This window comes from Stegodyphus dumicola, chromosome 10, assembly GCF_044657685.1.
Source record: "Stegodyphus dumicola isolate Sdum_Otavi_A_Nest chromosome 10, ASM4465768v1".
NCBI classification, from domain to species: Eukaryota; Metazoa; Arthropoda; class Arachnida; order Araneae; family Eresidae; genus Stegodyphus; species Stegodyphus dumicola.
Genome location: NC_140777.1, coordinates 137447853 through 137592031, shown reverse-complemented (window position 1 = coordinate 137592031; position 144179 = coordinate 137447853). Strand labels below are relative to the sequence as shown.

The 144179-nt window shown below is 33.8% G+C and overlaps 1 protein-coding gene across 3 annotated transcripts; it reads right to left on the bottom strand.

Moving 5' to 3' along the window:
- Positions 1–28994: 28994 nt before the first annotated feature.
- LOC118190917 (rho-related GTP-binding protein RhoA-A-like) lies at positions 28995–127927 on the bottom strand. Of its 3 annotated transcripts, XM_035361710.2 has the most exons (7): positions 127773–127897; positions 126773–126873; positions 83585–83677; positions 70006–70093; positions 49966–50075; positions 40320–40421; positions 28995–30328 (listed from the first exon to the last, which is right to left on the bottom strand). In XM_035361710.2, the coding sequence occupies exons 3-7, from the start codon at positions 83669–83671 to the stop codon at positions 30119–30121; spliced, it is 597 nt and encodes a 198-aa protein (XP_035217601.1). In that variant the 5' UTR covers positions 83672–83677; positions 126773–126873; positions 127773–127897; the 3' UTR covers positions 28995–30118. The 3 variants fall into 3 exon arrangements, with proteins under 3 accessions (XP_035217601.1, XP_035217600.1, XP_035217602.1); XM_035361709.2 differs by lacking the exon at positions 126773–126873 and having other exon boundaries at positions 127773–127927; XM_035361711.2 differs by lacking the exons at positions 126773–126873; positions 127773–127897 and adding an exon at positions 110582–110688.
- Between the last annotated feature and the right edge of the window lie 16252 nt (positions 127928–144179).

The following is a 144179-nucleotide window of genomic DNA, read 5'->3' as shown; positions in this document are numbered from 1 at the left end:
AATGCAATAATGATTTTGCAGACCAAAACCTTAATCAACCAATAAAGCGGAAGTATTTTTCATAAGCATCTATACTGTAATCTATGAATTTCTTCCCGAATCCTTTGCTCTGCTAACTTGTAGTCCGACGCTGCCTTTTCTTAATTAAAGCATACTGTTATAAAGATATGGAAAATATGAGCATAAATAGTTACTGGAAACCTGGCGCGATTTTGAGCCCGTTGATCTTCATTGAATATATTATATTCAAGAATGCTTTCTGGCGCCCATACGGTATAGTTGTTAGGGAAAGCTATTACAGTACCGAAGGGCTAGGGCTCGAAACCCGGAGAAGGCATGGATGTTTGTAAATGTATAGTCGCTTTGCGGTATGGGGACACTCGAAATATATGACGAGTCGAAAGTGCTGTCGTATGGTTCGGTGGTAAGGGAGAGGGGTGGGAACTCAGATTAACCCCCTTCCGTAAAATTGGAGTGAAAGTAGAAAGCCAACCTCCTCGACGTTCTGGCAAACATTTTTCTGTGAAAAACATGGACAAGACAATAATAACGACATAATGTTTTCGTAATGACCAAAGAAAGATTCCACCGACTATGACCTCAAGTGCATCTTTAATCACCAATTTTATCACCATGTTTCCTATGACGACATCTCAAAGTATCATTACATACATATTGTTGGATGCGTGCGGGTTCGTAATGGAGTGAATGAACACAGAACCAATGTTAGCTTGATAAAATTTATCTTACCAAAAGAAAAACTTTACAGTTCTGTAACTTTCCACAAAAATACTCGTACAGCTCTTTTCAGTATAACACAGCACAATTAGTAGTTGTACTTCAAACTACTAAGAACGCTAAACCCAACGCAATTCAAAGCGCATCTAAAAGGCGGAGCTCCCACGGATATCTCAATACTCCGAATTCAACCCTGAACTAAAAACTGAGAGCAGATGCTTATATAGTTTTCCTCTCGGTCGACGAGGAATCTCTAGTACCTTCCCTTTCTCGAAATTACTGGAAGGCTAATACGTTTAAAGTTACCTCTAAGGGCCCGGATGCGGTTACAGTTAGAAACTGGGATCAACTGCTGTTATTCAATTATAGTACCGATTATAATTAAATAGGGACTGGACCAAAATGTCGCCAAGTTTGATGACTTTTAGCGATTTCAAATTTGGCGAAAAAATTAGTCTCCAAAACCATCGCCAGCTTGATGATATTTCTCAAATTTAGCGAGATAGCCATTTGTTCAATGTTAAATAGACTTGCCTCTGTAATCTTATTTTTCCGGCAGAGCTCTGACTCTTTCAATCATTTACGTCAGTAGTGTGTGTGTGTGTGATTATGGTAAAGCCTCGAGGGCTATCTGCCTAAGAGGAGGGATGCCTTCGTAGAAGACTTTCTGAGGGAAACTGGCTCGTATACACGTTACACATGGGGAAAACCACGAAAACGCCCATGCAGCCAGTCCGTTCGCGGGATTCGAACCTCGGACCGAACTACCAGTGTACAGCAACTTTTCCGCTCGGCCGCTGGTGGGCCATTTACGTCAGTAAAAACTACAAAATAAAAGTAAAGGTTTGCATTTAAAGTTATTAATTGCTAAATTCACCTTACTACTATTTTCACTGGGCGGTAAAAATCAGGTTGGAAGAAATTATTAAAAAACCAGTGATCAGATTTTGAAGTACTAATACTAAACTTTTTGTTTTATTTTATAGCAGAATTAAAGTGAAAAGTATGAGTTTTCAGGTTTAATTAAGCTGCAATACATTTACTTAAAAAAAAGATCTTTTTGGTACCTGGCATAATACTGTATTCTTTATTGCTATGCAAAGGTGTTTTCTTTTTTTTTTTTTTTAAATCCTGTTTTATCTTGGCTTTATTACGTTTTTGTATTTTAAGATCAAATCTTGAATGTTTTTTTAACCCCTATGCAGTCAATTTTCTTGAGATTCGTAAAAATAATAAATATGTGTTTTAGTTACAATTCATTTTATTCAGAAATTATTTTTTCTACAAGAATATACAAGAATACATATCAAATTAACTGATAATAGTATATAGAAAGAAAAAGATTTAAAAAAAATTTTTGCGGAAAATTCCGTAAAAGAGCATCACGATAATCTATTATAATACAAGAGTAATCTGTTAAAATAGAAGAATTATCAGAAAGTACTAGAGATAATAATTCTAATGAAGGAGTAAAGGTGTCCTGTTTTATGTTCCAAATAGAAGTACGAAAACTTCATCTATAAAGTTACCTAAATTGATTATAAATAAATATTATGGTGATCCTTTGAAATGCTTAGAATTTACAGGTCAGTTCGAAAGTGTGATGGATAACATTTCAAACTTATAAATAATAGAATACTTAATTTACTTAACCCTTTCGCCGTCCTCTCCTGTCCGCGAAAATTTCTCCCCAGCGGCCGTCTGTTTTTCGTAGCGTGTAATGTTGTTTTCTCTGTACATCATAACTTTCGTAATGGATGAATGTCAATGAATATTAAGTAAAATTATAAGGAAATAAAAGCATAATGGAAAAATAATATCTCTGCTTATTTCTAACAGCAGGATAATTTGATAACATCTATTCCAGGCGGTCCACTCCTCCCATTTTGTTGTTGTAATCTTTTGCAATTATTGGTTTTTTTACAGTTCTTTTTTTGTGTTCCAACATCAATCATCGAGTTATTATGGACTGTACTCATCAAACGTATATCCTTCTTGTCTTTCCAATTCACAACCTCATTTTTTCTCTTTTTCTTCTGAGTAGACGTTGAAGCCATCTCTCACTGTCTTGTATCTTATGTAAAATGGCGCGAATATTCATAAAACCCGGGGCAAATTCAATTAGAAATAGAATGCCTGATTACTGCTGTCCTCTAGGAGGTATTAGAACAAACAAAAATAAAATCTCAAACAAGTAAACATTTAGAAAGCGTTTTAAACGTTTAAAAGTTTTAAAATGTAGAAGAACGCTTGTAGCGCGTTACGGCCACCCTGCGGAAGTTTCACTTGAACACGCTAGACGCGTTACGGGCGACGAAGAGGTTAAAAAGCTTTCTTGGTGGTTCGGACGCCAAAGCTGCGGTTTCGCTTTGATTGAAAATAATTACAATGCTGCTCTTGAACTGCTGCGTTCCAGATTTGGACAAACGAACATCTTAATTAATTCGCATTATTTCCTTTGTTAGAAATCCTAATGATGTAAATGGATTTAAAAAACTTTTCGACCACACCGAAGTGCAGATCCGAAGAAATCTTGAATCCATACCGAAGAAATCTTGATCTTGAAGCATTAATAGACTCTGATTCCTCCGGATATACTTTAACGCTTCTAATTTTAAATTCCGAATGAAATCGTTCTTGATTATAACTGAAAAATTAAAGATGAAAAATGTGGATTTAAAATGCTTATTAGACTTTATAAGAAACGATATACTCAGTAGGGAACGTGCGGTTTCTATCAATTACAATTCGAAAGATAAGTTCTTGCGATTAAAAGAGCTTATAGTAGTAGCACTATCACTTTCCAAACTGAAACTTTCCACCGTCAAAACAAATAAGCCGTAGACAGTTGAATTAGTAGTGGTGTCAACCGATTCTCAATGTCTCTTTTGCGGCAAGGGAAGTCATAAATCGGCGGAGTGCGAAATTTTGTGTCCAGGAAGGAAAAATTAGTTTCTGAAAGATCAAGGTACGTGTTTTTTTGTGCCTGGCTAGAAATCACAGAATTAACCCTTTCTGGAACGCCAACTTTTAAAGTCGGAGTTTTGATTAAAAAAAAAAAAAAAAAAAGATAGGCAGTCTAATTAGGCCTAGGGGAGTGCACAAGTAAAATTTTGCGAAGATAGTACTTATTATTTTAATTCTGTGTGTGCTCCCAAAGTGGCACACATTGAATAGAGCTTCGAAAAGAGTGCTGAAACGAGCATTGTTGTCAATGAACTGACCGATGAGATGCGGAGAAACAAAGAATACAGACTCTCAGTTGTCCTAGATTATCGGTGAGCCCGGTCTGGGCACACCTAGGGTTCGCCGTTTGATTCTAGGCAAGATTTCAAGGTAAAAATTTAAAACTAATATAGAATAAGGAGATTAGCATACAGCCAAAAAAATAACATAGAAATTTCTTTTCAAAAAATTGCTTTTATACCCTAAAAAAACCTGGAAGAATTCTTTAAAAAATGAGGTCTTAAAAAACTAAACATGGCTAAAATATATGGACTGGTTTGTGTTGAGCTGCCATCTACTATAAATAAAGAAGGTTCGGAGTAACCTATAAATCCTTTTTCATTCAATTTTTCTGTGCGTACAGAAGGAAACTTTTAGGTGTTTCCAGACCGGACACACTGTGCCGTAAAGGGTTAAAGCCTGAAAGGAAAACACACTTTCTGTAGATATAAACATTCGAAAGCTATTTATTATTCATTTCATCTAAACAAACAAACAAAAAATATATTGATAAAATAAAAACGAAAATTTCTAATCTGAATGTTATTTCCTGTGTTTCGCCATATAACTGTGATGAAAATAGATGTAATAAATTATAAACTGTTATTCGGAATAATGAAAAATGCGAAGATGTGAGGATTATTTTTGATATCAGTGAGAACTTTCATAACTAAAAATGTATCTAATGAAATGAATCATTTGGATTATTCATTTGGAGATAAAACTGCGCTAGAAAAGACATATAATGTCGTTAAAGCAAAACTAGAAAATACACTCATGTCCATAAATTAAAGATAATGCAAAATCAGGCAAAGGGAGAGTTAGAAGCAAAACAATTTTGACTTATTTGTAAAGCTTATTTATTAAACAAAAGGTAAAGAGCGAAAAAAGATGCTATATGTTTGATATTATTAAAAAAATTAGCGATTTTTTCTCCCTGGAGCAAATTACAAAAAAAAAAAAAAAAAAAAAAAAAAAAAAAAAAAAAACTATTTACAAAAAAACCAATATTACATGGTTGGTATGATTGTTAATACATTGTTGTATGTCTCCCAGACGATGCAACACAGTCCGTACAACGCCTAGACATGCTGAGTATCAAATTATCGATCTGATCTTGTGGGATATTACACCACTCAAAAAGCAATGCTCTCCGAAGTTCCGGTAGACATGTAGGAGGAGGTTGACTGGCTGCAACTCGTCGGCCAAGCATGTTCCACACGTGCTCTACTGGATTCAAGTCCGGTGAGAATGCTGGCCAGTCCATACGGGTGATATCCTCCGATTGAAGGCATTCGCTTACGATGTTTGCACGGTGATGACGGGCGTTATCATCCATAAACACAAATTGTGCGCCCATGGTGCCCCGGAACAAACGTACATGTTGTTCCAGAATGACGTCCCGATAGATTTGGCTTGTCATGGTTCCAATTTGAACATGCAGGTCAGTTCTGGAACCCAGAACAATTCCACCCCAAACAAGCACTCCTGCACCACCGTAAAGGTGTCGTTCAATGATGTTTTCTTGGTGGTAACGGGTACCTGGAGCTCTCCATATGAAAGTCCGGCGAGAATCAGACTGCAAGCTAAACCTGGACTCGTCGGAAAACATCACACAAGCCCACTGTTGCGGTGTCGACAATGCACTCTCTACTCCAGGTTAACCGCAGGCGACAGTGAGTTTCAGTAAGTGGAACGCATCTGATAGGTCTACGAGCATATAGACCAATCTGCCCTAAGCGTCTGTATACGGTCTGCCTTGAAATTCTCGTACCATTGGCTGAAGAGAGCTGACGAGACAGGTCTGAGGCTGTGTTCCGCCTGTTTCTTTTGGCAGTAACTGCCAAATACCGGTCCTCATTCGGCGTTGTAACTCTGAGGGGACCTGTGCTGTAACGTCTACTCGCATTACCATCATCTTAGAATCGTTGCCAAAGCCTGGAGATGACACTCTGGGCAATTTCAAGTTTGTCTGATACTTCCAGTTGGGTACGCCCACATTTCAGATGACCGATAATTCTACCACGTAAAAAATCATCCAAATGCGTCCTTTGTGTCATAACTGTTCGGTTATTGCACTGAAATGCTTATAAAGCGCCTGCGAACAATTTTACTTATTTGCCTGTATTCCTTATATATCACTCACTTACACTCTCGTCATTGTGACGTACCATCGGTGTCATCTGGTTACTTCCTGAAATTTGCATATGATTCTTGAAGATGTGTGTAGTGATTTTTACAGGTGATATATTTATTTTAGAGTTCGATTTCCGCGTGACTCTGAATTATCCTTAATTTATGGACATGAGTATCATAAAACCCAATCTTAGTTTAGATGTTGAAAACTGCTAGAAACCGAAAGCATTCCCAGTACTATTATTTCCATCCTCCCCCTCCAGATTAAAATTTTGCAAAAGAAAACAAAATTTTGAAAACATTACAATTAGCTGTCTATTGTAAATAAAATGGCAAAATTGAGATTCTCATAGGAGTATTTATGCTATTCGATAATTATCGGTAAAATAAACAGAATTTCAAAAAAGTAGCCACAGAATCATTGTTTGGGTGGTGTTTGCAGGGTAAAGTGAATAAAGATTTTAGTGAATTATTAACTGTGAAAGTAATAGTAAATGAAAACTCTATATCCGATCAATTACAAAAGTTTTGGAAATTAGAAAACTTAGGTTCAGAAAGAGATACTCAAAACGACAAAACTGATGATTTAAAAATTATCAAATCTTTCGAATCTTATATCAAGTAAAAAAACGGCAGATACCAAGTAAGACTGTCTTGGAAACCAAATTCAAAGCATTTAATGGAAGACAAATAAGGATGTTGCACTTGAAAGATTTTAGAAATTAAAAATGCAAATTTAAAATTCATAACCTTGTAGAGACATTAGATTTTTTTTGAAAGCAGGAGTCGTGAAAAATGAGCAATGACCTCGCCGGCACTCGAACCACGGACCTCTCGAATACGCACCGAGCGTGCCGACCACTACAACACGAAGGCAGGCATTCTAAGAAGGCGGGAGAAATACATTATATACTCCCCCTTTTAAAGGGCGATTTGAGTTTAGGGGACCCAATCACCAAATCCTGGTGGTGAGGAATCGTCATCCACCACCTTTTATTTCGGGCGCCATTGTAGAGCTATTAAGTTATTTCGAAGCAAGAGAGATGAGAACTGAGCAATACCCTCGCCGGGGCTCGAACCATGGACCTGTCGAATACGCGCCGAAAAAAAGTTTGAAAGTAAAAAAGGTTTAAAAGTTTACGTTATTTAAATGATTTACCTCATAGAGCAATCATCAGAAATGATACAGCAACGAGTAAATTGAGAATAGTTTATGATGCTTCAGCTCATAAACCAAATAGACTTTCTTTAAATGCATGTTTATGCACTGGTCTGAACTTATATCTTGATATTTTTAAGTTATGGATAATGTTTAGGCAAAATTTGGTAAGCCTTTTTGCAGATAGTTAAATGAAGAAAATTAGGACTTTATCCGGTTATTATGGAAAGATGATCGTTATGATAGTAATGAAAATCTAAAAACTTTTTGATTTAGAAGAATTTTGTTCAGAATAAAATTTAGTCCCTTTCTCTGCTTCCTGCTACCATTAAGCATCATTTTAAGAAATATTCAGAAATATATCCTGAAGCAAGAAAACTCTTAAATAATTGCTTGTATGCTAATGATATTATTAGTGCCAAAAAATTTTAAAACAAGCACTGAAAATTTGAACATTTTCGACGATGCTAACATGGCAAATTCAAAAGAACTGAAAGACATTTGGCACCGGAAAAACTCTTCGATACAAAAACATCCTGAAATTATCTCGATCAAAATGTTAGGAAATTTCCTGGAATACTAATAATGATCATTTCTATTTTGACACTCAGCATTCAACAAATGTCATCTCTTTGCGAATTAACTCTAACGTTTTCTATTGCAACGTTTAACCGCAAGCCGTAATTTTATCCTATTGAGTTCTGTATTTTCCTATGAACCGATCCTATTGAGTTCTGTGGGACAAGATAAGGTACCTGTTGGGTTCTCTATAAGAATGAAATGTTTGATCAGGAATTTTGGTCTGCTAAAATTGATTGGGATGGTGAACTACCATCTTAGTTGTAAATGGAAACCTGGTATGATGAAAGAGCTGAACCATCTTAGGAGTATCCGTTACTATCTAAAATGAATATTAGATGTAGATGTGAAACAAATGGAATTCCTTAGCTTTTCTGATGCTAGTCTGAAAACTTATGGATCTGTAGCATACCTGAGAATAATTTTGAGCAATGGAACATTCCAATCGATTTTGTTGTATACAAGTGAGATCTCGTAATTCTAAAATTTAGTGTGAAATTTGGACCTGTTTAAAAGGGATCAACTTCTTTATGTCTGGTCTTATTTCAGTTAGTTTAAAACGTAAATTAGGATCCACTTTTAATTTTGTACTGTATTTGCTTTTCAAATATAACATGGAAGGAAATCCTTGTTCACACTAATAGGTTGTGCAAAAAGGCAATGACATTTTAATAGCTTTATTTGAATTGCCTTTAAATTCCTTTTTTCGATTCAGTCAAAAGTGTATTATTTGTGAAATCTTCAGTTACAGGTCGATCACAGGAAATTTATATCAATTGTTCTTTTTCTTCAGGAGATAAAATTTCAAGTAGATTTGAAGAAAATTGATTTTTAATTCAATTTTCTTTTTCATAATCCTCGGGAAAATACATGTTGATATTGTTTATCAATGGAAAACAATGATTTTTAATGTCGGATGCTAATTCTTCTTTCATTTTCAAATTATTTTCGGTTAGAAAACCTTCTAAAAGTGGCAAAATGCTTAAAATACTATTATTCAATTCTTTGATTATTAGCTTAAGTTCTTTTAACACTTTGTTCTTGTAATTCTAAATTTAATCCATTTAAATCATAAAGTATTTCTCCCGCCTTCCTAGCTCGCCTTCGTGGTGTAATGGTTCTGCACGTAGGGCCGGTACCCAGAAGTCCGCGGTTCGATTCCCGGAGAAGGCTTTGTTAATTTTTCCTCTTTCCTGCTTCCAAAAAAATCCTAATGTCTCTACAGTGGCCTAATGTCTCTACAGTACTTCGTCAAATAGTGGCAGACCAAGAACTTACTCTAGCGAAGCACGAAGGTACAATTTCGGAACTGAGAGAGCAACTGTCTCTTCAGCGTTCAAATACTGCAGTTATTTCTGAAGTGAAGGAACATTTGCAGCAACAACAACACGAAGTTAAAAAATTATTCGAAACAAAGTTTCTAGAACAAACCCCAAATTCCTACGCCGTTGCTGCTGCCAAAAACATTTCTTTGAAACAGATTCCAAAAAGTCAAATCAGAGATCATATTCTACTCCTGAAACCTAAAGATTCAGAGATCATATTCTACTCCTGAAACCTAAAGATTCAGAGAGAACACCTGAAGATATCAGACACCAACTAAGTTCGACACTTAATCCACAAAAATTGGGTATTCATATCAATAATATTCGTACTACTAAGTCTAATGAGCTTTTAATCGGTGTCGAAAAGAAAGCAGACTTAGAACACTTACATCGTTCAATCGTTGAAAATTCACAACTACAAGCCTCCGCCTCCGTAACTGTTCGTACTTCAAAACCCAAAAGTACCAAACTCATAGTGTTTAATGTACCCTCTTCAGCGGCTGCTGAAGATATCAGATCGGCTTTTCTGAAAATTACATCAAATTAATTATCTTGATATTTCGTGTTCTTCAGTTCACCGATCTGAAAATACAAATAATTGGATTGTAGAAATTTCTTCAGATTCTAGGGACTGTTTTACTTCGTCAAGAGTCTTCATTGGATTCAACTCGTGTTCCCTCCGTCCCTACATTTCACTTCCCCGTTGCCTTCATTGCCAGGGTCTTGGGCATAATAGTCGAAGCTGTCAAAATCCTCCCCGCTGTTCCATCTGGGCAAAACAACATTCCCAAAGAGAGCGTACCTCAAACGTAAAACTCTGTGTAAATTGTGTGCGAAGTAACCAAGAAACTGGTTCTTCGTTGCCAACTGATCACGGTGCTCATGAAAGAACATGCCAGACTTACAGGAGTCAGCTCAACAAATTATTGTACCCGGACAAAGCCACAACCTCCCATGTTGCCATCATACATAACTAAAGTTGTTGCAATTAACATGCAAGAGCGCAATTTAAAGAACAACGCTTCAACTCAAGATTATAACGTGGACAGTGATGTACAAAATAATCTACCCCCAACCTTGCTAAAAAAACTCGATACCATTTTCTTCAATTCGTTTTCTCCAAATCAACTTACGAAGAGCAAAAACGGCTTCTGATCATCTAGCAGAATTCTTAACTCATAACCATAAAGATTTTGTTTTCATCCAAGAACCCTATTGTATCGAAGGGAAAATAAGTAGCATTCTAACGTCTTGGAATGTCTTTCAATATCCTCCTCAGCCCCCTAATCAACATCCAAAGAAGCTATCATCAGTTTTAATCATAGCTGGCACCAAATTCTAATTACAGCCAAAAGAGACCTAGTTACAATCAGTCTTAATAGTTTCAACTCTCAACTTCTTATTTCAAGTATTTATGCATCTCCCTCCGAGGATATTTCTCCTTTGCTTCAAGATTTAGAATCCATCTTGTTTTCCTTCCGAGGTCCACACATAATTTATGGAGACTTCAATTCACACAACCAGCTTTGGGGCTACAACCCTTGAGGAATTCTTCAATTCACATAATCTTGTCATTCATATCCAAGCCTCGGATTTACCTTCTTTCGAAACAATGTATGAGAGAGGGTGGCCAGATCTCGTAGTTACTTCCCATCACCTAATTAATTCAATTTGAAATCGCAAAATTGAAGAAGACAACTCCCACTCAGATCATAAATATATTACTTTTGAAATCAAAGAGAACTCAGAATCAGTTTTAATGAAACGTTTTAAAATTACTAAAAAGAAAGAAAAGAACTTAATTAAGCAAATTCAACAATCCGCACTTCCAGTGACTTCTTCCTTCCAACTAAGTGCAACAAAAGAAGATCTAAATAAAGCTACAGAAGATTTTATAAAAAAAATCCAAGAAATACCTGAAAATACCTTTCCAATACGATCTGCAAAACTTTACTTTCATATAAAATGGTGGACTAAAGAGTTATGCGCTCAGAAGCATAAGGCGAGAGCATTGAAACGGAAAATGAAATCGATTACTGACGATTAATTAAGACACCAAGCCTGGCTCAAATTCAAAAACGAAAATGCAAACTACAAAAAGATGATTCTCGAATCTAAATTAAAAAGTTGGCACAAATATTGTTCAAACAATAAAGAAATTTATGGCACCTTATACAAGATCGCTAGTAGTAAAATATTTAAACCGTCGCAAATCCAACTTCCCTCAAATTTGCTTTCAAGTTCTACTTAAATTCAGGATGCCACTCTCTCAACCCTAAATGAGATTCTTGACTCTGTCTTTCTAAAAGATGATCCAGCTGAAGATTCGCCTACTCAAACCAGAATCCGTAACTGCGATGACATTCCACAAACAGACAACGATATTCCGTTCTCATAACAAGAAATAAAGCAAATAATTAAAAACCTAGCTTTAAAAAAGGCACCAGGCCCAGATGGCATCGATAACCACATTATAAAATTAATCAATCAATCCCATCCTGACATAATCTGTAGCTTTTGCAATCAATGTATAGAGCTCTCTACCTTTCCTGACTGCCTGAAAATTGGTAATATAATACTCTTCAATAAGAAGAATAAAAGCTCCGATGAACCTAAATCTTATCGTCCGATAAATCTTCTTCCAGCCCTGGGAAAAGTTTTGGAAAGATGTCTCATTGGTCGTCTAAAATTTCATGTTTACAGCAAAAACTTAATAAGCAATAACCAGTTTGGATTTCGACTTGTTGAAGCCTACTTTCAACAAGTCATGCAATTAATTCAGCTCTTGAACAAGTCAGAAACAATAAAATCAACCAACTTCATTCTTCAATAATATGTCTCGACTTAAAATCAGCTTTTGATTCTTTATGGTGGTCAGCAGTTTTGCAAGCGCTGCGTTCCTTTAAGTGCTCTCAAAATTTATTTCTAATTATTCAAGATTACTTCAGAAACAGGAAAAGTATGATTCTTTACAACAACACTGAAATTGTGCGTAATCAAGTCCGAGGATGTCCTCAAGGGTCTTACATGAGTGCAGATCTCTGGAATATCAGCTTCAACAACATCATTGCCTATCCATGGCCAGATCACTCAAAATTGTAGCTTTTGCAGATGATGTAGCTTTTATTACAAGTGGCCGTACCAGAGACATTTTACAGAATAATTGCAACGAAACACGCCAGTTATTTAACCAACTTTGCAAAATTCAAAAACTACAAATTTCACATAGTAAGTCCCAAGTCTTAGTGATCCATAAACCAGGACAAAATATAACTAAAGCTTTAGCTCTAAAAATTCACAATCAAAAGATCAAATCTGTGAATACAATCAAATACCTCGGTTTAACAATCGACCAGAAATTCTCCTGGATTCCTCATCTACAAAATATTAAACTTCGTACAACATCAATAGCTAACTGCCTACGATGTATGCATGGATATAACTGGGGTTTAAATCCCCATATAACACGTATTCTTCTAAAAACAGTCGTCTCAAAAATGGTAAATTACGGAGCCGGAATTTGGGCACAACCAATGACAGTGAGAAAGATTAAATGTTTAAATTCAATTCAAAGGCCTTTTACTCTTTGCATTACTCGGGCGTATCGCACAACTTCAAATATAGCACTTGATACTTTAGCTGGTATTTTTCCGTTATCAATCAGTGCAGAAATGGAATGCACCTATATGAAAATCCTTCAACTTAGCCGCAGAATTCAACAACCAAACCTTTTGGCCATCCAACTATGAAAAGAAAATTAACCCCAATCTTATCCATCCAGCGCTTCAAAATAATATTCCCCACGTCTGAAGAAAATTCAAGTTCATCTCCAATTGCTTATACTGATGAATCAAAAATTAAAGGAAAAGTTAGTTCCGCAGTCTTTTTTCAAATTACCCCCTCAAATATCATCAAATGGAAAGGCCATCTTCATAATAATAATAGTGTTTTCCAAGCGGAATTGTCAGCTATAAAAGCAGCGATTGAAATAGCCATTCTCAAAAATCTCAACGAGTTTAGCATAAAATCTGACTCCCAAGCAGCTATTCTAGCTATTAAAAATCCCTTACCTTCCTCTCCATTGATATCCGACATAAATTCTCTTCTTGGCAAAATTCCAAACTACAAAATTCAAATTTCATGGATCAAAGGACATAGTGGCCATTTTGGTAATGATCTGGCAGATGAACTAGCCAAAGAAGCAGCTATTAATCAAGATGGTACTGAAATCATCATTCCGTGGCCTCGCTCAAATTTCAAGTACCAAGCTTCGCATCTCTGAACTCGAATCCTTCACTAAATTACTTTATAACAGGACATGGACCCTTCCCTACATATTTCTACGCAAGAAATTTGGCAAATTCTGATATCTGTATGTGTGGGGAACAGGGAACTCCTGATCATTACACTTTCTCATGCCCCTTAACTGAGGATATTCACATAAAATCCCCAAGAACTAACCTCCTGGCATTCCAAAAGTTTTTAATTAAAGATAGACATCAATACCCAAAGTTTCAGAAAATTATGCAACGACTCTCTTCCTACGGCCTAGATCTCTGTCAAGTGTAAGTCCACATACAGTTTTAAACTTAGTGAACTTTTACATGCTGTGATTATGAACAAAATGAATCCGCTCGTGAACTTTATAAACTGCAATAAACCAATATATCTGAAATAACCCATGGACACCCACCTCTTTAGCATTATTATAACAATTCATTTTAACATTGTGTTGCCAGTATTAATTATAATTATCTCATTATGTTTATTTCCTATTTCTGTTGCACCAAATCAGATGTTCAAATTATCTTGTGAATCTCAAATTGTATTCCGTCTATTTTGTAATCTACTTATGCTCTACACCATTGTTTTTAATAAATACTGGATGCGGGGCGTACTGTGGAATTGCACAATGAACCATAATAGGTAAACTCTAGACCTTTTGAAAAGCTTTAGTCTATGCAAATTCTTATAAAACTTGCAAATAATTCTTATTAAACTTGCAAAATAATAATTATTAAATTATTATTTTTTTTCAAAGAGTTAGTATGGGAAGGCATTACCAGTTGACCTATGGTACATCGCTGGTGTCCCCCATACTTTTACCTTTACCATCTACAGTGGCGCCCGAACTAAGAGGGTCGTGGATGATGAATCTCCACACCCAGGATTTGGCGATTGGGTCCCTTAAAAATCCCAGCCGCCCTTTAAAAGGGGGAGTATATAAGGTATTTTTCCCGCCTTCTTAGCGTGCCTTCGTGGTGTAATGGTTCTGCACACTGGGACGTTATTCCAGAGGTCCGGGATTAGATTCCCAGCGAACGCGTTGTTAATTTTGCATCTTGCCTGCTTCCAAAAAAATCCTAATATCTCTACAAACTTTCCAAAAATATCAGCTAAATATGCTAAACGCGCGAACCATAATTTAGAAGGTATTTCTCCCACTTCCCTAGCATGCCTTCGTGGTGTAATGGTAGCATGCTGGGCCGGTATTCCAGAGGTCTATTCCCGGTGAAGGCGGCTGCATATTTTTCATCTTTTCTGCTTCCAATTAACCTAATGACTCTACAAGTGTCGCCCGAACTAAAAGGGTTGTGGATGATGATTCTCCGCACCCAGGATTTCCCTAAGACCCTAGTCGCCCTTTAAAAAGGGCAGTGTATAAGGTATTTCTCCCACTTCCCTAGCGTGCCTTCGTGGTGTAACGGTAGCACGCTGGGCCGGTATTCCAGAGGTCCGTGGTTCGATTCCCGGCGAAGGCTTCCAAAAATTTCTAATGTCTCTACAAATTCACTAAATAAACAATTTTGAAATTAAAATTTTGTTTCATAGAGGGAAATTTCAATTTCTAATAGTAGTCCCCCCACACACAAAAAGACGATTTTAAACTTTGATTCTAGATAACCACCTTATTTCAGAATGTGACAAAAGCGTTCCATGTTTACTGCGCATCTCTTGGCATAAAATCATAAATATTCTTGATTTTAAAGCTCGGCTTTTAATAAAATTAATTTTGACAACTTGATTCAACACGATTTTCAAGTTTTGGGGGATTGTTTTGGCTACTAAAGCTTCAAGATGAATGGAGTAGTGAGTAAATTGAGTTTCAGGTGCGACTTTCTTTATTTGAGAAATATCACCGGAATGTCTTTCTGTTAAAGTCTAAGCTCCGTCACTGTATATGGCAATATACAAGGAATATCCAAGGAATATCATTCTCAGACATAAAACTGTCAATTACTTTGAAAATTTCATTTATAATTGCTTGATCATGACGAGATTTACAAATAAATACTCTTTGGCAATTCGTTTAATTCTTCGAAACGTAACTGTAAACTAAGTTCGTTATATCAGTCTTGGCAATTTTTAGGCGTACTAGATAACTAGCTTCCAAAGCTTTCTCACTTGAAGTAATAAAAACCTTTCATTATTTGTTTACTATTTTTGAACTCGGATAATTTTCTCTTAAAATATTTTTCAGAGTTATCCTTTAAATTGGCATGCTTAGATTCAAGTTGTCTTTTAAGAAACGATGGTTTCATACTTTGATTGGATAACACTTCACCGCAAACAACACACTGAGCGTGCATTTCATTTCCATTCGAAATAAATCCCAATGATAAATAACCGTCATTATATTGTCTGTAAACAATTTTTTCTTTTCTTTTCAATATTTTTAGTACTAGTATTTTGTCCTGGATCCATCACCTTTGAATCATAACTTTTCCTCTTAGTCAATCCTAGCCATTTTTCCATTTGGAAAATCTAGGTTTGTTTTATTATTTTTTCACAAATATTTAAATGCACAATATATTACGAGTTCTTAAAATCAGACAATGACATCCTCAAATCGTACAGAAAAGTAAGGAATACAAAGCAACACGAAGCCGAAATATTTGCTGTTAGAAACAGCAAAAGTGACCTAACAATGATTCGAATTGAAAATACGGCAATATGAGCTCAGAAATTGTGGGGACATAAAGTGTAGCTAAAATCGATCAACTCTAAAAGAATCAATGAGATACTATTATCTTTTTATAGGAATTTATTTTTATTTCCTATTAAATACAACATTCATGTTATGTGGAAGCATATTCTTCGACTCCCTCTACTTCTACATCTAACCAGCAACATGGACCGTCCATGAGCTTGGCCCAACGCGGAGCAATCGAGGCAACGCCCAGATAGCTTCGAGACGTGGAAAGGAACGGATACAAGCAGACGGCTTGCGTATCTTCCAAGAGCTGGTGAAAATAGACGATTTCGTTCGATGCTCAAGTTCCTTGTGGTCCAAGCGGACGATGCTTTTCTATAGTTAGCCGTGGATGGATGAGAATAGACGTATTCTCTCAAAGCATGAGCCTACGTGTCTGTAGAACTGTTAGAGACTGATGATGTGAGAGAACTATTCACCGTTACATTAATTGAATCCTGTTTAGACTGAGACTTTCATTACAAGGTTACCAGCTGCACTATGCACTTTCACCTTAATTCATCTTTTCTTTCATTTTATTTCATATTAGTAAAATATAGTAGTTTAATTATGTTTAAATCGTGCTCTCTTACATATATTGCACTTCATTTAAAAACATCATTTACGACAAATTTTTTTTATGTCTGTGGTTAAAAGAATATTTGTGAAAATAAAAAAAAAAAAAAAAAAAAAGATTATTTTGCTGAAGTCTATCATCTCATAAATTTACGAGTATTAGAGAAAAAAACTTAGAGAGGATGCTGGGGTATTTAAATTTTGAATTTAATCGTTAACCCTCTGATTGCTCAAGTTGTGCACCAAAATCGCTTCCCCCCCCCCCAATTTTTTTTTCATATTTTAAATCTCTATATATTGGAGAATTGAAAAATGTACTTTTTCTTTCTAGAAAATATTTTTTATATAGATTTTTATCATGAGAAACTAAGCTGCCAGAAAAAAAAAACCAAATCTTTTTTTAAAAATAAATTTCAGTCTAATTACAGTTAATTTATATTTATTGCATAATATAAAGACGTAAAATGTATAAAATTTAAGAAAATATAAAGCGCTGAGTGTAAAATACCTTAGAAATGCAGTTTAGTATGAGAGAGTACGAAACAGGATTAAAGCCAAAGTCCAACTTCACAGTTTTTGCACCAGATTCGATAAATCTAATTCAATAATTAAATAATCAAGATAATCGCTGAACGTTTTCTAGCAGCCATTTCTGTAAGAAAAAAGCGGCAAAAAGTGAAGTTTGAGAGCTAATACCACGTGCCTTCAAATGCCGCAATTTAGTGGACAACAAACGATATCTGTTGTCCAAGACGTAAACTAAACGTCTAATAATGTATATAATTTATTTCAATGGTTAAATAGGAAACAACGGGATGGGCTCCTCAATAAAGGAAAAAAAAAAAAAAAAAAAAAAAAAAAAACATATGCCCGCGGAAATCGCGGGGTAAGAAAATTTTCAACATTTTGAGTTGCCCGTGGAAATCGCGATATGATCAACCAGAGGGTTAAAAATACTTTTTTTTTTTTTTTTTGCTTATTACCTATTGTTCTCTTGCGTACTATCAGTGGTATGCGAACCACCAGTTGAGATTTCCTGATTTAAACCTTTCGTCAAAAATAGAGTTTATGAAATTCAGAAACCAACTGAAAGCAGTAATTGGCATTATTGCCCTAGGAAAGACAACCCCGCTGACCTCATACCACGAAGAACTACTATTGATAACTTAAAGTTTGCCAGCTTTGGGGGCATAAACCACCCAGGCTTTTACAGTCTTCAGAAATTTGGCCCTCTAGTAATATAGACACTACTGAAGAAAAAATTTGCAATCCTGGAAGGCGTTTGCTAGTGCCGCAACAGTGTAAATGTATCGTACAAGATAAGATAAATTATTTGATATTTTCAAGGACAGCAATCTTGTGAAAATATTAAAAATAACAGTTTAAAGTAAAAGCTTTACTTTGAAAATTACTTACGAACTTAACACATATCCCCTCAGCTGAAGAACTTACGAGGGCTGTCTGAAAAGTTTCCGACCTCAATATATAGATGGCAACTCAAATCAACCGAACCTGGAACCAATGAAATCCGGATTCATCATTACAGCCCAGAAACAAAAACAGTTAAAACAGTGGACTGAAAAAGGAAAATCGGCTGCAAAAATGGCAAAAACTGTTCCTTCTACTGGAAAAATGGTGGCAACAGTTTTTTTTGGGGGACAGCCATGGAATTGTGTCAATAAATTATCTTGAAAAGGGAAAACCATTACCGGAGCATACTATGCAACGGTACTTGACAAGCTGAAGGTAGAAATTATTGAAAAACGGCCACATCTGCAAAAGAAAAAATTTTGTTTCACCAAGACAATGCTTCATCTCACACCTCAGCAGTTACAATAGCGAAAATCCATCAATTACAATTTGGACTGCTTGACCACCCACCCTTTTCGCCAGACCTGCACCAAGTGACTTACCCCCTCCTAAGCTAAAAGAAGCACTTAGAGGGCAAAGATTTTCGTCAAATGAGGAGACATTACAGAGCCAAGATTCCACATATTATTTGGACGGGTTAAAAGGATAGGAGCATAGCTGGAAAAATTTATAGACTTAGAAGGAGACTATGTCGGAAAATAAAGGTAATTTTGGAGGAAAAAATATCTTTTTTCTTTGTTAGGTCGGAAACATTTCAGGCAGCCTACGTAGAGTTCAGAAGAGTTTTGGATCCTAATCCTTCAATGAGTATTCCATAATTCAGAGATTTCTTCAATAGAAATTGATAAAAACATATTTAAGAAGTTATCCTACTTTCGCTTTTCTCTTTGCTTTTTTCTTGATAATAAAGAAATCTTGCGGCTTGGAGGAAGATTACAATTTTCTGATAATAATTGATAGAGAAGAAACAGTTGATAAGCCGTATGAATGGTTTGTTTTATTTAATTTTGGCAAAGCCCTCGAGGGCAGTCTGCCTAAGGGAAGGGATGCCTTCGTAGAGAACTTTATAAGGTAAACTAGCTCGTATATACGTTGCACATGGGAAAGCCACGAAAACTGTGATGCAGCCAGGCCGTTCTCTGGGATTCGAACATCGGACCAAACTACCAGTATTCAACAACTTTACCACTCACCTGCTGGTGGGCTTCATATAAATGGATTTAGAATTCAAATGTTAAACTGATGAAGAATTCTAAAGTTTTCTGAACAACCACTACATAATTCATCAACAAATGACAGATAAATAAGAGATCAAATATAAAGATAAGTAATAATATCAGCATAAGATTAAATACAAAAGAAATAATGGACATAGCCTTCAAAATTGTTAACTCCATTTGCGGAATCTCCCTCAGACGATGTCTTTTCCAAAAGAAACTTGATGCAGAACAGCGAGAATTATTGTTACATACCGATGTAAAATGGTTAAGTAGAAGTAAATTTCTGCAATGATTTCACGAGTTATTAACTGAGACAAAGCTTTTTCCAACAGCAAGATCAACAAAAGTGATGAGCTCGACTCGGTAATTTAGCATTTCTTACAGACTTTACATCAAAATTAAGTAATTTAAATTTAGAATTGGAAAAAAAAAAAAAAAAAAAGGAAAAGAAAGACAATAATTGAAATGATCAGTAGCATTAATGCATACGAAACAAAACTCATTACGCTAATAGAAGATCTCCAACAAAATTATTTGAAACTCAAACTAAATTAGTATTTAAGGAAACTTTTAAAAAAATCAGCACTGAACTTCTTTTAGGTTTTAAAGTGCAAACTGTCGAATGAGAAATGTGTGACTGGGCGTTAAGAAATAAGGTTTCCACTATCAGTGAATCAGCGTACACTTCAAATAAGATTTTTTTTTTTCGTCGATCAATCAATAAGTCTTACAATAGAAGATGAAAGACTTCCGGATAAAAGGAATTAAGGAGGCACTTCTAGGTGGTTCTGGGAATGCAATTCATCGCAGAAATGGGTGTACACTGACTCTCTTTCTGACCAATAAAAAATTACAGCTACTATTTTTACAGCCAGTTTTCTCTAGATACACGCAATCAGTTCGACTTGTGATTTCTAACTCTTTTAATGTTGTTTAATAGTAAACTTATAAAAATTATCGCAAACCCCCATGTAAGCTCTCGCGATATAACCCATGTGACAACTTGAAGATCCGTGGTCCGAATCTTGGCAAAGGCATAGCTGATTTTTCGCTTTTCTTGGTGTGTGAATTGAGGAGAGGAATAATGTCTCTACAATGGGATTGAATTAGAATATGATGGACCATAGCTTGTCATTAACTTGATTTGTTATCCCGGGTCTTATGCTTTCCCCATTCGAGCGTAACGTGGGGGATGAGAAGGTGGGGAATTATCGGATTCGCCTTTGCATATTCCCTTGGTGTATATAGTAGCATACCCATCTGGCAGTTGGATGATCAATGGTTCGAATTTCGGGGAAAGCATATCTGATTTTTTTGTATTTTGTACTTCAAAAATAAATAAATAATTTTAAAAAGCTGATCTCTTTACAAACTTGCTAATTAAAATTTTAAGCTGAAACACAATAAAAGTAATTAAAAGCTTAGAAAATGTTTAAAAAGTTTTTAAACATTTTCCTACTATCATCAAATTAAAAATTTTAAGGCTAGATAAACACAATCATCTCCACTGCATCGTGCAACAGGCATCTTTATCATATTAAATACGCTTTAAATAATTAAAGCTTAGTTAAGAAATATGGCAACACCGTAATTGCAGCAAGAATCTGGCAGTGTGTGAAAAGAAAGAAGTGAAACGAAGAAAACTAGTGTTTCGCCGAGCAAAATCAAGCATCATATCTGAGTGTTTCGTAAACGATAGTCTTAATTAAGATTCATCGAAGAGTGCATGGCACACATTAAAGGCTAAATAAGTTACACTCGGGATGATTCCAGAATAGACAAATATGCAAAAGCAGATAGAAGGGACCGACGTAAGCAGATTTTAGAATGGAATGTGTGTATGAAAATGGGGCGTTGACGTGTTACAAGCCGCTGTTAAACGGTAGGTTCTGCTGCTGTAACTAATCTTTTCCCATGCGCATTTCGTGTGTTGTGTATCTTACTCTAAAGTGGAGCTCACCGAATGCATTTTGCCTATATTACTGGGGCTAAAACCTAGTGCTATTTAAAAAAGATTAGAGGACGATTCCTGGGTAACTATTTTTAAACAGCTACGCCCTTTCCGTGCAGCGAATGCATGCTGATCGGAATCAGCCCAAAAAATGACGATTTGCAACCCAGTGGAACGGTGCCTTGGTACACCAGGGTACCTGGGCCGAAGGCCCTACCCCTTGTAGAATATAATTAAGACATTACGATTTGCTGATTTTTCATTAACTTTTACTAATTAATCTTATTTTATTTTATTTTTTTATTTATTTTATTTTTTTTAATATATATATATATATATATATGTAATATATATTTCGAATTTTTGATTTTTTTTTGTTTATTTTAGGGTTTTTTGTATGTTATATGCTAAAATCCTATTTCCTGGATTAACACAGGTTACTTTTTTCAGTTGCTGTAAAGGAGTGGAAGGACAGAAAGCTATCGAGTGGTGAAAAACCTGGAAGTCAAGATGTTTTAACACAAAGCAGTGCACAAAGTGAAGCCAGCCCTTGGTAAATGAATATCTACATATATACATACATATATAATAATGCGACAAGAATTTATGAATATACAAAAAGAAGGTGTTACATAAATATATGATTACATTAAGCAGGAATACATTACTATGCTATGCTACATTATCCACTCATTTAATATGGCCAAAGGTCTGTATTTGTTGTCCAGATTGTATGGGTCGTACTCAGGTATCTTAATGGCAGGGTTTTGTAATTCTAGCTGCCTGCTGTGGAATCTTTTTGCTATTCGATAGTACACGGATTTTAGAGGGCGAATGCCCAGTTCCTCGTGAATCTTATTATTTCGCACATACCAAGGTGCATTGGCTATTTGTCGAAGAATACAATTTTGCGCTGTTTGCAATTTGCCCCGATACCTATTGCATGAGTACGCCCATACAGGACATGCATAGCATAGTAATGGACGCAATATGGATTTATAAATGAGTAACTTGTTATCTATAGACAAAACACTGTTTCGAGCAATTAAGGGGAAGAGTTGAGCTTTACGGGCTCGAAACTTATTGATAATATTTGTGATGTGTGGGTTCCATGACAGAGTTTTACTGAGGATCACCCCAAGATAAGGGACTTGCTTGGCCCAGGGGATAGAGTTGCCATACATGACAAGATTCTTCTTGAATTTCTTTTTTCTGGTGAACAAGATAGCTTGCGTCTTGTCAATATTGACTTTTATTTTCCACTGTGTGAGCCAAGTCTCCAGTGCATGTATGTAAATTTGTAAATGTTGGATAGCTGAACCAGCAAATGCACTTTGTGTGAGGATTGCTGTGTCATCGGCATACATAGCCAGTGTTGTGTTCTGTGTTGTAGGGATGTCGTTCACGTAAATATTAAAGTAGGTGGGCCCTAAAAGGGACCCTTGAGGGACCCCTGCCCTTATGGGCTGTAGATTAGAATTTGTTCCTGAGACGTGAACGACGAATGACGATTTACGGGAGCGGAAGGCTTTTATAGTTCGACCGTCTCAAGCGCAACCTTGGTTGGCATTCTGCCAAAACACACAGACTCGCCCAAAAGGGGCTGTATTACTTGCTGCGACGTGAAAGATCTTCTCTTCTCCGGAAAGAAAGTCCCCATCCTTCCACCCTATTTTGAGAATAATTCGGTCCGAATGGCGCATGCGTCTTTGAGCTCATGGTCGCTGATGAGGCGGTCGAACCATACCTCCCATTCAAAAGCGCCCTGTAGCATCTTAAAAAGACATTTCAGTATACGCATTACATTACAGAATCTGTTTATTGTGCTCTATTTTACCTACTTTTACATTTTTTGAACCATCGTGCACAGAAAAATGTTTTTCTTCTCATGCATATATGTCCAGAGGTTCATATCTGTTTTCGGACACTTGTATTTTTGAAATTTACTTTTATAGGTCTTGTACTAAATATTGAAACATAGAATCCAAATTTTTCCTAATATATTATATTTTCTCTATCTTAAGACCTACTTGTTACAAAATGATATTATCAAAATATTTTTACAATAGAATAATTTATTCCAAAAGTGTTAATGAGTAACTCACATAATAATTGCAACACTCGAAATTTCTGTTAAGATGTTTTGGAAGACGATGTTTCTTGTCTTAAATAAACATACAAAATAGAATTATCCCCTGAATTTGGAAATTATTACTTGTTTATCAAAATACTACATTAAGATTTCTATACCTGAAGGGAACATGGCAAGGCATCAGAAATTAATTACAAGCTATGTGCGAAATTTAACTATTCATAATTTTAAAGATAATAAAAGCTATCGTAAAGGTATTTAAAATATCCTTAATGAGGAAGCGTTCAACTATTTTTCACGCATTGATACAATGAAAATTGCGTGGAAATATTCGAAACGCCTGAAGTCTGGATCTCATTCAAGTTAACAAGAAGGAACCAGATATGCATCCTACCAAAACTCAAAAATTAGTGTCGAAAAACTTGCAGCGTATTTAGATAAAAATTAACTAAAAAATGTTAGAAGAGTCATTAGAGCACATGCATACGATATGCAAGAAGGAAATTCTTCGTCAACAAGAAAACAAGCAAATGCGGCGTTTGCAAATCCACAATAGGCAAAAATTTATCACCCAGCTATCAATGTTATATTTTCAGACGAGACAAAAGTTAATATTATATTTGGGTTGTGATGTAGTGGCCGAAACCGCTACGCAAACCCTGGGTTGTGACACAGGGTTGAAATGAACTTCAAACTCAAGTTTCAACAATAACATGAATTTTACTAAGATGAAAACCTTAACAGTTGCATATCTTGACAATATGGGACTTGGATATATTTAGTCCCGTAATTTCAGAATTTTGTTACAGGCAAAATACTCTAACGCATTTGTACATGAGCAATGATCGTTCTTAGCAGGCCAACATGCTCATAGCTCTAAACAGGAAAGTTTTTCTCTCTTCTCAGAAAACCACCTTATGTATCTCCTTGTGTTTACCTGCTCTGAACTCCCAGGGGAGGGATTCTTTCATTCATACTTAACAAAGTGTCCATCTCCTGACCCTGATGAAAAGACTTCTTTTATCTCTTTGTTCACTGGAGCGACCTTCCAGGCTGCAACCGGAATCATTAACAAAGGTACAGGATTTCACCACTGATATGAAAATTACTGCACTCTGAAATCACGTATCCTAAATAAAGAACGTTTATGCCACCTTATCACAGGGTCTAATCGACGAACTGCTGTTATGCGAAATCTAAATGAAAATAAAATCCGAAAAAAAGTCTGTTGCCTGCTGAAAGCATGAAACTGAAAATACTATAATGGCTTGGGTGAATTTCGTCGCTTCTGGGATGGGAAATTAACTTTTATAAAAAATAATATGGATAAATATAAATATTTAAATATTCTTAGTGAAAATCCGAGAGCATCTGCAAGAAAACTCGGAATGAAAAACACATTCATGTTCTATCAGGATAACGATCTAAATATATAGCTCTAAATACATCTTTGTAGTTATTACAAAAGACCTGAAGTTATCAAGACTCCTCCATATTCTTCGGAGTTAAATTCTATCGAGCATATATGGAGTGAGTTGGAGAAAAGAATAAGTAAACATGGGATTTCTTTGAAAGCGATTCTTACAGAGGAATGGATCAAAACGAAACATTCTTACTCAAAAAAATTAGGCCAAAACGCATGAAAAGTGTAGTTTTAGCTAAAGGGTATCCAACGAAATATTGGATTTTCCATTCTTTTCTTATTTTTCATTAAATATAAACTGCTTGTTCAATGTGACGGAATTTTTAGATGAGCTTATCGTAAGCCTAAAACTTTCTAAATGAAATATTTTTGAATTTTTTTTTATAAATAAAGCTTGTAGATGATCTAAAGAAGGGGCGTCGCAGTTCGTGGAATCCTAAATATGCTCAACAGGATTTAAATCAAACGAGTTCATGTGCATCGTTCGAAGAATATCCATATTTAAAGGTATTCAGCCATCATAGCAATTCGACAAAGTTGAACAAAACGTCTGGCCCACACACAGGCTTATTGAACAGGCTCTGAAACTAATTTCGGAAAGCAGAACTTCACCTACGTACTTGCATTCGATTACAGAATATTTGCAGTAGTCATTAAGGTTACTCGCTCCGTTTCTCGTGGTTCCTTTCTAACATTGTCTAAATACTTTCGTGATTTCATGTATATGCGTTGGAAGACAGCATGTTCCAATCTCTCTCTAGATAAAAAGTACACCTATAAAAAGTATAAAAAATGAACATGGAATTCATTCATAAACTGTAATCGTGCGGAGGCAATTTGATTCTACGACGAAGACGACATTACTTTTCAACGCTATATTCTAGAAGATGCTGATAATGAGATATAGCATAGTGTCTTCTTGCATATGGAATATGCTCGTGAAGGCATCGATCAGAAATATATTTGCTTATTAAGTTCGAGTAACTGTTGAGAAATCGCAAGTTGTCTAGCGTAACAGGTTTTTTTAGTGCTAACAATTACTCGAGTCGTTTCCAGTTACCCTCGGTCAGTCGGTGGCATGACTAGCAAGTCCACTAAATGTTCCCATGCTTAGAAAGGGATTTTATTTTCTTGAGATTCCACTTTTGGGAATAGTCAGCGCTCTGGAGACCTTCAGTTGCCATAACTTGTCACTTTTGGCCTTCATCTAAATCAGAGCTTCTCTAAGACAGCCCTTGCGCCAATGAATTGCTCCGTTTGTTTATATCGCCAACAAATGATGTTAAATTTAGTGCACTTCTCTGTTTTGAATTAGCGCATCTACTGTCAGTCTGTTTTATATGGCAGATACATAGTTTCTTTCAAAACTCATGAGCTCTTTTCACTTATTATATTTTCGCTCTACTATCTGTTTGTTTTATGAGGAAAACGTTCTTTCCATAGCTATTAGCTTATCTATCGTCTATGCGTTTTATAGAGGGAGGAAAAGAATATTTGTGTTTCTCCATTGTTTTACTCTGGCCGTTTGCAACAAGATTACGCTTATTTTGTAAAGAAATTTCAGCATGCATTTTATTCAAGGAAATGTTAAATCTTAGCAAATTTCTTCAGAATTAATTTATAGCAAATTGTAATTAAATTCTGTGTTCTTTTTCAAATAGGTTTAACCAAATAATTCTTTATATTTGCTTGCAAACTCACAAAGCTTGTTAATTAAGTAGTTATAGCAAGATTTTGAAGGCGTTTAAGCCCCCAAAATGATGCTATAATTATTTATGCCAATTTTGCTGATTATCAGAGTGATGACAATGATATAGTCAGCAGATGAATTATATTCAAATTCAATCCACTCCCTTGTTCCGCTATCAGAAGAAACTGCCTTTATTCATCAATGAAAATATCTCAACAAACCTAGCACTCTAAATCGGGAATATACGTTTTGTTGCTGAACATTTTTTATAGCTTTCATGTATGTACTATTAATATTAAGTTTTATGATATGGGAAAGTTATTAAATTTCTTTTACTTTCAGCGTAGCGTACAAGTTTAAATCTTTCAAATTTCGAAATTTCTGGCTATAATACTTCAAATATTTCATTACATTCTAGTACAATCTCTTCTCTCAGCTATGTCGATGTTAATTGCTTTTTAACTTCATTTTCACCTTTTATTTTAGTGATATAGAATTAAAAATATACCCGAAAAATTATTGTGTCGTTGCTCTTTTTTCCCTTCGTTCTTTATCTGATTAGATTCTGTTAATACACTCTTATTAAGGCATAATGTGAAATATCCAGAAGCTTGCCATCAAAACTCCAGCCGTTGAAATCGAACATCCAGCCTTGTGAGCATTTACAGATTGTCTGCTATAAAACTCAATCAATTGCTTCACCCAAGACAGCAAGTATTCTTATGTGTTGTGTGAAGTTATAGTCTAAATGTTACTCGTCAAGATCATCATTTTCCTGATAGTCGTTGACTGGATACTTGCTCATTAATAAATTCAAGCAAAGCTGTGAATAATTGCCTTTACGAAGCAATTAAGTTCAGGGTATTTTAAGAAGTTTTTGCTCAGCTAGCAAGGCTTTAGGAATTATCTTTTAATTTTGTTCGTTAACATATTTCCTGTTTCTTACAACTCAAAATCTCATTACAGAACTTCTTCTAATGCTGATGACAACGTTATACTTAAGTCGGCTCATAAGAATATACTTTTGACATTTTGATACGAGATATCCATTTTATAGATACATCTTTGAAAAGAATCCTTTTATATACATAGCTTTTAATATCCATCAATATATCATTTAAAAGAATAATTTATATATTTTTTGTTAAGTTTCAAAGATAAAATTTCTACAAAACTCGACTGAAATTTTAAATGGATATCCGCATTCAGATGATTAATCTATTTTAAAAGCATGTTTTCAATTTATCAGTTCACTGCACATGTAACTACAAGTATTTTGTCTCTGTTGTATACTCCAAATCCGTAGTTTGTAATATACCCAACACTGAGCGAAATATGCTATGTATGCATCATTAAATCGAGGAATCCAAATATAAAATGCAAAACCCGCAGTATTTCCCAAAACAATGCCATGAATATAACAGGGTTCACTGACATACAAACAGACATTATTTGCTTAGAGAACAGAAAGCAATAACTGACTAAAGTGTAATCTGTTTTATTTTTAAATCGATTAAAAAAACTATGCAACTAACGTTATTAAATTTGATGAATTAAAACGCGCTGTATACTATCCTCTGAAAAAATTGTTTATATACATGTAAAACATTTCTAATAGCTAATTTGCTGTCATACACAAACTGCTTTTAAAAGAAAAAAGCTAACTACAAATGATGCTAATGTAGAAATGAAGTGTGATCTTTGCTGCTTTTATCGACTTACGATCATTATTACAGTGCGCCACAATGTGAGACACCCAGGCCCAGGCAAAAGTAACCTGTACATAATTATTATGTACTCACACTCCAGAGGCGATGCCGGGAGGCCGAAATCCCCGGGGCCAAACCATGGAGACCTCCATGGACCAGACACAAACTCTAATAAGATTATTTAACATACAGGAATTCCATAGCTCGAGACAAATTTGACAGTACCCCTAAAGTTCCTGTCCAGCCTCAACGGACCACCGTAGAAACACCCGGGGCCAAACAATGGAGACCTCCATGGACCAGACACAACCTCTAATAAGATTATTTAACATGCAAGAATTCCATAGCCCGAGACAAATTTGACAGTACCCTAAAGTTCCTGTCCAGCCTCAACGGACCACCGTAGAAACCCCTGGGACCAAACCACAAACACAACCTCTAATAAAATTATTTAACATGCAGGAATTCCATAGCCCGAGACAAATTTGACAGTACCCCTAAAGTTCCTATCCAGCCTCAACGGACCACCCTAGAAACGGTAGTTCTAGTCCTGAAGGCAGCTAATCTCATCCATATTATCCACTCCCAACATAAGTGACCAGCTCGGGGGAAGATCAGGCTCGATTAGTCGCGTAAACAGGACAGCCACTCACACGTTGTCGCCTCTGCGCCCCACGTTGAGAAAGGACCCTCGGAGGGGAGGCTATTATCACAGAAAAAATAAAATAAAATAAAAAAAAAAAAAAAAAAAAAAAAAAGGGAGTCTGATATTGTTTTATAACTAGTTACAGAAAATGCTATGGTTGTTTTATAAATTTTACTCAATACAATGTTAATAAAAATTTTATTTTTAACAGATAGTTTGGCTGAAAGCCATTCTGTACAAAATCATACATGCATAAAAATATTATGAAAAAATATACATATTCTATATACAAATATGAGCATAAGCCAGGTAGGAACTCTTGAAGGTCTTCCAGGGTCATACAAAAATAATGCTGCACTGCAACATGTTCTTAAACAGGTTTTTAATATCAAGTAAAAATTTCAAATAAATTTTCAATTAAAAACCTGAAGTACAAATGAATTAATTTACATGAATTTCTATAAATCTCTTTAAATAAATAGTGCCTGGACTTTTTTTTTTTCCTTGTTAAAACTCGAAAACGAACTTTTTGCCGATAAATATTAACACTTAATATAACGTTTGCAGATTATGCAGCTATAAGTAAAAGCCACTTTAACCTGAGTTCAAAAGCTAAATGATGCATTCAAATAACATGCATCTTTCACACATTTAAAAATCTCATCACATAATATAAACATATAAAACAATCATTGTAGAAGATTTAAGATTTTTTTAAATAAATAATTTTAATAAAAGATCAACTTTTTATGTATATATCAATTAATTTTATTATCCCGTCGTTTCAATTTTTTAAAAAGTACCTATTTTTCTTTTTTTTTTTTTTTTTAAAGTAACTTGATTACTTTTTTCTTCAAATGGGAAAAATTTTATTAAAAAATTGCAATTATTATTTATTACTGAAATTAATAACTATCAGATCTAATTAGTGAGATTAAATAAAATTTATACGACAATTAGGCACATCATAATGATTTACAGAATACAAAACATTCAAAATATATCATTAGCAAATTTTGATTTTTCTCTCTTCTTTTGCATAAACAGAGTTCTATGCACTCGCCAAGCACAACATCTTCACTAAATAACCCAATTTGTAATGACACACATGGGCACATGAAGGCGATTAGAACATGAAAAATGGAAAATTTGAGCAAAGGAAACATCGCAGTACCATTACCTGCCTCCTGAAGTTAAGAGGCGGTATTGGCAGTACTCATGAGTCTAATCAAAGTAGACCACATGGCTGCGGCTCGCTCATCAAATGGGTCTGCAGTTGAGCAAGTTCATATATACAACGGCATTTCACATAACAACGCAGCTTCTGTGTTGCTGATGGGGGCGTAAATGTCGCTTGAGGTGCGGCGCATGACGGCGCACAAGACTGGCGAATCGAGGTTTCCCTCCGAGTGCTGCAAGGGCGGTCAGTTCGAAAGCATCTGTCACTCCGATTTCTTCTTTGGCAGACGTTTCTACGTAACCTGTAGCACTCATTTGTCGACACGCTGCCATTGCCTATAAAAAATAAGTAAATTATTCCAATTATGTATGTAACATTTAGTATTTTGTTTCATAAAAGAATCAATCAATAGTAATCGTGAGTGAACCATACAATAGCTAGCATAATATTATTACGTATAGACAGACACCTTTATGTCTTCATTAAGCTGTTAAAAAAATTAAAGGATTATTCACTTTTTAATGAAATGCACATACCGTAACCAACTTTTTGAAAAAAAAAAAAAAAAAAAAGTTCAATGAATTTGTCTGTGTAGTCTTACAAAAGTATGGCACTACAAAATTTGTCACACAAAATTATTTCCTTCTAATGAAGAGGAAAAATATATTTTCTAACGCACTTGTGGAATTTACAGATATTTCCGAATACGGAAATAAAATACTTAAATATTGGATTCCTAATCGGATAGGTATAACGGTCATTATATGCATCCATTAAAGCTAGTCTTTCACAAGATAAATTTTTTTGATACCGAGGGTATAGTAAATGAAACTAACGTCGGTGGCTCCAACGTACGGCAAAAATCAGAGGTCCGAAGATCTCATCTTTTATCTTCTATCCACCAGGCTGCCATTCCAGATGATGCACACGTCCATACGGTCGTCTATGTTTACACCTACCCAAACCATCATTCCTCCTTATCACTGTTACGTCCCTTTTGCGCGAAAAATTGGAATTATTTCTTGTGTTACGTTCTATTTACATGGATATATAACTATCGAACTAGCTTCAAATAGAATTTGGCTCCTTCGTGAAAAGAAATTAACGGAACATTGGGATGCTCATTTGTCCAGATCTTCCGCATCCTACAATGTATTAGAGTTAAGGGAACACAAACTACAGATCTATTATAGTTTGCGTTCCCTTGTGTGTCTTGTGCACACATTTTGTTCCGTGGCTCGTAAGCTTCTTTCGCAGATAAGTGGTAACTTTGTTCTAGTATTTCGGCGGGCTCGTCGGCTGTGCGCACAAGGAGATCTTGATCTGATATCCAACGAAATCTCCGTAGCTTGGAGATTTACATAGATGGCATAAAACATTAATTTTAATTTCAATTTACACTATTCATATGTTAAAATAATATTAATATTATAAAATATTATAAATTATTGAAAAGCTTTACAATATAATCGCGAAAATCTGGCAGGCTCTTATGCAGCACATACAAAATAAAATGCGCTTTGAAACTTATCCACGAATGCATCTCTTTCCTTCAATGCAAAATTCTCGCATGCATTGACGTATTCAGCTAAATCAAACCAAGAATTTTACGTTCTATTATACAAGCGTTTCGTTCCATCTCTTGACGCTGCTTGAATTTAATACCAAATGTAATTAAATCTTTGTCTGAAGGTGAAAATAAAACACTATCATCTTAAAATCGATATTGAACTTGTGACATGATAAATTTGTGACGTATGCAATAAACATCTAGCTTATACAGTGAGCGATATGATAACTAAAATAAAGCTATCAACTATAAATGCTCATAAAAAATTTCTTCTGAAATGTTTTTCTCTGCAGTTACTGCACAGAACTATTAGTTAACTATTTCGATATAACATTCTCCATTGTGCTGTGTCATTTAATAGAGTAATCAACAAGTAATAAAGATATATTTGGATTATCGAGTGATTCTGTGGTTCTTCAAAAGTTCCCGGCATCTTTTACTACGTAATCGATATTTCCAGCAATCTTCTAACCTCAATCCACTAGCTAAGCACTCATCTAATATCAAATTACTGCAACGAAAAAAATTATTTCATTCTCGCATACACATATTACAGCAAAGATAATGACTATTTATTAACCGTTACAGATGCTTTTAATAGATATGCTTGGGTTTTTCCTTTACTTGGGAGAATCACAAAAAGCTATATTGATGCATTACCTAAATTAGTTAAACATTATAACAATTGATATCACAGTTCCATAAAAATGACACCTGCTGAAGTTAGAAAACCCGAAAATTAAATAAAAGTTTATTATAATTTATATGTATATTCCCTAGTCAGCCGAAAGACCTCTAAAAAGCTGAATATAAAATAGGAGATCGCGTTAGACTATCTAAATTCAAAACATTTTTTTACGAAATGCCCAACCCTTTATAAAATACATGATTTAAATGGTGAAAAAACTGAAGGAATATTTTACGATCATAAAATGGTAAAATATAATAAAAAAGATGATGTATATATATTGAAAAAATATTTAAAAAAGAAACGAAATAAATATTCAATAAAATGGTTGGGTTATCAGGAATTTTTAATACATGGTTGAATATACATACATATGTGTATATAGAGAGAGAACTGATTAGAACAAAGTAATATTTGGAAAAAAAAAAAAAAAAAATGAATCGTTCTCCCGGTCGACGTGTAAGAGGAGATCTTCGGTGAGTCAGACTGATACGTTTACGATTCCTGCGACATAAGATATTAGGTAAACTGTTTAATTTCTGCAATTTAAAAATATCTTATTAGTGTTTTCGAAAATACGCAAATACATATTAGCAAAAATTAATCTTCACCAGAATTACATACACACGTAGTAAGACAGAAATATTAATCTCTGAAGTAATACTCAGCCAACCGTTGAACAAAGAATCCAATTAATTTATCCGCTAGCGTTTTTCTAACAACTGGCAAAGTTGTTACGAAAATTCTCAAACTACTGTAATGAAAGAAATGGAAGAACTTATTCCCATGACAAGGTCCTTTTCCGGAAAAGAGCAAACTTCCGCCATCACTAACCACCCACTCTACGTTTCCGATATGGGGTTATGGAGTCAGCGTATCTCTCACCTCTCTTCCGTCCCTTAATTTTCCCACGGGCTGACAGACACCAAAGTGGCCAGCAGTATGAGGTAACCGTATCCAAGCGGATGTATATTACTTACATGCTCATATGTACTACATTTAGAAACTTGAGCTTCCACAGATGAAGATTGACTCTTCAGTTCTACTATCAGCCATATTTAATTTATTTCATTTTAACAAAAAAAATCATTCACATTTAATCTTCATTTATTTTAGATAATGAATACATGCATATTATATTACAAATGCAGAGCTCTTAGCATAAATTACATTTTGAAGTACAATAAAATATTTCCAAGCTGCAGTTTAGAAATATTTTATTTGGTTTGGTAGATTATGACAAAGCACACTAGGGTTATCTGCCTAAGGGGGATACCTTCCTGGAGGACTTTCTAAGGAAAACGGGCTCGTATACACGTTACACACGGGGGAAACCTCGAAATGCTCATACAGCCAGCCTGTTCGCCTGGAATCAAAACCGGGTTGGAACTATCAATGCTCAACGATTTTACCACTCGGCCGCTGGAGAAGACGAAATACTTTATTTATCATGTTGCTCGAAGATATGGAGGATTTTTCTTTCATAACACAAATTTTAGAGTAACAGTGATTTTATGAACGCTGGTCCTTCACTCTTTAAATTCTTCCCCATTTCTGAACTTTAGGGCAGCGGCTCTCGACCTTTTTACTTTCGAGTATCCCTTAATTATAGAGAACCCCTATTCCCCTTCAGAACCTATGACTCCTATTCCCTTCTTCAATATTCTCGCAATAAACTTTACTGTTGTGTTAGTTTAATATCGTAAAAGCAACAGAATGCAAATAATAAAGTTAGAAAAATTAATTCAATCAAAGACTGATTATTACATCATTTGTTCTAAATTAACATATTGATAACATCATATCTTTAAACCAAAACATGACATTTTGCACTGTAATTTATTTTAACTGTAAGCATTTCTCCCATGAGCGAACTGATGGATTTATGCATGGATGAAGCCGCCCAGATGGTAAGCCTGACTGCGATACCAAAGGGCCCGGGTTCGAATCCTGGAAAAGGCATGATGTAAAATTGTCTGTCCTTTCATAGGAGGTAACGGTGGCTGCCTATTCAGATGCCTCCATAATAAAATGGCCACCACTTCTGGCTTTAGGAGTGGCTAGTGCCGTTATGGGCAAGTGCCCGCCATTGGAGGGGAGGGAATGAATGGATAATAAGTTAGCTCTATTCCTACACTTAGAAACTTAATTAACTAACCCGAAAGGTTACGAATAATATTTTCGTACCAGTATAAAATACAAAGCTAATTAATATACCCCTTCTTTCACACTAAAGATAAAAATTAAAATTCTATGTGCACCAATCTTACATTATGCAAGACAGGAGAATGATAGAATATGAATAAGGGTCACGAGATCAGTGGTCGAAAACAAATGCTTCTTTTGAAGCATAAAAAGTATTTCTATAAATTAGAATTTTAACAAATCTATTTTATCATAAAAATTCATTTCAAGTAACAGACAAAACTAGTTTTAGCAAAGTTTACAATCTTCAACACGATAGCCCAAAATAATGATGACTTTTAAATTTATTTAGACCTAGTTCGTCCATTTCAACAACTATTTCAACAATGCAATTTTTTTTTCAAAACTAAAAACATGAAAGGAATCTACGGTAATAAAATAGCAAATTTTGTCATTAAATCATAGACGCTCGTAACGCATTCCTCCTCCCAGTTCACCACAATTTCAAGAAAATAGAAAGAAACAGTAGTTGTAAAATAAGCAAATAAATATACTCCAGTTAAAATTGCGCTACTAGAAAAAGACTTCTTAACATTCATATCCTTTTTCAATTCCATATGTCCTTGGAAAGTAATATACATTGCTTTGTTTTCATAGATTGAAACAGACTTTTCTCGAAGAGCATTTTTTATTTAATAATTGATTTTCCAGACAACAGAGCAAGATAAAAACTCAATGATAACATCAGTTAAAAAACACTGAACACAGTGAGTTAAATGATAATTTATTTCTCTCATAATTTAAACTCTTCTAACCATTAACATTCCTTCTAATTTTTCTCACACTTTCAGCTTGCAACAGTACACTAATAACATTCAATTTGTAAGTTACATTTTCAGTATATTTTTGTTTCTTTTTCTTTATTAAGTGCTGCTGTGATTACACACACTTCTGGCACAGACTAGAGCAACAGAAATTATTTGAATCATGTTTGAATGGCCATTATTTCCTGCAGTCGGCTGGAGGCGCGGGACATTTATGCAATTTTGAAGAAATGTTGCTGCATATGTTACTGGCTGCCCCTTCTTTTGAGCTATAGGGACATTCGTGTCCAGGTGGGCTGAAGGGAGCCTCCAACTCTTACATAAATAAAAACATTAGGAACCTTACATTACTAAACGTCTTCGTAAACTTTGCAGAGTCTCGTGTTATTTGGTAACATTAAATCCACGAAACTCTTAAGACTGAAAGTGAATTATCACGATGCCTTGTAAAGTACAGCAAAGACCGAGAAAGGGTATAAAAGACCCTTTTATTTAACTCAGATAAAAGTTTAATAGAAGGCACTGCAGGTGCTTATAGAACAGCGAACATATATGGCTTAATAACAAAAGTAACAAATTTAAAATTACGACTAAATTCCCTTGAGTTAACTGAAAGGCTACACCGACACAAAACGCGCAAGTTGGCTCTGACCTAAAATTGGCATGGGAAGATTAATGGCGAGAATAACGCAACGTCGCAGAATGCTGCTCTCAAGAGAATCAATTAGCAAACGTGGCCTTCAGCAGGCGGAACACGCTGTAATGCAACCCTCTAAAACCTTCCTTCTAATACTATATCCTTTTTACCTCATTTGAATGCACACGAACTATCAATTTACATTCTGGCAGGGAAATGGGAAGCGAGAAAGACAGTAAAGTAAATTAACATAAAATAACTGGTTAATAAAACTAAACGAATCCTTATAACTTCAGGAATTTTGATAATGTGGATGTGATGTACGATTTGATCGTATAACTAGGAATTTCGAATTCGTTAGAACAGATTATGGATACAGTGAGACTGTAATGCCCTACCCTCGGGGAAGGAGGAAAAATTGTTTTGGAGATTTGAGCAATGAATTCTGAAGTAATGAAAATCATTGCAAATAATAATACTTTTCCCCTGATGTTAAAATTATTTCTAATAAAGTACTGAAAAAATGTATTTTTTGTGAAGTTTCCAGACTGATACTAGACAGAAAATCACAAAGCGATCTATGCAAACCCGCTACAGCTCACAAGACAGAAACGAAAAATATATTGCATAATCATAGTTTTATCAAGAGAAAATACATTAAAAGAGATCCTCGATCTGGCAATAGACCCCTCAACAGATCGGAAAATAATTCTGATGGGTTGCGAAAAGCTCTGAAATACCCTATTCTTCATCGTATAATTACATATATCTAGCTTGAAATTGCGAATTGATTTAGAGTTAATTAATTAATTATTAGTTAGTTGCGCATTTATTAGTACTACCTTATTTTCTTTTAGCAATCTCTTTTTATTCCCCTTTTTTTTAGAGAAACATTACGTTTTGTTAGAGGAACTTATAACATATATGTTGCGATAAATCGCAATTATATGCATGTGGGTCGAGGTTAAACAGTACGAGGAGCACTAAAGCTTAATTCCTAAAATTAGAAGCGCCGAGCTCTATCGAATAACGTGATAAAAAATAAATAATTCAATAGAGTAAAAAGAGGTAAAATTAATAAATTTATGACAAGCAGTTAAATAATAAGTTAAAATACCGCAGTTCACCTTATTTGGGGTTTCGGTTTGCATAATAATTTCACTCAAAAACGGAGACGTGCTAGGACTCAATCCTAGCTGAAGCCCTGGATACACTACTTTAGATCGACAATTTGAGCTATAAATTACGATGATATGGAGGGAATGTGAGGGATATAATTTTCTGTATATTTTAATATCTGCTTCCACACTCCAAAACATTTCAAGAGCAGATTATTACATTATCCAAATAAATTTTAACCTCGGTAAACCAAGGCCACAATTATAAAACCAAAAATAAATAGATAGTTTAAGATATCCTTAAATATACTAATTATAAATCTTATTTTATGAAAAAGAAGTAACACAAATAATTTTATGAATCGCTAGATGCAAATTAATCAGACTGTTATAACATTTTATCAGTGTAAGCATTGATATAAAAAAAAATTGCAATTTTAATTCCTACTAAAACAAAAGTCTTAGCAACAACAAGTTAGCCTTTTTTCTTTTCCACATAGAGAACGAGAAATAATATTCGGATTATAAAAACGCATTTGCTCTAAAACTGTAAAACTCAACGAAATGGCTCGTAAAAATATACTGAAATAATGTTAAGTTTGGTTAATATGGGGTAAATTTTGTCTATAAGAAATGGATTGAAACTATGATTCATGAACTTCAATCTTCGTTCCTAAAGAAAATTAGTCATTTGAAGTATTCGTAAACTGAAACAATTTTCCCCATAGGAATGAATGCAAAACAGACTGTCCATTCTTGAATCCCCAATGATTATTTAGAAAAGAATATTCTGAATGTTAAGTTCATAATGTATAACTGATAGAATTAATTAAATCTAGCACATACTCCAATGCTTAATTTTTAAAATTAGAAGTGCTGGAGCCCTATGGAAGACTGTCAGGAAAGAAGAGCAAAAATAGATAAATAAATAAAATGGCTAATAATATAATTAATAATTAGAATAATTAAACAATTAATATTAAAATTAAATAAAAATATAAATCATTAAATAAATGGTAAATAATTAAGTATTAAAATAAAGTATTGGACAATGATTTATTTTGGGTTTCTGTTGGAATTATATTTCACATAAAAAATAGCTCAAATATAATGTGCTAGTTCAAGGGATGATAGAAATGAAGATTATTCTTTTTCCAGCACACCAATAAAAAAACGTTAAAATGGTTAAAGCGTCACTAGTGAAAATATAGAGAATGCTATAAACAGTAAGACAATATGGAGAAAATGTTGATCTGTAGGTAGGTATGAAAACAAAAAGAGAAGTGTTTTCTGACCACTATCTCCTCTCAATATAATTCTAGTTGTCAAGCAGAATATGGCAGGGGAACAAACTTTCACCGAATCCGAGGACTAGCTGAAAAAAGTAACAAGTGACAATTTTAATCCCCCCCCTCTTTGGTTACATCATTTCATAAAGTCTCCAGGTGCTCTTTTCCGCTGTAAGATATCAGCTTTAGAAAGAAAAATTTACCCGCTATCATAAAGTCACTGTATTTTCTGAAAGAAAAAAAAAAAAAAAACCCTTTGACATACGGGTAGGAGCTTCTTTTTCCTTAAAAATCTCGACCTCCATCCAAGGATTTGTTTCCCAAGGAAAGAGAAGCATGTATTCAAAAGTTAGAATCGATTTTTAATATAATTTTATCATTAAAAATAAAATTTTCGAGATCAGATTTCTGCGGAAATTGTTGCTCAGTTACATTAAAAAACTATGTCGGAGCCTTCTTATATTAATACACAATATTTAACACAAAACTAAACACACAAAAAATAGGAAAACTTGAATTAAATTTTACCGTATCGCTTTGAAGCAGAGTTGACGACATAAGTGAAAAACAGTGAAGAACCCCAAATATGAAATATGTGATCATTCCTGTATCCAAAAATAACAGACAACTACTGTTTTTCTGCCCCCCCTTAAACCCTACTTTAAGAATCACTGGGCCCTTTTCTCATTGAAATTTGTTCAAGGTAGTTGTTTCTGTCTGCGTTTTAAAATGTTTCTAAAGCAAGACCTTAAAGCATTGACATTATAAATATTTATGCTACTTTGGCAAAATGAGAATGTTCTACGAGCCTTTGCACCTTAATCCATTTTTCACAAATTGCGCGGATCAGATGAATAGAAACAACTCGTCTTCCGTCTTCTTCTGAAGACATTTCCTCCACAGCAGTAACTACATTTTGCAGTATCATTTGTTGCCAACTTTCTCACCCGTATCTCGAGATATTGTTCGTCATTCCAGACATTTTTCATTCGGAAAATTTGTTCGTGAACCGATTTTTTTCACGATTCTATTGTATGCCGACATCTTGATCGAAAGGCGTAAACCACTGGAGTTCTGCTAAGCTAAGGGGAACTTAACTAGCTCTGCGGAATAATTTTAGAAACTGCTATGATACGACTTATTTTACAAGAATAAAGAACGTTGTGTATGATAAATAGATTCGCGTTCTACAGCATTTACGAGTGAAAGGACGTATTTAACACCCATTCCATCTGAAACTCCAAAATTTGACAGATTTGGAAAACTGTTGCAGCGCTTTTGACGTTCATCATGTCGTAACTACCACAAATACCAAAATTTTTCAGGGAAAGAATTAAATTTCGAGCAATGCTAAACCATGGAATCATCCTGATTTCTTTTTAATTTTTCTTTTTTCCTTTTCTTTTCTTTCTCTCCCCCTCCCTTTTAAGCCCAGTAGAACTTTGAAAACTCGAGATTTTCAATAAGTAGATCCATAGGCAACTGAAAATTAATGCTGTATCAATGACGCGAATTTCTTTGAATATCCAGAACTTTTCCTACTGACATTAAACTATTACCTGGCCTTATCTTCCTCGATAAATGCAATCTTTTTTTTTTTTTTATTAAACTATAATTTCATGCCACTCACTTTACCTAGAATTTGTCAATTTTACTTGCTAGAAAAATCGCCAAAAATTACAATAACGATATTCTTGATTTTAATTATATTACAACCCTTTTTATTCAAATAATTTTTATCTTTAATGTGTATAATAATATCCTATCTAGCTTTGTCAAATGCATTTCAAAGCTTATCTACGTAGAATGGTAGCTGTTTTGAGGGCATAATTTGCGTAAGCCTTCTTAGCTCGTGTTTTTTCGATTATTCGAAATTCCCTCTCCATTCACATTTTTGGCTTTGTAATACGTTTTATAACTCTGACATCTCACGTAAATAATCTTGTATTTACTTCAAATTATCTCCAGTAGAAAACTGGGGACATCAAAGGAAGTTTGAGATATTAATTATTGTAAAAACGCTAATAAAATGTACTACGGACAAAAAGCACTTACTTGTTCTGCTGTGACAGAATGCCTGACTTCGACACGCAAATCACTGCGGCAACCACATAGCACGATAGGGGCTTCACTGTGCGTGCGAATTTCTGGATACCACTAAATAAAGATTTAAAAGGCAAACATTATATACAGTTGCTCATAAACATTTTTGAAAATTATATAAAACTCCGACCAAAATCGGAAATAAGAATGCAGTCTCTAAGATCTCTCCTAACAAATTTGTTTTACAATGCTTGGCAAAATAATTCAACATTTAAGGAACAAAGAAACACGATTTCAGTTTTATGAATTGTTCAAATTTTCCACTCTGATCTTCACAACAATAACTAAATTTTTATGTTCAGTGAAAGCAGTATTAAAAAGAAATCTGAAAGCTTTCAGATATTACGCCCAAAGGGACACTTTTTTTCATTTACACATACATACACGTTTCGAGAGCATTTGGGCTAAAAATATTTATAAATATCATACGAGTATCTTCAGAATTTCCGACAGACAGTCTCGCAAGCTGGAGATAAAAATGTACATTGCTCGCTTTAAGATCATCGAGTTTTTTAATCAAATTTTCATTAAATTTTTAAGTTATTCAAAAATTTGATGGCTCTAGGTATCGTTGTTTTACAACAGTGCGAGAAACATTAATACATTCATGCAGATTCCTCATTATTTAATTTCTTCAAATACAATACCGGGCGATAATATTTGGTGGCAAATATTTGAAAAGCGATACACCCATTTACAATGATTTGAAGCAAAATGCCATTCCGGGCTGAAACTAATTTATACGTTTTTCTAAATCATACTTAAAATAAAGAACATGACAATTATATCCTAATGACTAAATGATATTTCTATAGACTATTGCGTATTACATAAGAGAGGGAAGCATAACATTAAATTTAACATTAGATTAACTAATTTACTTCCATTACCACTTCAGCATTTAACATAACTTTATTATATATGAGAGCAGCTTAATGATTTTACATCTCGGTAACTTGAATTTTGTAATAATACGAAGGTGTATTATAAAAACATTATTACACTGAATTTAATTTTTTATCTGTGGTCAATCTGTAGGTGAGTGGCATTCAACAAAAAATAAATATTACATGCTTGCTAAAGTTCATCGGAGTGGTAAATAAATGGAAGTTGTTCGTTCGGATTTGAAGTATTTCTGAGAAGCTTTATAAATTTAGAAGGTACGTACTCCAGACCTTGAAATTTACCTATGGCATCTTAAATAAAAAATGCAACTCGAAATAGCCATCTTCCATTTTTATTATATGCAAAAAAGCAGCTTGACAAGGTACATCAACACCACTGTAAATTTTTTTGCCTTAACAGGGAGATGCAGTAGATACAAAACAGAATATTTGGAAAGCCATGGAGAGAACGTTGAGACTAAAGATAACTAAGAGAAGCAGGCCCAACGTCACAGCCGGTGCAGCTGCTTCAGGGAGCAACATTTTTTAAATCTAGACAGGCAGCAAGCGGTAGAATTTAGAAGCCACATAGATGACACCAGGCGGAAAAAAGCCAATAGCGACGCTATAGGTTTTCTCCGATGATGTATGCCACCTGGTGCGATCTTTCTAAATCTAAAAGATTTAGAAATCGCAAAACATTTCATGCATTGGCAATTAAAATAAATGGATTTTAAAAGATTATATGAGTTTTTGCAAACATTTACTGTTACGATTATCAGGTAATTGTGTACAAATATTCTCCATTTTCTCCAGGAAACATTACACAAGAACTTCTAATCATACCCAGCAAAAGTGACCTGCCACTGCACATATCCTTACAATGCGCAAGTCAACTCTTATTAATAAAAGCAATGTATCCAATGCATCTCAATGCACATCACGATCGAAACCCAAAGTTGGCCTCTTACGAACTGGCTAACTAATCTGAACAAAACTTGAAATGTTTAACAATTTAAGCTGCAGCCTTTGCCTGGCCACATCTATGTGGCTTCTAATAGAGAAACTGCCCAAAGCAGAAATGATCTTCATTCTGCTTTTAGTAATGATTTTTCAGGATAATGATGCTCTTGGTGAAAGAGCCTCCTATTTTCTATTTAAAGCAATAACATTTAACTTATATTTTAACATTAGTAACAACGTTTGAACATAATTACGAGTCTGTATGATGACTTTTCTGTGTTGCCAAAATAAAAATAAATAAAGAAGGTGAATTTTGCAGAAATGCAAAGGTATTTAAAACAGATAAACAAATGACGATCTTAGTACTGTAGTCTGACATTCGAAATGCCTTCATTGGTGCCTTTGTAAAAATTTTAGTGCATTATGTTATACTACAGTATGTTACCATGAACTAATTATCCAATTGCTTAAGCAGTTACTGTTACTGCAACAAATTTTGACCTGCCCCATGTTTACCCGCAGGCCATTGGCAACAACTGCCTGAAAGAGCCCTTGTGACCGTTAACTGACCTGCCACTGCTTGACGTTCATCAATGAACTGCAATTTAATTTATTTTTAGTAATGAATCTAAATTTCCGGCACAGCTGCACAATGGTGATAACTCCACAAGGTTTACCGATGATCAGCAGCTTAGAGAGCCACTGGCATCCCTTTGGTTTATTTTCCTAATTTCTTTTATCTTATATGTTAACCTGTTATTTCGATTGATCGTTAATGACAATGAGTCTGTAGGTCACTGGTGTCCAACAACCTATGAGTGACTGTTGCTAATAGCCAACCCTCAGATCCCTGGAAGAGTCGCAGCAATAAATTTAGATTTCTTTTTCTTTAATTAAATTAAACTGAAGAATATAATTACTCATCATGACTTTTGGTAACGGTGATCAGAACCGCTCGTAGGCCATTAGCTGTCCACGTACTTTCCTAAGATTGCCTCCCCCCAAATTTAGAAAAATGCTCAATGATTAACAAAATTTTTATTTCATATTCACTAAGTACTTACATATGGACAAACTGTATAAAAAGTACTTACATATGATAAGTACTTATATTAAATTTAAAATATTTAGACGTGGTATCGCGAAAGTCCAGCTGCCCCTGATTTTCGCCGCCCACGAACTTTTATGCGCTGCACCCCCGCTAGGAACGGCCCTGATGGTGACATAAAGGTTCATGGCAGTTAACGAACAATCCACAAGTTATTCCTAGTCCAACAGTGCAGTAAATATAGACAAAATGAAAAATGATAAAATGAATTTTTAAAGAAAAATTAAACCGAAACACACTGGTGCTGTTCACAGATAAACCGTTCGTTTTATGGTCACTTACAGCCAATCTAAACGTTATGCAGTAGATTAGATTCTTAAATTAAACCGCAGGACATTGGTGACTGCTAAGGCAGTTGGCCTCCGGCAGCTTATGGGAGGACAATCACAACGTGAAGTAATGCAATGCCTGCTCAATGGCAACAGCTGATAAAACAAGAGGATAATAACTAAGTGCATGACAGCATAATGTAAAGTTCCAAAAAGTTATATATATATATATATATATATATATATATATATTGTTACTTTTTTTGTGGATTTGGAGTGATTAACGACACTACTTGATTAAATATCCAAACGCACTTTATTTAGCCAATATTAATCAGGACAGCTCCAAGGTCATTTTTTACAGTCGTCGAAGATCTACTATAAACGCGCTGACACAATCAGCACAGCTTTCAGGTTATCACGGTGGAGACAGCTTCACTGCAAGCACCAGAGTACAGCTCCCGACTCTGCTCGGTCGTTCTCGGAATTCCACGTACTCTCGAGACTCTCCACGCTACAACTCGCGATGCATTCGACGACACACAGAGCACGGCTCCCGGCTCTTCGGTTCACCAGTTGTAACCTCCGGAGCTCAACACGCTCTCTCGACGATGCACTAACCGCGTTACACTAACAGACTCTTTCGGTGCACTCGACGACGAACTCGGCACTCGCTGCCCGGCTGTCAACACGATCGACCCCGCACGGATTGACTCGCTAGACGCGACACCAACTCGATACTAACTCACTCTCCGAGTACCAGCTGGACTTATATAGCTTTTGACTGGTTTTCGAGAACATTCTGGGCTAAACCGGTAAGAATTCGTTCCAGAAGGTTCGCCATCCGTCCATGGCATATCGCCAATGTTGTGGCCAAATGTGGCAACCCTGCCTTCCCTGCTATTTTATGGTAACCCCGAAACTGCTTTGCGAGGAAGCCATCTTACCGCGCCTTTACATTTCCTAACAATATATATTGTGGCTTTTATTTAATTTTTTTTAATAGTTCATTTTATTTTGGTAGCCACTCTTTCCTATAAACTCTCGTTTTCAACCCACGCTTTTGTTACCAGAACGATATTTTAGTTTCGCACAATTTGCAAAATAGGGTAGAAAGCTTCTATTTAAGCCGGTGTCTGAGTTACTTCAGACAGAGCGTATTGAGAGCGTGTTTTGTCTTTCGGCGACGTTATTTCTCTGCTAGTTAATCTTGCTATTTTAAGGCCGTACAATATTATCGCCGGTTAGTCTATGTCGGTATTAACCAAGGTACAACTACGCCTTAAATTATCTCTATCCAGCTTCGACTGATTTATTCAACTTATGATTAGTTTTAATTCCACGTTTTTTACTTTGAGTTGCCGCTAAAAATATATTAACAAGTTCCTGTACGCTCCAGAGTTCATTTATCTGTTCATATTGTTCTTGGGTTGAATAAAATGATCGTTTTACCTTTCTTACGTTTTATTACTGACACAGTTAGACTTGGTAAACAGTCCCTTTACAGTTCAAGTTAAGATCCAGCCTTCGAAGTAATTTTAAATTAGCTAGACTTTTACGATGTACATATGTATAGCTTTCCAATTAAAACTTCATTAAGAAAATTAAATTAACGTCAGATTTAATGCCCCCTTGCTTAACTTCAAAAAATTTAAGGATGGCGATCAGATCCCTATGGAAGTTTAGAGAAGGGGGCATTTACATACTCAGTGCAATGATTAAATGTGACATACTCGAACGGCATTTCATAATTAAAGGCGTTATCAGTTCTCATGTTTTCCCCAAAAGAACCATAACAACTCAAAAATTTTACAGCGTATATCTTCAGACTTCATGTAATAATATGGATATACTATTAAACTTTGGATGTGCTGCTGGCCCAGATTTTTGATTTTATGGTCCACTCCTTAGCACTTAAGAGATAAGAAAAGCGACTGAGAAGAAAAGATATAGGCCAGTGTGATAAAAACACGAAGAAAGAAATAGCTAAATGTGGTTAGCGATATTCTCAAATATTAATATTCTAGAATACCTTCGGGCAGTTAACTTCAATGTGACAACTCACCTCGATTGCTTTTCAAGTTGAAACAAATTCTGCGTACCGCAGCTTTTGAAAAAAAATCGATTTCACTTCTTCAGAAATACTCAGCGATACAAAGAACAATTAAAAAGAGGCTTGTTGATATCGCATGACAATATATTTGTTTTATACCTGTAAAGAGATTACAATTTTGTTGCATACTTTACGGAATTTTATTGAATAAGACTGAAGTTTAACATGACATCTTCAGTTTGCACCTATGGTAATATACTCAGGCTGCGACAAATATAATTCACAACAGGAATTTAGAAGTAACTCTGTAGAGACGTTAGGTATTTTTGGAAGCAGGCAAGATGAAAAATTAGCAACGCCTTCGCCAGGAATCGAACCGCGGACCTCTGGAATACGCGCCCAGGGTGCAAACCACCACACCACGAAGGCACTCTAAGAAGACGGGAAAAATACCTTATAACTGTTATAAATACAATACCGAATTATTACGACCTTTTGTACAAACTTATTTCTTTCAAGTGTTGGTACACGTATAAATAAAAACAAACAAATGCGTATGAAAGACGGTTTGAAAGATCGTAACAATGAAATCCCATAGACAAAAAGAAATGTAACATCAGTTTAACTATCCAAACTTGGTTGGGTACTATGGATGCACAAATAGATATATAGGGTAATTCTCGGTTACTATTATTACGTAAAATATGATTGCTGAGGTCCATGGGACATGCTCCTACTAGGTGAAGGTTAAAATAGCATTTTCTTAATGACAAAAATTTTAAGCGATTATTTATTCCTAAATTAACTGCAGTAATATCTACTGACTAGTAAAAATGAGGTTTCTTTTAACTGCATATATAAGGACTTGCACGCTTTTGTTCATTATTAACGAAAGTGTATTAAACGAAGTCACAAATTCTCAAAGCAGTGTATTGAAAAAAAAAAAAAAAAAAAAAAAAGAAGAAGAAGAAGAAAAGAAAAGCCGGAATAAAGGAAATACAGAAATAGATGACCTTGAACTCTAGTTCCGCTTGAGAAAACAATGCCGTGAAAATTTTCAATCATACAGAAAATCATTTATCCTTTCCGTGTTTTATGCTCCGCTGTACTAAATGAATCGCTTCGTATTGATATTAAATTTATAAAAATACGGGCGTTTAAAAAAATCTCCATACACAAACGAAATTTATGCTATTTAGCAAATTGTAAATTTAATTGCAACGTACAGTGAATATACCTATTGGCATCACTTTCCTAAGATGATCATCTTTGAAAGTGGCCTGTATTTCAACGAATATAAACAAAACCAGTATAGAATATGAGACCCTTTAAGAGGATTTACATTCACAGAAGCTCAAAATCATCTGGAACCGTAGGGGATTCTCTTGCGCTCTCTGCTTCCCGCTAACTTTCTGCACTGAGTAGCTTTTGATATCACGTTCCGATAAATTGTTCTTTCTGTACTTGCACGACTCTAACTGGGTATCATTAATATATATATATATATATATATATATATATTGTAACTTCTAACATGCCATTAATAATTCAGTAATGGTTGCAACATATTTGATAGGGAAAGCAATAGAAACTTATTTGCTGGATACTACGTGACGAAGCAAACTCCATTCTGACAACTATTCACAATACTCAAATAATTTAACATCTTTTGACGTCCATCATTAACTTACCAAATTACTGAATAAACACTGCGAAAAAAAAGGGGGGCAGTTCTATATTTTCCTGTTCTACTGGGCCGATTGCCAATTTGACGATATTCAAATTGCATTTTTCATGTCTCGAAAGCGCAACTTAGGATATATATTAGATTTTTATATAGCTTTGTTCTAACATAGGTATTTGGACACAAAATCGGACTTTTTCTGAAATAACACACCATTTGTTTTCCATATTTCGATTCTACGACTCAAATTAAGTCTAAATATTAAATTTTATAATTTTTGGTGAGAAATTTACGGAAAAATTAAAAAATTCATCCTGGCGAATTTTTTTTAGTTTGAGCCAAGAATGGCGAACTTCTTTATTTATATCTTTTTTTTTTTTTTTTTTTTTTTAACTATCCACGAGCGGTAAAAATGTCATCCGTCATATTTTCAAATAATTTTAACAAAATGCGTAAACCACATTTTCGTTATTATCGCTTATAATAAATACGCCAAATTTCAAAATGTAAATTCACGTATATCGTAGGAAATTTTGAATAAAAAAATTCTAATTTTTTGCAGATATGCTTAGAAATACATCTACTTTAAGATGATGGCAAAACTTGTATAAGTTATAATTCAAAATGTTTTTCGAAAAATTGATAAAAATAATTTAAAAATACACATTTTAAAAATAAATCATACAAAATGGGCAAATTTGGAATGAACCTAAATCTCGAAGTACGAAAGCAAGAATCAAATAAGTTTAATAAAAAAGGAGATATTAATAAATATATAGCAAATTCAATTAACATTGAGGAGCTAAAATTTTGAGATCTAATTTTTTAAAAACTACTCGTGCGATTTTTACAAAACTTGGCACTTTGGCATAATTTGAGTTGTTGAATCGAAATATGGAAAAAAAATTGGCATGTCATTTCAGAAAAAAGTCCAATTTTGTGTCAAAATAGCTATACTAGAACTATACTGTATATAAATCTAATTTATATCCTAAGTCGCGCTTTCGAGACATGAAAAACACAGTTTGAATTTCGTCAATCGGCCCAACAGAACGGGAGATATAGAACTGTCCTCCTCTTTTTTTTTTCGCAGTGTACCTTTTCTTCGCCGTTTTCAATTTCCTTTATCCTTAAATGTTCTGCCGCGTACTCTTGGCAATACTGTTAATTAGAGGAGGCATACCACAGGCTGAGCTAAATGATCCATACTCTTTATCTTTCATGGTATAACATGCGTTTCAAATGCCGTCATCATAGAAAAGATATCCAGATCGAATTATTAAGATATCCAGATATTAACTAAAGATCTATGAAGCAGACTTATCGGATGATACGGATGGATACGGAAGACATGGCCTTTTAGGCTGCCAAGGACAGCTTGGTACCGAAGAAAACTTGAAAAACATTTGTCTGAGTATAATAATTTCAAGTAAACATAGGAGAACTTGCCCGAGAGTTTGTTATGACGTGAATATGAGCGAGCTCCTTATCAAAGAAGTATACTCTTCTTCAAGAAACACTTATCTTATATAAAAATATCTTTTCTAAGGAAGATAGCTCGCTACTGCTTTGCTGTAATAAATAACCTAACTAATTTAATCTTCTTGCAAGACATATTTAGAGGCTTCTCAATATAAAGACTTAGTTAGGATTTTTTTTATTTCTTATAGATATAGAAATTTAGTGACGGCATGTATTGCTCAATTGTTTTAACCAGTATAAGAAATCATACAAATTTCATATAATTATCCCCCTTAGTGACAGTAAATAGGAGATATGGGGAAATTACTAGTGTTTCCCATCATTAGGACAAATTTTTTACATGACAGAAACAATTAAAATACTTCTCTAAAATAATGATACATCTTTTACTATGCTTTAATAGCAGATTATTTACATTAGTAAAACCTGAAACACTGAGTAATTAGTTGTACATAATTTGCTACAAATACAAAGAAATTATCTTAAGATATTTAGTTCTTGACTGTAGAAACAGTTTCTTTGAAAGATGCTTTAGAGCTGTTACTTATATCATAAATTAAGCAAAAGGCATGCAAATAAAATAATTCTAAACGAAATAAAGTTAACTAATAATAGCTTATATGTATCTTACGTTCTTTTTTATTCTATGTGAATATTAGAAACACAAATCATTATTATAATCTATGTTGCTAAATAATGATTTTTTATTTCGCAACATATGAAGTTTTCTCTTCACATACTGCCTTGAAAAATAAATACATAAAATTCATTATTTACTGCCTATTAAACAACATAAAAACTAAGACTGCCTTTTGCAGTTTAATGATGAATTTTTAAAAGGAGATAAAAACGAGTAAACATTTATCCGAAATGGGATGGAAAGAGCTGCATGCGATCTAAATTCAATTACATATCCATTAGGGTTACTTTTTCGAAAGATTTAAAGTGTTTAGTCTGATTACAAGTAAAAAAATTGCGTTCATAAAATATGCGATTTATAATGAATTATTTCTTCAGAAAGCATATTATTCGTACCTTTATTTTTGAAAATAATAAAGCTTGCATTTCGGTTACAAGCAAGTAAGCATATTTTACTTTACGGACAGATTTTATAGGGATATTAGGTGTGTTAAAATTCAGAAAACTTATAATTACCTTTTTCAAGGCGTTGTGTAAGGATACCTGAGAAGTAACATCGAAACATAGAAGAAAGGCACGGGCATCTTGATAGCTCAAAGGCCTGACAGTATCATAAGCACTAGCTCCTATATACACAAAATAAAAATATATTAAAAATCCTTCATACAGAACAAGCAGTTACTGATAAAGTAGGAAAAGGAAAGTAAAATGACAATAGCTAAAGAAAAAGTTATGCATACTTCAATGGTGAAATCTTAATACTTATTTAGGCGCGGAAGCATGAAACATACTTCCGTTATGTGGCATTTATGGAAGACGATCTAACAATATTCATTTTGCACTTACTGAGACATTTACAGTACGGTTTAAATATCCCAGTTTAGTTAAAAACACACGTTAGCCACTGCTTCGAAACATACGGTTCATGGCATAAGAGTAAAAAATTATTAAACTTCATGTTCTTTATGCTAGAACAGGCATAAACTGAGGCGAATCCATTAGCCATATGACGTCATATTCGAGAAGGCGTATTGTTCTCATAGAAGGACAAGTTGGTCTTACGTGATTGGGGGAAAGTAGAAATAGTTCTTAGTAATGTTTTATTATACAAAATATTCAACTTTAAAACATTTCACTCTGATACCAAATGCCGTTCACTGGAAACAGCTGGTAAGAATAAACAATAGTAATTTAATATTTATAAGCTGTTATAATACATTTTTATGCAGAAAATATGCATTATTAAGGTTATTCTTCTGTGACTGGCTACAACGTAATTCCTGATGGTTCTGATATATAACAGTTTATGATGACCAAAACTTGTGCCTAGTATAATTATGATTTACTTACATTAGGAAAGCATCCGAATCCATTCCACGCAAAGGCGGGTGCATGACTTCCTACCATGTCAGCTTGCCTTTTTAAAGAAAATCTCAAGTCACCCAAAGCTTGTTACGGTTGAAATAAAGCCAAATTAACACCCTCTAAATCATTTTCTCACGACACATATAATCATGATAAAAATTCATTTTTATACTCAGAAAAACATAAAAATTCTCCTAAGACTGTTCACAAACACATTTCAAGAACAGTACACATTTTAATAGGGATGATTAAAATGAGTTCTCGGAAGACGAAACGTAATCTGTTAAACGAGGTACTTGATGAGCATTAAAATATACCTTTCATATCAACTAAACTTTAAGAAGATTTTGCAAAAAAATTGCGCAGGAGACCTGAAAAAACAATTATTTTTGCCTCTTTCATTGAGCACCACACACTTGGGGAAAAAAAAAAAAAAAAAAAACACGGGTGCGCGAAGATTTGCTTTGGTCAACAGAGACTGGATGACCGACTTTCACAGTAAAATTATAAATACCAGTTATGAACAATCTCGATTCCATTGCGACTGCATATTTTTATTTTCTTTCCGTTAGGCAAAATGGAATAGGAGTTTTAAATTACCAAGAACATTCTATAGATTTACTAGGCAATAACAATTACGAGCCGCCCAAACGGTATAGTGTTAGGGGAGCTTGCTGAGGTACCGAATGGTCCGGGTCAAGAATGGCCAAGAGAAGGCATGCATATTTGAAAATGTGTCTTTACGGCATGGAGGCACTCTAAATATATGGCAAGCGAGAGTTTAGTGGAAGGGAAAGAGGGTGGGAAACCCTCGGACGCCCCCCGCCAGAATAAGCTCCATCAAAATTGGGGGTGGAAATGAGCGAAGTCGTACTGTCACTTGTATTTTAAGGTTCTTGCCAACGACATGCGCAATTTTGCTCTCTTTACCACGATGAATTTCGTGGGCTTGTTCTGACCTTATTATCAAGCAAGTGAGATAAGTCACAACAACAACATAACCATTATGAGCGAATGCAACTTCAAATAGTACTACAAAAGTAAATAAAATCAATTATAATTTCAATAATATCAATAATAATTTTTAACTTATCGTTTTAAAACCTCAAGCAGACTAAGCGGTTTTGAAACAAAGATATCGACCGGAATATTTTACTAAAATAGTTGAAAGTTTATGAATACTTTTGATATGTCTTATGACAATTAAGTCGCCTTACGGAAACCATAGAGGAAGCAGACTGGGTGTATAATAGTTTGGAAATCAACGGCAGCGGCAGGAGTAGGTAGATTAGTTCTCATAGATTCCACTAGGGATTACTTCGTGTATCCGAAACTATTACAAGTAATCTGCAATCATTTATTGGAAAACTGAAACTAGGGAACAGCTGTGTGTTTCAAAACTCAAAACATACTAATAAGATTGTTAGGGAATGGCTCCTCAATAGAAAGTACCCAGTCAACTTCATTCATCCCCTTCGTCGCCAGACTTATAGAACATATATGAAAAAAACTTAGCATCATTTTCTAATTGCAACCGAGCAAGCATTTTTGAAGTATTACATACACATATATACATCAAGAACGATTTCAATAGTAGCAGAGTAACTAAAGCCACAAAACGCTGGTAGTCAACCCTAGATTTTTTCTGCCAGCGTCTGAACAAGGATAACTACGTAATGTGTTCATGGATGTCCTCGTTGTGTAACGTAAATACATTAGCCAGTTCTTTACGATGGCATTCCTTCCATAGGTAAGTAGCACACGTTTGCTTTGCTATAATTAAATAAGTAATCTTACCTCAATTTTTATGAATAGCTAGCAGAGCCAGCTGTGCCAGCACTAGGCTCAGGGATAAACTAAGTCCTGACTAGACTGCTTTTGAATCTTGAACAAAGCTTGGACGTTTTCGGAAGTCTAATGTCTTTGTGGAATAGGCTACTGTCTGTCCAAAGAATATGTATTGTTAAGAAGGAAAACTTCTCAGCAGCAGGTGTGGCTCACTTCGAACGAAAAGGGAAACAGCTGCGCATGCATGAAACATCTGTCGCCAAAAAGCGCCAAAGCTCGAAGCTGATGTCGAAGTTCTAACAGGTTTGATGGCCACGTTTATCAAGAGTTTAAAGCTGTGTGCCTTCATTTTTTGCCCTCCATATTGACGGATATAAAATCAGACATCTAACTGCGATATGGATAATGCAAGTTCAACAGCCGGTGAAAGTGAAACTTCACCTAATTTTCTTATTCATCTTAACCCGCCTTTCTCAATTTTCCGTACACGTGGCGGAAGTGGAAAATCTCGGCCAGGTCCGGTGCATCACAGAGGGGGGGGGGATTCTTGCGAACAGGTCCTGTCGACAAATCCCTTGGCGAATTTTCCCTCTTCTTTCTAGAGGCGGAGAAGACAAACTGATTTACATTACGTCTATGGAGCCTTTCCTTCTTTACATAGACGTTCTTTGGTCTCTCTACGAGAAGAACAGATCTCGCCACAGTGTCTGGCGGGTGGCGGTATATTACAAATAGGTATTTTAAATAGGAGCGAACCAAGGGTGACTTTACTGTTATTTTGTTTTTAGCGAATGTTGGCTGAGAGGAAAACAGTTTATGATTCGTCTTTCGAGACACCCTACGGACAATGGGTCAAGTCTCGTTTCTACGACAACAGACAGCTGCAGACTAACTAGTGAGAGCTTTTCTTATGACAGACAGACTATACTTATCTGTAAATTCGAAAATATTTTCGATACGCTTGTGCTGTGGATCTTGAAATTTTCAGAGATCGCTTTCTTAGATGTTCGTCATCAAAACAAGGGGTGCAGTAGGGTACAAAGTTCTGTCCCCCACTAGTAGCAGAAGCCTTGGGCGAAAGATAAAACACATCCATGATTCCTGGTATCATTCGTATATGGCTATACTTCCAGACATGAAGGTCAACAATAAATTAAGAAACCATTTGCGAAGATTATAAAATTGGCTGAAAAGAATATTTAATAGTATTTTTTTTTTTTTTTTTTTTAAAGCATACCCTCAAGATATGGGAACGAAAACTTTTATGCCGCGTTTAGGCGCAGAAGTTACAAATCAGTAATTTTAATGATAATTTCTATTAGAGGAGTCAGTAAGAATGGAATTTTATTCTAAAATATTCGTCTCATTACAAACATATAATATTATCTATTACAAATATTTTATCCCATTTTCTCTTAAATAACGGAACACAGTTTTAAAAGCATCCAAGATTAAATTTTGGAAAAGGGGCAATTTCAAAAGTACGTTTTTCTAAATCTTGTATGGCATCTGGAAACGCGTTGCATATATCAATTCGAAAATTATTGCTTCTATTCGTAATCGTGAATTTCTTAAACTAATGGGACATGTAATGATACCTCTGAAAGAAAAGTGATTCAAAATTTGCAAAATAACTAGAACTGGTGTACCTTAATATCTATCATAAAGCAGTTTTCCTTGATCAGGTATCCTCTTAACGAACCAAACAGTAAATGATGTCATACGATGAAGAGGAAGTCAGCCATGAAAAGAGTCTAAAAACTACTTTTCTGGGTAATACTAAACAAACCGTAAGCAATTTATTTCAAGGTTTGCTATCATTCCTTTTACGATTAGTCACAGTCTTGTTAATCTTCTGTGGTAATATGCTTTCTTTTAACTTAAATATCTGCTTTGTTCAGTGTGAAAAGGCTTTGTTTCGCTTCGTTTACAGAAAGTCATGCAAGAATACTTACGTCAAAGGTACTTGAAACTGACGCTAATTTTTGCATGTAGAGACAGAGCTTTAGCCAAAGAATTATTATAAGCTTTTATTTAGTTCATTCATGATGTTTGATTTTTTGGTCAAAAGTTTGTCATCGATTTTTAAAATACTTCCTGACAAGCTACCGAGTTTAAATTCGGAAAACACACTATTTGTAGAAAATGCAATGCGGTGAAGCACTTTTTTAATTCTATTTAGATTTCCTTTAATTTAATATTGAAACGAGTTTTCGCACATAACTTCGTTTAACGAACAAATCCAAAATCTTAGTAATTTAATATTTGCACCATCGGATAGAGCGGGAAGAAGTCTTTTAAATGAAATTTGGGACATAATTTCTGATTCTTTTTAGTGAATTCCCGAAATGTGATTCATTTTTTAGACTATTTAACGTCAATGATTTTAAAATTTAAACCTCTAAAAATGTATCAACGGTTGCAAAGTTTTGAAATTTTCACAGATTATTAAACAAAATCTTTGCTCTTTTTTAAAGTAAGAATGATAAAAGATATTAATTGGCTAATTTTCTAAATAACAATAATAATGAAAATAAAAATACTATAATATGAAAAAATAAGTAAATTGTTCTTCAATTTCCAAGGTTATCATGTCATTAACGTCACACTATTTTTCTTGCTTCCATTTACATTTCTCAGAACTCTCCAAATAAATCTAGCGATTGGTTAGCGTTTATAATTATTTGCAATAAAATCTATTGCGTCATTTTTAATTTTTTCCATTTCATAAATTTATATACAGTTTACTCTTTTCATTTTAAAAGTTTCTTTTCTTAGTTTTATTGGAGCGCGTAATATTATATTTTTTAAGAGATTTTAAAATTCTAACACATAAAAATCTTCCATCTATTACTATAAGATCCGAAATTTTCAAAGATTATAAAACAACTTGTTCATTTCCATTCAAAAGAACACTGTAAAAAAAATAATTTAGACGACATCTTGAAGAAATTAAAAATAAAGAGTAATATCTACATCTTTATTTACTAGCCGTTACGCGGTCAGCCTTCGTCTGGCTTTTAAATGTACCTTAAAAATGCCTAAAGGGAACATCAAGCATTAAATTTAAAAACTGTACAGAATTTTACTCTGCAGAATAACTTTATCAAAAAAATTCAATAAAAATGTATCACATATTAAAAAAATTACAACGAAATAAGCAATATCCCTTAATACAAATATTAATTATACTAATAAATAAATTAATCAACTTCCCGTTGTAAAATCTTAAGAATTCAAATGGTATAAAGGAAGTTAAGAACTTTGTTTCCTAAAAAAATCGTGCAAAATTTTTATATAATAAAAACATAGCATAAAAAATTACAATGAAATAAGCAATAAATCTCATATTTTCAAGAGAAAACAGTCAGCAATGCAGTATCCAAAGCAATGTATGAAAATCTGTTGCCAAAAGCACATTTCTAAAAGAATGAAACTATCATCAGAAAGCAATAACCAAACAAAATTGTGCTTTGTGGATGACATAATTCAAAATATACAAACTTCTTTGCCATTAACTAATAAAGAGAGGGGGGAAGAAATTCTTTCTCTTGTGCCTGGCGAGAAACATGCGTGTTAGAATAAGAAGATTGAGATGTACATGTTACGTGTCTAAAAATTAAAAGAAAATAAGCAGCATTTTATCTCATATTTTCAACAGTTCTATGTACAAAGCATTGAATGAAAAACTGTTGCCAAAACCACATTTCTAAAAGAATGAAACTATTCCAAATGATAAGATCATCAAAAAAGATAAAATAATAATAAAAAAAAATCTGATTCAAATTTTGAAAAAATCGCTTCGAGGTGCACTGGCTCTTGTATAGATGCATCTATGTGCCCAATTTCGTAGCCTCTATTAGCTTATGCGCAGCACGAACGAAAGACACACATAGATACTTTCTTTTATTATATGTAGAGATTTATTTTTTTTAATGTAAAACTTCGTTAGTACGGAGTAAAAAATTCTTAAAACTTTGTTTTCCTAGTTTTCCGATATGACTCAACATTCCGTCATGCTTAAGCTACGACAGTATTTCTTAATAAAACGTTCCCATCAAAATAAGGTTGATCTCAGTGTAACTAATCACAGTGCCAATGAATAATCTGATGCACAAAAGATTTAACTGCCAAAAGCTATTACCTGCTCTGAAAAAATGGATTGCAAGTAATTTTATTTCCATTAACCGTAATATTTTTTTCCCACATTACTCCCTCATTAACTCTACTAGTATGAGCGATTATTTTGTAATAAAGGAAAACAAATCGCTTTTACACCAGCTAATCCGTGTTTCAAAAGTTCAAGAATGATGTCATAAACGATAAGGAGAGGAGGGATTCAATTTTCTTAATTATTTACCGTTCACTTAAAAACCGCATAAATTTAAAGCAATAGAAAACATGGATTTATTTAAGTTATACAGCTTCTAATACAGTATTTTAAAACTGTGATTTTGAAATACTTCAATTTAATATTTCAAACATTTATTCTAGATTAAAGTACAGGATGGTCATAAAAAGCTAGCCCGATACATGAATCCCTAGTGGCCTATCGGAAACCAATCGGAATGAAATTTCAGGTTTTTATGAACATTCCGTATAATCTTTCAACTTTACTACCCAATATTATTCATCATATCGCATTATCTGCTCTTTGAAACTGCAAGTTCTTTCACGTTAAAATTTGAAACAGCATACTAAAAAAAGGTTTACTAAAAAATTATGCTCAGAAACTGAACTCGTTATCTTTTAAAGTTTTAAAATGTAAGAATAAAAAGTCTAATTAGATATAGAAGTTTTACATCATTTCTACATATGTCATTAATCTTTTCTTCATCAATCATTTAATTCTCTCATACAATCTACAGTTATCAACATTTCAAATTTTAACGCGTATAATAACACAGCTGCTTGCCACTGAAGCAGCGGTCGATTCAGCAAATTTATATTTTAAGTTCAGAAAATTATGTGTAAATTAGATTTCCCGTTAAACAACCCGTAAAATAATTACCTTACTAACAACTGCTTCTTGCAACAATAACACTCCCTTCCCTCTAACATTAATGGCGTGGGCTTAGAAATCTAAATTTAAATCCAGTTTAGTCCGGATTTCACTTTTTGTACTAGACTGAAATTTTAAGATGTAAAGCACCTGGTAATGGTTCAACACCCAACCCGGCTTTATGATGTGCGAAAACAGGACACATTGGAAAGCAGTTTCACTCCAAATATTACTTAATAATAAATTAATATATAAACCTTAATAATGTTCCAATGATCAGGTGTGGTGTATTTAATTATGGCAAAGCATACTAGGGCTATCTGCCTAAGAGGAGGAATGCCTTCGTGGAGGACTTTCTAAGGGAAACTGGCTCGTATACACGTTACACATGGGGAAAACCACGAAAACACCCATGCAGCCAGCCCGTTCGCGGAATTCGAACCTCGGACCGAACTACCAGTGTTCAGCGACTTTACCGCTCGGCCGCTGTTGGGCCTACCAATGATCAATATGCGCTGCTTATATCATACAGATTAAGAAGCATTTGGATTTATTAGATCGTGGCAGCACACTAGAGTTAGCTGTGTAAGGAAAGGGATCCCTTTGAGAACAGCATCCTAAAGGGCTCTAGCTCGTATTCACGCTACATATGGGGAAACCACAAAAATTCCCACGCATCCAACTGGTTAGCCCTTTCAGTACATTTGACGAGCGAGACTCGTCATCTGCTTATTTGGGCAATTCTACGGAAGACGAGTCTGTCTCGTCATCTGAATTTATGAAGCAGGCGTTGATATTTGCGGCATCCCCGCCTGTAAGCGTTGATCGCAAACAATTGAAAAGTTGGGTCTTGTTCTATATAAATATTTATATTTTGTTTCATTTATATATTTAATTATATTTTATAACTAAAATATCACCAATATAAGTATATTCCAAATAAAATTTATTACTTTTACATATTGATCCATTACAGCGACAAATTAAATCCGTCCCATGGGTATAAAAAATCTTCAGATAATTCAGTAATCAAAGGGTTAACCTGGATTTAAATCCGGGTCGAACTACCAGCTTATAATATTTTTAAGTTGATAATAATAGGTAGATAGGCCATGATGGGAAGAAATGAGCGGAACATCAGAACTTCTCCAAATAGTCTCACGAATATCGTCCTGTTCAATTCCGCCCAAGTTTGATGAAGCAACCGTAGGTCTTCCAACCTTCTTTTCCTACCACCAGACCACTCGAGATAATTTTCGCCTCGCCGGTATTTTATGTGTCTTCGATGCCACACAAACGCTATACGTTCTCCACGGATTCTCTGGTATCTGAACACGGGTCCCACGATAAGGTAGTCAGCGTCACTTACCATTATAAACAGTATGCTCCTGTTTGCTATAGATAAATGCGTCATGAAAAGAATAACAAATTAAGACATTCAAAGTCTGATACCTTCCTGAGTAGCATTATATTTGTTAAGTGATGAAATGTTTGATGCTTCAGTGCTTCCCTATCAGTTAATTTGAGTCTCCTCAGTAAAACAGATAATAACGTTTATTATATATAATAGCATTTTTGCCATACATAGTTACAGTTGATTTCTTTAGATATTCCTTAATCATAAATACGCTTTTAGCTATGCATCTTAATGATAAGTACGGTTAAACTATGCTTAGTTACATTATTAGCACAATACTTAATAATCTGCTTGCTTACATTCAAAACTTTTTAACGGTAATTTTCCTTCCTTCTGTATGCAAATGTAAATTCTTCTGAGTTTCATCGAGTTTAATGCAACTAACTTATCGAACCATCATGCTTAAACATACCCTCAAACAAGAGCAGAAGATTCAGCGAAGTTATTTCAAGCATTACAAGCTAGGTTTAAAGGCAAACGAAAGCGTTAGTGTTTAGTAAATTATTTATATTAGACGCACTTTCAACTCATGGGTTTATCAACACATAAAACAATCGTAAAGTTGACGAACATCTCAACATTTGGAATAAGATTAAATTTACAATATAGAATAATTGGTACGCATATTTTCCTCGGAACCACAACAGCATTTACAAGTTTCACCCATTTTTTTAGCTACTTCTTCTGCGTAACATATTTTTAAACTGAATAAATGTCATATTTAGCAATTTAGGTGAAATTCCTTTTAAAAACCTATAAATGATATTATTTTTATTCACCTTCTTTTACATTCAGTTCCTTTTGAAATACTAATTGGCATTTTAGAACTCAAGCTTTGAGTAAAATTGCCGCGACAGCTCAATAGTTCTGAGAGTTGAATGTAACTACTTCAGAAGGAGGCAACCAGACAGACATTGCAGTCCCTCCATGAATAGAATCGCTCCCTCAGACCGATACACAGAGCCGTCTAGTAAGTACATAAAATAATGGGTATGATTTGCCGAAATATTTCAGGCACCCCTCCTAGGAGGGGTACTCGGAAGAAAAGTTTACTTACGCAAAACAGAAGCCCCCTCGAGCACGAATGGAATCCCAAGAATGTGAAACGGGGTTACCCCTCGTTCTCACGCGCGTTTCGTAGGTCTCTTCCCTGCTCTTGTTGAGAGCAGGAAAAAAGAAAAAAAAAAGAACTGCGGGAAAGGGGAAATGATTGAAAAGCCGCATATTTGGAATAAATATGTTCCGTTATTTCCAGCGCCTCCGAAACTCATTTCCAGAGCAAAAATTCAAAGACAGAAAAAATTGTTTAGTGAAATTAGAAAATGTTAGAGTATTTTATTATTATTATTTTCCGCTTTGTGGTCGTTAGATGACCATATTTCTTCAAAGAATCCCTGCAGAATTTTCTAAACTAATAGAATTATTAGAAATTATATGAATAGTAAGTAATGATCTTCACTCCGTTAAACAATAAATAAATGACGATAATAAAAATAAAACCATTAATATGTAGAGTGCCTGAAAATCATGGTGAAATTTTTCTGCTGTTGTTAATAGCAGAGTCTAACTAGACATGCACCAGGTTTTTTTTTAATTATTATTTCCTCTAAGAAACAAGCGGAAGAATCCAACTGCATCTTTTTTCCCTAGAATGGAGCATTACCGCACGTATTAGAACCGTGTAAGATGTGTTAAGCTTTTTTTCTTGGATGGTTGGATGGGATATACTAAATAATCCTTTAATTCCTTTACCATCAGGAAAAAAGAATTTTAGACTTTTCAGTTCTTTTGGGGACCATCTGGTATAACACATGTACGATATGTATATATAATTACAAAACAATGTTTAAAAAAAATATATAAATATGCCTAGTAGCAAACTAGGATAAAGCAAGGATTTTTGTAGAAGAGAGACTTCAATGTTCCTTTCCTCTGATGAAGAGGCATTGAAGGTGATTGAATTTTTCTTCTGTTATGTTATTTAAATTTCTTTTTAAAAAAACTTTGAATTGGAGTATCGATTGCTTAAAAGTTTTGTTTTTTACATTTATTAAATTCTTCGTTGCATTTATAAGATTAATTGAAATTTATTAATTATGAATTTCTAAAATTTGGGTCTTTGTGAAACATCAGTTCTAAATTTCTTACTTTATGTCTTTATATATATATATATAAATCTGAAAGCTTTCAAGATTTTATATTACGCCTAAAGGGGCGTTTTTTTTTTCAGCTTTTTGTGTGTTACCTTTTTTTTATTAAAGATCAAGTTCTTCGCACTTAAACCATAAAATTCAATTCAATAGCAATATCACAAAATTTAAAAAGAGCATATCTTTAGAATTTCCAATACACAGTCTCGCGCGCTGGAGATTTTTTTTTTTTTTTTTTTTTTTTTTTTTTTTTTTTTAACATTGTTGCCATTGCTCGCTTTGAAATCGTTGAGTTAACCAAAAATTCGTTAAAGTTTTACAAACTATAAAATAGGTATTCAAGCAAATCCCAAATTTGGGCTTCCAGATACCCATATTCGAGTGGAGGACTCCGTTATGCAATATTTGATGTTTATAGGTACCTTTGGTTTTTTTTCCCAGTGCGGAAAAAACATGCATACATTCATGCAGATTCTTCATTACTTAATTTCTTTAAATATAACAGAGCTCTAATATTTGGTGGTAACAATTTGCGAAATGAAACGTCGTTTATAGCGAACCAACGCAAAATCCCAAAACGAAATTAATAGCCCTTCTGGGCAAACTGCCCCTTTGGGCTAAAAAAAGGATAGTTATAATAATTCGCAAGCTCCTCTGTTTGAAGAATATAATAATTGGAGCAACAACAAACGGTTTACTCAGACGTCTTGCTCGAGCTTGAAGTGAAGAAAATCCTTGTCTTGTGTTGTGCTGCTTTAAGGGTGTCCACAAGAACGCCAATTCTTTTAAGAAAACCTGTATCGGCTAATAACTTCAGGTATCGCATGAAACAACATCAAACTCCATCATTCCTACTATCATGAAAGAAATGCCAGCCTTAATCAAACGGTGGACTCATCTGCTTTGGAATGACGTTATCACTGATAAGCTGTTAAATGCTGAAAAAACAGTGATATCCTACTCACACTCTTGAATACTGTAGTAATAAAACACATTTGGGGGAAATTTTTCACATAATAACTTTAAGAATTAAAAGTTTTAGCTGCGTATTTTGTTGCTAAATTCTTCAGATATATTTGTAGAAATTCGCTTATTCCTTAACTCCAAATGAAAATAACAGAAACAAATTTCTGTAATACACTACTAGTTTTATGATGATTTTAAGCTTGCACAAAATTCTTTTTTTTTTTTTCCCGAAAAGATTGTAACGCCGCCTCATTGGAATAGAGGTTAGTGACTCTGACTGCCATACCGAAGGGCCCGGGTTCGAATCCTGGACAAGGCATGAATTTTGTAAATATGTTGTGTCTGTGCGGGGTTATGGCACTCTAAATATGTGGCGAGCCGAAAGTCCTTTCGAGAGGTTGGTGGTAGGGGAAGAGGAGTGAAGGACCCTCGAACCTGTCCCCTCGGCGATGTCCCTCTCAAACGTAGGAACGGAACTAAGCTAAAGTCGGGCTATCACCTATATCGTGCTCAAGGCTCTTTCCAGAATGAATGTCATGTGCTGACCTTTGTCAGACAAGTGAGATTGGTAACAACAACAACAAAGATTAGTACATAGCTCACAATGCTTTATTTGATTACGGCAAAGCCTTGACAGCAATATGGTTAAGAGGAGGGATGGCTTTGTGGAGAACTTTCTAAAGAGAACACATGAGAAAAACCACGAAAACCCTCATGCAACCAGCTAAGTTTTAGGATAGCCAGTAATAATTAACGCCCAAGTTGGCTCAAGCCTGCGCCGGCCTGACAGGCACTATTGGCAAGAATACAGCAACGCCTAAGACAAACTCCTAACGTAGAATAGCAACTAGTAACGTGGTCGTCTTCAGCAGGCGGAACACGCTGTCACTGAAGGATCTATAGCCACCTTTTAAATACTCAAAGGAGGCATCCAGCTCCACTGACGTCAATGAGGTAGGCACATTAAAGCCGATCTCTGTCATCAAAAGGCAGACGTAAGTACAATTACCATCTCAGTGGCAACAGAGATGGGCTCAGGGCACGTCGAGTCTTTAAGTTTATCCCAAAAGTCAAGACCGATACACAGTCCCACATTTATTTTATGACGCAGTTTTTAACGCGACACGGCCCATTCCTCACGTACAAATTTCGCTTTTGATTTGTATATGTGTAGACACCTGCGAATGTGGTTAGGTAGGTGACCCTGACCATCTCTTCTTTTCATGCACCCTTAGAGCACAGTACAGGCTCAAAAAGCCTAATGACAGTTACTAGCCGCAATGGTTCCAAACTACAAAGAGACTAAGACCAGACCAGCTAAAGACCTGCGAATGTGGTGAGGTAGGTGACCCTGACCATCTCTTTTTTTTTTTTTTCATGCATCCTTAGAGCCCAGTACAGGCTCAAAAAGCCTAATGACTGTTAACTAGCCGCAATGGTTCCAAACTACAAAGAGACTAAGACAAGACCAGCTAAAAATCAAGGCTGTAATAAATGAATGCGTAATAATGTACAGGGCAGAGCCCAGCAACAGGAGCGCAAATTTGCAGAAACGACCATAGTGGTCCACTTGAAAGCCCTTAGGGCTCAGTGTATACACACCGGCAGACATTTGCTGGCTGGGCACATAGTATCTCAGTGACCAACATTGATTCATCAAACTTTACTAATTAGAGAAATCAGCTATCGCACGGCTACCTACTTCTGATTGTCAACTGGTAGTTACATTGTAATGCATCACCTTCATATGGAGGAGTGCACTAGAACATGAACTACAACACACAGTACATAACTCTCGACTAATGTATACTCGTAAAGCTCCTACACTGTTCTGTCTGTGCCCTGTTGGTGGTAACCACTAGCATTTCTCTATATATTGTTTGAATTTCTATATATATTAATTGTACCAATATCATATGAATGTCTATTATTAACTTTGCAATTACATGTAAATCTATGAACTTGTATCTCTTTAATCATATGTAATGCAACAACAGTGTAAGTATTTTCATATTCAGTTGTAATCCCCTATTATACTTGAATTTATGCAGTATGACAGTAGAATGTTAGCAACTCTTAAAGGGCCCCGTAACCGTGCCCATGTTGTGAGCCCCCGCTTTCTTTTTTCAGAAATAGAACATTAAATTTGCCGTGTCCACGGAGTTGTGTTACCGTCGGATGGTCCTCTCTGGCATCTCCCTGCTGGGTTGGCACTCAATTCCGTATGGGTATACCCAGATATATTCGGGGCGGAAGCCAGCTCTGCGGTTTAAACCCTTTAAATACTATCTTGTTTCTAGCTCATTTAAATATACGTGAACTAAAATTTGCGTTCTGGTGGGAAAACAGAAAAGTTGAAGTCACAGTAAAGATGCGTAACATAAAATAACTAGTTAATTAAAATAAATAAAACTTAACATACAATAAGGAATTATTATATGTCAGGACTAAATAAAGTTACTCGATGGTTTTAAAATTACCACATGGCAATCTAATCTGGTATTTTTTATGGACGACAGCGGCAGAAAAATAACGTCAAGATCGCGACAACAACTTTAAAAAAAAGTTTTAAAAAAAAAAAGCCTGAAGAAATGAAATGGCGCATGCGTAATCGGTCGACAGCGAGTTCTAGTATCTGAATATGATACGCTTCAGCATATCTCACATACTTACTTGTCAGTTCAACTTAGGCAAAGCCATTTTCTTGAAGCTGCACAGCTTTCAGTTTTTATGCTCAATATTCGAAACTCTAGATGCTATTTCTGGTACAGTTACCAAGGATGAAAGGAACGCGATGATACATGAAGCATTTGTTTTAAAAAAATTACTTCCCAAGAATCACGTGGAAATGATCGCAAACGGAAGAATGCACTTAAAATTAACGAAGCAAGGAGTTTTAAATTTCCTTTTCTTTAACTAACCTGAAAAGGAATTTTAAAAACTTTTAATGACGGATGCTTAAAAAGTAAATAACGTTTGATCATTTTGGAAAAGTTTTATAACGTAAATTACATAGACTTGCTCATTCTTATCGTTGGTCATTCTGTGACATATGCATTTTGAATTACCTTTCATCTCCTACACATGAAAGAATTCTACATGATCGGCAAGAAATTTAAGACATTTTAAATGACAATTAAAAGAATATGATATGTAGATTGAAATTTCATGCGGTTTTTTGAACAGCGAGAAAGTTCAGATAATATATAAATTACTACATAGCAAATGCATAGCATAGCTTTAAAACAATGTAAACATCATCAATTCGGCCAATTTTGACTTCAAATGTCCCTTCACCCATCAGAAAATCTCATAATCCTCACCTATATAAATTATCCCCGTTTCTCAGACTTTTAACAAGTGGAGACCACTTTTATAAATTATAATATTCTGTGGGCCATCTTGTTGCTTACAAAAGCAATTTTTTAGCATACGTTACGACCAATATACTGTCTGTCTACGAGAAGAACAGGTCCCGTCACAGTGTCTGGCGGGTGGCGGTCGCTATAGCAACAGGGCTAGTATATTTCAAATAAGGGCGAGCCGAGGGTTGCTTTATTGTTATTTTGTGTTTGGTGACTGTTGGCTGAGGGGAAAAGAGCTATTCGTCTTCAAAGCACCCCTACGGAAAATGGGTCAAGGCTTGTTTCTACGGCAACAGACAGATGTAGACTAACTGGCGAGAGGTTTTCTTATGATAGACAGACTGTACTTATACTTTTCAAATTCAACCCATTAAAAATCATTTTATTAAATAAGTTCATATATTAAATAAGTTCATAGAAGAAAATTTGTATTCGTTTCTAATAATTCAACTATAGTTTGGATAATCTAATTAAATAAACTGTCTTATTAACTGAAAGTTAAATATTGGTACTCACATTAGAGATGGGTGAGTCTGCCGATTCTTGCATAGCTGCTCTATGCTTGGATGTTTGCTTGTAAGCAGCACCAGTCATAATGTTTTATGTCCCTTATATATTACTAAGACTAGAATGGGAAGTCTGTAGGTAGGGTGCTCAGTAATACATTTCATAAAATAGCAGTTTTGGAAGAGAGAGTGATAAGACGATCGCGATGTGTAAGATTTCTAACTCTGAGATTTTTCAGCTACAGCGTGGTATACGAAGTTCATTTGAATGTTTTGCTTTCTTTTGTTTTTATTTTTAGCCCAAAGACCGTTAGCCCAGAGGGGCTATTAATTTCGTTTTGGCGTTTTATGACGTTTCACTTTTCAAATTGTTGTTACCAAATATTATCGCCCTGTATTATATTTAAATAAATTAAACAAATGATGCATCTGCATAAATGTATGTATGTGATATAAAACAACGGCACCTAAAGACATCCAATTTTGAATAACGTAATTAATTAATATTTATTCTCCCATGTTAAAAGTGAGTTTAATTTATCATTTAATCATAATTTTTCAACTTTTTAAAATTTTTTATTCTATAATTATCCCAAAGGGCTATTAATTTAGTGTTGGCATTTTGCATCGAAAGCTTTAAATATCCGTTTCACTTTTCAAATTGTTGTCACCAAATATTATTGCCCTGTGTTATATTTAAAGAAATTAAATAATGAAGAATCTGCATAAATGTATGCATGTTTCTTGCATTGTAATAAAACAATGGTACTTAGAGACATCAAATTCTGAATAACGTACATCTCCACCCGAATATGGGCATCTGAAAGCTCGAATTTGGAATTTGTTTTATTATCGATTTCATATTTTGTAAAGCATTTATGAATTTTTGATTAAGAAGTTCAACCATTTCAAAGCGAGGAATGGCAACACTGTACGGGGAAAAAAAATTATCTCCAGTGCGCGAGACTGCGTATTGGAAATTCTAAAGATGTACTCTTTTAAAATTATTTAAGATATTGCGGTTGAGTTGAATTTTATAGTTTAAATTCAATTGATTAGGTTAATAGATTAAGCAAAGCTACTCTAGGGTTACCTGCCTATGGGAAGGGGTTCCCTTCGTGGAGGATCTTTTAAGGAAAACTCGCTCATATCCATGTTACACACTGGAAAAGCCACGTACGTAGAGAGCCCGTTTGTAGGGTTTCGAACCGGGATAGAACTATCATTGTTCACTTGATCTCTTTAGGTTCTCAGCTCAAATGGCATAAAAAAGCAAATTAAAGTATTTTAAAAAAATATCTCGGTATGTAAACTATATCAGCTGGTGTCACTTCGAAAAGGAACAACCGAAATTCATCCACAGATTAAAGTCCACTCTAAGGAAGGGATTTGATCTAGTTTATTAATTATGACAATGCATATTAGAGTTATCTACCTAAAGGGAGGGATGCTCACGTAGAGGGCTTTCTAAGGGAAACTGGCTTTTATCCAATGGAGAAATGGAGAAAAACACGAAAACTGCTATGCAACTGACCGTTCACCTGGAATCGAAACCAGGTCGAACTACCAGAGTTCAGCGACAGGGCTCTGTTTAAGGAAGGGGATAAGGGACGCTTGCCTGCGTAAAATAGATATGTTTACACTCTGCACAGGATGCTGCATTATTTGAGAAAATAGATAAGCAGATCTAAGATTGCATTTCAAAAGAAACACACCTTCAGAGCTGAACGCAATTCGTGCTGAAATTTTAGAAGAGTATGAATCGAGAACCACATCAAGCTTTTGATAAATTTTACTTCGTAATTTCGTACTCTCCAATATATATTTTTGAAAACAATATTCCTCGTAGGTAATCAGCAACTTTTGGTGTTGAAGGTATTTTCCAGTGCTTGACACTTTTTATTTGAGGATCAGTATCCAGGATTCATTACAAAAAATTCAGTACATAAGAGGAAATATAACTACATATTAAACAGTGACTGACAATCAGCGAAATGATAAACAGTTTTGTCGTTTATCCTGCATGTTTGGACAAATGTAAACAGGCATACCGAATATTCCTAAGCAGTTATCATTACTTTTTTAAAGTTTATTTGCCTGCAAGTAGAAACAATCTTTTTACTTGCAGGCAGATCTCGTTCGGTAGAACTCAAAAGCCCATTTTGCCAACCGACAGTTTCTTTTCTTTTTTTTTCGGGGGGGGGGGGGAATTCTAAACCTATTTCATGTAAAAGATTAAAGTGAAATTAATATTACATGTAATCTTAACAGATAAATATAAAAACAGGTGACTTTTAATTCTTTTGAAAGCCCATCACTGTCCAAGTGGATAAGGTCGTTTATTAATTCCTTCCATATTCGAATTCTTAGCAAACAGGCTGTGCCAAATGAGTTTTTCGCTGGTGTTTAAAAAGAATGTGACCCGGTTTCCCATTAAAACTCCTTCACAAACACAACCTTTCTCTTAGATAGACCTTGTGTGTTTTACCATATTCCACAGAACAATCCTTATTTTAATCCTTAGCTGAATTGAAAACTAAACCATCTGAAATTTTTCACTGCACATCTGTATTTGAAAAAAACATACTAAGTATTTACTGATTGACTCAGCCCATATGGATTTCCTCCTCCGCGACTTCAAAATCTCTACGAATCGATACGTCGCCATACAACCCAATTACGCAAAATTAAAAAAAAAAAAAAAAAAAAAAAAAAAAAAAAAAAAAAAAAAAAAAAATTAGCATTTGGCTGTTAGCAAACAGTAATACTTGGATTCTCTTTAGCTATCATTCGTCGATCAATTCAGTAGAGCAATGCATGATATTAATTAACACTGCTTATTCTAATGCCTGACATCTACTAGTTCTGGCTACGAAGGAATGAATCATGGATTATTTGACTATGGCAAAGCGAAAGGAACTATCGACATTAGATTCTTTCAAGGAGGATTTTTGAACAGGAATGTGCTCATATTCATGTTACCCATTTGGAAAACCACAAAAATTCCCACACAACCAGCCGATTCGCCAAGATTTTAACTTAAATCTTAATATTCAGCTGTCTCCTCCACTCAGCCACAGATGGGAAAATTTTCCATGTGGAATGCGCTTGATTCTTCTTAGAAAGTAAATCATGAAAGTATAGCTAAGGGAAATACTAGTCTCTAAGACTTGGGTACTACTCCGTTTTGAAGACCGTAAAAGAACTGCAGCGAAAATGTATGTGTAAAAGCGCCAAATCTAGCAAAACGTACCCATTGAACAGCGCGCCAAATCTAACGTAAGCGCTGATTTTAAATTGCGTAAGTTTAGATAGTTCTATATTTCTTAAGACGCCACTGACATACTAGTTTAATTTTTAAATCCTTTTTTTTTTTTTTTTTTTTTTTTTTTTTTTTTTTAAATTTTAAATCCTTTTTGATATCCTATGGATTTAACAATTTGGAAATTGCCCATGACGAAAAGTCTGCAATAGAATTTTTTCTAAGAAAAGGCATCATTCATTATAGAAAATTATGTTTAAACGACCAACGAGATGAAATTATGCTTCAGCGATAACTCGGTAGCGAAATAGCGATGCAGGAATCCATTCAGTTATGTTTAGCCTTTTTTATATAAATTATAATAATAAAAAAGTATTATATGAAATTAACCTTTCATCTAAATTAAAACAATAATATTTAGATAGTTATTTAATATTATACTTCTTTCTTGCGTTAGGGTTGCCGCAATTATTTTTGGCAGCACTGGCATCAACAGTAGTTTGGAGATTTTTTACGGTCCTTAAAAGGGAATAATACCAAGACTTGTTATAACTGAACTATTTGGCAGAAAATTTATGCGCTGGAAGTTTGAATACTGTAATTCTTAATGAATTTTTTCCTCATATTTTCATTAATCAATTTTCCCCTCTATAGCTGATTTCTGCAAGCATATTATTGTCAAACAGTGTAAAAAGGTAAAGATTAGAAAATTAGTAAAAAAGTAAAATGTCATACCTGATGTATCCCAGAGCGCAAGCTGCACTTGATAGTCGCCGACTATATGATCAACAGAACACCTTTCGAAATCTGTCGGTGTATATACCTGTAAAAAATACAATTATTTAGATAAATCAAAAAACATGCTATAAAACATCTCTGCAATTTTTTCGCTACAAAATGTTTTGCACTTATCTCAAGCGCAGTAAGAATTCAAATATGCCTAGTTTAATTTTTAAATCAAATTTTAAGGAAAACTGTTTGATCCTACCAGAAGAAGTCAGAGGAAAAGTAACTTCTATGAGAAATAAATCCGTTATTGGAAATTTTGTAGTGTAAATGTCCAATAACAGGATTTAACAAAGGTAAAGTTTGTTGAAGCACCGCATTAAAAGTAAAGTATCAATTACAATACTCAACCGAAATCACAAACATGAAACGGAATTGTGAAATACAGAAGAACTAGAATTAGAAAAGGAACTACCGCTAATACATCATATTAAAATAAAAGTATACAAAATTGAATACATGCTTAAGTTTTCAAAAATTTTAAAGTAACAGTTCGCGAAACCGTTTTTCTAAATGCATTAAATCAAAATACGATAATTACATTGTATATGTCTTTTAGAATTTTTTTGAAGTCAGAAAATCAAAGGAACCCGACCCCGTCGGGATTCGAACTCAGGACCTCCCGAAAACGAGTTGAGCGTGCTTCCAACAAAGAATCTGTAAGGAGAAGTAAAGCTTCGAGACAGCACAGCAACGCCAAATGGAAACGGTCTCGCCAAATGGCACAGCAATGCCAAATGGAAACGGTTTGCCCAAATGGCACAGCAACGGCAAATGGAAATGGTCTAACTTGGTCTGTGTATATCCAAAAGGTAATCTTTACAGGGGTAAAGCCAAGTCTGGTTTATTCATTTACGCATGCATTCCGTTGATCTAGGGAACTTGTACACTATAACCAAAGTTGAGGATTAAGGACCCGATCACCAGATCCTGGTGGTGACGAATTATCGTTCATTATCTTTTAGAACGGGCTCAACTTGTAGCGCCATTTGGAATTTTTCAAAGTCAAGAAATCAAAGAAATCCGCAATGCTCTCGCCGGGATTCGATCTCCAGACGTCCGGAATACGAGTCGAGCGTGTTTCCAGTTACACCAGGAAGGCACGCGGAAAGCAAGGAGAAAATACTTTACAACATTAACATTTGAACATACATTGCAGAGGATAAGAATTAATATTGATATCAAATAAGATATATCAAAATTGTCCTCTATTGAAATTAAGGCTTAACCTTTTACTACTTTCAGAGTTTTTAAATTTTGCATATAATTCTTTGACTAAATAACTAAGTGTATTTATTCCTTTTCCTTGTTTAAAAAATATATATTATACCGATATTAATTTTTCTGCTTGAAAAACAAGAGGGGACAAATACACTGTGTATAGTATTTTTGAAGAGTTGATTTAAATGATAAGCACAGCACATTAAAAGCACACATTAATATTATTAGATAGTGCATTTCAAAGGACTTGCCAATTTCAAGTCAATTCATTTTTATATTTTCTAATTTAGGCATGCATTTTACATTTTTCCTGTAAATCAGAAGTTTCTTAAATTAATACATGCTGAAAAAAACTAATGGAAAAACCCGTGATGGAAAGAAATATTCAAGTAAAAAGCTATTTTATAAAGAAAAAAACTGCAATCTTAGTTTGCAGAAGCTGAAAAGCTTTGCTTTTAGTAATCTCGAGACATTTGATAAGAAAGTTTATAATTTCGTAACATCATCTGAAAATGTTGATATTCCGATAATATAACAGATATGAGGAGAGAGATAAAAATGAATTTCCCCAAAACTAATATTCCAATCATTCAATTCTGTTTTGGGATAAACTTCTCGTATTCTGTTTACATTACATATTTAGACATATTTATTACACGCAAGTGTATGAAATTCAAGCAACAAAATTTTTTCCAACATACAACTACGCAACTGCAGAAAAGGGCTTTTTTGCAATCAGTACAATAAAAAGCCAACTCATTAGAAATGTGATGCATATGCAATATCTGCATTATGATGTCAAAGGTTACGGCAGGGCGCACAAATGTGAAGAGTCAGGACGTGCAGCGCACGGTAACTTACAAAGAAAGGAAGTCCCATTTCCAGGCATTCTTCTGCAAGTGAAAGAGACTATACGTGCAGTGTGGCTCAAGAAAACACCAGGGCGTCTTTACAACGTGATATAATGATTGGCAGGCTTGAGGAAGGGCGTAGTTTGATGTCTGTAGCTCAAACGTTTGAAAGAGATAAAAGTGTTGCTTCACGAGCTTCTAAAGTCTTCCAGACGACAGTATAGGGAAAGGTTGGTGGGAGTCGGTGAATAAAAGCAAGGTTTCTGATGACCGATATAACATCCTACAAGCGAAAAGGGATTGAAAGCAGGCAGCGGGTAACATTGCTTAATAGTTGCGCAAGGCAACTGGAAGATAGATATCGTGGTTTATTATGGCCAGACGACTTCATGAAGATGGTGTATTCGCCTGTCATCCTGAACACTGCATACCGATAAAAGCAATCCACCCGCAGTACGCTTTACAGTGGTGTAGAAAACACAAAGACTGGACACCTCAATGGAACACGTCCTCTTAAACGATGAGAGTTAATTTAGTCTGACAAATGATTCTAGGCGCCATTTGACATGGAGAGAGGTAGGTGCACGCTTTCATCCCATTAACATCAGGGGAAAAGACCATGGAGTAGTCCTGAGGTGCTTGTATGCAGAGGTATTATGATGAGCGGAGGGACAGAGCTCCACATTTTCCACAGAGGTTCCCTTATCGAAGATCCTTACTGTTATGAAGTTATTCTCCTTCACATGCGTCTTTTCCGTGATGCCACTCGTCCCGAATTTGTTTTTATGGATGGCATTGCATGGCCACACAATGTTGTGGAGGAGCTCCTGAAAAGAGAAGATATCAACAGAATGGCCAGCGTCCTCCTCTGATTGAAATCACATTGAACATGTGTGGGGAACTTTGGTGTGACACCTAGCGGCACACTATCTTACCCTCTGGAGAACACCAGACAACTGAAACAGATGGTCCTTGAAGAATGGAAACTCTTACCCCAAGAACTGTTAGATAATCTGGTGTTTACTATCGACAGACTGTGCGTCTCAACCAGTGCAGTTAGTAAGGGACGTCATATCCATTAATAAATCTCTGGTTTGTTGCTCTCCCTCTTAGTTAGACAGTCTTTTGTATCAATGTCTTCTCTCAATAACAAGCAAAATCATTGCATTCTTTTTGAAATGGTGTATTGTGAGCATTTGGTCCCATTTTAGAAAATAATGCTTTATAAAAACTATATTATTTTGAAGATAAGATAGTTATATAAAAAATTCCACTTTTTATGGATTTAAAACATCTATACTGTTCATACTCAGATGAATCTATCCAAGTGATAATAGAACTTTTTTGTTGTTTAGTCGAATGCTTATACAGCTGCTGGCCATTTAAATTGCAATGCCAGGAAGGAAAGCAAATTGTAGAATCTTATTTATTGTAGATATAGAATATAATAGAAGGAAAAAATGATTCAGTCTGAAGGTAAACAGTGTGCAGAATTCAGTACATACAGCTGCCACCTCTGAAAGCAACAACGGCTGGAATCCGGCAGAGCATGGAGTCGCATTGAGCTTGGATGACGATACACGTAACTTCGTTACATGCGGTTTTCCTTCTATGCCAGAATTCATCAATTGTAGTGGCTGTTGAGTGGCTTCGTGCAAAGCTCTTGGCAGCCTATGACCAGATATTCTCAATGAGGCAGAGATCGGAAGAACGTGCCAGAGCAGCACTCGAAAACCGTCTATATCGTGGAAGAAGTCCATTCTGCTCGGTGTATTCGGACACAGCTACGTCCTCATGATGTTATGCGCAGAGATGGAGTAGTGTCATTTTTTTGTCAAGTGTCAACGTTTGTTGCACCACTGTAGGAATGCCTGTCCCTGCTGATGTGTCAAGTGGAGCCGCAACAATGGTCGTTGTACAGATAAACCATGCTTCTGCACACGTCGTCGCACTATCTGTGTGGATCCTGCACACAGGCCAAGCTCCTCACTCAGGGTACGAATGGCTCGGGTCAGTAAGATTCTGCACTGCATTCAATATTGCTTTTTTGTACCAATTGATTCTATATTCGCCTGGCAGTCATAGGATCCTGACCAACACCATCAGAAATGACGAGGAACAAAAAACTGCAGTCCCGATAGTTCACGCTCGAATTCGGACACGGGCTGATCGGAGTTTCTTACACGAGGTATAACACGATCTTTACTCAAACGACCAACGTTCAAATGAATTTTCCGAATAAGAAAAATCGCTTTGCAATCATACATCAGATGATATAATGGAGATGAGCAGAAGTGGTGTTGATTCATACACAGTTTTATTTCGTAATTAACTAGGTTCCTATATTACGGCTTCGATTGCAAATCTGTTACTTATTTTTAAAATCCTTACAACAGCTGAACTGATGTTGAAGTTCAAACAAATAAGATAGAAAATCCTTCCTTATACCGTAATTTTCCCTGGTTTTTCTTTTAGGTGGTATTGAATCCCTGGCAAACGGGCTTGGCTGCATAGTCGTTTTTTTGCGACTTTCCCCTTGTGTGATTTTCCATTGTGGATACGAGCCAGTTTGTCTTATGAAATCTTTCAAGAAGGCATCCGCTCTCTAGGCGGATAGACTTCGAGTTGCTTTCCTTAATCAATTAAGCTAACCTAACATAACTAAACATTTTATGTGACTATTTTTCACAAACTCCTCGTCTGTAACGATACCCGGGGAATATAACCCTCAGATAACAGGTCAGGTGACAGGTGAGAGCAGGGTCCGGACCCCGGGCGGCTTTCACTGACTATTCGGGTATCGTTTGAATCCCGCCATCTTTCATGAGAGTTTGCTTATGAGGCATTTTCTTCATTATTCAGCGGAATAACTATCACGTGAAGCGCTTTTTTATATGGCGCGCCTACAGAACAAAAGGAAAAAAAAAGTGTTTGAAGCTTAACAGTTTATACAACGAGCTTTCAATGATTAAATGGCGTTCGCATTATAAATCATGGCATCCACTAAAATTAGGCAGAAAGCGTTATAGTAGATCATGTTAATAGCTGTTATATTTTATTTGTTTCTCGTGTTTCACAAAAGAAAATCGTATTGATATTAACACCATAAATTTTTAAGTAAGGCTCGCATTCTAAATATTAAAATAATTTCAAAATTGTCGTCAAAAATAAAGTACTGTATACTACGTTTGGTCATGGTACTACTTTAAATCTTCAAAGAAAATATTTGCATGAGATACCGTTAAGACTTTAGCAAGAACATATAGATTACTACCTACAACTGGTAATTATAGTCGCCTAATGGGCCATGAGATGAAATAAAGATTAATTGTTTCATTAGATAAACATCTGATGAAACATCGGATCATCGTAATTTGCTGTAATCACCGTTACCGTATAAGATAAATTTCATCCCACAAACTGTGAGGAAATACTCTTTTAGAGAAGTTTAGAAACTTGGTTGCTATTATGGCGCCACTTTTGTAGACAAGTATTGTTTTTCGAACACATGTTGCTCGAGTGCCAAGAGGCATCCTGTCGATACGTGAAGTTTTGATAAGCCAAGTAATTGCCCGCCAGCCGTCTAACTCTTAAAGAAACAGACGCCGCGACGCTTTTTTGGGATGCTTATCTATTTTTGAGACATGAGGTATTTCCCTTTTGACTTAGCCAGCTTAAGATAATTTTGACTTGAAGAATTAAAGATAATACTTAATAAACATTTATTTGCATTTAATGATTACAAAGAATGAAAAGAAGCAAATTGATTTTTATTGGCATAAATCGAATCGTTGAAAATTTAATATAATTAAAGCAGACAAAATGGAAATAATATATTAATACTATGCATCCCTTATGTCCCACTATATGAGAAGAAGAAGTACCATTTCAGAAAACATACATGAAATAATTTAAACAAACTATTATAAATCTAATCAGGGTGGACATTTAACTTGGAACCATATCCAATTCTTACCTAGTGCGTCTGAATGCCAAATAAGAACATAATTATTGGTAGAAGAATTAACTAATTTAATCGCGCTGTATACGAACACGTTTTACAATCCATCGTATATAGAGGCTGTTGCACATTTTTAGACGATTTTTCATTGTACTTACTGAAACAGTTTACCGAAAATTTTGTGCCCTAAATGTTCTATTTGATAACTCCTATTCTTCACTGTCTTTCTACACCGTAATTTCCAAGGGCAATAAAATAAAGCTTTTTTGTAGTATCGGAAGAGGTATTTTATCTCATTCCTCTTGAACAGCTTTCCAAAGTCCAAGGAAGGTCCGTAGGTCGACGTTTGGACAATCCGCTTTTTGAAAGTCCAAAAGCGGAAAATCCATGGGTATATTTAGGAGATTTAATAGGGATATGAGCGATGAGTATGGCTTTGACACTTTTCCAGGAAATTAACAATAGATTGTGAGTGACATGCGGCTGCTTGCTTTGTGTAGTTCTACTGATTGAAGGCACTGTGGGAAGATATTTAATATTTGAAAACTGGATATAAAATAATTTCCTGATAATATGTGGAGTTGATCTTAACATTCCCCTTCTCCCTCTCTTTTTACTTTCAATTTAACGTTATCTGAAAAACCAGCAACAATATCTTTCTTAAGATTCTCTGAACCATGTTTTAAGTTATTTTTTTCTCTCTTTGATGATAATAAATGGAACTCTTTTTATTCCAGTCATTTAAGTACAAACAAGAGTCGTCTATTGGGCAACATTTTCCCATTTTTGTCCGGATAAATGTTTCCCATAAAGAATTCTGCAGCGCATTCTGCGTTTGGCGATATGTCGTAGAGAAAGACGATGCACATTATGTTTTTTCGCCAATATTCCGTTTTTTTACCTTTGTTATGTATTTGGAACTATTTTTTCACTTGGAGCCATTACTTTGACGCTTTTTTTCCTTTCTTGTTGACAATATTATCCATCGTAGCATTAGATATCGAAAACCCATGTCTTTCGAAGCGTTTTTTAATACTAGATACGAATAATTTTTTTCGAAGGAGCACATACATAGCCTTCCGTTCATTTCTTTTTTAAAAGCACCATTTTCTCTGAAAACAAAATCGTCAAGTAGCAGACGATAATTTATACTTTCAAAAGTATAGCTACAGCTAAAAAGAAAATTCCAAGGAGACATTGTTAAGGCAAAGCTAAATCCTCTAAAAAGTGTGCGACTCCACCTCATTTCATACAACATTTATTTTATACCGACATCGCAACTAATTTTATGGAATATTCCAAACCTGATTATTTGAAGCCGTAACTTGTATGCAATCTGTTTACAGAACAGACAATGTAATTTAGTAATAGATTTTTGTGCTACATCTGTTACAATTCAACAAGAGAAAATGAATTTAAATTTAAAAACGGCAAATACATTATTCAAGATGTTTTTGTGTTTATGTCAATATGCAAACACGTCACATTTTCAGTAGTTAGATCACCAAAATTAAAAATAATAGAAAACAAAGCTTCACAGTCAAGGAGATTTATGCTAACAAGATCTAATTTATATAATTTATTCCGAGTTCCAAATTATACGCATAATCGGTTTATTTAACGTTTCAAACTTGTGGAAGTGTAAGCAATTTCACTGATCTCGGATTATTTGCATTTCAAAAAAGCTTAAATTTCCGTTCTCTGTATGTTCATTCTAAAGACATGTTTTCCAGTAGGTATCCCCAAGATTATACGATCATTCTGAAACTGCTTCGTATTATGGTGACAAATACTGCAGATTTTCATTGTTAGGCAGTATATGATGTTTAAGCTTCACTCGAAGAATGCCTGTGGCATAATAATTCAGGACCTTTTATTTCATGCCACAAAAGAATGAGAGACGAGTTAAAACAACAAATTAAAACCAAGCAAACACCGAGATTCACTAGTCCGTTATTTAACGCGTATTGTGTCATTATGGTTTCCATTTATATACATATTTTTTACGCAAATATAATTAATATTCTAGCAAGAAGGGACTTTTGCTCGTTATTTTTATTATAAACTGATTTAAAAATCTCAAAACTGTACTAATGCGAAAACTCTAGTAGAACATACATTTGGTTTCATTAAGCAACTACTTTATGTTAATTTCCTTTTCCTCCCAGAATGCTAATTTCTAGTTCGCGCTCATTTAAATGAGATAGAATAGAGATAGTATTTAAAGGAAGGTTTTAGATAGCAGAATTTGAGCGTGCTCCGCTTGTTGAAGGCCAAGCTGCTATTTGATTCTCTTGAGAGTAGTATATCTGTGGCGTTGCATAGGTTTTCGAGCCAACTTGTGAGTTTCTGCCTTTGTAGCCGTTGGGGCTAACTTACAACTAACTAAGTTTAGTTTCAATTCTCTTACTTTTTGATTTACACCGTAAATGCTAGTTGGTTCTGTAAGCACAAGACCTGCCTTCTATCCACTTTATCGGAGTTAAATAAAAAATAAAAGGGCCTTTACATCTTATACAGATCTGTGGTAATTTCCAAGACATAGCGAAAAGTTCCTTAAGTCTTTGTAGAGTTCTCGTAGTTTATGCTACCTAAGAGAACAAAACTCTATATTCTTTATGATGCTTATTATTTATGGTTGCGATTCTAGGACTATTAAGATAGTCAAAAAGCACAAGCAAGAAATATTTTGCTTGGCTGTGCCCGAATAAAATAAAATTATGAATGAAGGTATTTTCAAAATTTTAATGAAGAGAGAGATGAAAAACGAACAGCAAGCAATAAAATTATAATAATTAATACACAATATTTATTTTAGACAATGAACATCAGAAATTTCAGAATAATAAAAATTATAACATATGGAAAAGAAAAAGCAAATGGGTAAAAATAAATTAATTAATTAATGCAGAAAAACTGAGTAAATTCCATAAACAACAGTAACTAAATTTATTACGTATAGTAACAGTACAAAGTCTATAATCCGGCCTCGTCGGGACATCGGCGATTCCGGATTAGGGGTTTTTCTGGATTATAGATCATCAATTTAAATCTGGTAAGACGGCATGCAGAAATTATTCAATTAAAGATATGAAATCGTAATTTATGAAATAAAGAACAATTATCATCTAAAGGGTATAAAAAATAAAAAACTTAATATTTATTTGTTTACTTTATTAAACATTTCTTTCAATGTAAGTTGTTTAAGATGCTTCCATAAAAAATTCAAAAAGTTTCTTTATTGTGTGTCATATACAGTGGACTTTCCAATGCCATACTTTTCGCAGAATTTTGAGACGGATAGGCCTTTATCCATTTTTTGCAGCAATTCCACTTTTTGTTTAATGGACATCGAAACATGCTTTCGCTTTGTAGATCCTTTCGCAGCTCCAGAATCGGAAACTCTTTTTGACATAATCGAAAGTTCAAGCTTAATTTTTATAAAATTGTTCTAACAGTCTGCAAAAAATAATAAGCCGGATCCAATTAGAAGATTAAGGAACAGCGCAATCTGCAACATTAACTGAAATGCCTTAGATAGTTTTAGCCTAGCTTATACCGTCCGTTATACATTAAACGCGCATGCGTAAACGCATTGAGTTTACGCATGCGCATAAAGTTTGTAGCTTTGAGGTCCGGATTATAGATCATTCCGGATAATGGACGTCCGGATTACATACTTTGTACTGTATATAAATCCCACTTACATTATGAATGCGAAATATGAAAACACTCAAATAAATGGTATGCACAATCACCGAGAATTAAATCCATAAAGAAACCCCTAAAATTCCGTGGCTGTTGACCATTGGTTCTGAAATACACTCAACAGAGCAACTCTGCATTTTAAAATATTGAATGTTCATAATAGTGCAGAAAAGGGAGAGGCTAGCTGCATGCCCGCAAACTGCAAGTGGCCCTTGAAAATAAAGTTTGAATATTGCTGTCCGTGAACTTTCTAATTAATCTTATTTTCTTGCTCTTCAACAACAGTATATAAATGCACAGACATATAGTGCATATTTTATATTTCTGAGAGCAGCTGAAAACTGATTTCCATGAACTGTTGCTTCTAATGAATACACAGTAATCCCATCAAGAAGTGTTATGCAATTAAACTCATTAACCTGTGTATAAATTTATATTTTACAGAAATACATTCAAAACAATATTTGAATTTTTTTTTTGCGTTATCTCCACTTACTTGGTGTTATTCTATTTGCGAAACCATTTACGAAGATAATTTGAGTAAAATAAATGTACCTTTAAATAATTTTTGATTGATTTTTCTAAATCATATTCTTTTATATTCGCTAAAACTAGCGTACCTACAACTGGCTTTCGTTTGTACAAAATTTGGTCTCCAGAAAAATAAAAAGCAAGAAAACAACTCTGAGTTGTTTACTATTTTGATCAGTTGATATTAAAAGTTGAATCTAAATTTTAAAGTTTTAGTTATATAAGAAAAAAAAAATCTGAAAATTGACAAGAAACCTTTACGTACACTAAACAATCGCAAAATATTCAAATTTTGTTTTTTTTTTTTACAAAAGAGTTCAGTATTTTGCTTATTAAAAGTCTTAATGAAAGTTTTATATTTTAGCTATATTCTGTTGTCATTTGCTGTTCTTATATATACAGCAAAAGAAATAATTATTCTATTTGGCATTTTATTTCAAGCAAAAATAACATCGGCTCCTTCCTTTCTTATTTTATAGATAATAGTTTACTTTCGCTTTTTAATCAGAAAGCAATGCTTTAATTGCTTCGACTTTGTAGAAATAAATTATTTAACTATGAATTCCAAACTTTTTGCTAAATATGAAATTAAGATTGGAATTTGTAATTTAAGAGTTAAATATTGCAGTACCACATAAGCATTACTTAATTTTACTCCAATAGCTCCGAGTAATCATCATGCAGAATCATCTACCTATGACTCCTTTATCAAACATTCCTTGATAACAAAAGCTCGGGAAACATGGTGACTTGACTTTTGCAAATTTCCGGATTGCCACATTCCGGAAACGAACACTTAACACAATATTAACCTTTATACTCTTAAAAACAAATACCGCTGTCAAACGATGCGATTATGTCAAAAAGAGAAAATCTAATTTTTGTTTCTAGATTGAAAAAATCGTGAAGTTATTTTCCTGAAACAGAACAACAGAAAAAATCGTGAAGTAATTTTCTGAAAGAGAACAACACACTTTTAATGCTGATGATATTCTTTAAGAACTATGATTATGACAAAGCACGCTAGGGCTATCTACTTAGGGTAAGTGACTTCGTGATGGTCTTTTAAAGGAAATCGATTCTATCCACGTAACACACGAAGAAAATCACGGTTTGGTTTATTTAATTACGGTAAAGTACTCGAGGGCTATCTGCTTAAGGAGAGGGGATGCCTTCGTGGAGGGTTTTCCAATGGAAATTGGCTCGTATACACGTTACACATGCGGAAAAGCACGAAACCTCCTATGCAGCCAGCCCGTTCGGCAAGAATTTCGAGCTCCGGACCGAACTACCAGTGTTCAGCTACTTTACCGTTCAGCTGGTGGAGGACAGCGAAGTTTACGGAAATACTTATACGGTCAAGCCGTTTGCCAGAATTATAATTCAATCGAACTATCAGAGTTTAGTGAACTGATAGAAAGAAAGAGAGAGATGGACAAACAATGAAACATAGAAAGGGAGACAAACAAGTATTTTCATGAAGGTATTAAGCGAAATGATTATATTTATGTTGCACATAAGAAACGAACGCCATGCAGTTAACGCTTGGTGGGTTCATGAACCTAGATTGAACTGTTAGCATCCAGTGGCTGCTATTCGGGGAGTAAGCGAACGAAGGTGCACAAATAAAACTGAGTCTTTAGACATTTCGGCTTTTCGGACGAGCGGTAAAGTCGCTGAACACAGGTAGTTAGTTCTGTCCGAGGTTCGAATCCTGCAAACGGGTTTGCTGCAAGGGCATTTTCGTAGCTTTCCCTATATGTAACGGGTACACGAGTCAAAGTTCATTAGGAAGTCCTCCATGAAGGCATCTCTCTAGGAAGATAGCCCTCGAGTGCTTTGCCTTAATCAAATAAACCAAAACTTCAGACATTTCAAAAGGCAAAAGCGTTCTACAGGTACTGTAGAAGCTAGGCCAGCAGCTCTCTAGTACCACAGGTGATAGAGGTATTGTTGAATCTAGCTAACTGTTAAGCTTCAGCTTCAATTCTGAGAAACCGTAGGGGCTGGTCAGAGGGTCTCTCCCATAAATATGTAATATTTATTGACTTCTATATAAAACTTTTATTTTCCGTACGTACAAATTCATTTTTATGTGCACACATATTTCTTTAATTATAAGTAACAGCGGTTTACTGCATCTAATTCAGTAAAATCTATATCCAATCAATTAAGATTCACGTTAACTTATTTAGGAAGTTTAAATATTTTCATCGATTTAAGCAACATGAAAAGATAATAAATACAATCTTCGATAAGTTTACGCAGAAACAATTATGGATGATATGCAAGCCTACCATTCTTTGTTTATACGCCATGAATTATTGTTTATCAATAGTAAGTGCTCATTTGTGAATTAAACATTAATTTTTTATTTCATAAAGGTGTCAGTCTGAGGGCATAAAGTGTGATATTTTCTGTTTGGTCTAAATTCATATACTGCTGAAAAGGAATAAGTATTGGAGAGTACTGAAAGGGGTTTGTCAAAAAGTATGTTCTTAATTTTGTTTTGAGAAATTAAACATTTTCCTTTTTAACTGCTTAGGAGTTTCTTTCCTTAAAAATACAAGAAACGAAAAAATAAGATTCACATACTTAAATTATATATATATATTTGAATTTTAAAGAAAAATAGTCTATTTAATTGGATTTTATTTATTTCCGGATAGGCTATTGTGTTAGTTAATTAGCATATTTAAGAGGTTCTACCATACTTACAGAGAAGAATTCACTTTATGAAAACAGCCAAGATGTTTCAATGAATATTTAGACTGAAAAGAACAATCATATGCAGAAATTATAGTACCAGTTATACATCATCTTAGTCTCTCTCACTGTTCTACTGAACGAGCAATAATTTATTTAAAATTTTATTCTGTATGATAAAATACAGGTTTTTTTTATCTATATAAAAACCTGCAAAGGACATCTACCCAATGTTCTAATAAATATCCAACGCATATCAGGGATTCTAGCTACAAAAATTTCTAAACCTTTTACCACGTTATTTACCCTTATTTGGAAAAGAGATCACTTTCTCATAACATGAAGACCTATCTTTTTACCTCGTAAAAATTCCAAAAATGTGCTTCAAGCTTTTATCACATATATGTAGGAGTATTATTGCTTAAAAGGGGTCATCTCCCTTCAGACTTCTCGTTTAAATTCAATAAAACAGACAGAAACGTGTTTAGCGTTAAAAAGTTGACAAGATGTTTTCCTCTTATTCTAAGAATCCGAAAGATATACTACTTACCCTTAAAAAGTTGTCATTGGCGAATCTGTGTACGAGAGCGCTCTTCCCGCACTTGCTGTCGCCCACCAGCACCACCTTACACTCCATCTGCACCTGAGGGGAATAAGAAATCAGTTTTAAAAGGCTATTAGGTCAGTTAGCAGTTAAAGGTTACAAAACTGAAAGTCTGCGAAAATCACTGCAAACATTTCGCTAGCCTAATTCATTTACTAATTTTAAGGAAGTTGCGATTACATAAAATATGACTTTTGACTGCGAGGAAAGTATACATTCACGCGAGGAAAGTATACATTCAAGGAAAATACAGCTTTGAAATTTCTATTTGAAATACCCCGCAGCAATAAAAAAGCACAATGACACGTGCTTTTGCAGAGTTATCGACTAGTTTCAAAAATTTACCGAAAATCCAATTCCTTCGTTTGCAAAATTACAAAAAGAAATTATAATAACCTGACTGCCCAAAACAGATATGTAAGTTCCAATTTATGTTAATAAATAAATCTATACGCTACAATGGCCGTAAAGTTTTTATGTTATTACAGTAAATGAAAAGTTCTTTTGTTTTCCATTCCATTTTCTTGACATATTGACATTAAAAAGCAAAAGTAAAGAATTTGATCAACAAAAGTATTCAGTACCTAGGTACACGTGCTTTTCAAAAAGTCTACTGCAAAAATGTCGATTATGTGACAGTTTATTGAGGAAATTACCCCCTGAGATCTCGAAAACTACAGCGCCCACCAGGAGCCAAGCGGTTAAGTCGCTAAGCACTGGTAGTTCAGTTCCGGGTTCGAGTCCAGGCGAACGGCTGGCTGCATGCGCGTTTTTCGTGGTTTTCCTCATCTGTAACGTGTATACCAGCTAGATTGCCTTAGAAAGTTCTCCACAAAGCCATCCCCCCTCTTAGGCAGATAGCCCTTGTTTACTTTGCAATAATCAAATAAAACTCGCATTCCAGTAAAAACATTAGCAAAGGTTCGAGTGCTCTCTTTTCTCCTTCTTCTGTCTATTATTACTTTTACATCTACGTTTAAAAATCCCAGACTCTCTTAATTCAAGTCATATTTTTAACTGAAGACTACGATTCAATCTTGGGTATCTGATGATCTTACATATGCAGCGTATTCGGATACAGGAAACTAATTGCCTTTTCAATAAAGCATTTACCCGCCGAATAGTTAAGGTCAATTTTCATAACTTTTTAAATATTTTTTCTTTCAAAACAGAACAGAAATAAGCCAGAGAGTTGTGTCTGGAGTAGATTTAGTGAAGAACTCAATCGATTTCGAAGGCAAACAGATAGAGGTTCATCTTCATCAGGAGCAAAGAAATCTGCAAGATTAGGAAAACCAGTCTTGTACATTTCTTTGCTCCTGATGAAAAGGGACCTGTACCTTTTTGTCCGCGAAATCGATTGAATTCCTGATTAAATCTGCTCAAGCACAAGGTTGATGTTTTCTATTCGTTTATCATCCAGTCAGATAGAAAATATAATTTATGAAGCGAAAAGACCCCATACGATTTTTTTCTAAAGACATCTGTTTTGAAAACACCCATATTTAGTTCACCAATATATTTGATAAATTCATAGATACTGCATATTTATAAATCTAATCTAGGAAGTATCATTAAGTAATTAATGGTACTGGTCCGAATATAAATTGGTTTGAAATATAAAACAATGTTGCATCTTATTAAAAGTTTTCCCATCTAAAACATTTGATTTTAAAAGTCTAGAAATAAAATTCAGAAGTGTACAATTCCTTTCGAAGTATGACAATTCCTTTCGGAGTTTCCTTTGATGTGCCCGATTATTAAATTTTCCCACCTAAGAATTTTCAAGTACTTGGTGCACATCTTTTAATGAAACACAATAAAGAGGAAATCTCTGTAAATTATTGCATTGCATTATTTAACTTCTTATACTCAGTTTTTTTTATTTAAATTAATAATACAATAATAAAATTTTTAGGTCGGACATTTCCAGTCTCGCTTCTCCCGCTAAATTAAAAATATCTTTGATAAATTTTAAAAATATTTTTAATCAGTATTTCTGTAAGTTTTACAGACTACTAAAATATTAAAATTTATTCCCAAGATTTTAAAAAGTATGCTGAAAATAAAACTGGACGAGAAATACTCAAATTCAGAATTTAAGATTAGGCAAGAAAAGCGACGTAGGCTTGGTGTAAATCTTTGAACAAAACTATCGATATACCTGATAATGGTCTCTTACAGTGAACTAATTATGTCTCATAAATCCAGCATCCAGTAGAGTCCAATTATAATATGTCTCATAAATCCAGTATAGGACATCATATAAATCACTGAAGGATAGTCAAGTGCTTCCAAGTCAAACCAACATTGATTTTATATGCGATGATGATAGCCTTGGCTTAAATTGAGAAAATACTGGTCTACTACCCTTAGAAGAATGGATCCGTCACGCTGCAGTTATTCATTTCGACTCACTAAGAGATGTTCAGGAAATACAGCATCAGTTGCATCTGTATGTTGTTCACAATGAGTTCCTATTAAGTAGGCCTTAATAAGTACCCTAATATACTGGACTTAACGCTGCATTAGATTTGATGTATATGGATTTCATATAAAATTTCTTTTGCAGCCCAAACAGTACAAATGAACAGAATTTCAAACTAATAAAATATGATCTCCAAAGCTTAATTTCATTTTTTTCAAACAACCCAAAAGATCCAACTTTTAATTCGATACGCTGCGCAAACTAGAAGATCTTATCAATCAGCGCATGGGCAACAACAAATAAATAACCATGTGATTTCGCACTTAAGTCTTGCTGATAAAGATTTACACAATATAAACATTCCAGAAGTTTCTTACTATATTCAAGACGTTTAAAACATTGCGTGCTATAGTATACTCAGCATGAAATGCCTTTATGTTCGCTTTTGAAATGATATTTCATAACTAGCGCTGCAGTCCTGATATTTTCACCACTCGGCCAAAACTAAGCTTAAAAATATTTATAAGCAATGCAGTCAGAACTTTTGCCACCATGGAAGATTGCAGAGTTTGCCACTTTGGGCGGTGCTTGAAATTGCCGCTCTCCTGGAAATACACGTTAACAGCTAAAAATGTGAAAATAGCATATAGGAGAATAAATTAAAACTGTGTATTAATTTTTACAGCAAAACTTTACTTCTAAAATTTTAAAATTGACTATTATTTTGCCTGATTTTTTGTTGGCAATATCATCGATAACACTGTAGACGTCTACTTCATTGTTACAGTTACCGTTAATTACAGACAGTAGAGAAAAATTTCTTTAATTTAAACTATACATCTGAAAGTCTTAAATATAAACACATCTGAAAATCTTAAGAAAATTTTCTCTACTTCGAACTTTGTTCTGAGAAGCGTATTTTAGAAGGAGGGGGGGGGAAATGCAAAAAAGTCAAAACGAACGCCCTTTATTTCCGTTTCGCTTTCCCCTACCAGTAACGGAAATAAATTTGAAATATTTCTCTCCTAACGACGAATTATTCCTAATTAAGTCTCTATTATCATAATTTACTTGATATTCACAAGTTTCAACAGAGTAAGGAAGGTATAACAAGGTAAGCTAGAATACTTATCTACAGTAAAAAAGCTTCTCTTCCCAATTTACTTCTATACGGCAATTCAGAATCACGTTATTTTTCATAAGCAGCTCTACGATCCAAATGACTAACCCCTAAAAAACAAAATAACTGCAGTCCCCCAAAAAATGTGCCGCCCAGGGCGGACCGCCCTCCTCTAACTACGTTACTGAAGCAGTGACTCAAAATTCTTTTAATAGCCATTGCTAAAAATATCTGAAGGAATTTGCACTTAAGAATACCATTAATTAATTAAAATAAATTACAAAAAGGCATTTCCGTTCATACTTATATGACATGGCATGCCATGCGTTAAAAATTACTGTCGTTTCTCGATTAACCGGGGTTTGTTATGTTACTGACCCCTGGGGGCGTATTAACTGGCCCTGTCAGGAAAGGTTTGTTTATTGCTGAACCACAGAAAAGTTATTACAAAATATCAACATAAAAACAGCCGTCTGCAAAAAATAGAAAAAAGAAAATTGCGTGGGTTATAACAGATGTGCAGATAATATCAGATGTCACAGTCATTTACAACTTTAGTTTCTTCATTTGTAATAATATTTATGCCTTCACTATTTACACTGTGTTCTTTCTTTTTTGATTTGAATACTGATATAATTTACAAAGCCAAATCAACTTATTCTTGAGATTAAAATGCTAAATACAGTAAATCAGGGTTTCTTAAACTGTGCGTCGCCAAAAATTTTAGCAGTTTTGATATTTCTTTAATTTATTATAATAATTTTACAATTATCAAATATTTTTACACAATGTATCTGAAAATAGATAAAGATCCAGACAAAGAAAAAACGAAAACGTTTCGACGCATTCTTTTTATAATAAAAATGTTTAGTTTCTTTGCTTTGCACGTGACGCTGTCATTTCGTCTGTTACTTATTTATTTAAAATTTTCACATTGTTCTGTCTTAAAATTAGAAATTAGATTGACAGTTTCGCTCACGCGTGTGTCGGATTTGCGCAATACTTATGGGGTCCCACAAAACGTTTGTAAACATTATGCGTTCCTGGGGGGTCGCGAAAAAATCTTAGTAATAAAAGGGGGCCGCGACTGAGAAAAGTTTAAGAAACCTGCAGTAAATTATCAATAAACTATAGTAAATTTAGTTCTCATGTTAATTATAACATGGGTTATTCCGTTCGTTTTTTAATTGCCTTCGCAATAATGATTATTTTAAGTAAACCGCAGCAGCATCCTTAGCATTACCCAAATAAATCGGAAGTTGATTGTAAGCCGCAGCGAAATAAATCAAAATCTCAACATACAGTTGAACATTTACTAGCGGTAGGAGCGCTTCTGCCGCCAATAAATTTATCACCGAGTCAAATGTCTTCATTATTTTTCTTAACGTATTAGTTGAGAAATTCTAAAGATATCTTAGTCTTAAGAGGAAACATTTCTAAATATAACTAAAATATGCACATAGCAAATAGATAGACTGTCATCATAAAAAAGATAGGTTCAAACTACTGTTTACACATTAAGGATTTGTTAAAATTCAGGTCACGAATTTTAGTTATTTTGCTTAAACTGTGAAAAAATATAAAGATAATGATGAATCTTCGTAGTCTAACAATGGATGCCTTGTTTCGCCTACGTTTTTGAAGGTTTCAGAAGACTTTAATTACCAAACTACTGAAACAAGAATGAAAAACGATTGTAATTGACAGGTTGATTGAGAAAAAACGGTGACTGACCGCGCAAAAGAACTTTTTGCTTTTTTTAAAATCATGTTAACCTATTTATTTCGACTACCGGAAAGACATTTTTAAACGAATAGTAATGACGCAATATCCAATTCTATCGAATATTTTCTTTTTCCTTCTTTCTCAGTTTAGATTTCAATAGAATCTTCCTAATGCCATTCAGATGATAGATTCCCTTCCGTGTGTAAAATTATATAAGTTCACTTCCGTTTATTCAATCAGCTTGTGATTTAGTACAATAAAAATGCGAGGAATGAAAGATAACAATAGATACTCAGTCAAAAATACTCATCGAATAAAAATCAAAGTTGATTACAAAATGAAATTCGATTTTGGTTTAAGGAAAGAATTATTACTTCAGTTTTGCGTAGCTTGGGTAGAATGTTTTAAGGCTAGATAAAAACGCTAAAAGCAAAACAAGACGAAATTTTTCCGACAAAATTCTCAGACTGATATGCTGATTACATAAAACTTATTTCAAAATGAATTTAATACAATTTATACGTCAAAATTCTGTTGTTTTTTTACCCCAGAAGGGCTATTAACTTCTCTTTGCCTTCGTTTCGTGTTTCACTATAAACCAAGGAGGTTCGAATAGAACCTCCTTGCTATTCTAACCTCCTTGCTATAAACGGCGTTTCACTTTTCAAATTGTTGCCACCAAAATTATCGTCCTGTATTATATTTAATGAAATTGAATAATGAATAATCTGCATAAATGTACGTGTTTTTTGCACTATGAAAAAACGACGATATCTTAAACCATTCAGTTTTGAATAATGTAGTCTTCCACTAAAATATTTGCAAATGGACCAAATTCAAATTTTGAATTTATTTTATTATCTATTTCATATCTCGTAAAATGTTAATGAATTTTTGATTATTAAACTCAACGATTTCAAAGCCAGCAGTGGCAACACTATACAGAAAAAGTATTTTTATCTCAAGCGCGCGAGACTATATATCGAAAATTCTAAAGATATGCTGATTTTAAATATTTTGTGATTTTTCTGCTAATTGAATTTTATTGTGGCATCAGTGCGAATGATATATATTAAATACAATTAACAAATCAAACGTTAATAATAAAAAGATAAAAAAGATGTGTTGAACGTCATCTTACTAAGAAAACTGAACACTGATATAATGAACTAAGAAAATACTGGAAAAAAAAATAGAAAACGGTATGCTAATGCTTAACACTGCATTGGAAATTCTAAACATATGATGCTATACTACTACTAAAATTTTCGTAATTTTGCTGTTGAATTTTATTCAGTGTAAATGCGAAGATTATGCTTAATAATAAAGGTAAAAAGACAAAAAGAAATGGGTTTAGCAGAAGTGAGGGTAGCAGCAGACTGGTAGACTGAGAGTTCAGCCATAGCGTAAAAAACCTTAACAAATTCTTTTGGGTGATCGTTAAAATCTGAACCTTTTTTCAGACTTTTTTTTTTAAATATATATTTTACTTCATACCTTTCTTTCAAACTTTTCTCAGTTTATCATATCAACGTACAGTTTTCTTAGTAAGATGGCTTACAAAACTTTTTTTAACTTTTTATTATTAACGTTTTGTGTGTTAAATTAATTAAATATCATGTCCTTCGCACTCACGCTACATAAAATTCAACTGAATAGCAAAATCATAAAATATTTAAAAACCTCATATTTTTAGAATTTGCGATATATAGTCTCACCGTGCTGGAGATAATGTTAATAGACAAAAACTGCAGGCATGTCAAAATATTGTTCTTAGGCAGATAACTAATGCAGATTGGTACATAAGAAACAATAGGGTCCACGAGGAACTTGGTATGGAGTTGCTAATTTTCTTATTATTATAAACTAGCAAAAAATTTTCATGCAAGGCAACAAACACTTCACTGACAACTCCTCCAGTGTTAAAAATATGTACCTATGATTACAATGATTTAAAAAATATGGATAGGCCTTTGGCCCAGCTAAATACCACGATAATGTGAACCTACCTTTTTTTGTTGCTATGTACCATCACTTTTATGCACCCATGTAATATTCCTGTATCTTGTGTTTGTATATATGTAAATTAGTCCATTACTTAGTATTCATTTTGTTGCTGTATATATTCTTTTTGTATTACTCTTTTAACATGGATTCAGGTTACTAATATTTGCATATACTTACTATGTATTTTTATGCCAGCTTCACCAGCTCGACTGCTTCTGTGCCTAATCCAATTAACAGCTTATCAATTTATATGATTAATTAATTGTAAAACCCAAAATATGATAAAATTAAATACTAAAATGTTTTACTAAGTAATTATATTAAAGCTTGACACTTTTCAAAATTAGAAGAAAAGCGTAATTTTTGTTTTATATACAATTAGCAAGAAACGTAAATTACTGAAATTTGACATCAGTGAATCAGAGAAAAAATTTATTAACGCAATAATATTTCTATTATTGGTAACCAAACTTTTATACTTCAGTTCTTGCTTTGTGCACAGATCAAGAATCAATGAGGTCAGACAAAATGACAACAAAATTGAAATTACTCAACTTCCGCAAAGAACTTCGCCAGCTGCTAGTTTTTGTGAATCAACGCGACGAATTAAAAGGTTATTGAAACATGGAAGAAAGCAACGAACGCTTGAGAATAATTAGTAAACAAGAACCATCAGCTGCATTCGAACAGATGAAAGAAAGGTAGCATAATAAAATGCAAAAGGAAAAAAAAAAAATCATATTAAATGTCCTACGACTTCCTAAAACGCGAAGAATAAAATGATGCAAAAAGGAAATGAAAGGCTTCGCTGAATCACAATGGATGTCCTCGAAACTTCCTAGTTCATTGTTTTCAAATTAGAATCCTCAACATGCAATTAAGACTTAAAATAAGAGATTTTATAACTTTATACGCAGGAAATCATTATTTCCATAATTTCATCGTTTCTCGCACTCTATTGTATTTAAATTAATTTCCGTATTTTCCACCTTTATCGCATAACAGTTTTGTTTATACAGATCCGGATTCATTATATTTTAAATACAACGTTTAGATCAGTAACAGATGTATGTCGTTAAATATACATACATAGGTCAATAATTAAAGGAATTACACACAGATAAATAATTCAGTCAACCGTTTTCTGTTTCGATTTTATAATAATTTGCTTCGTTATCAATTCCTCCGCTTTTCGTGTTTTATTATAAATTAATTTCCACATTTTCTACCTTTATCTTATAAAACTAATTAAAAAAATTCTGTTAATATGCGCAGCTCAAAAAGTAAAATACACGCAGTTCAGTTTTTCAATTCGGTTTTATTTGATAATTTGTTATATTATCAATTCCCTTATTAAAATTAACAGGCTGATGAAAATCACATTTAATCGGGGAAGGGAGGAAGCCTTGTTGTTAATCGGTGTGTAAATGATTCTGTGCCAGTATCAGATAAAAACTGGCGTTAGAAAACATCTTTTACTCATCATTATAATGAAAATGTTTATAAACATTGTAAATTCGGTATCTCATAAATTATATTAATTCTATATGTTACGGTGAAAGACCGAAATCGGAGAACGTTGGCACATACCAAATACGTCAGTGAAAGTTAAAGTCGAATATTTGGTTATAATCTTATACGTTCGAACCATCATAAGTTATATCGACATCCGCAGAGAAAGTCGTAACGAGACGCCAAGAAGACAAAGACATTGTAAAAGCAAGGGAATTTTGGCCAGTTCAAAGTGTCATAACAGTTTAAGTTATTGCAATAAATAAGATTATAAACGTCAATCACATAATTAAGTAAGTTATTGTTAGTCCAAAAGGGCTTTGTCCCTTTGCGATTTTGCGTTGCTTCCCTATAAATGTCCGTTTCACTTTTCAAACTGTTGCCACCAAATGTTAGAGTCCTGCATTATATCTTAAGAAATTAAATAATGAAAAATCTGCATAAATGTATGTATATTTCTCGTATTGTGATAAAACAACGGTACATAGAGCCATCGAATTTTGAATGACGTAATCCTACTGCGAATAGGGGCATGTGGAAGCCCAAACTTGAAATTTAGAATTTGTTTTATTATCGATTTCATATTTTGTAAAACTTTAACGAATTTTTTATTAACAAGCTCAAGGATTTCAAAGCGAGCAAGGGCAACGTTGTGCAGAAGAAACATTTTATCTCCAGCGCGCGAGACTCTGTATCGGAAATTCTAAAGATACGCTCAGTTTAAAAGTATTTTGCGATATTGCTCTTAAAGTGAATTTTATGGTTTAAGTGCAAAGAACGTGATATTTAATAAAATAAAGGTAACAGACAAAATGTTAAAAAAACGCCCCTTTGGACGTAATTTAAAATCTGAAACTTTTCAGAATTTTATTTATTTATTTATTTATTTCGTGTGTTATTTTCTTTTCTCATTTAGAATGTAGTGTTCGTTTTACGTTCAACAGTTTACTTACATTTCTTCTATTTTGATATATAGCTTAATATGTTTTAATAATAAAGTGAATGTCGACATTTGCCAGCTTTAAATGATAAATAAAGTGATAACAAATATTCCAGACACATACCAGCGATTACGTAAATGCCGACATTCTCCAGATTTCAGTCTTTCACGGTAACATATATAGTACTAAAAATGAAATAAAGGTATCAGTAATTGTCTTTAAATCTCTCAATTTGTTGTACAGTGCAGTTTAAATTGAAAGAAAGATTTTTCGTCGCAGGAAAAAGTTATGCATCTAGAAATGGAAGTTTGCCGATTCGTATGGATAATGCATGCCCTGGTAACATGACATAATGTAAAGTGACGCAAAAAACGGAAAGGCTGTAGTATAAACAATTTTAAAATCAGAATAACTTAAGTATGCTAGGATTAATATAAAAAACATTACGAACAACCTTCGAGCCTAATACGGGACTCGTACATTCAATTGTTTGATAGGTTAATTTACTATGGCAAAGAGGTGATCGTCTGTCTTAAAGGAATATTTTCGTGGAGGACTTTGTAATAGAAATTGGTTTGTTTTGAAATTTGGGGAAACCATGGAAATAGCTAGAAACAAAGCACGGAACGAATTATCATTGTTCTACAGTCTTAAAAGTAAATTTGCATATCATTTCAATCACAGACAAAATTATGATAGGTAAATCTAAGCCTAACTGGCCAGTACATAACGGAATCCAAAACGACCTCCGCAAATACTGCTCTCATCTCCACTAGATATGCAGATATAATAAAAAGTATCAATTATTATGGTGGCAGAACGGTTAAAACCGCTGAATAACGGGAACTAGACCCAGGTTGATAGCAGGAGAGTCGGCAGGTTGCATGGTCCATATATCTGTGGTTTTCCCCATGCGTAACGTAAATACAAACCAGTTTTCCTTAGAAAATTCTCCACGAAGGCAACCCTTTCCTTCAGCAGATAGCCCTTGTGGGCTTTGCTATAATCCAAATAATCTAACCATTTATTAAATTTCAGTGCAGTTAAAAATAAATTATTCAATTTAACATTTAAAGAGATGTATGTAGTAATGGGTGATAATGAAAAATTTGCAATGGCAAAACATGCCTTAGCACAGTAGTTTGCAACCTTTTTTGCGCCGTGTACACTTTTTCCCATTGCTCGACAATCATTCCTCTCCCCTTCCAAAACTCTAAAATTACATAGATATTTATTTTAATTATTTTGAATGCGTTTTATTAATTAAACGAGAAAAAGTATGGAAAATGTTGATAAACATAAAAAGTTAAATGATAGTAGATTTTTATACTCAAAGTAAAATGAAATACTTAACAGGCAAATAAAGGTTGGTTGCATTCCCAACTGAGAACTCCTGTCTTAGCACTTCCAATCGAATTATTAATTATATCATTTTGAAGAAGCTTGATCTTACTAAAAGTTCACATATTCGAAGATGGAATGTGTTTTTTAATTTGGAAAGTAAGTGCATCTCGATAAGCATTTACGTTAATGTTAATATTCGTAGAAAAATCTTTTACTAACGGCTCCAACTGTTCGAAAGGAACTTTTTATTTGTGATAAAATCTTCATTACAAAATTTCGACACTTTACCTTAGGAAAAGGGTATAAATCTCGAAGTAAGAGGTTTTACGATGAAGAGGATAATGAACTATTGCCGAGTTCATTTTTCTCGTATAATTTTAAAAGTAAAAGAATTGTGCAGCAGAGTATTATCGAGAAGAAGGACCTAGTCCTTAACGGCTGATGTGGAGTTTCACGGTTTTTTCCATGTGTAACTAGTATACGATCCAGTTTTCCTTAGCAAGTCCTCCACGAAGGTATCCCTTCCTTTAGACAGATAGCCCTTAGTGTGCCTTGCCATAATAAACTAACCAAACCAAATCAGGTATGGGTAAAAGCTAATCTGCTGGCCGAATATGGCTGTTCTAATCGCTTAATCCGGCTCGATATGAAATCCTGTGCAAGGATATTTTCATCATTTTCCTGCCCTATTTTGTACGCAAACTACCAAAATCAGCAGCATGAGTGCGAATCTATTATTACAGTGTATATGCACGACTACACTAGCGGTTAACCTATTTTGACGTCAACCAACGACCGAGCGGTAAAGGTCGCTGAACAGTGGTAGTTCGTTCTGGGTTGGAGTCCCGGCGAATGGACGTTTTCGTGGTTTACCCCATGTGTAACATGGATACGAGCCAGTTTCCCTTAAGTCCACTGCGGGGCATCCCTCCTTTGCCGTGTAGTGCCAAACGACGGAGCGCGTATTTAATAAATAACCAACCAAAGCTGAAAACACTAGATATGTCCAAAGGCATGCGCCGTAAAATATACTCCTATTATTCCTAGCAGCTTTAATTTAGAAAGTAAAAAATGACATACGAGTATTGTTGAGATAAGAAGACTGATAAGGAAAGGGACTTTAGGCAAAGAACATTTCACCTCTAAATTTTTATTTGAAACTGAAACAGTATATATGGCAATCATTCAACAACCAATAACAACAGATTTATTTTTAGTATATTTGCAATTTAAGAAGGAAAAAAAAACTGCAAATTTCTTAAGTATTTTTACCGGAGAAGGGTGTTTTTCTCGCCTCTCCACCGCCAATCGCGTCCTGCAAACAACAGAAACAGCGCAAAAGAACATTACGGATCTATCTACCTGCATGATGCTCTAAAAAAAGACATTTTTGGCCAGAAGTTTAATGTATTTGCTGATCCATATTCTAGATGCTTTATGTGCCTTGCTTTTTGCAGTCTACTAAACAGTAGTTCCCTCAATAACTGCAGCATTTTGTAGAACGAACAAGGCCTTTTCAAACAAAACCGACTTCCTTCTTTACATTCGAGGGGAAGAATGTTCTCCCTCTTGGAAAGGATGCTGGAAACCCACACAGATGGGTAGTGTTTGTTTAGAGGATCGTAAAGGGAACTCTACATTTCATCGCCCGGGATGATTTCGTCGGTTCTTAGTTAACTGCTCGATGAAGTTACACACTCATTTATTTCTGCCACTGAGTAAAGGCCCTGTTAAAAGAGCAAAGTTTCTCCATGTAGATACTACGAAACAGCTTCGAAAGATGCTGTACAATAAACTGCCAAAAAAACGAATCCAAAGATGTTTTATAATTGCATGTGCTTCAACAACAGTCTGAACAACTAAATGAACGCTTTGAAGGTCTTCCCTGCTTTCTCATATCAACAAACGCGGCACTAGAGCCTACAATTTTGAACTGATGCTATAACATATTTCTTTTCAATGTTACATGCAAATTTAATAATGCATACGTTTCAAGTACTTTGAATAAACTAGAATAAAACATGCGAATTTGGAATCAAATGTTTAAAATTCATATTAAAGATGCTACATCAAAGGATTTCCTTTTCATTCAACACATTAATACACACAATCAATAAACTGATTCTTCAGCGAAGTAGTCGCCGCGTTTTTAAATGCTACATAAGACTACTGCTGTTGCTGAATTTTTATTTTCACTTTTATATTGAGTTTTTTTAAGTTCCAAAAAATAGTCCAACCCGCAAGAAAGCAGAAGCACATGAAGTATACCTATAACACAATGATATGCTACTTATAACTTGATCATATAAAAATTCATCTCTTTGGAAGCCATTTGAAAGCCAATAATACTCTGATAAACTTTGGTGGTGTAGCCGAAGAACACTAAATATTTTATTTCTAGAACAATTACGAAGTTTTCAAATACTTTTCGCCTATGGAAACGAAACCACCAAGTATTTTAACCCCCTCCCCCCCTCACGGGTTCATCAAAAAGTGAAAAAGGTGATTATGAAGAAAAGAATAGGCTATGTACTAAGTGTATGCAACAGTAGTTGGGAGGGGGTGTCAAAATTTTTTAATTCCTTTTAAATGCGAGAGGGGATCTTATAACTTCCGTGCTCTGGAAGAGCAAGCTGTATAAAACCATGTTCCAATCTATTCATGATATATTTAACTGCGGATGTAGCTTAACATTTAACAGATTCGCATATTCGTATATACGAGTATATAAAGAAGAAAGTCTGTGTGTTCGCGATTACCTCAGTCACTACTATAGCTATCGTCACCAAATTTTCTACAGTTCTTTTCTGGGTCCTGGAAAAGGTCGACGTTCAATTTTTTTTCAAAAAATAAATAAAATAAAAAATAAAATCTGAAAGCTTTCAGATTTACATCACGCCCAAAGCGATTTTTTTAACGTTTTGTGTGTTACCTTTATTTATTAAATATGTTATTCGCACTTAAACCATAAAAAACAATTCAACAGCAATGTCGCAAAATAATTTTAAAATGATCATGGCTTAAGAATTTCCGATACACACTATCGTGCGTGGATAATTTTTTTTTTTTTTTTTTTTTTTTTCCCGTACAGTATTGCCATTTGTTCGCTTTGAAATCGTTGAGTTCGTTAATCAAAAATTCGTTAAAGTGTTACTGCAGATACTTCATTATTTAATTTCTTTAAATATAACACAGGGCTGTAATATTTGGCGGCAACAACTTGAAAAATGAACCGACATTTATAGTGAACCAACGCAAAATGCCAAAACGAAATTAATAGCCCTTTTGGGAATCAGAGATACTAACTAAATACTTGGAAAACGCTAATTTTCGCCCTCATTTTTCCGAGTGGCAACAGTCTCGCAAGCTGGAGATAAAAGTCAAGGATATTCTAACCTCCTTGATAAAAATCTGCTGTATTTCGAGAAGTGTTGCCACTGCTCGCTTTCAAATCGTAGAGTTTGTTAATAAAAAATTTCTCAGTTTCACGATGAAATAAAAACAGCATTGCCAAACATTAAATACATTATTCCCGATTCCAAAAATTCGCGGGAAGCCATTTTGACTATTCTCATCTTCGTACGGCTTTAATCAGCGGAGATATTAATTAAAAACTCTGAAAACACAAATTTTCACACTCATTTTTCCGAGTGGCAACAGTTTCGCGCGTAGGAGATAAAAATGCTTGAATGTTGTTACTGCTCACATTCAAATCGTAGAGTTTTAATCAAAAATTTGTAAGTTTTACAAATTTTATAAATACAATATTTTTACAAAATTAAATATATATACCTGTTTGTGTGTTTGTTTGCGTTATTGAGTTGTGATCAATTATCATCAATTTTTTGCCACATTTAATTGACTAAAATTGAATATAGTGAAATATTGGATGGAACTTGAGTTTTTACGACTATTTGATTAGAAAGACGAAAATCATTAAAAACTGATTGCCTTTGTTGCTGATATAATGAGAATGAATTAGTTTATTTTTCTATCGAAATTTTTTATGTGGGTTCCCTATCGCATCAGACTGAAAAATGTATGACTACGAATCGTATTTTTTGCACCGTTATTAGAGAAGGATTGCAGCGGTGTCGTTCGCTGTGTTGTTAGATACATTACTGTCAATCTAACCTGGCATCGGGTACTTCCGCTAGTAAATAAAAAAAAAAGGAGGAAACAGAATTTTAAATCTCAGAATACTCGACATGAAAAGCTTCTTTCATGGACTGACAAACGGGATGGTGGTGGTGACTATGAAGATTCTCATGCTTTGACATGTGACTGTAGCTAAAAAAAAAGTCGAGAAGTCTCTAATAAATATGCGGGGAACAAGTGTGAAGCGTAGTAAAGATATAAAACTACCGCCCAAACGTTATGTACCACACTTAAGTTTCCGCATTCGCGGGAGGAGGGGGCGGAAGCCGTAAGAAGGTGGTTTCCGGCCTTCCCGTGGGAGAGAAAGACACATCCTTTCATAAAAAAATTCGCATTAAAATATAATCACTCAAGAGGATCAGTCCCTGAATGCAGGTTGCCAAAAGAACACTTTCATCTCTGTTCTGGCGGATGAATTTAATTTGTGCCGGTTAAGCATATCCGTGTCCTACAAGGAAAGTTTGAGCAAAAATAATTTCCTAGAAAGGGTTTGAGTGCTTGTTTCATGTGTGCTTCAATTTATTAGGGTCAAACTCACACCTAAGGTAATCTGAGTAAAAACAGGAAAGGTCATTAACTCGTTCGATATTGAGAAAGTCAATGAAACTTGTTCCAGATGATATAACAGCAGATAATCAGTACATTTAAACAATTAGACAGCACTTTTGATATGCGAAAAGCATTGACAATAAAATCGGTTTCTTCGGTGAAAAGCATATGACATATATTTCGTAATATTTACAAGCTTTTATGTCATTTCAGCACTTACACATTTCCGTATTATTATTTATCGTAGAACAGAGATGTTTTATGTCTTTTCCCACATCTACAAATTACGCCTCATTCACTGAAAAAATAACTTATAAAATTAACTATATAAAAAAAAACCCACTTTTTTCAAAACTAAGTATTCATCCTTTTTTAATTATTAACATATTGCATTTAAAAAAAATCTGAAAGCTTTCAGATTTTATATTACGCCCAAACGGGCATTTTTTTAATGTTTTGTGTGTTGCTTTATTTATTAAATATCATGTTCTTCGCACTTAACCACAAAATTCAATTCAACATCAATATCACTTTTTTTTTTTCTTACGGTGTTCCCGTTGCTCGCTTTGAAATCGTTGAGTTCGTCGAAGTGTTACAAAATATGAAATCGATAATAAAACAAATTCCAAATTGGGGCTTCCAGATGGCCATGTTCGAGTAGAGGGCTACGTTATTCAAAATTTAATGCCTCTAGGTATCGTTGTTTTTTCACAATGCGAGAAAAATACATTCATGCAGATTCTTCATCATTTAATGTCTTTAAATATAATGCAGGGCTCTAATATTTGGTGGCAACAATCTGAAAAGTGAAACGCTGTTTTATAGTAGACCACGCAAAATGTCAAAACGAAATTAATAGCCCTTCTGGGCAAATTGCCCCTTTGAGCTAAAAACCAAAAAACTTATTCGCCTGTCTTTTTTAGCAGTTAACTGAGGTGAAAATGACTGATTTTGCTTCTTGCGTGGGATATGAAACTGAAGAAAATTGATTTGGAATTATTTTTAATAGAATTGTTACAAATTTTACAGGAAGAAATTTCTTCTTTACGAGAAAGTTTTCATAAATGATATTCAAGAAAATAAAATTAAACTTTTTTACCCCGAAGGGATCCTTTTTTTACAAGGTTAAAGCATATTCAAATGTTTCGTTTCTTTTTAAATTTCGAATTAAAGTTAAGAATTTTCTTTTAAAATCCAACTTTGTATCAATTTTAAATAAAAACTTTTTAATAAAAACAGAGTTTTTATTTACGACCAATAGCAACTCAAAATTGAACTCTTCTATAATTTAAAATTCAAATGCGTATTTTATATTTTAATCATTAATTTTCTGTTTCGCTTATTATAAGCATTACATATTACTTAGAATGAAATATTTTGTTTTCCAGCAACATTCAATTTTCATCGTCTGAAAATATTACATCTTATCAGCTACCTCTAAATTTTCTTTAGATTTTTATTACATTGGAAAAGCAAAGAGCATAAAAATTTTTGGAATAGAGGAAAAAGTTACTAGTATTTTTAATTTTCTAATTAAAAATGATTCCAGTTTACTAAATTGAATGAAAGACACATCTTCAAAATAATGTTTTGTCAAATCCTTTCATGGAAACCAAAGCCTAAAAAATTTAAGGAATGCTTGGAATTTTACAATTGATTTTCAAAGAAACTGCAAGAATAACTACCATTTGAATGCTCGGTGACGGACCCACGATTCCAGTTTAAGATTCTGACAACTTTAGTTTGGTAATACTTTTCAGTAAAAATGCATGAAAGTTCTGAAATGGACTTCACAGAAAAAGAATCGGAGAGATAAGCGTTTTCCACGTATAAACGTTTGCTTAATTAAAACATTTGCTTCGCACAGAAAATGAGATAAACGTTTTCCACGTATAAATGTTTGTTTAATTAATCCTCCCTCCATTCTCACCCGATTAAAATCACTCAAAACACCAACACGTCTGTGGACTGTATACCACTATTTGCATAGTTTTTCAAATGCCAATTTCTAAAGTACACATTTTAGATTAGGAAAAAAATAACTGAATTATAAATAAATAATGAACTAAAATCGACAAATGCATAGCTAGGTCTTGAATAATGAAGTCTTCTTTCTGGGAGAATTCTTAAACTAGAGCACTAATCATTGACTGTTTAGCTTCCCCTCCTTCCCCCCTCTTTTTTTCTTTTCTTTCTTTTCTTCCTGTGAAAACGAAACTGCAATTTTTTAAATTATAAAGCTCATAATTTTAAACATTTTGTTATTTTATTTATTTATTTATTTATTTTTTAAACTTTTATGTTAAACTCTTCGACACGTTAGCCTGTAATCTGAAATTTTCCGGTTGATGCTAAAGCTTATATATTCTTCTGACCACTGAATTGTTTTCGGTTATGAATGTTGTAAAAAAGCTGTTTTTCTTTGTTTACTTTTATATTTCTTACAAAAGACCATTTATACTAGTAGAAGTACGAGTTTAGCAACATAAGTTCAAGATAAAAACTATACCCAGAACTTTTGAAATACAAATTTTGAAATTTCTTCCCTCCATACAAATTTTAAAAATACCTAATTTTAATATTCCACGAAAATTTTTCAATGTATTTAATATTTTAAATTCCAACAATAAATTTTATGTAGCATTCTTAAATAAATCACCTAGAGTTCAACATCCTCCGATCTAATCTAAAAGTTTTTAAAAAGTCTTCCTAACCTAATAATGATATAAATGCAATATATTAAATTAAGGTGAATTAATAAAGTGAAAATTTTTACCTTTACCTAAAAAATAGTTGCATAATAATTTCCTATATTAAATATTAATTTTAATGTATAATTACAATATACATGTTTAAAACAGAATTACGTAAAAATATTTACTTTCAAATTTTTCTCCTAATCTAATTCTATAGTTCAATTAAAAAGACGAAAAAGATAACGGAAGTAACAATGCAGCAAAAATCAACAACAATCAGCTAAAAAGAAAAATTATTGTTTACTATACCACAATCAAATAAACAAAACTATGATTTATTTGATTATGGCGAGGCAACTAGCTTATATTCACGGTACACATGGGGAAAACAACGAAAACGCCCGTGCAACCAGCCCGCTCGCCTAGAATCGAATGCAGGTCAAACTACCAGTGTTCAACAACTTTACCTCTCAACTGCTGGTAGTCTGTTTATTAAGGATATGCTTAGTTAATAAAAATCTCATTTTAAAATGATATAATTTTTAGTTATTTTCTCTGTTCCTTTATTTTTATGAACTTCGTAAAATAATTTTAAAAAGTTCGAAATTTTTCGCTTGGAAAAAATGGAACAACGTATTATCAAAAAACTCAAAGAACAAAATTTTCCTTTTATTACCCAATTCCTTTTTCGCAAACCAAATTTAAAATGTAACTTCAAAGTGCGTGGTTCAGCTGGCAAACGAATAAAGTGTTAAAAAGTACACAAGCATGAAGTTTCCTTGTTTAAAAATGATTTCAGTAAAGTCGTAAAAAGTTTCTGAAATTTCAAAATAAGATCTTTCACAACTTATTCGTCAGGCACTTAGGCAAAGCTTTCGCGCGAGACGATTATGTACGTCATCAAGTGACTAATCTTCTTAATCTGGGGAAAGAGAAGTGTGAAAAGATATCTTTGGAATGCTGAAGCAAACAGTGCTGATATTGTACGTAACAATCTGTGCGACCCACAAGCTTTGATTCACTGGTTTCTCAGTAGGAATGACAAATCTTAAAGAATGTTTCAGTATTACACTGAAAGCCACAGGTTTGACTTTAACTATAGTTGTGCTCTAAAATTTTCCTCAATGGGAATGATGAACTTAAATGAATACTTTAAATATTTATCTTGTTAAGGCATACACTGGGTTATCAAGAAAGATGGTTACTGGCTATATTTCTTTAAATATATACTTTCACTGATTACTTCATTTTCGCCAAACATATTTCCAATGATACCTAACTTCACTAAACATGTACTTTCAATGATTACTTTTCTCTAAACGTGTATTGTCGATGGCAAAGTATCTTGAAATAAGAAAAAGAATTCTATGAAAACACTCTCAATACTGTAATTCGATTACACAGAAATGAAAGTTTAACTTCATCTGAGTATCACTCCCAATTAACAAAACTCTTTCATACTTTAAATTCGTTTATAAAAAAACTTTTTTTGCACGCATATTTACTTAAATTCATTTCGTGAACAAATTTAGGCATCATCTGTTAAACAAAAGCTACTGGTTTTAATGATTAATGTTTCCATTCGTTATTAAATTTGTTATTGCAGCCATTTTATCGATAAAAATGTCCATTAAATGGACTATTCCATTCGGAAAGTTCGAAAGTCCAATCATGTACTTTCAGAATTCTGCACGTAAAATTATTAAACTTTTACTGTATAGCGTTATATGCATAGTTAGATTATATTTCTACAGAATTTTTCTTACTCAGTCATAAAATTCTAATACATACTTTAAAATTTTGGAACTAGAAATATAGGATGGAATACGTATTTTAAAAAAAGGCTCGTTTCTAAACTCTCGCAGTTTAATTTCCAATACTCGGTATACGCACTCAGAAACTCATATTTGAGAATCATTAAAAGACTAGAAATAAAATATTAGAGACTAGAAATAATGACCCGAGAAGCTATAACATGAGCGAAATATAAACATTAACTATTAATATTATAGATCAGAAGTTGTCAACCTTTTTTGCTCCATGCACCCCCTTTTACCACTGCCAGACGATCGTTCCCTCTCTCCTTCCATACTAAAACTCGAGAAATTAAACAAGAAAAAGTGAAGAAAATATTGAAAAATACAAAAACTTGAATAAAATCAGTTTCTTGCATTCAAAAAACAAAACTTAACAGATAAATTGAAAGCTGAGCGCATCCCTCCCCTGGAAATTATCAGACTTCCTTTATTCTCTGGTTGAGAATCCCTGTTAGAGATTATTGCCTATAAGCATATTTCGTCCAGTACTAAAATTATAGTTGTTCACGCTGTAGAGTCATTAGGTTAATTGGAAGCAGAAAAGATGAAAAATATGCAACCGCCTTCGCCGGGAATCGAACCAAGAATCTCTGGAATACCGGCCCAGCGTGCTACCGTTACCCCACGAAGGCACGCTAGGGAAGTGGGAGAAATACCTTATATACTCCCCTTTTTTAAAGGGCGACTAGGGTTTTAGGGGACCTAGTCGCCAAATCCTGGGTGCGGAGAATTATCATCCACAACCCTTAGTTCGGGCGCCACTTGTAGAGTCATTAGGTTCATTGAAAGCAGAAAAGATGAAAAATATGCAACCGCCTTCGCCGGGAATCGAACCACGGACCTCTAAAATACCGGCTCAGTGTGTTGACCACTACACCACGAAGGCACGCTAGGGAAGTGGGAGAAATACCTTATAACGTGATCAATTTTTAAAAAAATCTGACGGTAACAACATGTGACTTCCTTGAACGGCCTATTAAATTATGTATATTTTTTTACTGCATGACACTTAAACTTATTTTCCCGAATTTCATTAGATCTATTTCCCATTCAATCAATTCACTTCTCACTTCACAGCAAAGCAACAATACATATAAACTCAAAACATATTCATTAAAAATTCTAAAATGCAGAAAAACCGAAAACACCAAATAGATTTAAAAAACATTCAAAAAATTTTTACAATTCAAATTTGAGCTTAAATTAATTAAAATTAGGCAGAAAGGCAGATTTTTCGGTGGACAAAACTTTTGCTGCCACTCGGCAAAAAGACACTGAAGTTGGTGCAGAAACTGCCTTAATTCATTATGTGACTAAGTTTCAAATGTAAACAAGTCATTAAGCTTAGTGGAATTTAAACAACTTTTAAATTGTTGATAATTCTACAACTATTGCATGCAGATTAACTAAAGGCATAAAAACTTTAACCGGAACATAATATCAATATAATTAACCACTTTTAACGCAAAAAAATGCACAATTTACAAACATATAAGAATAAAAAACTTAGCTTACCGAGTCGGGTAACAGAGTGGGTATATATTTATATACTTTTGCTGCGGGTGATTGCAACCAAAAAGGGAGGTACGCATCTACATTTTATAGTAATCCCACAAAATTTTAACGTTCTCAGGTTACTCTCAGGCTGAATTATGTTGAATTATGCGAGATACATACATACGTACGTATAGACGTCACTAAAAAAGGTCTGTTTTGAATCGATTTTATATCCATTCACAATCTGTTTTGGGCAAAAGAGTTCTTTATTCCGTCCGCACGTGCGAACGTAATGTAAAAACATCGTTGAAATGGAATCGAGAGCGGTCAAAATGGATATTTTCGTTGAAATACAATGCCAGAAAGTTTTCGCAATTACTATATTTCCTTTACTTCGTACAAGGAAGGAAAAATGACTATTTTATTTGCGATTCTTTTACATTTCTCTTTCTTTTTATATATGTGTATGTATACAAAGACATAATAACAAACCCCTTAACTTTAATATAATATTTTTCAATAAGGAAGATACTAAAAAATTCAAGAGGACGATTTTTTATACACTGCTTGTTGTATTTCGATATAAAATAAGTGTCATAGAGGAACATACTGCATTTACTACAGATGATTTGGTTAGCGTTTTAAGCAGATCTCATTACTTGTGTGACATGACTTTTCCGCTCCAAAGACAAAATGCTAATTTTTAAGATAGATATTTATTCTTGGTGAAAAAAAATATTGTACAGTGACGATTAGACAAACGTTTACTTCAAAAAACATTTTATGATTTCAGTTTAATGCATTTAAAATTTTTGACAACTCACTTTTGTAAGACACCACAGAAGTATGCATACAAGTGTAAGGCAGAGATAGTGCGAACCTGAAGTCACTAGATTTCAGGTGGCGTTAATAAAGCTGTTAGTTCTAAGTTAGTACTGGTTCACTTAACGCGACGTTATGGTGATACCGCTATAAATATCTTTTACGCAAAAAAGTATAACAAATTAAGAGAAGACTTGGTACCTCAAAATCGATGAAATTACTGATTTTTCAATTTTTGCTAAAAAAATTAACCTTAATATACCCTTACTACACCTAGAAGGAATTTTGAAACGATCTGAAGAAAATGAATGGTATAAAAAGGCTTTTAAAAATTTTACCAGACCTTTAAATGCCACACCTCAGTGCTTATTTTTTTTTACTTCTTAATTGCTTCAGTTACTTGAGTATAGAAGAAGAGGAATGTAATCAGGTAGATATGACTGCAACTATCAGCAAACTCTACTTATGATTGATTTTAAATCTACGTGAAGATCGAAACATATTCCCCCCCCCTTTTTAAACGTCTTTTTTAGCCCAAACGGACGTAAGCCCAGAAAGTCTATTAGTCTCGAAATCGCATTTTACGTTGAATCATTATAAAAGGCTGCCTTACTTTCCAAATTTTTGCCACCAAATATTATCGCCATTTATTATATTAAAAAAAATTAAATAATGAAGAACCTGCATGAATGAATGCACGTTTCTCGCTCTGTGAAAAAGCAATCTTGAATTTCGAATTTGTTTTATTACCAATTTCATATTTTTTAAACTTTACCGAATTTTTGATTGAGACAAGAGATTTTTGATTAACAAACTCAACAATTTAAAGCGAGCATTGGCAACACACTGTACAGAATAAAACATTTTCATCTCCAGCGCACGAGACTATCTATCGGAAATTCTAAATGTATGCTGTTTTTAAATATTTTTAATCCAAATGCTCTCGAAACGTATATATATATTTGTAAATGGGGGGAAAGCCCTTCAGGGCGTGATATACAATCTGAAAGCTTTCAAATTTTTTTAATACTCAGCTCAGTAAATATTTATTTCTGTTTGCATTACAGTCAATTTTTTTATGCTTCTTCAAAAACTGAAATTACTTGTGATACGACAAGAATAGGAAAAGGTGGAAGGAAAGTGATCAAGTGACTCACCAACGGCCGAGCGGTAAAAGCCGCTGAACACTGGTAACCCGGTCCGGTGTTCGAATCCCGGCGAATAGGTTGGCTGCATCGGTGTTTTCTTGGTTTTCCTCGTGTGTAACTTGGACACGAGCCAGTTTCCCTTAAAAAGACGTCCACGGGGCATCCCTCCGTTTCCGTGAAGTACTTAAGGGCGGAGCACGTAATAAGTAAAAAAAAAAAAAAAAAGATGGAGTTCCTGACTGTAGCATTATTAAAAATCGTCTGGGCCAAACATTGAACTCTTTAGCTTATTAAAATAATTCTAAATCAAACTAAAATACGATTTCTATATGAGATCAAAGGGTTAAAATAAGAAATCTTCATATGCTGCTGAGCTCTTTTATATAAAACGTTTTATACCTATTCAAATTTCATTTCTTGATTAAGTGAATAAAACGACAAATTATTATAACGGTAAACTGATATTATTAATATTGATTATAAGTGTTTAGAAAATATATTATAATGAATTAAAATTGTTTTAAACGTGTTTTACAAAACAAAAACAGGTACAAAAAAATTCTACTTGCATTTTATGATTTTTCTTGCAATATTTCCGATCAGATAACATTTCAAATAAAAGCTTCTAGTTTATGTTTATATTAACTAATTAAATAGTAATAGGTTTCATTTTAGATATATATGTATCGAAATTTTTCAATAAAATTTTTAAGATATTTGGAATTATTTAATGACAACTTAGAGAGTTTACATTCTTCAAACTGCGTTTTATAAGTTTGCACTTTTTGATAAATCCTTTTAAATCCCTAAAACTTACGCAGGTATGGACTAAATTATTTAATATTTTTACTGATTGTTTATTAACATATACTTATAAGACAAGGATGAGTTTTGCAAAATATTGAAAAGATAAATTCTTGGAAGTGAAAATGTAATTGAAATCATATTTTTTCAAAGTTTTTGTGCTTTTATTTTTTTCTCAGAAACTAATTCATTAATTGCAAAATGGATCCTCAAAATTCTTAAGAACATTTTAATAAATACAATAAAAAACCTGAAGTAAAAACACTAAAAATTCTAGAGGAAGAAAAGCATTTTAATTGTTAAATTTTTCTTAAAAAATCTTGCAAGAATTTTTTTGCAGCTTAAAATTATTTTGCCTTATAAAGCCATTTAATAATATTCATAAAAATGCATAAAAGCTATTAAATAATTCCATTAAAAAGGTATAGAGTCCCTTTAAAGGATTTTTTAGTTAATCCTAACTAAAAATTACGTAAATTATTATAATTACTTAATTAAACTTCTACTGTTTGACATTCCATTTTTTATTTTGCTTTTTAATCTAAATTTAAAAGGCTACTTAATAAATCGGGAGTTAATTTAGAACTATGCTAATATGATCATTTTATTAATAGTTACCAGGGGCAACTACTCTTCCTTGTCTTTAAAAGTACGAGTATTAACTTTTCCATCACGCACGCGCTGGGGTTTGATTTAAATAAGAGGATTAAATGAAATCTTCAACTGCATGTTCCATCCAGAGAGAAGATAATTTCTTAAAAAACCACATAAATCTGTTCGAGCAGTGGAGGGAAACGCTGTACCATCGTCGCATCGCGTGATTTATTGTGCAATAACAGATTGCCCCTTCCCATTTCTGTTACCAAGTGCAGTAACAACAGTAGCTAAGTTTAGTCCGTTTCCCTCCCTGTCTGAAATCACGTCTGGCAACTGTTGTCTGATATGGAATTCTAATAAAACAAATGTGAACGCTTAGCTCTTGGTTGTTTGTTTATATTTTGCTGCGAAGTTACACAGCAAATCAGCAATATTCAGCTCTCTCTGTAATTTAATTCTAATATTTTTTTTTATCATTTTTGAAAATTTTCACTCTAAAGTAACCACAAAATGTTTATTTAATTGAATATGCAAAGCACACACGAGGTATGCTTAAGAAGCGATGTTTTTATGAAAGACTTTCTAAGTGTAACCGGTCCGCATTTGCCTTATGAATTATTTAAAAAAAAAAAAAAAAAAAAAAAACCGAAAAATTAAGCAGTTAACCGGCTCAAGGGGATTAGAACCTGGATTGAATTATCCGTGTTCTACTTCTTTATCCACACTGTTGATGGACTCATAAAAATACATTAAGCTGCTTGATTTTCTTTATACCCTGGAGAGAATTCAGAATATATATGAAAAGTCTGACTTAACTGTAAGATAGAAGTACTTTTCACAGCTAATTCTTGCGAATTCACAGCTAATTCTTGCGAATTCTAAATTTCCCACTTAAAATAAGTATATAAATGAAAATTAGCTGCATAAAAAAACATAAAAATGGTATAGATCTTATCAATCAACTATTAAGAGAATATTTTTTGCTAAAATCGATATGAGATTGGTTCATATGAAATCGCCAATGTTTACTTTTAAATTCGTTACAATGTTAACTTTTTTTAAAAAAGTACAAGACCGACTTTTCAAAATTGGCAACGAGAATACGAATTCTAAAGATGTAACAGTCACTTGTGTTTTTATTATTATTGTATTCACCATGAATTTGAAAATTTGGACTTGCTTGACGATGAAACATCTTCCATCCAATTTCTTCAGGAAAGAGGAATTATTCAGTCTGAAAACAAGTGCACGAAAAACCATAAAATGATTTTTTATTTTTTTGGCATGTTATTTAGTTAAATTTAGAATGAAAAATTTCTAATTTTATAAACATCTGTCGTTATTTTTTTCCCTTGGATTTTTTTTTCAACTTAACCGTGTCGTATTTTATTTTATCGTAATTAAATACATTTTTGGCAATTATTTTTATGCTTCGAATTTTTCGCCATATCGTCAGCACTTGGCGATATCTGAATCCGGTCCCGCTAACAGAACAGTACCTATTTTTTAATCCCTTCAGATTTACTATCTTTAAGATTCCTGTATAACACTTCATTCTGGACATGACTACATATTTTCGCAGAACAACAATAATCACACTATAATAACGGTCATACAACAATTGTTTATCATGAAAAGGCATGATCTGCCATAATTTTGAAAGAATTAAAGCACAGTTTTATCAAACACTGTCAAAACACTGATAAGGTATTTACGTGTTTTGGATCCACAAATTCTGATACGAATAACGAATATGGAAATAAAAGATAGGTACCTACCTACTTTTTGCTAACTCACTTTCCGTACACGCGGGATATTTCCTTCTAAAATGCATTAAAGCGCGGAAAACTGCTTAAAAACGGATGCGAAACAGAAGTTCACTGCTTCTATTGCAAAAGTATTAAATACAACACTATTATCGGCATCTGTGATAGATAACCTCGGTAATCAACCAACAGAATTCAGCCAACATTCGATTTCTCGAATGATCCAAGGCAAATTTAGAATCAGCTGCTATTTGAGAGGTCAAAGTTCAGATTTACAGAACTAGCGTTATTTATAAGCCCCAATTTCTTGCAGAATGTATTCTATGAACCTAACACTAATGACTCGCTATACCTAACAATACAAATACAATACACTAACAATACAAAGAATACGCTATACACTAACAATACAAAGAAAGGAGTTCATAAATTAAATCAGGATCGTGCGCAAATTATAACCGCATCGCAAGTTAAAATCCTTTTTAACTTGTGAAAAAAAGCAAAATTTTCTATAAAAAACTGATAAACCATAATAATAAATCAATAGCAGATGTACAGAAATTTTTTATTTTAGAATGCTTGGATTCTTAGTATTTACTTATTTTTTCCGTTCACACTCATATGGTTTTTAAAATTCAAAAACTTGTATCTATCTCTTTTAAAGAATATTTGGTATTAAATGAAGGAACTTTTTGAAGTAACAATTCTTAATTTTTTCCCTGCCTATGAGAAGCTGGCACTTTAAAGCAATGTTCTCTTAGATAGTTTTAGATACATTTTTCAACTTATTTCTTTCACGAAGACATTTCATTTTAAGGTATCGAACCCTTTTGAGGTATAGAATTTAGTTCAATAGTTGTTGAAGAAAATGCTTTCAGATTTAGGAAACCATAATTTACTGGAAGAACAGGACACTGAAATGAATATTTTCTTTTCAACTCTGCCATTTTATGTTCTTAACTTTTTAACTTTTCAGTAAATAAATTTTCAGTCTGACCTTTTATTATAGCCATACTCTGTCGAGAAAATATTAAATATATAACATCTTTAACACCCATCTTTGCTAAGACTTGTTTGTATAAACAATGGAAAGATTCATCAGAGGTCACAGTTAAAAGAAGCTCTATAGGAGTTTTCCTTTTCCGACCACCAAATAATTACTTTAATGCACTTCTTAAATTCAAAAACACAGTATTTCACCTTATGAACACTTTAAAGACTGGCTTAGCCAGCATTTAAGTTATACCAAAGAGGATAATGTTCAAGATAATTGAAGGGCTTGCAGCAAGAACTACCCAGGTACACTTTGGTAGATTTTTGTGTCCATGAGTCTTTCTTGTTTTAAAAAAAAATCGTTCTTTGCATTGGAGTAAAAAGTCATCGGGGTAGTCATAAAAAATCATATTTACCAGCATTTTTAATGAGGATAAACGTTTAGAATATAAGTTAAAAATGGATTCTTGAAATTTTGTTTTTGAATTTTCGAAAAATTTAAAAATATAGAGATGGGCCCTTCTTGCTGCAAGCCCTTCATTTTTCGATTTCGTGCAGCTTTTCCATTATCATTCTTCTTCCTGCCATATATAATCTCTTGCGCAATGCTAGTTTCTTTAAACGAATCAATACAGTCACGCGAAACAGTAAAATTAAAGAAATAAAACATTTTAGCAACTTCTGATGTTTTCTCATCTAAGACGCATCCACTTAAACGAACTTGCACTTTTCCTGTAGTTTTTCTGCAACTTCAGAATTAGCTTTTCTTTCTACTCGCTTTCCGCTTGAAGGATAAATTTTTCACGCAAGTTTTAGATACGTTCTTCCCTATCATTTCTGTTATTTTCTATGCTAGCTGAGGCTGAAGTTAACTTCCAATATGTCTTTTTCCATCAACAATTTTATTCAGTTCCTTTAAAACTCCATTTTTTTCGCAACTTTTACATATTGCAGACTTGGCGATCCTTAAACTGTAGCTTCCAAACAAGAATTGAACTAATAATTGGATAAAATAAATATACGCTTTTGCAGAATTATTTCTAAGGTTACGTTCACATTATTACTTAAATATCACTATTGCTCCAATCATAAGTTCTAGGAATCATTTGAAGAAAATGTAAGCAATACGTCAAAGTGTGTCTCCTTTGTTCCTTAGGTCATTATTGATTAGACAATGGTACAACAATATCACTGTCATTTCAAACTGACAATATAAGTAAGCATAATTGTTATCTTTGATAAAGTAACCCTTTCAGCTAAAGAAAGTTAGTAATACAAATTTGCTTTGGAATTCCTTGTTGTTTAAGAGCCCTCCCCCCCCCCGCAAAAAAAGTTAGCCTTAGCGTCTTTCATAACCGCATTTCGTGACAGAAAAAATAAATAAATAAATAAATAAATAAAATAATATATATATATATATTCTACTTCTCCTTCGATGACCTGAAGTCATGAATGAACGTACCTGTGATGCTTCTAGTACTGTGTTAACTTTGCACATGAGATTAATAAGGTTGCTTGCGTACGGGTTCGCAATAGGCTGAATGCACACAGAACCGATGATAGCTTGACAAAATTTATTTTTACCAAAAGAAACACTTAACAGTTCTGGAACTTTCCACAAAAACACTCCTCTTCTTAGTACCAAAGAGTACAATGAGTAGTTACACTCCAAAGTACTGAGAACACAACGCAATGCAAAGCGTATCCAAAAGACGAAGCTCTCACGGATATCTCAATACTCCGAAGTCACTCTGAACTAACAATGAAGAAACTGATCCTCTATCCAGCCTTATATAGTTTTTTCCCCCTCCCGCCGAGAAATCTCTAGTAATAATGGGATCAATTACATTTATTCAGTCACAACACCAATTACAGTTATACGGGGACTGGACCCAAATGTCGCCAAGTCTGGCGGGTTTCGGCGATTTCTCACCGAATGTGGCGACAAAAACCGTCGCAGCTTGGCAACATCTCGACAATTTAGCGAAACTCAATACAGAAAGTACTAAAATTTCTTACATAAAAAATTCGCAACAATACCAAAGAGAAAGAAACCAATACTAGCTTCAAAACCCTGGATTTTACAAGCCCATGTCTGAAGTAATAGAATCTGCAAGAAAACGAGTTCGCAGGAAGTTTTTTTTTTTTTTTTTTTTTTTTTTTTTTTGTGTGTGTGTGTGTGTGTGTATGTGTTTTTCTAACAGCGGGCACTTGTCTATAAACAGCATTGGCCACTCCAAAGGCCAGAAGTGGTAGCCATTTTAATTGTGGAAGCACCTAATAGGCGGCCACCGCTACCTCGTATGAAGGGATAGACAATTTTTACATCCATGCCTTCTCCGGGATTCGAACCCGGGCCTTTCGGTATCGCAGTCAGACTTCCCTAACCCCTATACCGTCTGGGCGGCTAGTTCGTAGGAAGTATAAAAAAAAGACTACTGAAATGGTTTATTTTCGGGGAAGGGGAGGAAATTTTGACTGTTTATAAGGTAAATTCTCCCACTTTCTTAGCGTGCCTTCGTTGTGTAGTGGTTCTGCACGTTGGGCCGTTATCCAGAGGTCCGTGGTTCGATTTCCGGCGAAGACGATTGCTCATTTTTCATCTTGCCTGCTTCCAAAACAAACAAAAAAAAAAAAAAAAAAAAATCCTAATGCCTCTACAATGGCGCCCGAACTAAAAGGGTGGTGGATCATGATTTCTCGCCACCCAGGATTCGACGATTGGGTCCCCTAAAAACCCAAGTCGCTCTTTAAAAGAGGGAGTCTATAAGGAATTTCTCCCACCTTCTTAGCGTGCCTTCGTGGTGTAGTGGTTCTACCCTGGGCTAGTATCCAGAGGTCCGTGGTTCGAATCCCGGCGAAGGCGTTGCTAATTTTTCATCTTGCCTGCTAGCAAAAAATCCCAATGTCTCTACAAGTTCATTAAATTAAGAATTAACATTGTTTAAACTAAGATAAGAGAAAAATTCTTTCAACAGAAATAAGCATTAATTTGCATGTTGTTGCGGATATAATTCCACATTCAGTATTATTTCATGTTTTAAAGTGATATGTAAAAAATGCATAGCTCACCTCCAAATCCATAAAACTATACGATGGAACGTAAAACTACATCTGGATGAGTACTACCACCCCTCCTATTTTGTAAAATCAATTTAGAAAACTGTTTTTTACAAAAAATATAATTCTCATATATACAGCCAGGCCTTTTGTCCAGCTTCGAATCGATCGATCTACTAATAATGCTCAACGGTCTTAACTATTCAGCAACTGGAGAGCCGACATATTTAGTGTCTATAGACTTGAATAATTGATGGCATGGTCGCAGATTTGAATTTTTATCACAAATGAAATCTAAATGTGATGATCCTTCAAGATGGTAGTAATTTTTAACATGGGGTATCTTATGTAAAAATAAGGAAAGTTTTTCAGTAAAAATCTCGTACGAAAATAAAACTTCATTGATGAAAATGTTTCGAAGTTTAAAAAAATATTACTTACTAATGCTAATTAAAAGAATACACTTTTAGGATTAGAATCTTTATTTGGAAAAAAAACTCTCAGTCTCATCTAATCATAAACTGGAACTTTTTCAGGGAATTAATTATTCCGAAAATCATTAAACAGTTGATAATTCGGTAGAATAATAAAATACTGCAGAAAGGATCACTTGTAACTATTTAAAGACTTTGAATTTATGAAAAATGGAAATTCGGAATATTTGAAAAGTCTTTAACAAAAATAATATATCTCAAAATTCAGCACTCTCTACATCAGAGACTGAAATTTCAAAATCGCTATCTTAGTCCGGTTTTCTTTCCGTATTGCAGTTGTTTACAATTTTCATATTTTAACATTTATTATAATGTCATTTGCGAAAGTTATCGCATTGTAGAAGAAAGCGGGCACATAAAACAACTATTATTTTGTCAGAGTTGTAGCTAGGGTTTTCAGCGCCCAGGGACAACTGAAGATTTCGCTCCCCCTACTGCTTGCCAAGGATGGAAAACATTTAATTCTAAAATGTCGTAACATCAGTTTTGCTCCCCTTGGATCCTGCGCCCGGGGACAGATGCCCCCCTTTAGCTACGCCCCTGTATTTTGTCAAATAGCAACTAAAAATCATCTAATGCAAGCGCAAAAACTCTGTGTGAGAGCTTCGAGTATATCAATTCAATTCTGAATTTTTGAGAGCAAGTGATTCTTCAAATTCTTTTTGGAATTAAAATTTCAAGTATTCATGTTTCTTTGCAAATTAACGGAAATGCGTTAAAAAACTCGATTTAAATACAATCCATTAAGATAAAATAAGTTTTCTCATTTTAAAAGAGTAATAGAAATTCTTTAAAAATGATACAGAAGTGTAGCAAAAATTAATTTAGGGAAAAGGGGATAAGCATAAAAAAAGTTCTAACGCCCTAATAAAGGAATATTTGAATATTTTCTGTAATTTATTTTTTTTTCAGCGCTTTGTTTCAAATAGTTTAAATTTCAAAGCTTCATTAAAATGCATATGGATCAAAATTCAGGTCTACAGAAACGCATCGGTAAACATTATGTAGCAAAAATTAATAAATGCACTCCTCCGCAAGAACATGATAAAACTTTTACGAGGACAAAAGGATTTCCGCCCGACCAAAGCAACCAACTTAACTTCAGCAGTTTTGAGTTAAAAATAGGACAAGCGTTAGTAATACGCAATATATATGTTACGCTCCGGCTGTGCTCCCAAACTTTTATATCCCTCATTAGAACGTCAAGCGAGCAAGAAATGAAAGACTAAGATGGGGGGGGGGAGGAGTCAGAGAAGAATACTCGTGCATCAATGGCTGCCACGGAGAGATTTCTTTTTCCGGGATAGAACACGCGGAAGGAGCCTCTCGGTAGTGGGGGGTATCACTTCGAATTAACTTTTTGTGTTGCAGCGTGAGGCTCGACAGGGAGCGTGAATGGATTTGGCCTCCTTTCGAATATTTATAAAGTGAACTTTGTAACGTAAATGACAAAGAAACAAGGAAGGGTGGAGGGTAATTTAGAAAACACAGCTGAAGATTTTTTTAAAAGTAATGAAAATAAAATAATTATATTGTAAAGTACAAATAATGCAACTCACATGACACTTAAATTATTTTAATGATTAAAATTAACGTTTTTAAGCTTTTCTATAAAGATAAAAACGTGTTGCTAAAAGACACCAGGTAATTTTAGAATTTACACAAAACTGGATTCTAAAAGACGGAAGCCATAATCAGTGGTGTAAATAGAGTATGCAAGGAACACAGCCGCATAGGGTCTCAAGGCGTCTTTAGATGTTCTATTGAATTAGATTTACAATGTTTAAATGTTAAAATTAGAAAGGAATAGTTTGGTTATTTTTGCTTCCTTAAACGCATACATGTTTTAAAAAAACAAAAAACAAAAGCAGAGGTTTGTGTAGTCATAAATAGAGAAAATATAGTCCCACCCTTCAATCATTTAACACCATTAGCTTTAACTTTCGTTTTAGTCTCGTTCTTGTGTTAATTCCAGACTGCTAGCATCAGAAAATACCTAAAAACGAAGCTGCACAATTGTCAACTGAAAACATTGCAATATAAATCAAGCTGCATATTGTTATCTTATTCCTTGCGATCCGAATGCTTTTAGACCGCTGATGATGAAAGCCATTAATGACAATTTGATTATCAGGCTTATCGTGAAAGCAAATTCCGAATTTCTAGAGGCATGCTTGTAACAAAGACTGCTAACAGGAAGAGGTAGACATTAAGACCTTCTGTAATTCGTTTAGATGTTTACATAAGGAGATCCAAAAAGTGTTATTTCATTATTGCCGCATGTCATGTTATTGCCCCATACATATAATGGAGCTAGTTTAGAATGAAGATTAATAATTATATTGTACTGGGGATATTGTTAGCTACATAACCATTACTGCTTTTAAAGTGTGGTTACATAATTAAATTACTTACGTTACTCTCATATAGTATAATGTTGAATAGCATTTAAAGAAATAAAACATTTTATATTATGTTTCTTTCTATTTAAAAATCTAATTTTTTCTTTTCATAGTTTCTTCTTTTTTTCCCTTATTACCAGAGCAGCAGATTTAGTTAATTTTGTGCAGTTTTTCTCATTACTGGAACAGTACAAAAGTTTTATGATGGTAGTAATTTCAATACTTATTTGAGAATCTACTGATTTTACTTATCTAAGCAAATAACCTAAGTTCTTTGACTAATAGTAAACGCAATTTTTAATGCTAATGAAACCTGATTAGATATGATAAGATAAATAATAACGGATGATACCTGATTAGATATGATAAGATAAACAATAACGGATGAAAATATATTTTTATAATTTTAATGCCGATGAACCCTTGCAATGACCTGTCGCATCCAACAGAAAATAACGTTATAAGGTGTGACACCACTATGGGTATTGTGTGACACCGACTATGTGTTTTCTGAGATAGTTGTTATAAAGAATAGATCGTAATAATATTTCTGGCTTGCCTTTTAAAAGCAATTATTGGTGGTCACTTTACTATGGAGGCACTTAATAGAGTGGGCCACGTTTGCCTCCTATGAAAAGAACGCCTAGTTACAGCCCTGCCTTCTCCTGGACTCGAACCCGGGCCCTCTGGTGTCGCAGTTGGGTCCCCTAACCACTATATCGTCTGGGCGGCCAGTCTAGAAGCGGTGTGGTGTGGTGTATTTAATTATGGCAAAGCACACTAGGGCTATCTGCCTAAGGGGAGGGATGCCTTCGTGGAGGACTCTCTAAGAGAAATTGGCTCGTATACACGTTACACAAGGGGAAAACCACGAAAACGCCCATGCAGCCAGGCCATTCGCGAGGTTCGAACCTCGGACCGAACTACCAGTGTTCAGCGACTTTACCACTCGGCCGCCAGTCTAGAAGCAAAATACACAGCTATCCTCTTCCTAAATCAGAAAAAATGTTAAAGGTTCAATGACTATTTAGACAAACATTGTAAGTTTTCCCGAAAAATGAATATACATAAGAAAGCTTACGTCTCTTCGCGACGATTCAAAATTTTTTGTCATCTAATTTCTGCATTCATTATTATATCCTGATATCTTTTCAAGACACTTTAGCATGGCTGAACTTTGCATTGCATTCCAATCAACTAGGGAATTTGCAGTATTCACTCCCCCCATATTAGTGACTTCCTTTTCACTTAATAAAAGAGCCACTTTTCCAAGAAACATTTGAATTTAGCTTAAATAAATGATTTAACTAAATTAATTACGAAACCTGGACTTTGTACATTGACAACAGCACATCATTACTGAATTCAGAAACTGTATTTTATACAATGGCCGAATATTTCTGTGCGGCTAGTTGTTATTGTTTATTGGCATTATTTATTCAATTTTTTATTTACATTTTTGCATATAATATTAGAACACACATAAAAATTTCAGATAATGTATTTTTTAACGGCATTTAGTGTTTTAAAAAACACACGACTTACAAATGTTGTTGAATGATTTCGTGGCGCATCGTATTTATTTTTTAAACTACACAATTTTTGAGCACTTTGGTTGTATGTAATTAATTAGCACCGGTCATTGAACGTTAGAATTTTTAGCGTTTTTACATAACCCCTTTAAAAGTTTCGATATGCACATTTACCTTATAAAGCAGGATCAAAAGTCAATGATCATAAACATGTATCCAGTATTTTCAGAAAACGAGAAATGAATTATCGCTCTTATCTGTCTCTACAGGACACTTCACCTTTGCCTGTTTATTGGCATCAGATCGGCATCTGAAGTTAGCAACAGGGAGTGACCACAACAAGGGCGCCAACAGACCGCTAGCATATTTTCCGCCACTGTTTGCTATCGGACTGATAACAGAGCGCGGAATTCGTCCTCACGCAATCCTTCGACACTGATCTGTAGAAATAACAGCGTTAGCTGCGAAAGGAAGAGAAAGGATGTTTGTTATCTTGACCCTGGCCGGATTCGAATGAAAGGGCATTTTATTCTGCTGCAAATGATTCTGTCGTATTTGTTTTCCCCACATGCATTCATTTGAAATTTTAGACAGGCTCTTAAGTAGCGAAAAAGAAAAGCTGAGGCAGCTTACAGACAAAATAAGACTGAAGAACCCGCTTGATGACACAAACATATGTTGACGCAAGGATTGAATTTGTTGCATTATATGTTAGAACTGTTTCTTTTTTAATAATATCGGAAAAGGAAATAATTATTACTTAAATTTTTATTACCCATCTTAAATCGAGGGGAAATTATTCATAAATTACTTCAGGTCACTGACCTTTTTTTTTTTTAAACAGGTCCCAACTTTGGGAGATTTACCATCATTTTTGGTACAATATACCAAACGTAGTTTTTTTCCACCGCTTTAATTGTGAGCTCCGAATTATTCTTTAAATTCTGATAGGGAAGGACCTTAATGATTTGTTACAGATTCTGCATAATTACAGAGAACCTTATAAATATATTCAAAACAATACATTTGCAAAAGCTTCGAGCGCACGTTTCAAAAATAAGAGAGAAAACGGAAGCTGTAATCTCTCATGCAATTCTCATAAGAATAACATTAACAGATTCTGGACAATTATAAAAGGCCTTATAAAACATCTGACGCAATATATTTGTAATAGTTTCACGCGCACGCCTGAAAAATAAGCAAGAAAACTTAACTTGCATTTTTTCATGGTTCACTAATAAATGTCAGCGTTAGAAATCAAAGGGAGCTGTGAGTCTCACCAGACACGCGTAGCTCTTTTCGTTTACGTTACTTTTATTTATTAAAAGAATTGTTAAACAGTAACTGTTTTTAATGTAAGTAATTACTGTTTCACGAAGTACATATTTCCAAAGTGAAATCAAAATGCTTATTTAAAGCATTTTGATTTTAACAAAATTTTATTTACAAATGCTGTTTTGTAAATTTACAAAATTTACAAAACAGCATTCTTTTCAATTATTACTTAAAATCGGATCATCAGAAGGCATACTGAAGGTTTTTTTCTTATACCAACAAAGATGCTCCTTTTGAACAAACATTGAAATAAGCATACCGAATAAATATTGAATAAATCCCAATCAAGATTAGCAAATATAGAGAGATGATGAAAAATGTTAAGTAGCATATTTTTTACATTAAAAATTTAAAGGGAAAAAATTAATTATGCCACTGATAATGCACTGTCATAATAGTGTCATTTGATATATTTCTACGAAAAACATTCTCTCGTAGCTAAAAATAAATTTGTGCGCAGATTAAAATGAAGTAGAAAAAAAAAAAAAAAAAAATTTTTTTCTGTTATCATTTATTCTTTTAAAAATAATTTTTATAATAAAATTATTCTCTAAAAAAAGTTATGTAATATCATAAAAATTACATATAATGAAGAATACGAATGACGGAACTTTCGTTCGATACGTTTGCTCTAACGTCAGTAGAGATTTCGGTAATTTGAATTTAAAAAAATGTATATGCATCACTTACTGAAATTTTACACTTTTCTTATTTATGCGATTACGCGCGTCAGGCTTTTGATAATATAACTGCATTTAATGCCTCCTACAATACTTTGTGGAGTTAGGACAAAAACGATGAGTCAACGGTTATGCGTTTTCCTTAATCGTTCCAGCTGCAATCGTTCAAACATTGTCACAGCATTAGTAGTATACTGAAAAGTTATAAAAAGCTTCAAAACGAACAGCCATTCATTTTACAAACCATTAATTTGTTAGAAAAGAATACAGTTAGATGAGAAACTTAAAATTCTGAATTTAATGAAGACTGAGTGGAACTTGAAATTACTGTTAAACAAGTTTCTCTGCTTCCTCTCGCTCTCCTGAACGTTTGGTTTGTTTTAATTGATTATGGCAAAGCACACTAGTGCTATGTGCCTAAGGGAAAAAGATGCCTTCGTGGAGGACTTGCTACGGCAAATTGCTCGTAATACACATTACACACGGGGAAAACCGCGAAAAAGCTCATGCAACCAGCCCTTGAAGGCGGAAAAACCAGTGTTCAGCGATTTTGCCACTCGGGCGCTGGTGGGCCCTGCTCTCTCCTGAACGAATGGTTATGTACTAGAATGGCAAAGCTACCGGGGTTTTTGTCTGAGGGAAGGGATCATGCCGATCTTTCTAAGATTTTCATTACACACGGAATTCATTACACAATTCATTACACACTGGTATTTTCATTACACACGGAAAAATACACGAAATCTCCCATGAAAACAGTCTGCTCGCCGAGATGGAAACATGGCTTAAATTACCAGTATTTACAGATTTTATTGCTCGGCCGCTGTTGGGCGCCCTCTGATTTACCACGTGAAATTCGTGCCTCGGTTTTCTGAAGAGTTTCTTTAATGGCCTTTCTGAAACTATTTGTTGTTGGAACTACTAAAATCTAAAAATTTATCACAGTAAAATTTTCATTTTAACCATTCGTTAAGGTGTTTGTTTAGTTAAATATTCCATTGGTATATTGTACCAGGGCAAATTAAAAATTCTTTGGTATGTTTATTAATTGCTCATATAGAAGAACAAAAGACGAAATACATCATGAAATGATCTTAAAAATTACCAACTACTCGCTTTCTTTAATATTAAGCCTAAAGTGTTAAGCTATCGCCTTTACTTGTGCATATTTTCCTCTAGTGTAAGAAAAATGACAACGGCGCTCTCCCACGCTGTCTCGAGATAAATTATTTTTGATAATCTTCATTAAAATCACAGCTTTCTGTAGACGTTATGCCCACTCTCTGGAAGGCTAGTTGAGCCCACTCTAACATATCTTTTCTAAGAGCACGTATCTCTAGGTCTCGCACGTAGCCTTTTTGAAGCTGCACACTGTGTCCATAAAAGTACTTTGTTATTTTAGGTTTTTCTGTATTTTACAACTTTTAATGAAAATAATTTGAGTTTTTATGTGTGTTTGCCTAGCCGCGAAGTGAAAACAATTGATTGAATGAGAAATATATCTCTAATGAAGTTCGAGGAAATAAGTTTAAATGAATTTCAGCAAAAAATAAGTTTAAAAGAAATGCAGCAAAAGTCGTATATAATAAATTATATAGGCCGTACAAGGACGTCATGTAGTGTCCACATCGGATATTTTAAAATGAGTATAAACGATTACTATATGTAATTACAAAGACCGGGACACTTCAAAAGAGTTAAATTTCGTAATCATTACAAAACTGATTTTTTTTAATTTAAAAATGCCAAAATATATAACTAGTAGCATCATTTAATATTTAGTTATAATTTATAATTCTACGTAAATTCAGTTATTATTCACATGTTATAAACACTGATACAGTGACCAGAAGATTTTGCTCCGAGTGCATTCATATTTGCTTTCAGTGGAGATCACACATCTAAAATTGTCACAAAGATATATACACATTGTACCAATATTTTCATTTTCTAAGGCTTCTTCAGCTCTTCCAGACTTTTTCAATCTGAAATTTTAGTAATTTCTGGAAAACTACTGCTGAATTCAGCGCTTGATTTAACATCACTTTAAATGTTAATGTTTTCAAATATTTTGTCAGCAAATATTGAATGGTTATGGTGGTGGACGATAACTGTTATGATATCTGGAAATTCGCTAAACTGGATCAGTGCAGATTTATGTTCCCCATATATTTTAATGCCTTTTAATACAAAATCCAGTTACGATTTACATTTTTTACGAACACACCTCGCACCTCATTTCTGAAACCGTGGTTATATAATAACCAATTTTCTTACGTCATTCAAAGCAGGGAAAGGAATTTCTGTTAGGAAACAGGTTTCTAATATGTTATTACCGAGGATGATACTTCCGCTGCAAGCATTTCGATTTTTCATTAAGAAATAATTTCACTCGAAAATCTGCAAAATTTTACATTAACTATTCAATTTTTCAATTGTACGAGTATTTATTTCCATCTCATTCTGAATACCCTCCACCTTAAAATTAAAGAGAGCTTTAATAAGCTTATTTTAATCTGGTTTTCAGTCCTGGACCTTTTTCACAAGTTTTTATGGCTTCACCCTTTTTCTTTTTTTAAGATTATGCAACCGAATTACTAACAAAAGAATAAACTTACCTTATAACATCACCACGCACTTTTGATACAAAAAGTAAAATCGAAATTTACGGGAGCGTATTATACGCTGCATTATAAAAATGATAGATTTAAAAATAAGCAAAAGATGAGCATACTAAAAGTAGATTTCCACATATACCTAATGTAAACCTTTTTTGTTCCTGTCAACTGTTTTATTTCCTATCATATCAAACATTACTGGAATTTCATTCATATTTCTAATATGTGACAGTAAATATTTTTTGAGGGATCTTCGTATAACGTGTATGTTTCATTTTTTTTTTTTTTCCTTTCTTTCTTTTTTGTAAGGAAAAGAATGAGCGTTATATGGCGAATATATACTGTAATGAAGTTTTAAAGAAATCTCGCCATTTGTGAACGAGCAACCAACTTCATTAGTCAAAACTTACAGAATAATTGAAAAACATTTTTAAGCGCGCGCATCGTCTGCAGATATTCTTTGCGGTAATTTACATTTCTTTAGTGGAATTATGTTGGTAGCGTACAACGCAAATACGTTTCAATACCTAAAAATTAGAAATTGTAGTTTGAAATTATAGGAGCGCGTGATACGTCGAAAATATAATTCTAAGCCCCCCCCCAAATAAGCATACTTAAAAAGTTCTTTAAAATACCATCGAAATTATTTGAAGAAGGCAAATTAAATCATTTTAAGACACATTTTTGGCTCCCTAAAGTAAATCTCTTACATGTCTTAACACGGAATACAATAATGAAGAAATCGAAAGTAAAATGTTCTGCAAATGCCTTCAAAATAAGCTTTAAACTAGGCGATTCAATTTACCGCATATATTCCGGCGTATAATGCGTACCCATAATTTCACACTACAATTTTTAATTATTAGGTATAGTCGCCATATAACGCTCATTCTTTTCTTTGCGAAGAAACCTGAAAGATATACGCTTTATTGACCCACGAAGACAAAGAAAAAAGTATTTACGATCACATATTGGAAATATGGATGAAACTCCAGTAATGTTTTATATGATGGGGAATAAAACGACTGATGCGAAAGGAACAAAAATGTTTCACTTGAGATATCTCACCGTAGTGCTTTCCTGCTTAGCAGACTGTGCAAAGTTAAAGCCTATGGTTATTTTTAAAAGAAAGACTCTGCCGAAATGTAATTTACCAAATAATGTTTTCATTCATGTTTACGAGAAAGCATGTATGGACGAAAACGGTGCAAAATCGTGGGTAAGAAATGTTTGGCAAAAGACATCCTGTTGCCTTGAAGAATCTAGGAAGTATTTTAGTTTGGGACATTTTCAGATCCCATCTAACGAATAATACCAAGAAATTGTTGAAGAAGTGTTAATAAGACATGGCAGTTAATCCAAGGAGATTGACGCTATTAGATGTGTATACCAATAAACCATTCAAAATTTAAAACGAAGTGGAATACGTGGACGTTAGAAAGTGAAAAAACATTTGCAGTAGGAGGTCAAATGCTTCATGCCAGTCTAGAAATAGTGTATGAATGGATAATAAAAGCGTGGAATAAAATTAAACCCAATATAATTCAAAAGCCACTTAAAAATTGTAGTACTATATCTAACAATCTAGATGAACAGAAGATGATTATTTATTTAGGAATCAAAGTAACAGTTATGGTCGATTCTAAGAAGGATTTAATACACATCCCTCTCTGATCTCAAGAAATTTATCCATATTTGTAGATACAGTGGTAACTCAGTACACGTCCGCTTTGAAATACATCCTGTTTGAATGAGAAAGTTTTGTTTCTTACATGATATTTGGAATATGACTCGAGTTCGATGGGTGACGATTGTGCACATTACACTTGTTTTCTTCTTTGGAGAAAATGCTACAACTTTACTTGGGCGCCAGTACGCCTGTAGCTACTATTAAGCATATAACCGGAGCTCTAAATTTTCAAGTAATTTTGTGTTTTGGGTGGTTTTTTTTTTTTTTTTTTTTTTTGTAAATTTATTAACAATGAGTTTTAAAGAAGGCAATGAGGAGAGTCAAGCAACGAAAAAAATTGTGCGGATCACCATGGATGTGAAAAGAGAATGTTGAAAAGTATGATGACAATGCGTGTCCGGGACTTCGCTATTGCATACAGAATGCCGATTACAACTGTCTATGACTGTGAGAAACAAAGATGCTATAGATTCGGATAACTTTCCGAAGGGGATGAAATAGAATACTAAACAGTGATCAAAGACCATGTTATAACATGATGAAAAATTGCTTTTAATTTAGATGGAAAAAAAACTTTTATGTGCAGGAATTTCAACCACTCCATTTATATTAGAGTATTAAACAGTCTTATAATAATATTTTTTATAATTAATTTTCCTTCATTTCTTACTGGATAAGCTCGTTTGTATTAAGTCCAAGGGTTGAATAAATTACTGGCGTATACCGAGGTACCACAGTATAGGAAATATTAAATCATTGCGACCACTGTGAATATCCTATTCTAATGCCAAAATGCCTTCCTTGCATTTTATTTGATGCGTATAAATGAATAATACTCCGTTAAGCCAGTCTCTGGCACTAGGCAAAGCGCTTTTTTAAAGGGATTCGCTACGCCAACTTTCCTGATTTCTATAAAGGTAAAACAATATTACGATATGCTCACAACTCTTACATCATACAGTGGAATATTCCTAAAATAATTATAATAATCAACTCAACTTATCTAGCATCGAACCCAGAACATAAAGAGATTTTATTCATTCAAATTCTAATGGACCTGTGGATTTGATGAATAAGCGAAATTGAAACTAATCAGCCAGAGCATTTCATAAGTGAAATAAGTGCTTATTTTGGTCTTAAAAAAATAGTTATTTATTTTTACAATTTTCAGTCTTGTTTGTAACATGTTACTTATTTTTTACATAAAAATATAACAAACTTTTAATAAATAAAGCTTACGCAACGCTTATCAAGGAACACTCCAAGTAACGACGTTTTTAGCTCGACTCGCTGTTGCCACACGGCGAATCTTAATAACTATTCAAAACATTACATCATGTTGCCTCTTAGGAAGTTTTAATAATTATATAGAAACATTAAATTATGTTCCACTACAGACCTGTTAATGAATGATGGGCAAACTACCCGGTCTAAGACGACCAACTCTAAAAGTGGTGTTTCTGAGAACATAAATAAAACTCGGTATCGACTGTCAACACCCTAAAATGAAAACCCACACAAAAAAACTTAACACTGTGGAATCATGTCTTTGAGAAAGTTCACTGTACTTTTATGCATAATAATTTCAAATAATAAAATTAATGAAAAATGATATACACAAATGATTATTTACATATATAAGAAGAGTAAAAACAAACTTAAGTTAAAAAAAAAAATATTTAAAAATTAAAATCTTGGTTACATTTTAACTTGACAATTTATACGCGCCATATTATTAATAGTTATGTACAAACTTGTTTCTTTGTAATAATTACTTTGGCTAATAACTACACATACATTTCTAATAAAATTATATACTGTAATTTCTTCATTAGCATCACGCAAAATGAGAAATTTAATTCAAAGTTAGAGAATGACACTTGATTTAAAAAAGTGATTCGTTCATACGTTTGATTTCATGTTTCAAGTAATACAGCCTGAAACATTCAGTAACGTAGTTTTGCGTTATCAGTAATTTTAATACATTTCGTAATCAACCTTTGTACAAATTACATATATAATCTAATATAAAAAAAAATTTAAAATACGCATAACGAATTGTTTACATAATTTTGTTTTACTACGATCGGGCAAATATATAATGCAATTTCAGGTATGTTTATAATCCTATTGCTCAATTTTGACTCTAAAACAGCAGTTCTATAATTTGTAACAATCACACTAAATTAAAATAATATACATTAATAGACACAGCGAAATCCACACTATGAAATTATAATTTAAAATTCGGGCAACAATATTTACCGATAAATAATGCATTACTCTTCATTATTGGCATTCCATAATAAAATGAACCTTCTGTAATATTTACGTTTGCGACACGAATTAACAAAAAAAAAAAAAAAAAAAGAGAGAGAGAGAAAGAAAGAAATACTTACTTTTTCAGAAATCCTATGAACTGTAAACACGCGTTAAAATCCTGACGCGAGACAAACTTTACACATCCGCCACTCACAATCACGTGCAGCTTACTGAATGAGTGTCGGAAACTCTCCCGCAGCTATCGCGATTAGCCCTGCTCGCCAAACTTCGGAAAGTTGCTTTCGTAAGTCGCCAAAGTTCTTCTTTGACTTCGGCTACTTCGGAAGAAAGTGGCTGAAGTAAAGAATTTCTCCCATCTTTCGCGTATTACGTGTTCCCCCGCTTAAACATGTTCACACATGATCACAGTCCCACAACGAAGAAAGGGGTTGTTGATTTGCTTTCCCTGGCACCTAGAGGTTAATATTGTAATCCAGAAAATTCCTTGGAAAAATGCTGGCTACCGAGAATGATCGTCGGCCATTTCTCGAATAGTACACGTTTAAATGTTATTAACTATTTTCTATTATGTTAAAATATGCGATTTAGAAGTAAGTTATAAAAGTTAAAGTCAACCTCAGACTTTAGTATAATAGATTTAAGATTAATGGCCTGAATCTATAAAATTAAAACTAAAAAAAAAAAAAAAAAAAAAAAAAAAATTCTTAACTTTTTTTGTTAATTTATTATTAGAATAATTAGTGAAATTGTTATTAGATATTATTATCAATGATTATTAAAAGTGTCATTAGGTAATTAGAAGCATTAGAATATTTGTTAAAGTTATTAATACCTATTGGAATATTACTATGAATAATTACTTAAATAGTATTATATTTGTTACTTAGAATAATAATCCTAACGAAATTAATGCGCGTATTTTTTATCGGTAATTGAGACATTTAATTAGTAAATTTAAATTAGTTCAGCATGATCTTAAAAATTGAAAGAGATATTTTATTAACATTTTGATCGGGAAAAAAGTTTTTCTTCGCAGTGAAAATTTTGTTTTCCTCTTAAACAGACTTCGTCACTAAACCAATTTTTCAAATCATTTTAATTAATTCATTTTAATTTATCATTAATTAATAATATGTATAAAAAATCTGAAAGGATTCAGATTTTAAGGGTACAGATTTTAAGGGTTTGCTAAGATTTTTTACGCTCTCGCTGAGTTCGCAAGCTACCAGTCTGCTATTACATTCACTCCCACTAATGGTTTTTTTTTTTTTTTTAGCTTTATATTATTAAGCATCATTCTCATCGCACTTACGCCATAAAAAGCCAAAATTTACACTAAAATTTAAAACTTACGCCAAAATTTTTAATGCAGCATAGGGGTATACGTTTAGAATTCCCGATGCAGTGTTAAGTATTAGCACACAATGTTTTTTCTCAGTTTACAACATCTGGGTGTACTCCAACTGCGCGAATGAAAATCCCCCCGGCTCCTGCTATAGTCCAACTACGCGAATCAAATTTTCCCCCCTATTGCCTACAAGGTTAAAATTTAACTTTTCGAAGCCAATTGTAGCCAAGAGGAAAATAAAAATAAAGAAATAGAATTACATATAAAAAGAACAAGTAAAAAATATCTAACAAGCAGGCTAATAAATTACTTGAATAACTGTAATAAATGCGAGAGCTAACAAAGAAAATAAAAGGTATTGTTAAACATACATATTAGCATTACAAACATCTTTCATTTATTATAATAATATCATAAATTAAATAATTATAAAGCATACCAATTATGTTTTTTATAAATTACATCAATAATAGTGAAGATGTCTGAACTAGACAGGAAAATTTAATAGAGTTCACCGGCGTGCAAAAGATTATTCCATATCAAAGTGTGTTTAAGTGTGCTAAAAATATTTTTGCTAATTAAAGTAATCATGTAACTGTTTGCAGAAATTAACAGTTAAATTTAAAATAAGCTTAGCATGAAATCTATTATAACAACATTACTATGCGTTTGGAACACTGACGTATAAATTGTAAATAAATTTAAATTATTATGCTCAGAATTTTTTTCTAAAACTTATTTAGAAGAAAAGAATTAGATAAATAGTACTTCAAATTAATATAATCAATCAGGCTTCTCAATAAATAAAAGTTATTTTTTTAATCAAAAATTAAAAATTGGGATGCAAAAGTTTGTGTAATATACTTGGAAATATCTGAACACATAATTGATTAGAAATGTATAATTAAATTAATAACAAGCTAATTAACAGTAACATTAAGCTTAATTTCCTTCAATCTAAAACAAGAATCGATCAGGTGCTCCGCATAACTGAAGTTTTATTGCTATTTTACGTAGATTTGCGTGTAAAATAAATATTTGCACTTGTGAAACAAGTGAATAATGTACTGATAGTCAACAGGAATTAAAATACAGCGGTTAAAAATATAACTACTTGTCAGAAGGTATGCAAAATTGCCATGGCTAAAGAAATTGAATGAGTATAGAAAACTTATAAAGTTAAGCGCTACAGTGTGAAAAGAAAATTCTAGAATAAACATGTTAAGAAAATTAGATGGAGAAATAATCCTTAATTTGTTGATATCCATATAAACTCTATGCTTTTGGAAAAAGTTACATATAATTTGCACCGAGGAATCAATCACCGAAAGCGAGTTAATTTCTTTCCTTATTTTTTCTTATTAGAGGGGTTTGTAAAAAGATATGTTAAGGTGAAAATTTTTGCAATATTTTTAAAGAATAAATTAAAAAAATATTTTTACTTCATGAACTGAAATTTTTACGATACATTTTTACACAGTAAATAAGTACCAAAAAAAGAAAAAGAAAAAAAAAAAAAGAAAAGAAAGAGCTGGGAGATCTCAGGGATTAGAAACTCAGGTCGAACTACTAATGTTTAGTGACTTTTCCGCTTGATCATAAGACCTTTTGAAATTAGGCTGAACAATATATTAAGGAAAATAGAAGATACAGCACAGGTAAGAACAAAAGTGGGCTGAATTAAAGATTTACATGTTTGGTGAATGAGTTAAACTTACCTGTATGCCATTCTGAAATGTTAGGAATGTAGCATAAAAGCATCAGTGAAGAAGGCAATAGCAAACTAAATTACTGTAATCTAAATGTATAACATTATCAGTATCTGCTATTAATTTCAATACTGCTGAAAAAATTATAAATCACAGGAATGTGATGCATTATAAATTACAACAGTTAGAAATATTATTTGCTTGATTTAGAGACCATCTTTGTTAACAAATAATTTCAAGTAACTAATTTTACAAATAATTCAGCCTGAAACTAGGTTAGAAAAAAAGCTGCATGCTGAAGTTTAAGCTTTACCGAGGTGTTAAAAACATCTTCCGTTAACTAGAGCTATGATGCAAGAATTTGTAAAAATTATCATTTAAATATAAATTGGCATAAATACAATACAAAATATATAAATTCTACATACATAGAAACTTGAATACAGTGCAACAATATGTGAAAAAGAAATGGATTAAAAGGGAACTGGAAATCCCAAAGTATTAATATAAGGGAGTTCGAATTTTTTTTTAATTATGAAAATTCTGCAGATGCTCATAATTATCAATTTATTAACTAAATGTGTATTAGAAATTAAATGTGTGCCAAAGTGCATCAGGTAGAGTAACTGGAGAACAGAATAAATATTTAAACGTTTCTAGTATTAAAATATGGAATTTGTAAGAAAGTTAAATAACCTTAAAATAACTTCAATGACTAAAAATGGTAAGCTTAATACGGCATGTATTGCAATAATATTAGTGTGAATTTAGAACCACTTAAGAAATCTAATTTTTAGATTTAATAAAGATAATTTTTTAATTAAATTAGAACTGTTTACCTAAAATGGTAAATTGGAAAGTTAAAACCATTCTGCTATCTAAGAAGATTTTTTTATATTTATCTAGACAAGAAAAAAAACTTATTTAAGTTGCGGTACAAATCCGGTATTTGATAGATTGGTTATGTATCCATTTTATGTATGTCATTAATCTCTCAATTTTATTATTCAAAACTAATGTATTTATATATATATATCAGCAGCTAAAATCTACAACTGAGAAAGTTTTTAATTCTTACAGAGAATAAAAAAAATCTGGCTCATTATTCTTTTAAGCATCATAAAACTTTAAAATGAGTGTTAAAGAAATTCATTTTTACTTTAGCACACGCCAGATTTTAAATTAGTATTTGTTTTATATGCACAATTTTTACACTATTGATAAATGAAAATAGAGGCTTGCAGTCTCAATAAAATGCCCCATTAATGGCGATAAATGACTTTTTGTAGCATCCATCTTCTTGGGAATTCAAGTTCTTAGAAAGAGGGGACAGAAAAACGTCAGGCAGTTCGTGGATTAGGTAGGGTATGAACTGCGCGAAATTTGATCGAAGATCCCCTCCCCCCTCTTATCTAATCCACGAATTGTGCAACATTTTCGGTCCCCTCTTTCTTTACCAAGAAGATTGGGTGCTACAAAAAGTCATTAATCGCCATTAATGGGACATTTTATTGAGACTGCAAGCCTATATTTCGTTTATGAATATTGTAAAAATTGTGTATACAAAACAAATATTAATTTAAAATCTGGCGTGTGAAGTAAAAATGAATTTCTTTTACACTCATTTTAAAGTTTTATGATGCTTAAAAGAATGATGAGCCAGATCCTTTTTATTCTCTGTAAGAATTAAAAACTTTCCAAGTTGTAGATTTTAGTCACTGATATATACAGTGGTGGCCAAAATTGTGGACATTTTTATGTTTTTGAACTTATAGAAAATGTAACGTTTCGCAAAATGCAAACTTGTATATATCATTTTAAAGAGAATTTATAACTGAATTCAATACAAAACACAAAATTCAATTATTTGCAATACAAAAAAAGTTATATGTACTTTAATATAAATAAAAAACACAGTTATGAAGTGGTTTGTAATGTCTAGCTTTCCTGGCCAATCACTGTTCTTGTTCTGAGAACCAATCAAATGTTAGTAACTGCCAGTATAAGCTGACATCATGTTTACACTTGAAACAATTCATTATTTTGCTTTGTTCTGTAGAAGGAGGACCTGTTTCTTATACACTGCAATTACAAGTAGGAATTTTTGTAAAAATTTTTAATATTTAGTCAAGAAGCAATGACATCAAATAAAAGAGTAGACTGGACACCTAGAAAGAGATGTAATATTATTGTGTTAAGAGAAAGTGGTCTTTCCTATGCTGAAATTGCAAGACAGGTGGGTAGTTCGGTGACTACATCTGGAGTCCGAAAGTTTTGTTTACGATATCAGGAGACAAATTCAATGAAAAACAAAGAAGGAAAAGGCCGAAAAAGGTGCACCACATCTATTCATGACAGAAAAATAAAAAGACTATGTCTCCAAGATAGAAAAATGTCATCAGTGAACATCAGAAGTGATCTGAATGATGCTGGTGTTTTTGTCAGTTCAAGAACAATCAGGAGAAGATTAACAGATGTTGGACTAAGAGGTAGAATTCCACGAAAAAAGCCTTATCTTAATTTTCAGCAAAAAAAAAAAAAAAAAAAAAAAAAAAAAAATTGAAAGTGTGATTTTCGGATTATCAATGTTGAGCAACAAAAGACTTCTGTGTTTCCTTTTTTCTAACATATGCCTCATGTTCCTTCTAACATATGCTTCCAACACTTTCAATTTTTCTAAGGAACATGAGGCATATGTTAGAAAAAAGGAAACACAGAAGTCTTCCGTTGCTCAACATTGTTGGTCCGAAAATCACACTTTCAATTTTTCTGCTGCCAAAATTATTCAAAAAACATCTTCCATTGGAGAACTGGATTTTCTACAGGCATTTCACATTCAAAAAAATCTTTCTGTTCTTGTTAACGATCCTAATTCCAATCCATCTTTGTCTTTGGCCTTTAAAGAAATTATGTTTTAGTTCTGGTTTCACCAACAGATGGCGCCACTTGCTTATTCTTGTCCAGGCTTTCTTATCTTATCTAATCATTATTTCCGATCTTGTTCATTTGCGGTTTCGCAGCTGAGGATGGTGGTTCGGTAAAACCATCGAAACTAGTCCTGTGAAAATTTTAAAAATTAACGCTGATTTTTGTTGTTTGACTTCTGAATTAGTATTTATGGTTTATTATTTATGGTTATTTTAAGTTTATTTAACTTTCTTACAAATTTCATATTTTAATACTAGAAACGTTTAAATATGTATTTATTCTATTTTCCAGTTACTCTACCTGAATTACTTCGGCATACATTTAATTTCTAATGCACATTTAATAAATAAATTTATAATTATGAGCGTCTGCAGAATTTTCATAATTAAGAAAAAAAAAATCGAACTTCCTTATATTCATATCTTAGGATTTTCAGTTGCCTTTTAATCCATTCCTTTTTCACATATTGTTGCATTGTATTCAAATTTCATATGTATGTTATCATAATAATTAACATTTATTTACAATTTATACGTCAGAGCTCCAAACGCATACTAATGTTGTTATAATAGATTTCATGCTAAGCTTCTTTTTAATTTAACTATTAATTTCTGAAAACATTTAGATGATTACTATAATTAATAAAAAATATATCTAGCACACTTTGATATGGAATAATCTTTTGCACGCCAAAGAGCTATACTAAATTTTCCAGTCTAGTTCAGACATTATGACTATTATTGATGTCATTTTATAAAAAATACAGTTGGTATGCTTTATAATTATTTAATTTATCATATTATTATAATATTCCTTGCTGTAATATTGTAATTAATGAAAGATGTTTGGAATGCTAATATGTATGTTTACTAATACCTTTTATTTTCTTTGTTAGCTTTCGCATTTATTACTGTTATTCAAGTAATTAGCCTGCTTGTTTAATATTCTTTACTTGTTCTTGTGATTGTGATATGTAATTCAATTTCTTTTTTCTATTTTCCTCTTGGCTACAATTGGCTTCGAAAAGTAAAATTGTAACCCTGTAGGCAAGGGGAAGAAGAAATTTTGATTCGCGCAGTTGGACTATACCAGGACGAGGGAGGATTTTTATTCGCGCAGTTGGAGTACACCCGTGGATTAGATAAGAGGGGGGAGGGATCTTCGATCAAATTTCGTGCAATTCGTATCCTACCCAATATTTATTCTTAGTTTTCTTACTGAGATGGTTTCACAAAACTTTTTTTTTTTTTTTTTTTTTATCATTAACTAAACTCATGTGGATATATTGTAGTTATTTACTCCAGCGACTATACAATTTAGCGTTGTGTCTCTGAAACTAGCGAAGTTAAAGTGACTTTGCTTTGCAACAAATCTCGAGTATCGCCTATCAAGGTAATAACCATTCATCGTCTGGAGTTGTGTGCAGAAGAGCTCCTTTCTGAATTTGTGTGTAAGGTAAGTTTACAAACTGACAACGCTATTCTGTACACCAGATTCAACAATAATGTTAGCCTGGATTGCTACATCTTCTTATCTTCTAACAGAAATGGAGTAGCTCGTATCCAAGAACTAACTAAGGATTTCTCGTGGTCTGAGCTGGAAAATTATCGTTGATAACTCTTTATGGCGTGACCAAATTTTCTGCATCAATAGGTCATTAATTATAACAGTGTTGATAATAACTTGGAAAAATCAAATGAGAACAATGTGCATGAAGTAAAACTTATTTCTAATGTGAATTTGACAGTAACTGATAACAATTCTCTTTCAGGTTATGTTTTTAGTATTACTAATTGTTATGCTAAATTAAGTAAAGTTTTTTCTTATGTTTTAAGATTTATAAGACATTGTAGTTTCAAGGAAAAACAACTAGGTCCTCTGAACAGTAGAGGAGGTTTGGTAAAGTGAAAACAAATTACTTTCTTTAGTCCAACGGCAAGGCTTTCCTGACGAATTCAAGGAGTTAAGTAAGAAAAGGGAAGTAGATAAAAATAGTTAGATGAATCTCAAGTTATTACAGTAGGTGGTAGATTGCAGGATAACTTGCCTTTTAACATAAAGCACCCTGCTGTCTTGCCAAAAAATCATGAATTGACTCATTTAATTATGTTAGACCATCACATTCGAAACCTTCATACTGGAGCACACACGCTCTTGCAGAGTTTTTGGCCTATAAGTGGACGTAATCTTGCTAGAAAGATCGTAACAGAATGTGTGACGTGTGCCAAGGTAAAACCTATTGCTCGATCAAAAGATGGGTAATTTACCATTAAAGAGACTAAATCCATCCTTTTAACCACAATGGTATTAACTTTTGTGGCCCTTTTGGTATAATACAACTCAGAGGAAGAGCATAGTGCACAAGATTTATGTTGCAACCCTCTTGAATCGTGCGGTCATCTAGAGATCGCTTCAAATTTGTCTACGGAATCATTTATTGCAGCCTTAAAACGATTTACTTCTAGAAGAGGGGAATGTGCATCCATATTTAGCGACAATGCTCGAAATTTCTGAAGCGACTATACAATTTGGTAAAATACCGTGATGAAATTTTAACCAAATATCTGACATCTGAAAAGATTCGTTGGACGTTTATTCCTCCTAGAGCTCCTCACTTGCGGTATCTGGGAGGCAGGTGTTAAGTAGTTTAAGTTTTATCTTAAACGTGTAGTTGTGAGGTTGATTTTTACATTTGAGGAGTTTTTTACAATTTTGAATCAGACTTGAAGACTTTTAAATTCTCATCCAATATCCCCTCTGTCGAATGACAGCAATGATTTGGAAGCACTTACACCCGCATACTTTATAGTCGGGCGATCTTTAACATCTATAACGGAGCCTGATCTTACTGATTTCTCTGACAATTCTTTAAAGCGCTGGCAGCGCACTACTAATGTAACCCAATATTTGTGGTAAAGGTGGTAAAATGATTACATCAGTCATTTACAGCAACGTTTTAAGTGGCATTTTTCTAAGGATAATGTTAAAAAGGGCACTATAGTTTTAGTAAAGGAAGACAACATGCCCATTTCAACTTTATTACTGGGTAAAATAGAAGAAATAATTTATCGTAAGGATAAAAAGGTTAGAGTCTGTATTGTAAAAACCAAATCAGGTCTTTTAAAAAGGCCAATAACTAAATTAGCTGTACATTGTATATTTGCTGAGTGTGGTCCTAGCGACCCGGTTGGAAGATTAATGCCTGTGGATTTAAAGTGCTGATTAAAAAGCTAAAATTTGAAGTGTTATTAAATTTATAGAAAGTGTTACATGCTATGTGGAATTCGTCATAACTAGTGTGATTGGAATTACAAATTTCAGTTTTATCTGGATTCATATCCATAAGTCTAGGCCTAATATCTTTCATTACGGCATCATAATTCTAAGCCTGATATCGTTCATTACGACATTAGCCCCTTACTATGGCAGTCCCCATAATGTAAATAATGCAAATTATGAACATGGATCACGTCTATTTGTACATAAATTTATAAATGATTGATTTAGTATTTGATTTGTTGTATATTATTTACTGAAGTTATTATTTTAGTACGAGGGCTATCCAGAAAGTAGATTACGTTTTGGAATAAAAAAATAAACAAAGTATAGGAAACAAATTTTATTATATACAGATGAAAGCCACACTCAAATACTACTTTTCTACACAGTCACCATACAAATTAAGGCATTTATCGTAGCGATGTACGAGCTTGGAAATTCCTTCGTCGAAAAATTCGGCCGCCTGCGCCTTCAACCACTTCGTTACCTCTTCTTGCTTTTCGCTGATGATTTCGTGCAACAAACTTCGCGAAATTTGTGGAAAACTCAAAGAAAGTTCCGTTATTGTGAAATTTCGATTTTCACGGACTTTAGCATCGACTTTTTCGAGAAGTTCGGCGGTCACTATGCTGGGTCTCCCACTTCGATCTTCGTCGTGAACATTGGTTCGGCCATTTTGAAATCTTATGACCCACTGACGCACTCCACCTTCAGTGATAATGTTGTCCCCATACGCTTCACGAAGCTGCCGATAGATTTCTATCGGTTTACAGTTTTTTGCAGTCAGAAACCTTATTACTGAGCGCACCTCGCAGCTCGCGGGATTTTCAATTAACGCAGACATTTCAAACCGTCACAGTATCTGAACGGAGCACAGCACGAACCTCTCACTAGCACGGCTAGATGCAGACTGAGCTGCGCAACGCTCTGACCCCAAGATGGCCGTGCTAGCCCCGCCCCTAGCGGACACAGACGGAAACGTAATCTACTTCCTGGATGGCCCTCGTATTTCATTGAATTTCCTTAGTTGTAAGTATGGCTTCCTGTCCAGTGATTGTACTGTCCGAGACGGCATACTTTGTAAAAGCACATCTATATCGCCACCAAGGGAGTGACTTCTAGAATGGACCGTTTGGCGTTTAAAGCGTCGTGGATTTCTTGTGAAAATTTTTAGTGCGAAGTTAGTTTAAAATATAAGCATAACTATATGTATAATTAGTAGAATCCTTAGCATTTTTTTATTGCAGTCTACACGAAAAATATGTTCTATAATAATAGCCAATTCCAAATTTTATTCAAAATAAACGTTTCTAATTTGCATTTCTACTCATTTACTGTATTAAATTTCACATTAATAACTGTTCACTCTCAAATGTATTGCCTGTAAAAGAAATACTCTTCAAGCAGAACGAACTTATCTTATATACTACGAATATACCTAATTTATTCATTCGTAAATTTTTTAAGATTCTTGGACCTCCAACCTTTTTAAATTATAGCATTTTTTATAGCCGTGTTTCTTCTTGTATTTTAGGTTTAACTTAGTTTTGTTTTAGAAAGGTTGGCATTTTGGTTTTGTATAATTCGAATTTTACGGTTACTTAACTTTTTCAACTTCTTCAATCTCAGCAGCTTGTAATTTCGAAACTTAATTGTTTTTTTATTTACGCAAATTTAATACGCTTTCAAGCCGCCTCTTTTTTAGTTTTTACATACTGACTTTTTCGAGGTTACCCCTTGTTGTAAATGATTGTAATTAGTTCACTTTGCAAGCTGTTCCCTTAGTGGTTTTCAGTTTACTGCCTCATACTCTTGTTTAAACGATTTTTTTATTTGAATCTTTTTTTTTTTTTTTTTTTTTCATCTTATTTAGTAATTTTTTGTTTCTGCTTAATTCTGCTTAAGTATTATAATTTTATGCTTGAGTTTTGTAATTTTTTTACTGTCTTAAGAATTACGAATGCAGGTCGGGAAAAGATCTGAGCATCTGAGAACCATTAAACGTTATTTCAAATTGAATATTTATTTCATCAATTACGGCCCTATTTCTCAAATATCTCAGAGAAACGAAACTTGTATTTGGAACTAATTGATCAGCTTGGTTCCGGGCTTCAAAACACTTTTCCCTTTGTTGAGTTGTTTGAAGTTTTGAACTGAGGATCAATATTTAATTTTTAATTTTGCTAAATTTTTTAGCTCATATATAATGCTTTACATATTTTAATTTTTAAATTTTCATGTACTACCCTTGAGTACGACTTTCTTCGAGATAAAAAATAGTTGGGACCTTCATGCGATAGGAATTGTAAACGTGCTTTTTAGCTTCTGCTATTTTCTCTTCTTTTTTTTTTTTTTTTTTAAAGAAAATTGAATTTTTTCGAACCTGCAGCAATTGCGCAGCTCGTCTCTTAGTTTTAAACTTTAGATTTAGAAATCTTTTCAAGAAGCTTTGACTGATGACTTTTGAATTTCCTCGATTTATTCATATATAACTTTTAATGTTAATAATACGTATAACCAAATCATTCACAATATATATTTTGAATCTTACACTTTCAAAATCAAAGGAATTCAAGCACTGAGATAAGAAAATTATTAGATTCATTGTAACACTTCGAGTTATTCGCAGCCCAATAAAAAGATTATGCACTTGAATTCTCTTAATCCACATGGGTTAGTAAATCCATAATATTAGAGGTTAACTGTAGCTTGAGTCTTTTTTTTTTTTTTTTTTTTTTTTCCTCGATATAAAGAACGAAAATATGCCACGGACATTAATCCGAATATAATTGCTTAGTAAGTTTCACGAAAATGAAATGTTGACTATTAAATAAACTTATAAAATGAAAGCACTACGAGATTTTCTATTAAAATGACAGCAGCATTTATACGCCATACATTTATAACTGCGGAACAAATGCAAAATAAAACGTGATCAATAACATGCGCTCACATGCACAGTTTCAAAGATTCAACGTCACATGAGCAACAGAAGCTTATTGGTCCATTTTTGAAATCCCTTTCTCAGTGGCGATACTGATGTGCAGTTATGAATTATGCGCCTGGGACGTGCAGTCTTTGGGAAGGGGGGGCAATGTTGGTACATATTTAAATAGTCTTAGTGAAATTGTAGTATCTTTCGTATAATGTAACATGAAAAAAGTCTGCAAAGACAAAGCTCTGCCAGAAAAATAAGATTACGGGGAAAAGTCTGATGTAAATGGCTATCTCGCTAAACTGGCAAGGTATCGCCAAATTAGCAACGGTTTTGGCGTCTAATTTTTGTCGCAAAGTTTGGCGAGAAATCGCCCAGAATCGCCAAACTTGACCATTTGGCGACATTTTGTCCAGTGCCTGTATAACTCTAATTGGTCCTTATATGTAAATGTAACCGCTTCCGGCCTTATATGTAACTTTAACCAATAATTTCGAAAAATTGAAGGGACTGGATATTTCCCGGCAGCCGGGAGAAATGTATATAAGACCGGAGAGAACATCATTTCTCAGTTGGAAACGTCATGGAATTAAAAAATTATGGGATATTAAGCGAGATCCGAATCTTAAAAGAGACCTCAACAGATCAACAGGCTAATTAAGAAAAATACTAATGAATATAGAAATGGAAAATGGGAAAACAAAATTCTGAATCTTAATTCATTGATTGTTCCTTCTGGTCGTTTATTGACAAATTCCAAAAAAGCTATACATGCAATAGACCTATTTACATGAATAATAAAGCAGCATTATCACATAGAGGAAAAGTAGCGATTTGTGCAAGACCAGCTTGAAAACCAATTTGTTCCAAATGCTTTTCCTTTCGAAATCAAGTTTGTGTACGAAGTCTGTTACTTTGTAAGAGACTGGTTAAACTCTCCTATACTGTTGAAAATGGCCTCCAAAGAAAAATAAGGGAAAAAAAATAAGAACTAAAAGAATAAACATTTCTATTTATTAACATTAGCAGCAGCAGTTCAGTTTAAAAAAATAGATATTTGACTTCAGACGTAATTATTTTAGTATCCTCTGTGATTTGTGTTGATATGAAGTATTTTGTAGCTACGTTTGTTTTCGTGTTTGTCGTAAGAATTATGAAAAATAAAAGTTTTCTTCAAGTACTGCTTGATGATTTTCTACCTATTAAGATCATCCCGGATTTTGAACTTTTGGAAGAAAAAAAGAGTAAGTGAAACCTTTTTTTCTAAATTTAGAAGTTTCGAGCCAGAAAAACTTACTTTTAGTTTTTCAACACCTACTATGAAAACCGAAAGGATTTTGACACCCTTAATGAAATTTCCAATATCATTACAAGTTTAAAAAATTCGGAAAGTATCAGACAATATTTCTATTGTTGCAACCAAAAACTTACCAAAGAAATTTATTGCCAAATTTACTAGCATAATGAATGCCTATCTGAATATTTCCTACTTCCCTGAAAAATGGAAATGTGAGAAAATCATCCTTTTACCTAAACCTGGTAAAGGTTGGTCCTTTTAGCTTTTACCTAACCCAACCGGGGCACAACCAGGCTGGATGGTTACCGGACAATCAGCCTATTATCAGGCTTAAGAAAACTTTTTGAAAGAATCAACCTCTGTAGAATGAAACAATATCTTGATCTTCTACCACCTGAACAGTTAGACTCCCCACAAAATCTTTCTTACTACTAAACAATTAGTAAAATTGTTGAGTTTGCTGGCAAGGCTCTACATAATCGTCAAAATGTTGCCTTACACATGCTTAATGTAGCGAAAGCATTCGACCGCATCTGGCGTGAGAGGCTAATTTACAAATTAATAAACCTGAATTTCCATAGAGAAATCATACTTCTAATTATGTACTTCCTTACGTACAGAAGAATTTACATTTACTATTGGCAAAGCACAAACAGATTTCCAAGAAATCAGAGCTTTCGATAGATCTTTACTATGCTTCACTGCCTTGGGCTGTTCTTACCACACAGGACCTGCATAAATTCCAAAAAGCGCAAAGCAAATAGCTGCGCATCATTACTAACGCACACTTCGCATCATTACTACGTTCATTACTACGTTACTGCGCATCATTACTACGTTCGCAATCAGATTGCACGATGCCCTCAATATTGAAACTATTGATAGGTTTCATAACAAGAATCAATAGATCCATAGATATTTCTACAAATTGTTGTAGAGTCTTCTGGTGTCTTTGGGGATCATAAACTGTAGACCCTACTGAAAGACTCAGTAACAATTTCTCGTCTTGACAGAACAGATGACTGCAGACGAAGGTTATAACAAGCTTTTTATTTTGACTAAACGAAACAGAAAATGCAGTCACTCGGTGCTCTAAGTTTAACTACCACTTGTGGCTAAGTAACTTGAACAGAAAATAATATAGCTCATACTCTATCTAGACCACTTGATCGGCTGCACACAGGAAAGCCGAGCTTAGAATATCAATAATCTACAGTAAGTGATTAGCACCAACTATTCAACTACAAAGTTACTAAATCAACTACGCGGCATAAATTCAGAGCTCACCTAGATTTTCATATACGTCATTAAATTTGCATTCTGGAAGGAAATTGAAATTTTAATTAACAAAATACAATTAAGATAAAACATTACAATTAAGGGGGTTATGATTACACATTTAAGTTACAAAGTAACTCTCGGGCAAACAGCATGCTTAGTGCCTTGAGTCCAGCACATCGACTGACTGCTATAATCTTTTTTTGGCCGGTGTTTTGTCCCGGCGGCCGGTAGGTGGCGCTCGTTGAGCCGAGGGATTACAGACTCCCTCTCTGGCTCGTACGACTTCTCGGCGAAAAGCCAGAAATATGTTTCTTTGGTCTGCCTCGTCTCCGAAGAGGTGCTACAGTTCCACGATCTCTTGAAACAGGCAGTTCATAAGCGCGTAAGGCTGAGCTGTGGTAGGTCCCAAGGACTTCATCTGGCTTAGCTGGATCAGCAATATCATACGTAGTGGGTGAACGATTGATTACCACTAAATAAGGTCTTTTACGTCTAGGCATGAATTTTTGGCACTTTCTATTCTATGATCTGCAAATAGGATGTAACGTCACCCATACTTTATCACCTGGTTCGTAAGAAACCTTTTGATGTCGACGATCATAATATATTTTCTTCTTGTCTTGCTTCTGTTCGACGTGGTCTTTAATCTCTGCAGTTAAACGGGCAAATCGTTTGAGATATGGGGTTATCTCAGCCATGAAGTTATCATTATCAATTAATGTTCTTAGGTCGTGGGTAACATCATCTGTTGTTCTTAATTCCCTGCCAAACTGCAAGAAAGCTGCTGTGTGATTAGTGGTTTTACACTTGGTCGTGTTCATGTAAAAACGAATCAATGGCAGTTTTTCTTCCCAGAAATAACGGCACTTATGAATTGTGGCCCGTTATCACTTATCAATCTACGTGGAAGTCCATATCGTAGAAAAACTTCTTCGACTAACGTTTTGACGCAATTCACAGCTGTTGCTTCTTTAAGTTCTACCCATTTTGTACTCGTATCTTCTACGATAAGAATCCATTTCTTACCAGAGGTCTCTGGAAGAGGTCCAAAAAATCAACAGCTAGAGTTTCGAACCTTTGGAAGTAAATTGGAGTTTTAAGAAGACCGGCTGGCTTCTGATTGGTCGGTTTGTAACGGTTACATTCCGGACAATGCTTAACATATTCAGAGATGTATTTGCGCATCCCTGAAAAATAGTACCTAGAGGCAACTTTATTGTAAGTTCCTTTCAGCCCCATAGTGTCCAGCTGTTGTCCTGGTGCTCTTGTAGCACTCTTTCTCTTTCCTGGATAGGGACTACGAGTTGGGCTTCCTCTGTTTCTACTTCTGGTGAGTAACGATACAGAACACCCTGGTTCATAAGATAACCTCTGCTAGTCCAGTTTGTGAAGTTTTCATCTTTTGAAGTGCTTTCGAAGCAGTCAATTATTTTTGTAAGTTCTTCGTCCTTCAACTGTTCTTCTAGAATTTCTTTGGACTTTCTTACCGGAAAATCGGCTGATATTGCAAATAAGTCACAATGGACACCTTCATTTACATTCGAGGGTCTAGACAACATGTCTGCAAGCACAATAGCTTTTCTACTCAATTTTCAGATTATAGAACTGAATCTGAAGAGCCCATCTTGCCAAACGACCTGATAGTGACTTGATGCTCCTAAGGCATTTTAATGGCTGGTGGTAAGATGCTATAATTATTTCTTGGTTTTCGACATAACCTCGAAATTTCTCCAGAGCCCAAACTAC

Bases quoted from the DNA above. Each gene is read 5' to 3' on its own strand.
- LOC118190917 (XM_035361709.2), bottom strand. From the start codon at position 83,671: ATGGAGTGTAAGGTGGTGCTGGTGGGCGACAGCAAGTGCGGGAAGAGC. The intron at 70,094-83,584 runs GTAAGTAGTATA...TATTTTTTACAG, and splicing joins CCAATGACAACTTTTTAAGG to GTATATACACCGACAGATTT. The intron at 50,076-70,005 runs GTATGACATTTT...TTGTGTATATAG, and splicing joins TGCGCTCTGGGATACATCAG to GAGCTAGTGCTTATGATACT.